Genomic DNA, 144,179 nt, shown 5'->3' on the forward strand with positions numbered 1-144,179 from the left:
TCACTCCCCAAGTGGCTGCAGTGGTTGGAGCCGAGCCAATCTGAAGCCAGGAGCTTCTTCTAGGTCTCCCACGTGGGTGAGATCCTGGCACACGCAAGGCAAGGACTTTACCCATTAGGCTACTGTGCCAGGCCCCAAATCAACTCTTTAATTCACTGATCTAACATGTGTCGTCTTTTTGTTTGAATATGTTTATTCCCAAATTTTAATTATTAACTTTAGGTTTAGTTTGTTTTTCTAGGTCCCTGAGATGCATTCATAGATACGCCATTCGATGCCTTTCTGGTTTCTTTTTTTTTTTTTTTTTAAGATTTATTCATTTTATTACAGCCAGATATACACAGAGGAGGAGAGACAGAGAGGAAGATCTGCCCTCCGATGACTCACTCCCCAAGTGAGCCGCAACGGGCCGATGCGCGCCGATCCAAAGCCGGGAACCAGGAACCTTTTCCGGGTCTCCCACACGGGTGCAGGGTCCCAATGCATTGGGCCGTCCTCGACTGCTTTCCCAGGCCACGAGCAGGGAGCTGGATGGGAAATGGAGCTGCCGGGATTAGAACCGGCGTCCATGTGGGATCCCGGAGCTTTCAAGGCGAGGACTTTAGCCGCTAGGCTATGCCACCAGGCCCCTTTCTGATTTCTTAATATAGGTTATTAACTCTGATGAACTTCTCTGTTAACACTGCTTTTTCTGAATCCCATAAGTTCTTTTTAAAGATTTATTTATATTTATTGGAAAGGCAGATATACAGAGAGGAGAGACAGAGAGGAAGATCTTCTGTCCAATGATTCACTCCCTAAGCAGCTACAACTGCTGGAGCTGAACCAATCTGAAGCCGGGAGTCAGGAACCTCTTCCAGGTCGCGGGTGCAGGGTCCCAATGCACTGAGCCGTCCTCGACTGCCTTCCCAGGCCACAGGCACGGAGCTGGATGGGAAGTGCGGTTGCTGGGATTAGAACCGGTGCCCATATGGGTTCCCAGTGCGTTCAAGGCAAGGACTTTAACCACTACGTTATTGAACCGGGCCCAGAATCCCATGTTTTAATAAACTGTGTGTCATCTTCCTGTATTTCTAGGAATTTTTTGATTATCCTTTTTATATGAGGAAATCTCTTCAGAAGTGTGACTGGTAGTCTGCATGTGTTTGCATGTTTTTTAGAATGTTGGGTTGACTTCTAGCTTCATTTCCTGGTCAGGACATGAGGTCAGTTAGTTAGTTTGTTTGTTTTCAGTTGATGAGGCTGCTTTATGGCCTGGTATGAGGTCTGTGCTAAGAGCACATTCCAAGAATTGATGAAAAGAATATGGATGCTGCTACTGTGGGACAAAGTGTTCTTTTGATATTTGGTCCATTTGGTCCATGGTGTGGATTAGCTCTGTTGTCTCCTTGTTGATTTTCTGTCTAGTTGATGTGTCCATTGATGAAGTCCGGGTGTTGAAGTCCCCCACTGTTAAGATGTTAGAGTCTGTCTCCTTACAGATCCATTAACAGTTGTTTTTAAGTAACCAGGTATCCTGGTCAAGGCTGCTTGTACATATTCCTGTAGTCGTTTCTTGATGAATTGACCCCTTAATTATTATGTAATGTCCTTCTTCAACTCTTTTAATAGTTTCTGTGTTACTCTATTTTGTATGATATTAGAATGGCTACATCTGTTTTTCCTTTCCATTGCCATGGAACATCTTTCCATCCTTTCACTTTCAGTCTGTATGTGTTGTTGGTGGTGAGGTATGTTTCTTATAGGCAATAAATAGGTCTTATTTTTTCCTCATTCAGTCTTTATCTTTTCATTGGAGAGTTTAGGCCATTTGCGTTCAGGGTTGTCATTAAAAGATGACAACTTGGTCGTATCATTGTCCCATAAGTATCCTCATTGTTTTGAATTTCCTCTGTACCTGTACTAAGAGATTTTCTACCTCCGTATCCTTTCATTATGATGATTATCAGTCTGCGTTTCTGTGTGCGGCACATCCCTAAGTACCAGCTGTAGGCCGGGCGGGTCGTTTGTTTCAGAAGGTCTTTATTTCACCTTCATGTACAAATGAGAGCTTTCCTGGGTATAGTGTTCTGGGTTGGCAGTTTGTTCTTTTAGAAACGAGGCTGTGTCTCTCCATCCTTTCCTAGCTTGTGGTGGTGGTGGTTTTGTAAATTTTTTAAAGACTGAGGAAATTAGAGACACACATGGGCCATGTTCAGTGATAAAGTGTGGGCAGGGAGAGGAAAGGTGGGAGGAAGGGATTTTTACCTTCATCCTGTCCTCCTTAAGAGAGAAAGTACCCCTCCTCATTGCCAGGTTTCCTGTAAGCCTGGCTAGGGGAGTGTTTACATGATACCACCTCAGGTCCTGGGACACATATACTCATCCTTAAGATTGGAGATGCTGATGCATTGGCCACCTGCCTTGGAGCCCTGAGCTGGTGGGACTGCATACAGGGCTTCTGATGAGAAATCTGGGGCTGTCTGGCATCTCTCCTGCGCATTTTAGAATCTGTCTCATGTTAGGATCTTTAGGTGTTACTGTTGAGAGTTTGGCTCTAATGTGTCATGGTGAGGATCCTTTCTGATGATGCTTATCCGGAGTTCCCTGAGCTTCCTGTACTTGGAGGTCACTTTGTTTCTTTATCATCACAGGCTGCTCAGTGTCCTGGCAGCCCCCGGCCGGTCTGCCTGGGAGGGCAGGGCGTTCCCAGCTCCCGCAGGGGCCTCTGCCACAGTTGTTTGTGCCATTGCACCTCTTGTCAGGGCTCGGATGCATTTTCCCTGAGTGTTTTGGAGATTTCTGGATTTAAAAAAAATCATGAAGTACATAAAAAGCAAAGCAGATTCAGGCACATCTGCCGGGGGCCAAAGGTCCCTCCCCCGTTGCAGAGCAGTTCCCACGCTCCCGTCTTGCTGGAGAGTCAGGATTCTTGTCTTTCCGCCTGTCCCCTCCCATCCCCCCAGGATGTATACACAGGGTCGTGCCCGCGTCTCGTCCATCTCCCACTTCATCCGTGTTTGAGGAACGTCCTCCCCACAGAGGGACGTTGATCGTCCCCTGCATCTTCTGTGTGATGCTTCTGTGGGTCATCCTCTTATCCTTTATTTTTTGAAATTCTTTTTTTGTGGCCGTCTCCTCTTGATCCTCCCACGGCCTTTTGGAAATGGCATCATTCAGAAGCGAGGTTCTTGCAGGGGCGTCCCATGCTATGTATCATTTCCCATGTTTTCTCAGGATGCATTTCCTGCTTTCTCTCTCATTCTGGGCTTCTCATCTACACTTCAGAAACAGTTGGCTAAATTTAGCCTCCTTGGAGTACCTCAGGCATGTAACACATACTCCACAGAATTTTTTTTTCCCTGAGTATTTTAACTCATCTCTATTACAAAAAATATCCTCATTTGGATGAGTCCGCGCCTATTTTGGGAGGGTCCCCCACTTCCGCGTGCCCAGATGTGGAATCCTTCACTCCCAGAACCTTACTCTCCACCCTCATGTATTATGCCCAGCTCTGGGTTTTGCTCCGCTCCTGCCAGGCTGGGCGTGGCCCCCTGAGCATGCTAGTTTCCTGGGAAGCTGTGCCCCACAGCCGTGTGGCGGTCTCGTGAGCCCACAGTAGCCAGCAGCTTCTGTTGTGGCACTGTGATGTGGGCAGCCCTCTTGTGCCCCTTCGTCACTAGGAATGTGGCTTCCTGTTGCTCAGGGGACTGCACAGTCAGACTTGGCTTCAAGAGCAGTGGCCGTGGAGCTGCCTGCCGGCTTTGATCGCCCACACGAGGTTCCTTCCTGCTGCCCGACGCGGGGCCAGTGTGGGCTCCAGAGTGTAGTTGAGGGCACGGCTGAAAGTGGGAGGGAAAACAGACTTGGAAGCTTAGGTTGATTTTGGTGCAAAAATCCTTTTGGAATCCACACGTGGGGTCTGCGTGAGGTGGCGTGCATCTTTGAGCATAGATTTCGAAAATCCTTGGCACCAAAGTAAATGTTATCTCTTCGTTCCATTTTTCCCCCAATTCTGTGCCACCCCCACCCCCATGTGGCTCTCTTGAAGCAAAATGAACTGATTCCATTGACCTATGATCCAGTAAGCTGAGGCCCCAACAAGTGGTTAGTTAGGCTTCATCTCCCACCTCTTCAAACCATCGCCCAACAGACTGTGAAAGACTGGGGTGGACGCTTGCATGCTCACAGATTCTTGATCTGGTTTCTCAGAATACAAAGCAAGGTCCAGGTTTGCTGTCAGATCTTCCAGGCTTAGAAATCACTTTTTTAAAAAAAGATTTATTTATTTATATTACAAAGTCAGATATACGGAGAGGAGGAGAGACAGAGAGGAAGATCTTCCATCCGGTGATTCACTCCCCAAGTGAGCCACAACGGGCTGGTGCGCGCTGATCCAAAGCCGGGAACCAGGAACCTCTTCTGGGTCTCCCACACAGGTGCAGGGCCGTCCTTGACTGCTTTCCCAGGCCACAAGCAGGGAGCTGGATGGGAAGTGGAGCTGCCGGGATTAGAACCAGCGCCCATATGGGATCCTAGCGTGTTCAAGGCAAGGACTTTAGCCACTAGGCCACACCGCTGGGCCCTAGAAATCACTTTGGCTCGGGGAGCAGCATCGTCTGACCTCAGGGAGCTCTTGGGACTGGAAGAAGCTGTGCTCTTAGCTGTTGTTCACCTAAACAGAGAGCAAGGCGGCAGGGCAGAGGCTCTGCAGTCCCCAGATCTGCCTGACCCAGTGGAGATGAAGGAAGACATCTGCTCAGTTCGCTCTTTGAAGTGCTGAGGAGGAGGAATCCTGGGCATGTGTGAGGGGTCAAGTTCCTCGGGGGCCTGGGCGCCGAGCACAGCAAGGGCTTCCTGGGAGGGGCAGGCAGAAGGCGTTCGCTGCTCATGGCGCGGTTGCTTTCAGCAGGCTTTGTGAGAAAGGAAAAGGAAGTTTCTGGGTGACAGCCATGTGACTAGTGCTGGGGGCACTGACAGGAGAGCAGACCACTGCATCTGAGGGGAGTGTGGGCTCGGAGGACCAGAAAGTCACCCCTTTGGAGAACCAGTTCCAAAGCATCGTCAGCTTTCCTTGAACTCATTTAAGCCCATCTTGCAAATTCAATTCTAGGATGTGAAGATTGGAACTAAAAGTCAAGGGTCGATGCTTGGGGCACGGGCCAGGACATCCATATTCCACATTGATAGCCAGGGTTCGAGTCCCACATCCAGTCCCAATTCCAGCTTCTTGCTTATGTGCCCAGAGAGGCAGGAGACGATGGTCTGTAGACTTGGGTCCCTGTTGCCCATGTGGGAGACATGGATTGAGTTCCAAGCTCCTGGCTTTGGCTTGCCACAACCTTGGCTGTTGTGGGCACTGTGGAGGTAAATCAGAGAATGGAAGAGTCATCTCTTTGTGTCTTTTAAATAAATATGTATTTTTAAAATTTGCAATGTAAAACAGGAAATAAACAGAAGTCAAGCCCAAGTGACCTCCCATCCTGTCCCCTTACACACGCAAGGAGGCTACTCTGCTTTGGCTGTAGTAAGCCCCCTCGCTGGTAAGGCTGTTCTGGAAGAGCCAGCTTGTCACCTTTGGTACAAATGACCCCCTGACAACTGGTGCACCACCCTCTGGTAAAAATGGTGACTTTCCCTTGGGCCCCTGCGCCTGCATGGGAGACCTGGAGGAAGCTCCTGGCTCCTGCTCCAGTGTGCTCTGCTGCAGCCGCCGGGGTCACTTAGGGCGGGAGCCATGTGGATGGAGGGCCCACCGCAGTGTGTTAGTTTCCTTCTCTCTACCTCGGCCCTTCGGATGAAGATGCATCCATCTCACTGAAAACGGTGCTTTTTGACCCAAGGATCTCTTCAGAACCTACAGATGAAACACTGTGAGCACTTTCAAGTGTGTCACACTGTTTACTGTTTTTAAAATCCATCCTGTTGACTTGAGGTCGATACATGGATAAAACACTTCCAAAAGCATTGAAAATGCAGGGTAGTTTTTTTAAAAAAAATATTTATTCATGTCCTTGAAAGGCTGTGTTACAGAGGAGAGGTAAAGGCAGAGGTGGAGACAGACCTTCCATCCACTGGTTTACTCCATAAACTACTGAGATAGGCAGGGCTGCATCAGGCTGAAGGCAGGAACTTCACCCGGGTCTCCCAGAGCAGGTGCAAGGGCCTGCTACTGCTGCTGCTTTCCCAGGTACATTAGTAGGGAGCTGGATTGGAAGTGGAATATCCAGGACTTGAACTGGTGCCCGTCGGAGATGTTGGTGCTGCAGGTGGGGCTTAACGCGCTCTGATGCAGGGCCTGTGGAGCAGAGTGCTTTCCTGAGACTCAGCCTCACTTTGGGAAGCCCTGCCTTGTTAAGTTTGCGTGTACAGAACTGGCTTCCATGTACGGGGGCACCTTTAGTTCTCACGCAGGAGGCAGGCTTGGTCCTTGGTTCCTCAGCTGAGACTTGGTGTCCTGCCACTGGACACGACATGGTCTCATGTGACAGTGCTGTGGTTTGTCTTTGAAGTGCTTTTTTTAAAAAAAGATCTATTTATTTTTATTGGAAAGTCACATTTAAAGAGAGAAGAATACAGAGATAAAGATCGTCCCTCCTTTATTTTACTTCCCAAGTGGCTGCAATGGCCAAAGCTGCGCCAATCTGAAGCCAGGAGCCAGGAGCTTCTTCTGGGTCTCCCACGTGGGTGCAGGGTCCCAAGGCTTTGGGCCGTCCTTGTCCTTCCTAGGGCAAAAGCAGGGAGCCAGATGGGAAGTGGAGCTGCCAGGACACGCACCGGTGCCCGTATGGGATCCTGGCACATGAAGGTGAGGACTAGCCACTAGGCAAGGCAGGGATGGGTGTGTGTGTGTGTGTGCGCTCGCGAGGCACAGAGAAACCTTTTTATCCACGTTGAGTTCCCTTCTGAAATGCCTGCAAAGCCAGGGATGGGCCAGGGCAAAGCCAAGAACCAGGGTCTGGGTCTCGCATGTGGGTGGCGGGGACTCAGGTACTTGCGCTGTCACCTGCCACCTCCCTGGTGCGTGTTAGTGGGGAGCTGCCACCAGGACCAGAGTACACAGGGCTGGCGTGAGGCACTGTGACGTGGGTCATGGGGAGCTGCCACCAGGACCAGAGTACACAGGGCTGGCGTGAGGCACTGTGACGTGGGTCTCACACATCCTGATGGCAGCAAAACCATTTCATTTGTTTAATGTTTGAAGATCAGGCATGCATGTGTTAAAACTCTCCTCATTCTGTGTGTCTGCTGTCTTTTGGTTTGGCATTAGGCTGACGTCTGTGTTGTTGTGCGTACTGGACCTTGGTGACTTTGGCTCCATCTGGACCTGGAGAGTGACTTACCTGTCCTGCCGTCAGTGCCCTTGGGCTGTTTCCTGTCTCTGGCCAAGAGCAGCTGTGCAGGCCTCTGGGCGTGCACCCCACCCACAGGGCCGGCGTGGGATCCTAGTATAGCTTTGAGATTTTTGACAGTGTCCAAATTTTCCTTTTTTTTTAAAAAAGGTTGGTTTGAAAGGCAGAGTGAATGACAGGGAAGGCCAGGCGGATGGCATGAGCTCTCCCATCTGCTGGTTCACTCCCCGCAGGGCCTCCCTGGCCAGGGCTGGGCCACAGCCAGGCCAGGAGCTGGAGCTCCTTCCGGGCGTCAGGGGCTGCCCTGTTTGGTTTCATGAAGCTGGCCTGCCCTTGTCTGCCTGCCTATAGAGCCGCTCTGAAAACTGCGTCCTCCTTGGGCCTGTCCCTGAGCTGGCCTCTGGCCACACGGCACGCCCTACGCTGCGGGGCCCTGTTGGTCTGGCGTTCCCGCCATGCCTGGCCCTTTGCTCACGGATTCTATAATTAGGCAAGAAGGACGAAGTTGTTGAGACATTTGGATTAGCACAAGTATGAGTCAACAAGTTTACGTGCAGTTTGGTCATGAAAGTCACGTTTACAAACTTGAGATGAGGACATTTCTTGCTTTTATTTTCTTGTCCCTAAAAGTGTTCTTTTCTTTATCAAGCAGGATCTACAAACCAAATTAATACAGATCTGAAACCTGTTTGGTTGGTTGTGCTGTTCTTAATCACAGATCTAATTAGCATTGAACTTGGATCACTTCCCCGAGCAGCAGTGCAGATAATGCCTGGCCAGTGAAGCCACAGGAGACTATAATTAGATCTCAGGAAATAATGCTCCCAAATTATTTTAAGTGCTTGTCATTTTTAGTAATACACAGGCCCACAAGCTAATATGAAAAGGGAAGCTCAGATGGGGGCACGCGTGTGTGTGTGAGAGTGTGTGTGTGTGTGTGTGTGTGTGTGTCGCCGCTGGCCACGGCAACAGGGAATTTTCCTGTGCACATCCAGCCTGGGAAACTGCATTGTTTATGAAACACAGCAGAGCAAACAGGAGCGGAATCAGCACAGCGGGAAAGAAGGTCACCAGATAAGGCCTGTTGGCTCCTCGGTTTCCTGTTCTGGGTGACACCCTCCCCTTCCACTCTGAGAATTTCATTTCCCTCCCCCAGATTGCAGATTTCCCATTTCCTGTCACTTGTCTCGGCCCCCTCCCCGTCCCTGTCCCCGTGCTGGAGCTGCCAGGGCCACGCTGCTCCGGGAACCTGCTGAGGGGCGCCCTGCTCTCCAGCCAGCAGCGGTGTCCCGGGGCTTGCTGTGTGGCTGCCTGGGACAGCATCGGTGGGAGCAAGGCTTGCATTGGTTCGCTGCTGTCCTCTGCCTATGGGTTCTGCACCTAACCAGAAATGAACTGTGGGTGGGGTTAGGCTCCCTGGGTGGCACACCCCACTGCCAGGCTGACTGCCAGCTCTGGCTCCTGACTGTGCACCCTGCGGAGCCGCAGTGATGCCCAGTGACCGGGCACCTGCCACCCCACGTGGCAGACCTGGGCCATGTGTCAGTGTCATGCCTCCGCCAAATAAAGAATGTTACAGTGGTCAACAGGGAAGTTTGATTTGGGAGAAAGACGGTGCGTTATCAGCTTTCCACAGTGTGTATTCTTGTGAACTTGAGGGAGATGCCTGGGTCATACCTACACAGGACGTGACAGCAGTAACTGCAGGAACATTTGGGGATCAGCAGTGTGGTTTTGACTCTGCGTGTGATTTGAGGGAGGAGCTCAGTGTGGACGGCCGCTCTCGGAGCTGGGCTCTCAGCAGGGGTGAGGCTCACAGCCCTGCTCTCAACGTGCCTGGCTTCAGGAGTGCAGGAGAGGCCACCGTCTGTCTGTCTTCTGAACTGACACGACACTTGTTTATAGGGTACCAGGTGTTACCTCAACAGACATGCAGCTGTAGTTGGTAATGTCCACTTAGAGTAAGCATCTGTCTTCATTTATCATCCTTTAAATGATTTTACATTTTTTTTTGATTGAAAGACAAATTTACCGGGAGAGAAGAGAGACAGATCTTCCATCTGCTGGCTCACTTCTCAATGGCTACAGATGAGATCGGGCGCGTTCAGGGTGGTATGGCCGTAGAACTCAAATGGCTACAATAGCCGGAGCTGAGCTGATCCGGAGCCAGGAACCAGCACTTCTTCCAGGTCTCCCACGCGGGTGCAGGCTCCCAAGGCTTTGGGCCGTCCTCGACTGCTTTCCCAGGCCACAGGCAGGGAGCTGGATGGGAAGTGGAGCAGCTGGGACACAAACCAGCCCCCATATGGATGCTGGTATTAACAGGTAAAGGATTAGTCAACTGAGCCATTGTGTTGGCCCCCAATTATCGTTTCTTTTTTGTTTTGTTTTTCTTTTTAAAGTTATTTTTGGGCCTGGTGTGGTGGCCTAGCAGCTAAAGTCCTCGCCTTGGCCATGCCGAGATCCCATATGGGTGCTGGTTCTAATCCCGGCAGCTCCACTTCCCGTCCAGCTCCCTGCTTGTGGCCTGGGAAAGCAGTCGAGGACGGCCCAAAGCCTTGGGACCCTGCACCCGCGTGGGAGACCGGAGGGGCTCCCGGCTCCTGGCTTCAGATTGGTGTAGCACCGTCCATTACGGTCACTTGGGGAGTGAATCATCAGACGTAAGATCTTCCTCTCTGTCTCTCCTCCTTTCTTTGTATCTGAGTTTGCAATAAAAATAAATCATAAGAAAAAAAAGTTATTTTTATTTGAAAGGCAGATATGCAGAGAAGGGGAGACAGGGGTCTTCACTGGTTCACTATGCAGATGGTACCAGACAGTTGGCTGAGCTGATCCTGTGTGAGTGCAGGAGCCTACGATCCTAGACCATCCTCGCTGTTTCCCATTCCATAAGCAGACAAGTGCACTGGAAATAGAGCAGCTGATACATGAACCATCGCCCATATGGGATGCTGGTGCCACAGCTTGGATGATTAGCCTGTTAAGTCACAGTGCCACTGCACGCCCCTCCCCCACACCATTTCTCTCTCTTTTTTTTTTTAGGGTGAAAACATTCAAAATAGTTTCTCCCTGTTTGCTTATTTGAACATTTCTTTATTTGGAGGCTGGTGTGGTAGCCTAGTGGCTGAAGTCCTCACCTTGCATACCCTGGATCCCATATGGACACCGGTTATAATCATGGCTACTCCTCTTCCCATCCAGCTCCCTGCTTGTAGCTTACAAAAGCAGGAGAGAACGGGCCAAAGCCTTGGGATCCTACACCTGCATAGAAGACCCAGAGGAGGCTCCAGGCTCCTGGCTTTGGATTGACTGAGCTCTGGCCATTGCGGCTGCTTGGGGAGTGAACCAGCAGATGAAGGTGTTTGTCTGTCCTTCACTCTGTAAAATCTCATTTTCCAATAAAAATAAATCTTTCTAAAAAACTACCATTCTTTAAAATGTTTGTTTTTTTTTAAGATTTTATTATTATTATTGGAAAGCCGGATATACAGAGAGGAGGAGAGACAGAGAGGAAGATCTTCCATCCGATGTTTCACTCCCCAAGTGAGCCGCAACGGGCCGGTGCCCGCCAATCTGATGCCGGGACCAGGAACCTCTTCCAGGTCTCCCACGCGAGTGCAGTGTCCCAAGGCTTTGGGCCGTCCTCAACTGCTTTCCCAGGCCACAAGCAGGGAGCTGGGGGAAGTGGAGCTGCCAGGATTAGAACTGGCACCCATATGGGATCCCGGGACTTTCAAGGTGAGGACTTCAGCCGCTAGGCCACGCCACCGGACCCTAAAATGTTATTTATTTGAAAGAGTTAGGGGAGAATCTCTCATGTTCTGGCTCCCTCCTCAAATGACTGCAAGGCCAGGACGGGGCCAGGCCCACACGGCGCAGGCACTGGGGCCCGTCCTCTGCTGCTGTCCCGGGTGTATCCGCGGGGGGCCAGATCCAAAGCTGAGAATGGACTGTGACCCAGAGCTTATGTGGAGTGCCAGCATTGCAGGTGGCGACCATGAGCAGCGCCACAGCACTGGTTCCAACACTTCACCTTCTTAACTCTCCCGTACGTACCCCACATGGTCTTTGCCCATTCACCCTGTGATGGACACATAGGCTGCCTCCATCCTCTGCTGTGAATGGTGTGGCAACAGACGTGGAAGTCCAGATGTTTCTGACACAGAGCGGTTTCATTTCCCTTGGCTCCTCGCCAGGAGCGGGACTGCCAGGTCACAGGGTAGTGCTATTTTTAGTTTCCTGAGAAATCTCCATACTGTTTCCCAGTCTGGGTGTCCCAGTCGACACTCCTCCCAACCGTGTGCGAGGGCGCCTTCTCCACCTCCTTCCCCGGCATCTGCCGGCTGATTTGGCTAATAGTCTGGAATGAGGGGACGCTCCAGTGCAGTTCTGGCTGCGTCTCGCGGCTTTCTCGTGCGGCCGTTGGCCATTGCATGCTCTGTCTCGGAGCACTGTCTGAACTGATTGCTGTAGAACATGAAACACCGGGAGAAGCAGAGACATAGCAGAGAGCGCCCATCTGCTCGCTGGCTCCCTGCCCAGATGCCCACACGGGCTGGGGCTGGGGCAAGCAACTCCCAAGTGCACGTCTCCCAAGAAGCTGGCTGCTCCCAGGTTCTGCTCAAGCTGGAGTTGGAGCTGGGAGCTGAACCCAGGCTGCGTGGGACATGGGCATCTTCACCCACTTGGCTATACTCATTTTAAAGTCACGGTGTTGGAGTATTTTGGCTGTCGAGTTGCTCATACATTGTGATTGTAACCCTTGTCAGGTGTGTAGCTGCCTGGTTTGCACGTGGCTTCCCCCTCCCGTTCTGTGGGCTGCCTCTTCACTCTGATGTTTCCTTTGCCATGTTAGAATTGTCACCAACTTCTAGTCTCAAAACAGGTGCACTGCTTTTCAAACTTCAGGCAGAAGTTTGGGTAGAGAAATGGGTGACAGCCGTGGGACTGAGATGTACTGCAGGAGACAAGGGCAAACGAAAGAGCCAGCCAGGCCTCCCACTGTGCTGTCGGCGCAACGTAGCTACAACGTGGACTTCAGCATTTCACTGAGTGGTGTGTTTTTTAGATAAATTAGTGACCAGGAACCTGTTTTGACTTAATCCTACATCAGTAATTAATAATTAAAAGTGTCTCCGTAAGGCTGTTTCATATGAAAGAGTAGGAACTGTGCTGCAGAGAATAGAATATGTCTGGCCCATGTTTGGTTGGGGCTGAGAGGGTTACAGATTTGAGAACTGTGACTGGCTTTTCTTCTGCCAAGTTCATGGTTCCAGCTCCTTTACTTTGAAGTTCAAGGTTGTGTAGAAACTATTTGTACCTAGTTAAGATTACTCATTAACTACACCAGAGGCTTCCAGCAGGTCTCAAATCTGCTGACACAGAAGCAGTCGGAAGGGGTTGGGGGCAGTGTCGCCAAGAGCACCCACCGTGGCCCAGAGCTGCCCGGGGTTCTCTCCCCAGGCCTGTGTGTGCTCTGACGTCACCGCAGTAGGGCTCCTGGGCTCCATGCAGGTCTGGCTGTAACATGACTGTGTAGGGAGTTGGAAGCCTGAGTCCCACCTGTAGCTCTGCCTTGGCGTTGACTGCAGCCCGGGCACTGTACACTCGTTACCTGGCCTCTTGGGCCCATCTGTTAAATGGGGAAGCTGGATTTAGGACTCAGAGTACCAAAGCAGAAAGCAAGCCTCGGCACATCCAGCCTGCCTGACCCACATCTCCATTCCTGACCACGGGCTGTGCTGCCTCATTCCAAACGAGCAGGGAGCAAGGAGTATCTAAACCCTAACCACAGAAGATCCTCTGCTGACCCAACAGGGATTTTCCCAAAACGTGCCCAGAATAACCCATTATGACCAATACTGCCATTTTTAGTGTGTTGTGGGCCACAGAGCACAAGTCCAGAGGGTGCGGGCCTGCGTCCCCACCTACTCCTGGGAGCCCTTCGGCGGAACCTGTCCACCTCGTTCCCTCATGCTCAAGCGTGAGCCTCTGGGCACCTTGTGCGGCCAAGGCTCGGGCACCTGGCAGTGTCTGTCACGAGCCAGTCAGACGCCTAGTTGACATCATTCACTCTTGGCTTGCGTCCTGATGTGTGCTGGTATGCAGCTCGCCCACTCGGTGTTAAACTGAGGCTACAGAAATATGACAAAGAATTCTACAACCTCCCAAACAACCGTAGTATTCAAGGCAAGGATTGGCTCCAGAGCTGCTGAGGGCCCCGGGTACCTGGGATGAAAGTGTGCTGTCCTGTCACCTGTACCTGTCCCCTCATACTTTCTCACCTGTTACTTATGATACCTAACTAGTTTGTGGCAAGGATGTGTACATAGTTACTGCTTGGGGAGTAAGAAGTCTGTACCTGTCCAGCTCAGAAGAAACCTGTTTGCAAGTATATAAGGATTTTTTGATCCTCAGATGGTTGACAGGTCTGCTGTGTGTGTCCTCAGTGGGCACTGTGGCCTGCAGGTGGAAGGCTGAGGGCTGTACTGTTGACTGAGGGCAGTAAGGTAGAGTGCCCTAGAGCGCCAGAGGGCCCCAGCTGGATGGCTTCAGACGAGGCGGAATTTTGGGCTGCAAGGAAAAGTAAGTTTAATAGACAATAATGGAGTTCTTCCAAGTCTCCGAAACACGTAGGAGTGACTGAGGGCAGGGAGAGGTGCGCCAGGCATGGGGGCGGCCAGTTGGCGTGGGAGCTGCCCAGGGCTGGACAGCTTCTTGTGCAGGCAATGAAGGGCACCACAGTTGAGATGTACCCAGAGCTCTGTTGGGTGGCGTGCCAGAAGCCGTACACGGGATTCCAGAGCTGTAAGTGTAATGAAGGCTTCCAGCAGGTGACTCTGAAAACAGCTGATGGGGAGACACTCCTTCGTGAGCCAGGTGCTGTATGTGGCTTGAGTATAAAGAAAAGCAAAAGAGACTGTAGTCACAGCCTTGCTTTTAAAGCTGCATGTGGGTGATGGAGACAGCAGTGACAACAGGAAGACTAGGGTCTTGTAAGGCAAAGTCGATGCCAGCCGGCCTGAAGGGTGAGTCTCAAGGGTGAGCGACCTGGGAACCAGGGCCTCCCGATGCTAACGCGCCTGGAGGTGAGGTGGCCCTGCTGCCATGTGGAGCTGTGCTGTTCTCACACTTGGTTCGTAGAAGGAAGTACAAACAGAATTTTAAATAAACAATTTTGCTTTTATTTAAAATAAAATGCATTTATACAGTCTTTCAACCATGGATTATTGGACAATACTGGTACTCCTCCCCTCCCAGCCCCCCCGGGCCGTGTGAGCTCAGTTTCCTGACTAGCACCAATGCAGGTTGTAACAGCGCAGCAGACCAGAGCAGAGCCGGGCCAGGCGTAGAGTTAAGGACACTGTGGCAAATCATGACCATCAGGAAGTCATTCTTAACTTAGCAGATACTAAAACTGCATATTAACCGTATCTTTGAAGGCATTTAATTAATGCAAAGATGCTACGTTTAAGCCACTTGCTAATTTTGAGTAGTTTTTAAAAAACTGTACAATTTTATAAAATTTGTGTTTGTACATTAGTTACACAAAAATGCATACTTCATAGACCTTCATATTATAATGCAAAAGTTGCATATTTTAGGCAGACAGTGATATGCTGGTGAATACTAAAAGTGTTGTAATACAGTATGGTGTAAAAATAAAAAGACAATATACATGCTTATTCAAGGACGAAACAAACCAAGCATAAAAGACAAACAGCATTTTCCTTCAAGGTCAAACAATGATACTATAAAGTATCAGGCATCTTTTGCCGGCTTGATTTCTACTTTAGGGGGTGGGGTGAGGGGTCCATGGCTATCAGGACGTAGGATATATTAAAACATGACATCAAATTAAACATACATTAAAACACATGCATTAAACATGATAAATAGACTTCATATAGGTTATGCCCTGGAGAACTTTAAAGTAATGGCTTTATCTTAGTTCAGCTAGTGTAAATCAGTGACCATTTGTTCCTGACTGGCCCACTCATTCAGTTTGCCATGTATGGCCCCTGGGGACATGTGCCACATCCCTCAGGCCATACGCGGTATCAGCGTAACAGTAATAGTCGTGCTTGTTAGTGCACATATGAACCAGTCTAGTAAGGCAAAAAGTTCATGATAAAATGATAAATTTCAAGCTTACTTTATTAAGCAGCATATAACAGACAACAGCTTTTTAAAGTTAAATATTGTAATGGCTGCAGTGTTTCATCACACTTCTTTCACACCCAACCACTGGTGAGTTTGTAGAACATTTCTTCATCTAAACTCTCATTTTGGTCTTTCGCACGTGTTGACAGGAATATGTAGCCACCGATGAATTCATGAACAACTTTACAGTCGACCTCAGTACAAATGAAGGACAATCGTACTTCATCTGCGAACTCGACGGTGACCTGGAACGAGGACAAAGTGGAGCCCGTGAGGCCCTGGACGCTGCAGGACATCCAGGTGCGCACGGGCACCACACTCGTCACACACTGCAGCGTCCAGGCCCTCAAGCCCTTCTTCGAAGTCCTGGGCTTCCTTTCCAGAACGCATGGAGTTTCCCCAAGTGGGCTCTGGTGAGTAAATGACTGGAATTTCTCCTGGGACGAAGTCTACTGCTGTGTATTGGCTTTAACTGTTAGGTGTCGTGTTGGAATTATTTCAGAAACAAGATTCCAGTAAATGACAGGGCTAAACCACATGACTTACCAGCCTAAAGGCAACATGCTTTATATTGGTAAGATGTGCCAGGCATTACAGGGTTTGGGCTGTGAGTCTGGCAGACTGTACCTCAGCCGTACCCGGTCATGGACCCGACGTTTCGCTGTAATCCATGCACCTTAAGAGGCGCACGGCACATGGAAACATCCCCGAATGGGGCAAGCACGCAGGGGACATCTGGCACTGGTCACCGCTATCCTAAGTGGAAGCTATTCCTCCGTCACAGGGGGCGGCACACCAAGGTCAACATTCCAGATCACGACGTCCTTAGAGGTAGTTAACAGGAAGCTGAGCAGAGGGCTTACCACTTTGATCTCCCAGTTTACGTTCCACTGTTTCATGTTGCTGAAACGCCACGTTTTAATGGCGTCCCCCGTGCCGGCATCCATCCTGATGAGTCTGTTGTACGCAATTCCAATGAGTTCTTCCTTTTTGCCCCCTTGGAACCTGTAGGATTATAACAAACGCTTAAAACAGGGGGTCTGGTTTCTAGATATGCACTTTAAAACATATTTTTTTCCACTTTCACTGTTTTCATATTATTGATATTTTGTATTTGATCATGCTTTCCCTTAATTTTTTTAATTTCATTTTATGACAGTTTCATAGTCTCTGGTTTCCCCCCATATTGAATTTCTCCATATTGTAACAGTGGTACAGTTCATATCCAGTCCTGAGTCCTTCATTGCAGGCATGGACCATGTAGAAAGTCCGGCACCTTATTGTCCAGATAAATTCAACAGTTTCACTGGGAGACCATCCCTGGTCTGAAAGTCGAGCTGGCAGAATATCATCCCCTCCAATGAAAAGCCACTACACAACTTCAAACAAGAATTTATAACATCATGAAGTTAATTGACATGGAACTGAGTGACCAATATGTTAGAAAATGCAAGTTCTTAACCACATCCTGTAACTATTTCATTGACGTCTCAATTGTAGTTCATACACAACCGGCTGCTATACACCTTAAAATAGTTATAGGGCACTATTGTGCTTTCTCTGGTCCTTACTTAGTTCCAACTTTGGATCCCCACCCTCTCTTGCAATGACCATCAGGGTCACTCCAGACCCCACCCCCCAAATTAGATCAGACAGACAGATACCAATAAGGAAAGCTTAGAACAGATAGTAAGATATATGGGAGTCCACGCTGACTGCTTCCTAAGTAGGACACAAAGATTAGTTACTCCTCACTAAAGTATTGAAGACTTCTCTGCACACCCCTCCTAAAACTGTTCTGCTCCTCAACTGTTAATACATGGCATGTTTGAGTTATAAGCCTGTTTAGACTAGCCTAAAATGCATGAACTTGAATACTATAAAACACATACTTTTAAGTGACAGTAAACATGTGCCCACTGACCTTGCAATGAAATGTGTGATGCCAAACTCAGGTAGTGATTGCCAGGCCTGGATGAACCTCATCTTGGCTTCAATGAGACTCATCTGAGCGACGTTCTGGTGGGCCTCCAAGATTCTTGCTGTTATCTGAAGGGTAATTAAATAATGATTTTATAATCAAATTCTTTTGTGGTAAAACCAAGATTAAAAACACTGATAAACTATCTACTATCAACAGAAATCATGATTGGTAAGAAATGGAATTAGGATTGTATCTTGACCACAGTTGAGGGAGGCCTCCAGAAAGTAGATACAACGTGTGTTCTGTGCAAGTTACACACAGATTTCTGTTTTTTCACACTCAGGTACCCTCTTGGTAGTATATGTCAGATTGTTTAAAGCTATGCTTGGACATTTTACTAAAGGAATACAAAATGTCAAAAACTACAGCACTGTTCGTCCCACGGAACTGCCCCACCACAGGATCAGTCAAGCTTCTAGGGCTGTGTTACAGCTTGAATGTATGTAAAAGCACAATACTTTTCTGCAAACTTCAAAAGTGATCAATTTTATTTACTTTATGTAGAGGCTATGATTTTTAATATTTTTTCTTCCTTTCTTTCTCTTTTGGCAAATATAGAAAACTTACCAAGTGTCTTACATAGCCTGGCTGTAGATGGCAATGCGAGGAAAGAAAAAGGAAGCGGAAAGAAAAAAAAAAAAAGAGGCAATCAGAAAAAAATGGCAATGAAGCAAAGAAAAAGTTGCGGTAACCTGCAAATCAAAATTTCAGCCAAACATCATGCAAAATTTACTTTTAGATGGAAACCAAGCAAAGTAAATGCAAGAATGAAAAGGAGGAAGCAGCTATTATTTCCCTATAGAATCCTGAAGGACACTCCATAGTTTTCAGAATGTTAAGTGTTACTAAAATTAAGGGCAGAAATTGATAGGGAGAAAAATACAAAAAGCAAATACCTTCTTCCTCCCCCAGGGTACCAAGTTCTTACTGGTTAGAATAAAGCTAATTATTTTAGTGGCAAATAAAAATTTTCAAAAGCGTTGAAAATCTTTTCAGATTTAGTCAGAAACCATGATCCATGCACTGCCTCCGAGAAACAAGTCACAGGCATACATGAGCGCAGTGCCCTTCTGTTCACACAAGAAACACAAAGCCCTCCGTTACCATCTGCTTTTTGCATCCTTTTTCCTGGAAAGGAAAATACAGAGATGCCGTACACTACACATGAGCAGTGGCTGCAAACGTGGTAGTCTAGTTGTCAGGATTAATGCCGATAAATGACCCTTTTCAAGTCAAATGATCCGACTCCTGTTAATTTAGTAACAACAGGGCAAACACACTGCTGTGCCAGAGCCACCTTGGTGACTTTCCCCAGAGGGAGAGCGGTCCCCGATGCCCGCGGAGGGGCCCTGGCTCGGGCCAGTGCAGTCACACAGTCCAGCCCTCTGGGAACAGTCTGTAAGCCCAAGACTGAAGAATGTGCAGTTGGTAAGACGCCAACCTAAGGAAGGCCCCTTAACCATGGACCACACACGTACCGCCTGCCGCCAGCCAGCCACAGGCCAGTGAAACCACCTCCTGAACTTGAAGGGAGTTTCCAGTGGACAGTGTTCTCCTGAACGCAGGGCTGGGACGACTAACGTGCAAGGCTTCTGAGAAACAACCCAACACAGATCACTGGCAAGAAAACCAGCACCTGGCAGGCCCCCAACTCCACTCTGACCTTCTTTCCTGACATCTCACAGCGAAATGATCGTCATTAGGATATGAAATTATTCACTGCCTTTGAAGGCCAATGAATTCACTTGAAAAACAAGTTTCTTTATAAGTGCTTGTTAAATGAAATAGTGAAAAGGAAACAGTGCTTGCTTCACTTTCCCTTTTTAACTTGGAGTCCACATTCCACACGTCCTCCAATCCTTCCTGCCCCTTCATAGGCCTGGGACCAGGGTCTCCACAGGGACACAGCCTCCGATGACAGACCCGTGGGCAGAGTGTCTCAGGGTGTCTAGCTGCGTAACTTCAACAGGTAAACATTCATTTCAAAATCAGTATTCAGGAGTAATGTTTGAATGACTAATGGATTCCCTAATTAAAAACATAACTAGAGGAAAAACAAGCATTTGAAGGTCATCTTTGCACCTGCCCCACCCCAAGCCGAAGGCTGTTTTTCTGGCATGCAGCTGGGCCTACCACATGCCAGCCTGCCCTGAGAGAGAACCTTCTGCGGAGGAACTGGTCTGCTGTGTTAGCCAACCATTTTCCTGAACAGCAGTCCTTCCACGGCGTTAATTTCCAGGAAAGTAATTCTGAACAGGGTGGTAAAGGAGTTGATTTCCTTATGTTGTACGATAAGCATGCTTATCTGTCCTTTTAAAGTGATAAACATTTAAAAATAGACTCCACTCATTATCTATCCTAATCAGCAGATAGTTCACCATCATGCCATCACGTGACACGTTACCTGCTTGTTCTTGTACTTCTTCAGGTAGCGCGGGGACACCAGGCACTCGGGGTTTATGTCCGTGGTGATCTGCTCTGGGATCAGCTGAGGGTCGGGGTTTAAATGCTGCATCTTGAGGAAGGAGAGGATGTTCTGCACTTCCAGGTTGTAGGAGCTGTCGGCCATGGTCTTGCCCTTGGAGGCCAGCCTGCACGCCGCCATCCAGTGTGCGTACTGCTTTTCCTAGCAAGAGGAGAGCCCGCGCTGCACGCCTGCTGTGTGCACCACACGGGCTCTTTCATCAGAACACCAAGACTGATTTTAGTTGGGAAACTTACATTGTCACAGCGAAGCCAGATTTCATTCATGCCTTCTGCTACGGGAATCAGGAGTTTAATGTTAAACTTTTGGCCTGAAATGTTTACATCTGGGGTTACTTCACATCCTGTAATGAAAATAAACATCAGAACACAAATTCAGGTGCTTAGACTTAAGAAATCCCCAGCTAGCACAGGCCCCTCGCTGTGTGAGGGTCAGCCTGTCCAGTCCTGTCCGGGTCACGCAGGGCACCCCTGCTGCAGGCCCCACACTCAGGCCGGGGAGGGACCACAGAGCTCATCACCTCAGGCCAGCCCCCAGTACCTTACGCACAGGGCCACAGCACTGCCACTGCACCTTCAGGGGACACGCAGGCACTGCCAGAGCTGCCTTGGGTTCTTCAGACAGCTGTGCTGAGCTCTGGCCTCCCCGCCTGCAGGTCTTCAGGGCCACCCAACAGCTCTGTGTGCACACCTCAACCCTCCGGTGGGGCTGCTGCAGCGTCAAGCAAGCGGCCCAGTTCTGAGTGGCCCGCTAAAGCACCCCGGGGTGCAGAAAAACCCCTGTGTGGTTATTTCTCCCACTATGGCAGGCAGCCTGCCCTCAGAAGCTACTCCTGTCTTGACTTTGGAGGGCTGCTGCCCCATCGGCAGTCTTTTTACATATAAATAGTCCCACTGATGTAAGTTTCAGGAATGTTAAGGAAGTTGTGAGGCTATTTAACCTGCCGAAGTTAAAAACAGAGGTGCCAGAACAGGCAAAATCTCAGCAAAAATATCACTAATGCTTCAAGAGGGTGCAGAGTAACTCTGTACCAATGAGGCCTCTGGAAGCTCCTGAGAAATCAGTGAGTGGTAACACAGGAGCCAGTGTGGGCACTGGCCGGCCACCACCCGAGCTAACACTCATCCTGTGTCATGCCCAGCTACCTGCTGCTTTGGCAACCCAGTTACTCAGTCCTGTAATTACCATCTACCGACTGCTAACAGACCCTCCTAACCCTAATTCTAACCCTAGTCCTGACCATCCTAAACCTTTTCAAACTAAAAAAAAAAATCAAACATTGGGCCCAGCATGGTAGCCTAGCACCTAAAGTCCTCCCCCTACACGCACCGGGATCCCATACAGGTGCTGGTTCTAATCCTGGCAGCCCTGCTTCCCATCCAGCTCCCTGCAGGTGGCCTGGGAAAGCAGTCGAGGCCGGTCCAGTGCCTTAGGATGCTGCAACTGCATGGGAGACCCAGAAGAAGGTCCTGGATCCTGGCTTCGGATTGGCTCAGCTTCAGATGTTGTGGCCTTTTGAGGAGTGAATCATTAGATGGAAGATCTTTCTCTCTGTCTCTCCTCCTCTCTGTATATCTGACAATCCAATAAAACAAAATAAATCTTAAAAAACAGTCAAACTTCATACACATGAAAGGCAGAGAACGAGATCCCCCATCTGCTGGCCCACTTCCCAGATGCCTCCCCACAGCGGGGCCGGGCTAACTCCCGACCCATCCAGCCCGCCCAGAACTCGGAGAGCCAACTGCCTCAGTCCTCTTCCCTGCGCTGCCTCTTGGGGCGCACATGAACAGGAAGCTGAAATCAGGACTGGCAGCCAGGACCCCGACATGGGATGTGGGCGTCCTGCTGTCTGATAGGGCTGTCAAAGGCCCATCCTTTGCAGGCTCTTCTCCTGCAGCGCCTCCACCCCAAGCTCCCCAGCATGTCTTCACCTTCCCCCTTTGCAAGGCAGCACACAGCTCCTCCAGCTCCTCCAATGCACCTTCTCTGCATCTCAGACACTCCGCAAGACCTTAACTGGCGCGACCACCCACAGCTTCTACTTCCTAATACTCCACGCTGCTCAGAGGGCTGGTGGGTGGCAAGAAACTAACTTAAAAACAAACAAACGGTGGGTGGCAAGAAACTAACTTAAAAACAAACAAACCAACCCTGAGCGACAGGTGTCAGCAGAAACTCCAACTGACCTCGAGTGGCCCGTCACAAAGGCAATCCAATCCTTCCGCTCACACATTTTCAACCACTGTCTATTTCAATTTTTTCTCAGACTGCCTAGAACACTGTCCACTGGCAAAGGTCAACTTCAGCTCGGGTCAATCAGGCGATGAAAGCCGTCTCCAGTGAAGGCAGGTGCTCCTGCTGCTCCGGGCGCAGGAGCCAGCCCACCCCAGAGGCCATTTCCCAGCAACAGCTACACGACGTTCGCAGCCACGTCTTCAGCAGCACCGCATTTCCAATCTCCATTTTACCCCAGAATCACCACCACCGTCTACTGCAAAACCCTCTTCTCCCTCCCTTGTCAGAAACAGTTCATCTAAAACCCTTTTTCTGTTTGCTTCTAAATATTAAACTTTGGCTTCCATACTCAAAAAGCAACTGCAAGCTACTGGAGCTGGTGTTTTTGTTTTTTGAATGATTCTGAAGGAAAAATTCATCGATGTTGTGAGAAACAATTCCTAAAATATCTTCTCCAGAAAACTGCAGCTACACAACACACTGTGCCCACTGTGTTACAACATGCACCAGACACAAACGCCACAACTGAACCAAGGGCCACTCTCCAGCAGGAGTAAAGACCACCCGCCCAGGGAACAGCAGAGGAGCCGGCGAGCATGGAGTCGGCTCCGAGCACCAACAAACGCTTCAGGAAGGCACGAAGTAAGAAAGTGCAGGTGTCAAAGGGACAGACCCCAGAGCCAGGAGCAGTCACGGGCCAGGCTGTCCATCGCGGAGCCCGCTGGGAGTTAACTGTGAAATGAAAAACAAAACAGAAAAGCCAGAGGCTGCAACCTCTTTCATTTTCTGTTTAAAATCAACCAGAAAACAGACACCGATTCTGTCATACATTAGCATCTTCAAAGTACATCATTTGTACAAGAGAAGCACTAAGAACAAAAATGTGCTTACAGAGACCAACTGGCCCTGTGGGAGCGAGCAGGCAGGCCTGGGCAGCAGGCTTGGCACACAGCTCTCCTGGGGCACTCGGGTGCTACTTCAGCACTGGCACTGAACACACCTGCCAAGTTCTTGAAGAAATCGTGGTACTCCACAGGCCTGGGCCAAGGCGGGGGAGGCTGGCAGCAATGTGGTCCTTGAGTCTATGGAGCAACCGGTGCCCAGCATCACACCTGGGCCTTCTTTAATCTCTGCCACTTCCCGAGCAGTAGACCCCTCACCCTCGATGTCTCCATTCATATGTTTCTTGTCATCTGCATGTGGTAGCGAAGTCCCCAATCAATAAGCCATGGTTTTAGCTCTTCAGGAATATGCAGCCGAACGTGCACTGTTCCCAAGTGTGGCCGGGCCTACTTGGGCCCTTTGCTCTCAACGAGGCTGCAGTGCCTCACTGGCACCACCGTCACCACTCCCAGGGCTGCCTCTGTCCTTTCTCATTGTCCGCTGTGCCTTTTCCTATTGCAGACCAGCTGTCTTCTCTCCTGCAGCAGCCCCTCTCCCCTTACCCTCTGTGTGTTGCTTCGTGAAGCTCCCACTGTTTCTGTAGACTGCTGTCCACGCATCAGTCACCCCAGTGTTTATCCCAACCGCTGTAATCTGGAAAACATTTCACTTGTCCTTCAGAGCAGCCTTTACAGGCTTTGCTTCACTGAAGAGGCCCAGGAAACCGTAATGCTCGCTCACTTCCTGCCTGGGCACTATCTGTACCACTGCCCTCCTCCACCCGCTGAGCCGCACAGTGCTGCTGGGCACTGCCAGCTCTACAGGCTGGGCCTGATCTGCCAGCGCCCACGGACCTCACAGCCTGCGAGCAGCATGGTCACCCCAGCCAGCCCCACTGGACCTGCTCTTAGCAAGATCACAGCCTCCCTTCACGTGGCCACAAACTAGAGGCGTAACTATCCTCTCAGATGGCACGGGCACAGGCCACTCTGTTCTTTTTGAAACAACAGTTTTAAAAAAGATTATTCGAAGGGCAGCCTAAGAGCGCGTGTGTGGGGAGGGGTGGGGTGGGAGGTTCGCCCTCTGCTGGTTTACTGGTCACAGCTGGGTCCAGGCCAGCCCAAAGCCAGGAGCCAGGAGCCAGGCACTCCATGTGTGTCTCCACCGTGAGGCACAGGTCCTAGTTCTTAGGTCAGCTTTTGCTGCCTTACTGACAGATGAGCAGGGAGCAGAGCAGCCAGGACCTGCACTGTCATGCACAATGCCAGCATCCCCAGTGGTGTGTTAGTCTGCTGTGCAGGCCAGCGCCCTGAAACAGCCTCCCCGAGCACCCATGCACACTCACTCCACCACCTTCTACACAGGGCTGTGTGCTCTGGATTCCTCTCCCCAGCCCGTCGGCCCAGAGCGCTGTGCGCCCTGCTCCTGACACTGGGAACAGGCATTCCAGGGGCTGCCTCAGCACTCGTGCTAACTGCCGACTGACCAGCACCTGCAGCATGGGTCTCTCCTGCTCCAACAGCCCAGATCTTCTCCAGATAGTTCTCCCTCAGGCGCCTCAAACCAAACATGGCTCAAACTGCAGCTCACGGTCTGGCTCTTCAGCATACCCATCTCAGTGTGGCATTCTCGAGCCAACTGCACAAGCCAGCAGCATGTCTCCCCTCCCTGGGCTCCTCCCAACTCCAGCACCAAGCCCGTGGACTGAAAGCCCTACTAACTGATTGAATTTCCCCTCTTTCCACTGCTCCATTTCACTGCCATTGTCAGGATCACCGTTATCTTCGGAAGTCACCCCTCTGTGTGTCACAACCAGGACAAGCTTGGATCCCATCACGCTTGTGTTCACAATCTTTCGGTGGTTTTCACTGTTCCCAGCTCACCAACTTACCTTCCCATCATGTTGGTGGCAGTCACATTCACTGGCCCTCCCGGGGTCTCCATGCCCCCTCCCAGGGTCTGTCCACACAGCCCGGGCCCCTTTGGAGGGCAAGCCCTTCCCTCCGGCTGCGTGTGTAGTGGCCTCTGCCAGGCGGGCGCTCTCAGCAGCTGTCTCCTTCCCCCTTCTGCAGATCTTCCCCCGTTCCCCTGGATCTGAACTTGCACATCATGGCGCTCTATGCAGTTTCTCCCCCCTCAGCGCAGGTGAAACAACCCTCCCCCCTCAGAACTTCACCCCTGCATGCTCTCAGTTTCACGGGGGATGGAGAGAACTGTCAACGGGGCCCTGGCATGGTTTGCCACACAGGTTTCATATTAATTTATTATAATTAGCTAAGTGGATTTTGAGAACTTTGCATTTTCAATCTGCATGGGGCCTTAGAGGTTACCATTCACTTCTAGGGGAAGGCCAGCTTTCCAGAATCACAGGGCTTGCTCAGCAGCAGCAGGATCCACACGGGATTCCTAGCACCGCATCACTGGTGCGCGACGATGAGAGGCCTGGGAGATGATGAGAGCAGGACAGCTTACCACATCATGGCTCCCTCCCCAGGACTTGGCCTTTTTGTTACAGTGGAGAAACCCGAAAACCTAAAAGACAGAGCCAGGACAGGCTGGAAGACCTTGGACAGTGTCTCAGTCCAGAGTGGGTCATCTGAGGAGCTCGTGGGCAGCTCAAAAGGGACACAAGAAGGAAGCTCCAGAAGACTCTCAGAGTGACAAATAATGGCCAAGGCCCAGAAGTGAAACTCATGTGGCCAGGCAAAGGAAGGCAGTGAGCCTAATTAAGAGTTTTGGGCAAATTACAGAACTCCGGCGTAAGGAAACGGGAACCCTCTCTACCCAGAATGAGGTTTTGTGGTTTTGAAGAGGTGTCCAACTACAAAGCAGCGGCTCACACGCCCCTGAGGCCGAATTCATGTAGTATGGCACACATTCGGGTACTTGGTTGAAGTGTCTAGTGGACAATGGACTCAGCAAAATTAAAACTTCAGACCAAAGTACCAGTGTTGTCTTTGAGGAGTCATTCTCATGAAATGACTTGCAGAACATTTTCTTCGATGCTTCTGTACTACTGTGAATGTTACTAATTATTGTTTCGCGTATTACACACATGGACTTCACAACCTGTTTTTTCACCAAAGTAAACTTATCTCTTCACTCCGTTTTCCACAGACTTTCCAAGTGCCCTCGTAGCTAGCTACCTACAAAATCCACAGAGGGGACAAGGGAACCAGGACACCAGGAATAATCACAAGGAACGAAACCTCCTCATTCCTCCACATTCTTTCTCCAGCTCCTCAACTCGGCTCATAATTCAGGTTTCACACAAGTGCTTCTCACTGCTAGTTAAATCACATCAGAAAGAAACCTGGAAAATGGACTTCACTGTTAGCCTTTGCTGTAAGGAAGACAGCTGAAGTGAGGTGCGGAATGGACCGGAAGAGCCAATCGGCTACATTCTGCGCAAGCGTGCCAGGCGTCTGGCACACAGGAGAGCTGTGGGTGCCACAGCAGAGTGGTTCTTGGGAGACACCACTTCCTAACTGCAATCCTGGTGACTGCAGCGACAGCAGCCCCGAGGGGAGCGGCTCCAGGGGCAGCTCCAATGGGAAAGGGCAGGGAGCACTCGCCCTTCCACCTGCAGCACCAGACCTGGGAGCAGCTGCCTGCCGTGTGAAGCGGGAGCTGCCAAGTACAGAGGGGAGACGCACCGGGAAGAACCTACAGAAGCCACCCCCACAGGAGGTCACGCTCCAGCCCCACAGGCCTGAATAAAGACAAAGCCGACAGCTGAGCCCTCTTCCAGGGTTAGCCCAGACAGCAGGAAGACACGAGGCAACGAAAACCCGTGCCTCCAACAGCAGCCCTGGCAAGAGGAAACCCACAGGAGTGAGGCTGTCACAAGTCATGCTACAGGCAAAGCAGACACAAACCCACACAGTAACAGACGCTGTGGATGGGAAAGAGTGTGTCTAAACTCCAAGGGCGCGAGCCTCGCCAGTGGATGCCAGTGGAGAGCCAGAGGTTCTAGACCCTGGGAGGGACCAGCCTGCTTCAGTGAAGGTGAGGAAGAGCAGCAGGATACCAGCAAGAGGGGGAAGAACCAACCAAGCCTACAAGATGCTTCTACCAGTCCCTGACAGGGAGACGGAATCAGAGGAGGAGGTGCTCCTAGAGTGACAGCAGCCAGTGTCCCCAGTTTCAAGAGCAGAAAAAGGATCCCATCAGTTTCCTTGACAACCAAGGGAAGCAGATTCTCACACTTCAAGCCAGCCCTACATACAAAGATCGCAACAAAATAACCATGTGGATCTGAATACTTCAAACTATGGAAAGACCACATGCACAAACACCCCAACATTCCAGAAGCACCTCGGGCAGGATGCTTGACAAACTCCCAGCGTCCCGCAGCGAGGGACGTTACTGCTAGGCCAGCAGACGGCCCACATGTCCCTCACAGCTGTCCTTACCTCGGAGATTCAGCTGATGAGCAGGGGTGCCACTGGATTCTTCTCTGCTCTTATAGCAAGAAATAGATGTATCTTTGAAGGTGCACCAATACTGCTTGTAACCTTTCAAAGTCAGCTTTTTTGGCCTATATAGCAAACAGAATTAAGAGAAAAACTACTGTGAAATATTTTTATCAATGCCAAATTTCACAATGTTGCAACTCTGACGGAAGCCTGGCATGTGATTAAGTCAGAGCCTGCCAGTCTGTCTGTGTCAATGTTGCTGGACATACCTGCCCCTTCTGCATTTACTCCGGGAAGCCCCATGTCATGAGCAGTACAGGAGAGCCTCCAATCCAGTCTCTCTAAGTGGCAGCTAGCTCATCTCTCCTTAATCTTATCGCATGGGAGGGATACGCAGACAAAGAAAGGTAAGACATGTCAGTAAATGCAAGATTTCTAAGTCCCGCAATTCCTCAGAGTCCCTTCCAGGTGTGTGTCTGTGGACAACGTCTGGAACGTCCGTGCTGTCGCCCTGACTGAAGTGAGGGGTTTCTGATGAGCACATCCGCCTGCCACTCTGCTGTCACAGCAGCCCCAGAAGTGACAGGAGCAGAGGGCATGTGAAGGCAGAGGGGGACAGGAGGGTAGAGGTGGCATCTGCAGTCTTGTCCTTACTCAGAAACGTAACCTTTGTGCTACTCCAAGGGCGTTAGCTAAATGGTCACTTCGTAATAGCTGGTACCTTACATAGAGGAAAAAAGCCTATTCCACATTATCTTTCCTTGTCTCCCTCTCTACCATAACGCCCAATTTCTTGATTCATTTTGTGGAATACAGGACTAGTAGTTAAAAAAAGATAAAAATGAACCATAAGTAAAATGTTTCATGAAAAAATTAACAGAAGCCAACAGACTCGAGCTGTGAACAAGGACGCACACCGGTGGGACGCTCCTCACACGCCTCATTCCTGGCCCAGCCGGGCCTCCGCGCTGAGGCTGCAGCAGCCACACGACACAATCCACACTTCAACCTTCTCGGCATTTTTGTTTTAAGTAAAAAATGTTTCTAAGATAGAACAGTGAGTACAACGGTTTTTGTAAAATCCATTTTACTTCAAAGACAGAGGTCTTTCATCTGCGGGTTCACTCCCCAGCTTCCTTCAACAGGCAAGGCTGGGCCACAGTGAAGCCAGGAACCAGACACCCACTCTGGGTCCCCGTCATGGGTGCAAGGACTCCAGTCCCCGAGCCAGCACCTGCTGCCTTCTAGGATGTTCATCAGTGAGATGCTGGGACAGCACGGGCCTAGGGATGGGAGTCAGGCTTCTCACACGGGACGGGGGCTGCCCAAGGAGGGACTTGAGCCTACTGGGCCAAACACCTGCCCGAGCCCTGTGACTTCAGTTTGGTAAAGATGGTTATTTTCTGCCATGGTAATTTCATGCTTATGTGGTAAATCCTTTTACAGACTGGCCACTAAAATGGGGACTCCCTCCCAACACGTGCACTTACTTGAAAACCTTAATGTAGTCAGCAAGTTCTGGAATGGAAGTAATGTCACCCTGGGGAAAGAGTGAAATCATATTCTTAGTTTTCTTAACTGAAATTTGAAGTTTTTTTCTAGTACTTGGTGTCTAATATCAAGAACCAGCTTACAAATTAACTTATAAAACTACATAAAACCCAGACTCAAATACTTAAAAGAATCACACAGCCAGATGGATTATACATCCTTCTTGGTACAATGGCATTTTCAAACAGCATAAAACATTATTTTGACCCATGTGGTATTTCTATAATCCACAAGAATAAATTATTACTTTAATACGCTATATGTAGACATTCTATAAATCATAATACTGAAAAAAGTGTTTTAGTAATAAGTAACTTCTAAGCTTTATAGCTATGAAACATAAACCAACTTTCCTGAGATCTAGTTTTTCCTTGTTTTTATTTCAGATGTGATCACATGACTTTTGCCATGACTTGAGATTGTTTTCCCACCATGTGTAAAATAACGCACAGAGTATCAGAAGATTATGTTAATGTGATGTTGGAAGCACCGAGACTAAGCACAACAGTACTTTCAAAACACTTCCTTGAAAGCTGCTTGGAGTCGGGGGAGGAGACTCAACACCTGACGTTTCTCTCTTCCTTGCCAAATATGTTGCGAGAACCTAAACCCGCAAGATCGACATCAATTCAAACAAACTAGGGGCTGAAAAGAGTCACTCTACCAAAATTGTTGATGTTTTGCCCCCTTCCAAAGTAATCTCCAGGTCCGAAAGGGCGGCGTCAACTTCATCAACTTCTTTGTCTCTGTTGTTCAGGTGATTCTCTGATGTCATGATTGACAGCTTATTGATATGATACTGAAATCAGAAATAACATTTCATTGAAATGGCTGTTACAACATTATCCTTTAACACTATACAGAATGCTTCTCATCGCTCCATTTGAGAAGATGGGTATCCAACTGTTAAAGCCAGGAAAAGGCATGGCGCCTGAACTCGGCATCCTAAACCTGTCCGTAAATCCTCATCCAAAAGCATCAGGGACTTTGGACTGAAGGAAGTTAACAGGCACCACACGAAGCTCTGATGAGCAGAGAGTTCCTTTGCTTCTTCCATGCACTCCCCTGTCTCTAAAACAAAACTTGGTACCAAGACTATGGAACAGAATATGCAAGACATCTTTTGTAGCGCTGGATTAACATGGATTACCTTACTTTACTGCTACTAACCAAGAGGAAGCTGTCATGATTATGCTGAAGGTGCCACTTCACCCCCATCCTCACCCAGTTATATGGGTAACACACGAACATCCATCCACACATATATATGTGTGTGGACACAAAAGTATCTGTTAGCAGTGATAACTACCCCTACACGTCAATCTTGATGTTAAATTTTGAAGTTGTGTTGTGTAAAGATCAGCAGACCCTGTAATCTTAAATTAGCTACCGGTCAAAGCAGTAAGGAGCGCAACAAAGCATGCATTCACATAGTGGTCTGCTTACAGGGAACTTAATGAAAATCCCCTAAGGCCAACAAGTGACGTCCCTCTGCTGAATGAGGGGCCAGTGTTGACACGGTGAGTTGAGCTGCCACCTGTGACAGCAGCATCCCCTATCACAGTGTCAGCTGCGGCCTCACTATTCTGCTTCTGATTCACCTCCCCCTGGGAAGGCACCTGATGGACCAAGTATTTGGGCCCCTATCATCCACACAGGAGACCAGGATGGAGTTCCTGACTCCTGACTATGGAAGGACAATTTTTAAATAAGCCTCACTATCATGCTAAAGGTGTCCCACATAAGCCATATATTAAATATTGGTATAGGACCCGATGTAATGGTTTAATTGCCTAATTCTCCCATTGTATGCTCCAGGATCCCATACGGGTTCCAGTTTGTGTCCCAGCTACTCCACTTCTTATCCAGCTCTCTTTATGGCCTGGGAAAGCAGTGGAGGATAGCCCAAAGCCTTGGGACCCTGTGCCCCTCCGGGAGAGCCAAAAGAAACTCCTGGCTTCGGACTGGCTCAGCTCTGGCTGTTGTGGCCACTTGGGGAGTGAACCAGCGGATCTATCTCTCTGGCTCCTCCTATAAGTCTGATCTGCCTTTCCAATAAAATAAATATATTTTTTAAAAACTTGGTTTAATCTAAGGGAAGTGTTAGCTCTATACTTCACAATTATTCTTCTAAAAACATTGCGCACTTAGTTTGATTGACTGCTTCAAACTTTTTATTTATTTATTTATTTTTTAAAGATTTATTTATTTTTATTGGAAAGGCGAATATACAGAGAGGAGGAGAAAGAGAGGAGGAGCTTCCGTCTGATGGTTCACTCCCTAAGTGACCGCTACGGCGGGTGCTGCGCCAATCTGAAGCCAGGAGCCAAGAGCTCTTCTGGGTCTCCCACGCAGGTGCAGGGTCCCAAGGCTTTGGGCCGTCCTCGACTGCTTTCCCAGGCCACAAGCAGGGAGCTGGATGGGAAGCAGGGCCGCTGGGATTAGAACTGGTGCCGATGTGGGATCCCAGTGCATGCAAGGCGAGGACTTTAACCACTACGCTATCATGCTGGGCCCCAAACTTTATATTTAAAAGGTGTTTTTATCATAACACATTTTTTCAGAGTAGTTCTCGCCATACATTTAGGAAATTGTATAAGGAATATTCATTACAGAAGTATGATTTTTAATACATATTTTCAAGGGAGAATTTGAGCTTTAAATACATTTAGGAACAGAGGAAAACTTTTCCTTACAAAATAATGAAAAGCAAAAAGTATTTCACTAAGTACAAGGCAAAAAATAAAACTAAATTCCTTTGTTTTCTTATCTATTTTCTATATAGCAAAAAAAATTAACATCTACAAAAAGTTACTGGAATTAGTTATCACTTAAAAAAATTATTTCTTTGTCAGAGTTACAGAAAGAGAGCGAGAGCGAGAGCGAGAGAGAGAGACAGAGATCTTCCTTCCACTGGCTCACTCCCCATGTGGCTGCAATAGCCTGGGCTGGGTTAGGCCAAAGCCAGAAGCCGCTTTGAAGTTTTCCAAATGGGTAGCAGGGGCCCAAGTACTTGAGCCATCTTCCGCTGCTTTTCCCAGTCATTAGCAGGGGGGTGAAATGGGGATTAGAGAAGGCAGCACACTGTACTGCCAGCTTTACCTGCCATGCTACAACCTGGTCTCCACTATGCCACATTACAGTAACAGCCTTTCTCCCAACAGCCCATTCCCCTTTCAAGTACCTGCAAGGCTGCAAACATCATCATTTCTTCTTCTGTGCATTCAATTTCTTCCAGCAGAATAGCCCATTTGGCCTGTTCATAAAGCTGATTGATTCGAATGGCATCGTACTGTGTCCCAAAACAATGACAAAAAAAAAAATTAATCCTTTTATAATACATCAACTACATGTTAAGTCTCACAAGTATTAGTAATCATTTTAAAATATCAATAGGAAAATTTAAACTTTTTTTTCTGGGATTTTTAATCATTATCAAACATTTAACTATGCGAAGTTTGCCTATCTGGTTGAATATTCCTATACAGGTCCATATCTAATTTTCCATTAAAAATGACATTAAAATGTGCCAAAAGTACTTCTTTTCCCTGCAGATGTATCTATTTGAAAGGTTCCCCCTAAATGGCTGCAGGCTGGCTGGGCCCAAGCACCTGTGCCATCTTGTGCTCTGGGAAGCGAACCACCAGATGAAAACTCTGTCCCTCCCTCCTTGTCACTCAAATGAAGGAAATCTTAAAAATAAAGAGTAACAGAAAGATTCAGCGTATCATTTTCCCAGAAAGGTAACTACTAAACAGTATTGCTTTAATAGAATAAATATAACTTGAAGATACCAAAGTAAGGGCTGCTTTTCTGTATCACCAATGTAACTGACCGCATTAAGAAACAATCAGTGGGTAAATTAATTATTTTTGGAAAACAAATCTTCTTTGCTGTACTTGGCAAATATTTTCAGTATTTAAAACAGAAGGCACATATAAAACTTGTGGAAAGCAGATTTACTTATGTCATTGGATTATCCATATAATTATATTGATAAAAATCAATAGTAACATCTTAATACTATCCTAGAATGCTAAAAAAAACACCCTCCTTCCCTCATAAACAAAACTATTCCCAAAACAGATTTAGTTCTCCTGTAAGTAGCTCTGATGTAACCTGACCATGTATTATTAAGGCTTATTATAAAGGAAGCATACAATAAAAGACAATAAATATATAAAGTCTAGACTACAATCTAGACACAAAAATGGAGAGAAGGTAGGTAAGAGATCCCTCCCCCTCAGGACGACAGAACTGAAAGATCCAAACTGCTGTGCCATCTCCAAGTGAGCAAATACTGTCTTTATAACAGTTAAAATCTTACCAAAAAACCAAAGTACTACAGTGGCGCAGATGATGCTAAATATAAGTAGGTAATTATGTCTGATTATAAAATGGGGAAGAAATAGAAACCAAAATTTTAAAAGCATGTAAGAATTTTTTTTCCTTTGGATACATGATCTTCTGTTAAATCAAGTGAAAAGGTGATTTTCCAGAAAACTTTTTCAAAGTACACCTGACTACATGGCTTATATTAAACAGCTATTACCTATTCTGTGGTAACAAACTAGCACCTTTAAAATATAAATCAAAGAACATAATTATCTTATTTAGTAAAGTAGAAAAACGTTTAGTTATGTTTCCAACCTAATAAAATACTTACTGGAAGTGCAACCTTTGCCTAAAGATTTAGGATTTTAACAGCATTCAAGACTTATACACAAACAAGTCCTTACCCTACTCACACTACCAAAAAGCCAATCTCCAAAATGAACAGAAAGCAAAACCACAAAGAAAAGTGACTCCTTATGAGTCCTTGGTACCTTTGGATTCAAATCAAAAAAGCTGTAATACTTGAATCGGAGCAGCAAAGCCTCATTTTCCTTCACATCCTGCTCCATGAGAGATCTAGAAGAATCAAGCCACCTGGGCAAATCGGTAAGAGCAAGGGAAAAGCAAGACAGTTACTCAAGTATTCTGCCTCCCCGTGGGTAAAGTTCTTCAACTGCATCTCCATCTTACACATACCCCTGGTTGATTTTGGCTTTATCAAGAAGAGCCTGAGGCTTGAACATTTTTGCCAAGATTTCTGGTGAAGTGATTGGCTGGCTGACAGCGAGGATGCCAGGGTTGCCTTCTGACAGGGCACTGTCACCAAACCATGCTGAAGTTGGTGATAAGGGGCTTCCATCGTGGGCATCGTATGTGGGGGTCATTGTTTTACTATACAGTCCTGGGCTCGAATATATACTTCCTAGTGAGTAACAGGAAAAACACGTTAAGTGTGAAGTACAGCATCTTAGTTTTCAGTAACACATACTATGAATATAAAGCAATGCTTCATTTTGAAACATAAGCTTAATACATTATTTTACCTGTCTTCAACATATGTGAGGTTAACTTTACTTTGTATACTATTAGGACATATAAAGGGAATGTAATTAAGTTGGCAGAAATCTTAAGGGGAAAAATCAGTTCAAAGGAATTAGAAAGGATACAGCTTAGGCAGACAAACACTCTAGTTGTTTGAACTGTGGGAAGGCTCACCTTTCAGAGGGCCAATGTAAAGAACATCGGTGCCTACAGGAAAGGAGAGAGAGGAATTCAGAAGGTAAAGGAGAGGCAACAAGAGGACAGAAACAAAAGGATGGAAATGAAAAGAAAAAGGAAACAATGAAAAAGATTTTTCCTAATTGTAAATTAGGAAAATTAGGAGATACAAATGTTAGATATGCTTAAGAGACATTCAGACCTTCAGAGGTATAATCTAAAATAAAACAAGTTTTCTGCCCAATTTAAAAGAATGAAGTTGTGCTCTAATCTAGCACATAGTGACAAATGTCACCCTCTGGAATCCACGTCCTAACCTGCCTCAAAGCCATGAGTAAATCCAACATCAAATGAAAGAACACTTTTTTTATGTTATTGCTTTTCAATGAACACTGAGATTGGTTTCAACATTCTCACGAAGCATCAATATAAAAGGGTAAGTAAAATTTTGCCTTATAAACTGGCTAACAAAATATATGCAACAATTGCTATCCTGAAGCAGACTTTATCTTCTGCCTCCCTCATTATTTTACAGCTAGGCATATAGCAGACAATACATAAAGGTTTGCCCAACCAACCAATACATATACTTCCTTCATTTAAGCTACAGAAACTAAAAAGGATTTTAAGATATGTAAAAAAACCAGAATGTCATTAAGAGCATACCCATAAGTTCTGTTAAATTATAGTTTGTGCCATGGTCTTAAAAAGAATTTGTGTAATGGTATGAAGCTGTTAAATGGTAAGGACAATGAAACAAAATGGCTTTTCTTAGGAATCCCTCTCCTTTCCTAACACTGCCCCCATGCAATGATAGAAACAAGTACCTGGGAACAGAGTGGCAATGCTAGGGATTTCTGTAGGTCTAATGGCCTTGTCCAGGAAAGCAGTGCTTGGGCTTCTGCACCCTCCTAGGAGACCGAAAGAAGCTCCAGGCTCTGGCCCTTGGCCTGGCTCAGCCCTGGCTATTGTGGCCATCCGGGGAGCAAACTAGTGGATGGAATGTCTCTCTTTGCCTCTCCTCCTCTCTAACTCTTTCAAATAAATAAAATTACAATAATTGTTCTTAAAGAAAACTTCTCTCTTGAAATTAATAGTCTGTGCAGCACTTCAAGAGTAGGGGTGAAGGGGAAAGGCAGCGTGGTGCAGTGGTCAGACCTCCAGCTTCTGAGCAGCACTGACGTGGCTCAGAGGTCAGCTCTGCCACTTAGCAGGGCTCTGCTCCCAGCAGAGTGACTTCGCTGCTCTGGGTTCTCTTCTCTTCCTACCTATTTTTCAGAATTGCTGTGAAGATTAGATACAGTATTATACTCGTTTTAGACCAGAAGTGCCTGGATGTATCTGGTTGTTTGTAAAAGCAACCTTTGACTCTGAAAAGGCCCACTCATTTCCCTTAGGGCTTCAAGGATGTCCCACGGTCAAGCCTCAGTGGGACAGCTGAGGAAGTGGACAGTGAGAAGCTACAATGCAGCGGGCCACAGGCCCTGGGGAGGCAAGCCTGAGGACGCCCAGGCCTGGAGGACAGCCAACTGGTGACGCTGCTGCCTGGGAGCACAGCAGCAAAGTAGACCGTGCAAGCTAGGCCCTAAAGTAAGGGCTGGTTAGTTTCTGACAATAATGGATAAAGTCAAACAGGGTACAGGCAAAGCTGTCTTTGAAATCTCAGTCCTAATGTACCACCGTCTGTGAGCACCAAAGGGAGCACAAGGGTTCGTTCAACCATTTGGCAGACGAACCTGTGTTATCCGATCCCTTCAGCAATTCTACTGTAAAATCTGCCATAACACCTTGAAATCTGTTGCTTGCAAGTGACTGGAAACCCAACTATTCATGTCAGTTTGACCTGCAAAGCTGGGAGGTATTAATGAAAATACAAAGATGTAAATTCTATGATAACTAAAGGTAAATGTCCCAGGAACTTGACACATGACTAGCTACAACTTGTTTAATTAGCTGAAGACAAAGTCTCCATTTTAGACTGCTTTCAGATTGTTTCGACTTTAAATTTCCACTCAACTTTGAAAACGCAAGTAGAAATTAAAAAGTAACTAAGAACAGCATCCACCAGACAGTGCCTTGGGGCAGGGCTGTGGGCCCGGGTTAGACCTGTCCTCTGGAAACGACCTGCCATCCCATCTAACTCCCCGGTGGCGGCTCTGGGAAAGCAGTGAAAGATGGCCCAAGTCCTTGGGTCCCTGCAGCCGCGAGGAGACCTGGAGGAAGCTCCTGGTTTCAGATCAGCCCGGCTCTAGCTGCTGCAACCAGCTAGGGAATGAAGCAGCTGAAAATTTCTCTCTCTTGTATCTCTACCTCTCAAATAAGCTTTAAACACATCTGTGGTGCTGTCAACAAAGCAGTTATGCACCGGGTAAAAACATCTCTGAGTGTTCTGGGACGCTGATCTCATGCTCATCGTGATCTGAGTGGTCACCCAGGTGCGTATCTCAATGAATGGTCATATCTGAATGCAAACAACAGCCCTCAAGGGCAGGAGTTGTGCAGAGCAGGTTAAGCTGCTGCTTAGGATACCCCATTGCAATTCAGTCACTGGAATCAAGTCCCACCTCTTCTACTTCCAATCTGCTTCTTACCAGTCTACCCGGCAGGCAGGAGATGAGGATCCCAGTACTGGGGCTCCTGCCACAAACAAGGAATCCCTAGTTGCCAACTTTCACCTGGCCCAGCCCTGGCTGTACTGGGTGTTTGGGAATAAAACAGGAGCTGCAAGTTCTCTCTTTTTGGATTTTAAATAAATGAACAAACACATAAATGAGCAAAACTTTATGTTGTGACTTAGGCTCAAAGTTTTATGACTTCACCTCATCTTATTTCATCATCCTGTATCTCCAAATCTCCTCTCCTAACTGGACAACCTCCTTTGCTATTCCAAGACCAATCCCGACTCATTTCGGCAACACTGAAACCATCCGTCCCATAAGAACGCACGAATTTCCATGCCGACTAGCAGCAGCCGAGGACTCGGCATCCCGCTGATGCACACCACGGGGGCAGCGACGGTTCTCGGGGTTAGGCCCCCGCCACCCGAGTGAGACCTAGACTGGCTTTCCAGCTTCTGGCCTTGCCCAGGAAGCATTTGTGGAATGAACCAGCAAATAGGAGCTCTCAGTGTACCTGTCTTTCTGCCTCTTAAATAGGAAACAAAACACACAAAATCTCATTTTAATGATAATCTGTATGAAAAACTTGTTCCTTCTCCATTACTACATTGGAGTCAGTATTTCATGTTTGACACCAAGTGAGGAGGATTTTCCTGCACCAACCAATTCTCCCACTGCCTACTGAACCCAATCAGAATGTGGTACCCTATGCTCCTCAAATCTGGCCCTACCTACCTGAAGTCAGTGCAAACCCCAGGGACTGAGGTCCTCTCAGAGGTCAGTCGAACTAGCCTCCAGATCAGAAGTGATCACAAACATTCCCTTGAAGAATTGGTTACCATGCCTCACAGAAGCCAGAAGAGTTTACTGATCAGATTCCGGATTTACTGTAAAGGACACAGCTCAAGAACAGGATGGGGGCAGTGCATGGGGCTGGCTGTGTGGGAGGGGGCACGGCCCTTCCAGGCCCCTCCAGGGATGGTCTCCTCAAAGCACCTCTCGTGCTCACCAACTTGAAGGTCTCTGAATCCGGAGCTTCTGGGCTTCTAAGGCGGCTTCATTACCCAGGCCTGACTGAACAACTGTCCATCTTGCAGCCCCTGTCCTCTCCACCGTGGCGCTTGGGAAGTGGGTAGAGGGGGAGATAAAGGCTTCCCCTTCCTGTCCTCTAACCACAGGCTGGCCTCTGGCGGCCAGCTCCCACCTGAGGGGCTTCCCAAGAGTTACCTCATCAATGTCTATTCAGCTGTGGCTGAAAGAGGCTTGTGATGTGTAACAAAAGATGCTCTTCATGGCTCTCCCACTTAGGAAATTACAAGCATTTTAGGAGCTCTGCCAGGAACACTAGAGGAAGACCAAAATATGTTTCTTATGTCACAGTATCACACAGACACCATCCTTCATTCTGTTAGCGCCAATTCCTCCACATTCCTTCCTCCATACTTACTGACTGGAAGTAAATTGGATGTTCTTTCTAAATAGATTCATTCATTTTGTAACACAGTTAGAAACCAATGGCTCTATAATGCACTAGAGAAAACTCCTTAACCCGGGCTCAGGGTTGTGGCACCCTGGGATAAACTGCGCCTGTGATAATGGCAGCCTATATAAGCACCCAGTGCCAGCTGCTCCACATCAATCCAGCTCCCTGTTAATGTGCCTGGGAAAGCAAAAGAAGGCGGCGCCAGTGCTAGGGCTGCTGCTTCCCACACGAGAGACCCAGATGAAGCTCCTGGCTTTGGGCCTGGCCCAGTCCCAGCCGCTGTTGCCATTTGGGGAGTGAGCCAACACATGGAAGATCTCTCCTCCTCCCACTCCCAACCTCTGTAATTCTGCCTTTGAAATAAATGGATCTTTATAAAACAGAAAAGGAATACATTCCTTAACCTGCCAGTAGACACTTTCCACAGTGCTCTCCTGAATTACCTGGGGTCTCTCCCTCAGGAGGTGGCCTAAGCCACCAGTTCACATGTCTGGTACTTCGGCCAGGATGTTTGCCGCATCATTTTTCTGCCTAGACTACCTTTGCATGCCATTAAATTTCAAGTCACTGGAAATTAACAGCTTAATTTCCAAACTCAGTTTTCTAACTCGTAAAACTAAATATACATACTCTATTTAGAATAATTTTGATTTTAATTTCTAAAACACCGTCAACATTTGTTTACATATTATACCTCTTACATGAGTACAGTGAACGTATTTTTCAATTAACCTGTAAAAACTACTGAACAGTAAGGAACACATTATTTCTACATCTGAAAATAAAGTGCATGATAGCTACAGAAAAGTTACAAGGTTTATGCCCCTGGACTCTGAATTTTACTGTGCCATAATTTTTCTCCGAAGTCTGATGACTTATGATAGAACACCTAATTCAACAGAATGAAGTATTCAGGTTGGAAAAATAATAGACAGGAAACATAAAATTTCTCGAGAGCACAGGAAAAAAGTAGAAGGGACAAAGAGACCAGTACTTGTGAAACATTAATTTGAATAAGGGGTTTTACAGTAATATATTAAGTAAGTCATAGTTGGTTTTTACTACTTAAATAGCTGAAGAATTTCTACCTTTATTTTCACAAAGAACTGAGTCCAATACTTCTGACAATCTGAACAAGAAACCATACTAACTCTTATTAATTGAACACCTGATATTTACATACGTCAGAAACTGAATGACCATGACGGTAAGTTCATTAGTAGGGGAAAGACATGGAAGGTGGTGTTTCTTCATGTCTGTTTTATAACCTGACCCACACACTGACCTGCCCATTCCATAGGCCTTCCTCTAGATGCTACGCCCAACCTACATTGCTCACTTTGACCCCCATGCCTCTCACCTGACCCGGGAGTAATAAGTGGCCCCTCTAATTCAAGCGCCTCATCTTCAGACTGTTCATCTAGTTTTTTCTTTTTCTTCTTCATCGGATCTCTGGGTTTTTTTAGCAGAGAAAGTTCTTCAGGGTGTCTAATATCTGTTCAGACAAGAAAATACATTATTTTATTAGAATAAAGGAAAATGTAAACACTTTACACTTCAATTTATTTGCTGGTATACTTCATGATAAGAATTTGTAATTTCTTTCTGTGACTGTGTGTGTGAATTTTTCCATGCCAAGTATTATGGCATGACATTTATTCTTTTAATCCATTTACTGCACAAGCAGAGACGAGAGAGAAAGTACACGCATGAGTGAGACACAGAAGCAAGTGTGAGTTCCCACCTGCTGCTTCATGCTCCAAATGCTTTCAGCTGCCTCCCAATTACTTGAACTATCCACAATAGCCTCTCAAGGTCAGGAGTCAGAGCCAGGTGTTAAATCTAAGTATTCTGATACAGGGTACCAGTCTACTAACAGGTGTATTAACCTGTAGGACAAATGCCTGCCGCATGACACTTAAAACAGAGGCCACCACTGTAGTGTAGTGGATAAAGCTTCAGTCCGCAGCACCGGCATCTCATTTGGGCACTGGCCCAGTCCCGGCACCCACACGGGACACCTGGAAGAAGCTCCTGGCTTTGGATCAGCTGCAGCCTTTGCAGTCATTTGGAGAACGAACCAGCAGGCGGATGATTTCCGTCTCTGCAGCTCTGCCTTGCAAAAAAATCCTAACAGCAAAATCTACTAGACCACTCTTAATTTGCAACTACATAATAAGCAAAATTATTTCAAATGATCCACTAGAGTTCAAAAATACAACACCACAACTTTAATTTTTATTATTGTTTACCTAAAATTGGAAGAAATTAAGCTTTGTATTATACAATAGCTCTCATGTGAGTGTCATAAGGTTTACGATACATATGGTACATTTAATGACACTCTGATTTCCAAATCTCAAATTTTAGTTGGCTTACACTTTTTTCACTTTGTAACAGATGGTTACAAGTTGCTGTTTTTTCAATGAATTTCAGAGGAATCTAGTAGGAGGTAAAATGGCTAAAATAAGGGAAATGAAACGTGACTCAAAGATGCATATATTACACATTAGAATCCACATTCACGAACTGCCAGTCAATTCTTCAGCCTCAATCAGTTCCCAATGTGCCAAAATCCTCCCCTCTGCCTTTTTTTTTTTTTAAGAAGTTGGTAAGATGTTAATATTTATATGGAAATCAGGACAGCCTGAAAATACTTAATATGAAGAAAACTGCAGGAGGTGTGAATGTTTGAGCTACAGCTGCTTAGGACGCCCACATCACATTCTGGGATAACTGGGTTCACTTTTTGGCTCCAACGACCTAACATGGAACCTGGGGACAGCAGTGACGGCTCCGAGTGCTGAATTTGTGTCCCCCACCGTGGCATCTTTGAGACACCACTGCTGTCTGCCAGGGGCCACTCTAGTGAAAATACTTGGTGGCATTACACTGTATGCCAGAACGTGAAGACAGACAACACAACCACTATACAACTGAAAATGCTACAAATGACTACGTTACAGGACCAACACTTCCACGTGGCAGTTTATATCTTCAGGAGCCTATAAAACCTCCACATGCACACAGACACTGTAGTTCAGGAAACTTGCTATTTGTAGGACACTGCCGCAGACAGAACAGCTGAGGTACTATTTAAGGCAGAAAGAAGCTGGGTTCATATCCCACCTCCACTATTTATTAGCTGTGTGCCTAGGAAGTTACTCAGTCTGTCAATGTCCAAGTTTCCTCATCTGTAAATGAGAATAGCAGTACCTGAGACGGCTGTTGCAAACATTAAATGACACATCACAAGCGCTGTGTAAGTATCGGGATGCTAGCAGTCGTTCTGTTTATCCTTGGGAGTTAGATCCCCATGGATGCCTGACAGCACACACACTGCTACGGGGTACTCTATATACTGGGTTTTTTCGTATGCAGATATAGCTAAGACAAAACTTACCAATTAAGCACAGCCAGAGAGCACCAATGTCATGTACTGTACTAACGATTATGTCAATGTGGTTTCTCAATAGTGACTTGACCGTACTATATTTACATTCTTCTTGCAGCTGACACTGAAAGCAAGAACTCTGCTGCTTCTCTCTGGTATATCCAAACTGAACCGCCACATCATTACCCCGTGCTTTGGGGCTGACTAGTACAAAGGGTTACTTGAACACAAGCGCTGTGAGTGACAGTCAGCCAGATAACTAAGACGGCCACTGTGACCAAGGGGCAGGAAGTACAGACGTGCTGGATGAAGGCGTGACTCCCCTCCCTAGCAAACGGCCCACAGCTTTATCTCACTTCTCAAACCACATGTAATTGAAAACTTGTCAATTATTTCCATAATATTCCATGTCATATTTTCAGGTTAAGGTCAATTAACAGGTTTACTAAAATGGAGAGGAAGACTGCAGAAAGCCTGAAACTTCTATAAGGTTTTTTGCTAATTACATAAAACCTATAATTATGATAAAAAGTTAGACATTTTAAAAAGAACTCCTTAAACATCTATTTTAGAATGGAGAGCCTAGTGGACACTGTGGTCCTCTGAGGACACTCACATCCCGTGTCAGATGCGCTGGTTCAAATCCCAGCTACTCTACCCTTCCAATCCACAATTCCACTAAGGAGCCAAGATGGCTCAAGCACAGTAGCCCCAGTCACAGAGGGCAGACCTGGATGGAATGCAGCTTGTCTGCTTGTTATCACCATTTAGGCAGTGAAACAGTGAATGCAAGATCTCTTTTTCTGTCTCTTCCTCTGTCACACCACCTGTTAAATGAGTACTTTAAAGAAAAAAACAAAAAAGGAGCACTGATAGTGGACAGAGGGAGGCAGGGAGCAGGGGAACAAAGGCGCTCAGGTGTCCAACAGCCTGTCCCCAGCCTGTAACCTAACCCCACCCGTCCGCATGTCAGTACAGCACACCCAACGGCCCACTCCCGTCATGAACATGGCTCCCCAAAACACACATACTCTAACCTCCATGTGGAGTTTCCACAGAAACCTTTCAGGTTTCGAACACCGAGGTCTCTGTGATAGTTCTACACACATGTACTGCAACTTTTTCCATACTGTGTTTCTTTCACAATTTACTGCAAATTACTGCACCACATGTTAAAGATTTTTAAGGAAAAAGTGAAAAGGGAAGGGCACGTGTGTCATTTTAAGTTTAGTTTTCATTTATCTTTTCAACATCTGAAAAGTAGAAAAAGACATAGATATATCATACATATGCTAAACATACGCTGGTTCACTCCCCAGATGCCTACGACAGTTGGGGCTGGGCCAGGCTGGAGCCAGGCACTTCGTCTGGCTGTCCCACAGGGCCAGTAAGAACCCAAGCACCAAGGCCATTATCGGGTGCCTCCCAAACTGCCATCAGCAGGAAGCTGGAATAAGAAATTGGAACAAGAGGATCTCACGCAGCATTTTATATACTTACCCAAATACCTGTCCTATGTCATCTTTCTAGAACTTTGCTCTTAAAAAATTCTTTACGGGCCTGGCGCAATAGTGTAGTGGTTAAAGTCCTTGCCTTGAATGTGCCGGGATCCCTTATGGGCACCAGGTTCTATTCCTGGCGGCTCCACTTCCCATCCAGCTCCCTGCTCGTGGCCTGGGAAAGCAGTCGAGGGCGGCCCAATGCTTTGGGTTCCTGCACTCACATTTGAGACCCAGGAGAAGCTCCAGGCTCCTGGCTTCGGTTTGGCTCAGCTCCAGCTGTGGCGATCACATGGGGAGTGAACCATCGGACAGAAGAACTTCCTCTGTTTCTCCTCCTCTCTGTATATTCGCCTTTCCAATAAAAATAAATCTAGGGCCCAGCGGCATGGCCTAGCGGCTAAAGTCCTCGCCTTGAAAGCCCCGGGATCCCATATGGGCGCCGGTTCTGATCCCAGCAGCTCCACTTCCCATCCAGCTCCCTGCTTGTGGCCTGGGAAAGCAGTTGAGGACGGCCCAAAGCTTTGGGACCCTGCACCCGTGTGGGAGACCTGGAAGAAGTTCCTGGTTCCCGGCATCGGATCGGCGCATACCGGCCCGTTGCGGCTCACTTGGGGAGTGAAACATCGGATGGAAGATCTTCCTCTCTGTCTCTCCTCCTCTCTGTCTATCCGGCTTTCCAATAATAATAAAATCTTAAAAAAAAATTAAATAAATAAAATAAAAATAAATCTAAAAAAATTTTGCCTTGTTTAGTTTACAGTTATTAGTAGTGATACACATCTTTTATCGACATATTTCCCTTTGCTCATATTCTATAAGATCTTTTCAAAGCAAAGTAAATTTGCATATGAAATTAACAGGTAACGGTAAACTACACTGGACTTTTCAAAGCTTTACTTATTTGAAAGTCAGAATCACAGAAATAGACGGAGAGACAGATCTTTTACCCACTCATTCACTCCCCTGATGGCTGCGGTAGCCAGGGCAGGACCAGGATGAAACCAGGAGCCAGGAACTCACTCTAGGTCTAAGAGGCTAACAGAGACCCTCACTCAGGCCATCCTCCCTGCTTTCCCAGGTGAACTGACAGAGCTAGACAGGAAGCGGAGAAGCAGGGTATGAACCAGTGCCCAATGTCACAACACCAGACTTGTATCACGGACACGGACCTTTACAGAATTGTGGGGCCGGTGCTGTGGCACAGTGGCTGGACCACTGCCTAAGGCGCTGGCACTGGCCTGTGTCCTGGCTGCTCTACTTGCAACCCAGCTCCCTGCTAACTGCCTGGGAAAGCAGTGGAAGACAGCCCAAATGCTTGCGTCCCTGCACCCCAGGAGAGATCTGAAGCTCCTTGCTTCAGCCTGGCCCAGCCTAACTGCTGCAGCCACTGGGGAGTAAACCAACAGATGAAGCACGCTCTCTGTAACTCTGCCTTTCAAAAAAAAGGATATACAGAGAGGAGGAGGAGAGACAGAGGAAGATCTTCCAGCTGCTGATGCACTCCCTAAGCGGCAGCAATGGATGGAGCTGAATTGATCTGAAGCCAGAAGCCAGGAGCCAGGAGCCTCTTCCAGGTCTCTCACGCGGGTGCAGGGTTCCAAGGCTTTGGGCCATCCTCGACTGCTTTCCCAAGCCACAGGCAGGGAGCTGGAGGGGAAGTGGGGCCAACAGGATTAGAACCAGCGCCCATATGGGATCCCAGCACGTGCAAGGTGAGGACTTTAACTGCTAGGCTTCAGCACCGGACCCAAACCTGTTGTCTTTTAACCTGGCCGGAGATCTGGTCATTATACCCATTTGAGGAGTGAACCAGGAGATGTAAGATCGTTATCTGTTTCCTCCTCTCCTTTAAAAATACATGGTAATGGTCCAGCTCCCTGCTTGTGGCCTGGGAAAGCAGTCGAGGACGGCCCAAAGCCTTGGGACCCTGCACCCGTGTGGGAGACCCAGAAGAGCTCCTGGCTTCAGATCGGCTCAGCTCTGGCCATTGCTGCCGTTTTGGGAGTGAATCAATAGATGGAAGTTCTTCTTCTCTGTATATCTGACTTTTCAGTTAAAAAAATAAGTAAATCTTCAAAAAAATGCACAGTAACTTTTTTTAAGGGGCATTAGAAAACCCAAGCCATCACTGCACCAGGCAGTGCGGCAATCCTCGCTCAGCCTTATCTCATTAACCTCGTGGTGGTAAACACTGGCAATCTAAGGACGCACCGAGTCAGAGAAGGAGCACAACCAACCAGTCACTGGCAAACGGGCAGGAGAAGCAAGCACGTGTGCTGTGAAGGAGCATCTTCCCACACGTTTCTGGCACATCTCCTGGGCCTGAGAGTCTCTGCACTACATGATTCATACTTCGACATTTTTGTTCCTCGGTCATTTCCTGTCCAGCTCAGAAGCCAGTTATTCATATAACTAGAAGAATGAATATCGAAAACCAGCTCCACATTCTAAGTGGATGACACAGCTGGCCCCAGGAGAATTGCTTATGAGGTCAATGGTAAGACGACCATTAAGACTACATGCTCGGGACACACCCTTCGGTGCTCTCAGTGGCTCAGGGCTCTTGTTTCCTAAGCCTTCGATTCCTGCTTCTCAAGGCTGTGCCTCAGGCAAGGGGCAGCGGGAAGAAGGGTCTCTAACTCTGAAATGGTAGACAGCTCCTGAATGCAAGGAGGTACTAGTGACTGCACACGACATCTAAGTGGTTTTTACTTTGCTTAACAAGAAAACTGTAAACCCAACCCTGGACAGAAGTTACTAGTTGTTCACGTACAGAGCAACTGCTACCTACTAATCTACCCAGTGCCCTCCCTGCATCAAGAAGGAATTAAGACAGGGAGTTTAAGAATCTGAATCACATTTCCAAAAAGAACTTTCAATCTAAGACAGCAGTTTTTGTTCAATTGTTACCGCTTTCAAAGTCTATTACAGTGTCAGGGACAAAGGAGTTACGCAATAAATATTTGCTGATATAATGAACAAATAAAAGTGAATGAACAAACATCTTTATCTCTTACTGTAGTTTAAGCAAAATGAAGACAGGTTTCATGGTTTTTTTCATCACTATTATCCCACTGCCGAACACATCTGGCACGTAATAAACCCTCAATAAGTGAGTCTACAATGAATCATGCATTTAATAAACCTGGGGTCTGAAGCAAAGCTCCACACCAGCTCCTCCTGCAAGCAGTGTTAAATCATAAAAACACTGCATTTCCCTAAAAGCGTAACTGGTAACTGGTTTAAAGAACAGTGATTAAATATAAAAAATGAACAATAGTATGTCACAAAGGCTAGGCGTCAAGAGATTCAAGCACTTATTATCATTTACAGTTATAAGAATTTGGCTTTTCATACCACAAAACATACATACATGTATTTTTTTCATATTGGTTGTACCCTCAATACAGAATAAAGTCTTTATACACCATATGCCTTTCCCCCCACAAAAAAGGGGATGGGTGGGGAAACGACCCAAATACACAAAATTTACATTAACACAAAACACCCAGAGGTCAGTGAGACATGAAACCCTTCATGTGGACACATTAATATGGAGTGCTCTTCAGGCTAGAATGTAGAGGCCACTAATAAAGATAAGCTAGAGTTTGAGGCAAGACACAAAGCAATGTTCCAGAGCCTCTTCGTAACAGAAAGATACACTACGGATATAGCAACTGAAGCAGTGTTCATTACACACACCTGACGCCATCAACAGGGCAGAGCGTAAACCCAGGGAGACAAACTACACCAACACCCCACAACTAAAGTCAGGGGACTCAGAAGTGAAAAGCTGAAGTGCTGAAGATTCTCAGAGAAGAGAACCCTGGTTTTTTGTTTTAACATCCCTTGAGTCTCCACTTAAACAAGTGTATCAGGCTTCTTCATTTTCTTTCATTCCCTTTCAAAATCGCACCAGAAAGTATTAAAACATAAATCTATATAAGCATAAAAGAAGGGGGGAGGGACACTGGGTAAAAAATGTCAGAAGAATTATTAGACAAAAATCAGGCGGAAGAAACAGTAATAGCTGCACAGTGCGTGCAGAGACAAAAACCAAGGTGCTTCTTTTCCACATCAAAGGGAACCACCCCAGCGGGGTTCCAAGCACCAGGCATGGTCAGGTACTGAAAGCAGATGGCAGTCCATGAACAGCCATCGTCTGCTCCACACCTGCCTCATCCATCCAGCCTATCCCTTGGACATAAATTCTTCAGAATTCCTTAAAGGAGAACCTGAGGAGCCCCAGGGAAAAGATCGGCTCTGCGTCTGTTTGGGGAATTATCGGATGAGAGATCTTCCTCTCTGTCCTCCTCCCTGTTTACCTAACTTTCCAATAAAAATAAATATTTAAAAAAAAAAATACTGATGTTAGGGCCTGGTGCGATAGTGTAGCGGCTAAAGTCCTTGCCTCGAACATGCCAGGATCCCATATGGGTGCCGGTTCTAATCCCAGCGGCTCCGCTTCCCATCCAGCTCCCTGTCTGTGGCCAGGGAAAGCAGTCAAGGATGGCACAAAGCCTTGGGACTGCACTGAAGTGAGAGATCTGGAAGAGGCTCCTGGCTTCAGATTGGCTCAGCTCCAGCTGTTGCTGCCGCTTGGAGAGTGAATCATCGGACAGAAGATCTTCCTCTCTGTCTCTCTGTGTATCTGCCTTTTCAGTAAAAATAAATAAATCTTTAAAAAAAAATACTGACGTTCAAAAAGGCTGTCCAATGTCTAAATGCTTTACAGAGGTGATTAGCTACCACCGACTAACACAGGGTATACTATCAGGTGGGCATCCAACGACTACTAGACTGTTGAGAAAGGCCTCGGGGTAGGTGAAATTCTAGTAATAGCCCCAGATTTCAACTGCTAGTTATGCAATCAGACACTAACGTTGCCAATCTTGTCTGTCAAGAGATTATCATCTGAATTAAGATTACTAACTACCTGATGGTAGGAAGAGTCGCCTGGATTATTTGGGTGGACACAGTTTAATGCCATCACGCCTCACCAGCAGGAGAGAGAGAAGACGGAACCAGAGAACTGAGACAGGAGAGGTCAGACTTCAGCAGTGAGGAAACTGCCTGACGGGTGCTCCCTTTGCAGACGGAGGCCAGAGGCCACGGGGAGGGCAGGAGCTCTGAGAAGCCAAGGGGAGACTTCACCCTACACCCCCCTGGAACCCAAACCTATAGCGCAGAGGGAACTCTCAGAGCTCCCAGGAAGGAACACAGTCCTGCTAACTCAGCCATCCAAGACCCCCAGCACCCAGATGGGCCAGCCCGCACCCAGATGGGCCAGCCCACTGTGCATGATGCGCAGGCGAGCAGCAGTGCTGTGAACGGCGGCCTGCATGCTGCTGCCGTGTATGCCTGGATGATGGGGTTACGGCCCTGGAGACAACAGGTGCCGGAAGGGAACTACTCCTGGGTCAGGCTTGAACACGCTCAATTTGAACGAAATGGTTTTGTAATTATACATAATGTTTCAATGTACATAATGGAAGAAAATCTAGGAAACAGTAAGAACGAAGATTGTAACCAAGATGGAGTGACAGTGTTGTAGGGTTTCTGAACCCCGAATACTGCAGCAACCTCAAATTCTTGTCTCGCAGGAAAGAAGAATTTTCATGCGGACGCAGTTTAGTTTTAAAGTAAGATTTATTAGAAAAGCTGAGAAAGGAGACTCCCGTCCTAGTGATGAGAGGGGGTTCTGAGATAGAAAAGACCCTTACCCCCTGCCATAGTGGCAGCAGGAAAAGCAAAAAGACCCTAGTCCCCTGCCATAGTGGCAGGCGGAAAAGCTAAGAGAGAAAAAAACCCGTATTAATGGTGGAGAAAGCATCTTTTAAAGGTTCCCCTCAAAGATGTTTCTCCATAAACAAAGGAGATTCCTGGTTTCCATGGTACCTGGCCTTGGGACAAAAGGCCAGAAAGGTGTCACTGGCCAACTTCCTTGGTCCTTTTCTAATGATAAAGGGGCCAGTCTGAAGCCCTCCCCCTTGGCAATGGCTGGAGACAGAATTGGGTGGAGGCTTCAGGTGGGGAATAGATATGTTAATGTCACCCTTGTCTCCTGGGGGAAGCACTCCTGATAAAATATGCATTTGTCTTGGGAGAGACGTGTTCTGGTGAATCCAAGACATGGTGGGGAAAATACCCCCTTATATTTGAGAAGAAAAATGACTTGGGGACTCAGAATACCCTAACTGCCTACCACCCAGTCTAACTCCTCTCACAACAGGGACTCGATTTACTCTCCTGCGTTATTTAACCAGTTATAAAGAATGAAAATGGCTTGCAGACATGAGGAGGAGAAACCCCCAGGCAACGGATCCACACCCTGCTGGGCTGCGAGGAGAGTGTACGCAGCACATTACGGAGGGCTACACAGGAGCTGTCCCTGGAGTCTGGCTGAATGCACTGGGGACAGCCAACTGCCTCCACAAAGGGTCTGGAGAAGAATAATCCAGCAGTGAGGCTGAATTAGCAAAAGCTTTAACAGCAAAAGGATCAAACTTTTTTTTTTTTTAAAGATGTCTTTTTATTGGAAAGGCAGATTTACAGAGAGGAGAGACAGAGGATGATCTTCCATCCAATGTTTCACTCCCCCAAATGGCCATAACAGCCAGAGCAAATCAATTCAAAGCCTGGAGTCAGAAGCTGCTTCCAGGTGTTGCATGTGTGAGAAAGATCCCAAGGCTTTGAGTCATCTTCCACTGCTTTCCCAACCGCAAGAAGAGAGCCAGATGGGAAGCAGAGCAGCTGGGACAAGAACCAGAGCCCATAAGGTGCTTGCATGCAGAGGATGAACCAACTGAGCCATGGCACTAGCCCCCAAGGATATTAATTATTTCTAAGTAATTTGACTAGTTACTAGCAAAACAAGCCAATGCCTTTTTTTTATTATTATTATTAATTACATTGCATTATGTGACACAGTTTTATAGGCACTGGGATTCCCCTCACCCCTCCCCAAACCCTCCCCCCATGGTGGATTCCTCCACCTTGTTGCATTACCCAAGTTCAAGTTCACATGAGATTCTTTCATTGCAAGCATATACCAAGCAGAGTCCAGCATTTTATTGTCCAAATTCAACAGCTTGTTGGGGAGACCATCTCCGGTCTGAAGGCAGAGCCGGCAGAGTATCATCCTGATCAATTAAAAGCCCCGACATTACATCAGCAACAATCTATATAACGTTATGGATTAACTGACACAATACTGAGTAACCAACATGTTAAAAAAAATGCTAATGCTTATTTTTTAAATCCAATCACAAACCATGTAAAATTAAGAAAGCTTCACATTCAAGTATTACCAGGCATAAAATAAGTCAAGAAAACAAAACAGGAGTAAAATCAGGAATGAAACAGAAATATTCCAGGTAATGGAATTAGTAATTAAAGATATTAAAACAGGTATTAAAAATATGTTCCATGTTCAGAAAGAAGGACCTATAAATAAAATGAAGAGAAACATTAACAATGAATGTATTTGGGCCCGGCGGCATGGCCTAGCGGCTAAAGTCCTCCCCTTGAAAGCCCCGGGATCCCATATGGGCGCCGGTTCTAATCCCGGCAGCTCCACTTCCCATCCAGCTCCCTGCTTGTGGCCTGGGAAAGCAGTTGAGGACGGCCCAATGCATTGGGACACTGCACCCGCGTGGGAGACCCGGAAGAGGTTCCTGGTTCCCAGCTTCGGATTGGCGCGCACCGGCCCGTTGCGGCTCACTTGGGGAGTGAATCATTGAACGGAAGATCTTCCTCTCTGTCTCTCCTCCTCTGTGTATATCTGGCTTTATAATAAAAATAAATCTTAAAAAAAAAAACAACGAATGTATTTTAAAATGCAAAATAAAGTTTCTAGTGACAAAAAAATACATTTGAAATGAAAAATTCACATGATAGGTTAACAGCACACAATCAGAAGAAAGATGAATTTGAAGAGATAAGAGATATTATCCAAAACGGCCTCAGTGGGTGGCCTGAGATAACATCTCACTCACTCACTCTTTTTTACACACACACCCCTCACTGGGGGGTGGGACACACAAGGAAGGGACTAGCAAAAACCTGCTGAAGAGCTAATGGTTGAAATGCCTGCCAATTTAACCAACTCAGTGAATTTAAACAGAATAAACCTTGAGAAAACAATTCCACAACACATAATAATTAAATGGCTGAAAGCCAGGGCAAACAAACATCCAGAGAAACAAAGAAAACGTAGGTTAACAGAGACTTTTATACATGAACAAGGTAAAGAACTTAATCACCAACAGACTTACATAATAAAAAGAAAGAGCCATGAATTTCTTTTTTTTTTCCATTTTTTAATTATAGTTTTGATAATTGTTAGCATAGTTAAAAAGGTTCAAGGGCTACAGGAAAGTGGGTAAGAAGAAAGAACAAATCAATCAACCACCTCAGCCATATGTTAGCAGTGAAAAATTGGGCAGAGATTCTAAGATGGACTATGTCAGTCAGTGGATTCTTCAATGACCTCACCATACTTGGGGTGGCGAGATTGGCAGCAATTCATAACTGTTGAACTATCAAAACTACTTGAGCAGAACCCTCGGAGCATGCCCCATGTTAGGGACCTAGAGTGGGTGGGAGACTGGGGCTTCTCCCTTAATATATCCCTTTACCCCAGATTCATGAAGGAAACAATGTAGAAACAATAGTCTTACCCACTTGGCCCTCACATAAACCAGTGGGAGCTGCAGCCTAGTCGGAACGACCCATAATAACCCCACCAGGCCTGCTCCCTACCCTGGTTTGCCAGTATGTGCAGCAGACTAGTCCAGTCTGTCCCAGGTAGCTGGGCGCCTGCCACTCTGGAGGGCCGAGTTCCCTTCCCCCGGCTTTGGCCTGGCCTGGCCTGGCCCAGCCCAGGATGTTGTGGGTATTTGGGAAGTAAACCAACAGATAGGTTAGTCCGTCTCTGCCTTCCAAACCAAATTTAAAAATTACAGGCAGACGGCATGTGGCAGATGAGCTGTTGGGCTCTGCCTCCAATATAATGAAATTGAAAAATTTAAATATTCATGTTTCCTTAGTCTCCCTCCCTTGCAGCAAGATGGATCAATACAACATGAAGGAAACTTCTGGGCAGTTTTAAAAAGATTTATTTGTCTTACAAAGGCAAAATGACAGGGAGACACACACACACTGGGTGGGGACGGGGTGAGACAGACAGATGGATCAAGGCGTTCCATCTTCTAGTTCATCCCCCAATTGTCTGCCAGAGCCAGGTCCTGGCCACGCTGAAGCCAAGAGCATGGAATTAGGTCCATGTCTCCCACATGGGAATATTCTGGTTAACCTCCACCCCTTTCCCAACAAATCAGCAGTGAACTGGATAGGAAGTGGAGCAGCTAGGGTTCTATCTGGCACTCTGATATGGAATGTTGGTCTTGCAAGCAGCACTTTGACTGCAGTGCCACAACATCCACCCCAGAAGTCTTTGTTTTGCTGACAGAAGTGAGAACACAGCTCAGATCCTCCATCTGCCAAAGGTGCTAAAAGCCTGGAGCTCTAACAGCATCTAGAAACAGCATGAGTGTGTGAGAGAGAATGAGCGAGCACACACAGGGAAGTAAACAGCCTACAGACACACCGCTGAGTCACGGACCCAGTCCTAGCCACCACATGGAATTTCTCACGTAGATTCTTGTGGCAGAGAACAGGACCTTATTTGTTCAAGGCCGTGTAAATTCTAGATTTCTGTTACTTGTGGCCAAAACAGAGAACTGATAAAGCACAAGAGAGATCTTGAGCCAAAACAGTTGAGAATAAATAACAGAAGCTCTAACCAATTTGTGGCATTTGAAGTACACTTTTTCCGAGGGCAGAGGCGACAGCTCCTAAGTACACAGCTGCAGGTGACACCATTCTTCCGCCCTTCTTTATGGAAAAATTGCTCTTTACTTTTTACCACCAAAAGAAGCATTTTGCATGAGAGTCCTTTTGCATATTGTTAATTTTAAACTACTTTTATAATTTAAAAAATTTTCCCAACTGAGCTTCAATTAATTTAATTTCATTCCACTAGTACTGTGTGTACGTCTATCCCTGCCAATAACACATTCTTCAAAAAGATTAAAAGAGAAAAAATGTGAATGTATTAGTGTACGCTTCGTTCTATTAGTAGAAAGGCCCAAATTACACGTCCTATTAGTAATTCAGAATGTAACAAGCCTTAAACAGAGAATACATTCTTGAACTTAGCTCCATTCTAGCTGTCAAACTTTGGGAGGCAAAATTTCCATTTCCTTTCCATAAGGCTCCCTTTTAAATGTGAGTGCCAGAAAACACATTACATAAAAGAACTCAGCATGCTTTGCCAAGCATTTCCTTCGAAAGGAAAGGAAAAATGCAACTAAAACCTCATTTAGTCATCACACAGAGCATTTTCTAAGAATTAAACTACAGGGACCAGTGCCCGTGACGTAGTAAGCTAAGAGTCTCAGTGCAGCATGGGCGTTCCCCAGGCAACTGCTTCACATCCTGGCTTCCCATCCAGCTCCCCGCCTGTGGCCTGGGAAAGCAGGAGGGGATGGCTCAAATCACTGGGCCCCTGCACCCACAGGGAGGCACGGAAGAAGCTCCTGGCCTCAGACTGACCCAATTACAGCCATACATGGAGTGAACCAGTGAACAGAAGATCTCTGTGTCTTTCCTTCTCTCTGTAACTCTGCCTTTCAAATAAAAACAGATCCTGAAAACTACTTAAAAAAATAATCTATTAACCACAAGTCAATATATTTGCATAGAGTGCTCTCACAGGAACTGCGGCTGCCCGGTCCTTCCAAGATGGATGTGGCTGCCATTTATGGCACTAGGTGGGCTGTTTGCTGTTTCAAAAATCTAAGAGAATTTTCTTATGTTCCTGGCCTCCACCCCAACATGGGACAACCTCTGTTTGGACTTGTTTTTTATAGAGCTCCATGGGCTTTTTCTCACAGCACAATTTGTGAGGTATGAAATTTTCAAACATATGGCCAGAATTTCAGGTGCTAAGCCGCCAAAAATATTAACAATACCCAATAGGGACTGCTTGCCTTACAGTGCTGGGCACTAAGTCACCCTATGAAACTAACATCCCATATCAGAGTGGAGGCTCAAGTTGCAGCTACTTCTTGATCTTCTTGATGACATGCCTGGGAAACTACAGCAGACGGCCCAAATACTTGAACCCCTGCCATCCATGAAGGAGACCACCATGGAGTTCTTGACCCTGTTGAGAGTGAACTACAACAAATGGAAGCTTCACCCCTCTTTGTCGTTGTCCTCTGTTGCTCTGCCTTTTAAATAAAAAGTAAAAACCTCACTACAGGATACAATAGGAACCTAGGATATGTAATATGAGAATAACAACTTGAAAATCTTTCAAACATTTAACCTCAGTAAATATAGCAGAGTGTGGAATGTAGTTGAACCCTCCCAAGGTTAAATGTTGCCAGCCTGGTGCCTAGTCACTGAGACCCTGTCCTGTGCTTCTCTGGCTCTCTGTTCCTCTCACACTTGCTCCTGCTACTGTGCTGCCTCCTGACATATGGTTCTCACCAGAGCCAAGGAAAGGCCCTTGCACTCCGTAACTGTGAACCAAACACTCCTGTTAAAGACCCAGCTTCAAATATTTGTTATAGAAATGGAAAATGAACTGAAGCAGACTGTAAAAGAAAATACAGGCAATGGCTATAACTCATGGTAGGAAAAACTTTCTTAAACAATACTAAAAGAATACAGGGGCGTGGCCTAGAGGCTAAAGTCCTCACCTCACAAGTGCCAAGATCCCATATGGGTGCCGGTTCTAATCCCAGATGCTCCACTTTCCATCCAGCTCCCTGCTCGTGGCCTGGGAAAGCAGTGGAGGACGGCCCAAAGCCTTGGGACCCTGCACCCGTGTGGGAGACTTGGAAGTTGGAAGGGCTCCTGGCTTCAGATCAGCTCAGCTCCAGCCATTGCATCCACTTGAGGAGTGAATCACAGATGGAAGATCTTCCTCTCTGTCTTTCCTCCTCTCTATATATCTGACTTTCCAATTAAAAAAACAAAAAAACCTAAAATACGAAACAACTTTTACTTCTGCTTGTCCAAAAAAACCAAACCAGAACAAACACAAAGACTTATCATGAGTAAATGTTAAAAACAATAACCGCACTGGGAGAAACTGTTAGCAACACAAATAACTTCCAAATTATCAAAGACTCAGAAGTAACCAAGATGTCCTTGGCACCTGCGTACATATCCAGGTATGGGAAGCATGTGGTAGTGTAACAGATCAGCTTCCATCTACCCCACCAGCAGCCCATGTCATATCTCCAGATCTAGTCTAGCTGCCTGGGAATGGGCCTGGGAATACTCCATCCCTGGAATGGTCCTGCCACTCCCGTGGGGCAACAGAATGGAAACCCTATATTCCAATCGCAGTCTCGTCCAAATCTGGCTACTGCAGCCACTTGGGAAGCAAACCAGCAGATAGAAGATACTTCTTTCTCTCTTACTGTTGCTCTGCCTTTCAAATAAATAAATCTTTAGAATAAACTGTGGCATAGCCAGACAAAAGATTATGCAGCACTAAGAAGAGGTATGTTCTCAAGCTGTGAAGACATGGACAAAATTTAAATGCATATTACTATGTCAAGCTAATACATCTGAAAGGGCAACACAATGTATAACTGCAACTCTGAAATTCTGGAAAGGGCACAACTTTGGAAATAAAAAAAATGATTAGCTGTTGCCAACAATTATGAAAAAGGAGGGATAATTAGGCAAAGTAGAGATTTTTTTAGAACAAATTATTCCTGTCTCAAAAATTTATTGATTTTTATTGGAAAGGCAGATTTACACAGAGAAGAAAAAACAGAAAAAGATCTCCGATCAGCTGAGTCACTCCTCAAGTGAGTGAGCTGAGCCGGAACGGAGCTGATCCGAAGCCAGGAGCCAGGAGCTTCTTCTGAATCTCCCATGCAGGTGCAGCATTCCAAGGCCTTCGGCTGTCCTCTGCTGTTTTCCCAGGCCATAAGCAGTTAGCTGAATGGGAAGTGGAGGTAGCTGGGAAGTGGAGAAGCTGGGACATGAACCAGCGTCCATATGGGATCCTGGTTTGTGCAAGGCAAGAATTTAGCTACTGAGCCATCGTGCCAGGCCCAGGATAAATTATCCTGGACAATGAAACTACAGGGAATACGTGTAACTTTATGTTCTTCTAATCCCATAAACAGTATTTTCAAAACGTTCATGAAAAATACACGCCATGAGAAACTACACACAGAAAGGATAAACCACAGAGATCTTGAACCAAAAAAGTTGAGAACCTTTTTGCATCAAAATACTCTTAACTTTTAGCTTCATCTTTCTACAAATGTTTTGAAAATCCACCAAAAGTGAGCTCTAATGCAAACACGTGCTGCTTAGTGATAATGTTTCACAGCAAATCAATCCATTTTAACACATGTACTATTACGATTTTGATTGTGAGGACGTCTGTTCATTTGTTGGAACAACAGATGTGTGTGCATATGTATGAACTCTGATTCTGCTTAACTTTGCCAGGAATCTAAGTCCATTTTAAAAACTAAAGTTCATGGAGCCCAGCAGCATGGCCCAGTGGCTAATGTCCTCGCCTTGAAAGAGCCTGGGATCCCATATGGGCGCCAGGTTCTAATCCCAGCAGCTCCACTTCCCATCCAGCTCCCTGCTTGTGGCCTGGGAAAGCAGTTGAGGACGGCCCAATGCATTGGGACACTGCACCCGCATGGGAGACCTGGAAGAGTTTCCAGGTTCCCGGCATCGGATCGGTGCACGGCTCACTTGGGGAGTGAATCATTGGACGGAAGATCTTCCTCTCTGTCTCTCCTCCTCTCTGTATATCTGACTTTGTAATAAAATAAATGTTAAAAAAAAAAAAAAAACTAAAGTTCATTAAGTAAAAATGATACAAGTGGGCCCAGCACGTTGGCCTAGTGGCTAAATCCTTGCCTTGCATGTACCAGAATCCCGCGTGGGCGCTGGTTTGTGTCCCAGCTGCTCCTCTTCCAATCCACCTCCCTACTTGTGGCCTGGGAAAGCTGTGGGGGATGGCCCAAAGACTTGGGACATTGCACTGATGTGGGAGACCCGACCCGGAGGAGGCTCTTGGCTTTGGATCAGCTCAGCTCTAGCCGTTGCAGCCGGTTGGGGAGTGGACAATCAGACAGAGGATCTTTCTCTGTCTCTCCTTCTCTCTGTGGATTTGTCTTTTCAATAAAAAGCAGTAAATCTTAGCGAAAAAAGAGACAACTGGCATACAAAATTCAAAAAAGCTTAAATGTCCAATAAAAATAAAAGCATATTTAACTTTGTGAACAAGATACTTTTTATTTTTTCATTCAGGGAGGCAAGCTATTCAAAGTGTTAACGAGGGTTTGAAGTGCTGAGTCTTAATATACTGCCAGTTGGAATGTAAACTGATAAAACTACTTGGGGGAACAATTTGACAATAATCTGAAATGAATTATGTGTATACTTAAAGCATAGTAATTCTTTCAACTTCCAGGTAAATACTGAAGAGAAATTCTTGTGCACCATGCCCTGAACTGTTTAACAACCACAAAGCAATGGCAATAACATACTATTTATGTATATTTACAGAGTTAAATGTGTCTATGTTTTTTAAACTACTGGAGGAATATACACTAAACCTATGGCAGTAGGTGTTCTGTGAAGGAAGGCTGCGCAGTAAGACTCACGAAGTCACTCCAGCTTCAAAAAGTGTAGCAAAATGGTGGTATGGCAGATAGGGAGGCCGCCTGCAATACTGGCGTCCCAAATGGGCTCCTTTCCCGATTCACTGCTCCACTTCCAACCAGCTCCTTGCTAATGGTCTAGCAAAAGCAGCGGAGGATGGCTGCTGTCAGCCCTGTAGAAGTCCTAGACGCAGCTTCCACCACTGGCCTGGCTCTGCTGGTAGATGGATGATCCCTCTACCTGTCTTGTCCTCTCTCTGTAACTCTCTAAAACAAACAAAGCTTAAAAAAAAAGTTTGGCAGAATTACAAAATACCCACAGCTATTCTAGACAAGAGGAATTGAGTAGCATGTAATTTTGCAGTTTTATACTTCTCTATTTTCATATTTTCTTAAAGACCTCATCAAGAGCAGCAGATCAAAATGGTAGCCTGAATCTACATGTATCTTCTCTCTAATGCCCCAAATCTCCTGAAATGATAGCAAATGATACTTAAATGCAAGACAAGCATTGATAACAAGACACAAGAATGACATGAGTGACTCTCAAAGGCAAAGAAGCCATAGTGGACTGATCAGAGTAAACCACAGCTACAACCATACACAAGCAGAGGAAAAGAATCCAGACAGCTGCAGCTCTATGGCTAAAGACATGAGCAACAGGAGGGCTCCTGAATTAGGAGGCAGCCTCCCCTGCCTTCCCCAGTTAGTACCCAGAGCACAGACCAGGAAGAGCATTTGCCAGTGGGCTCCAACCAGGAGCCTAGGTGCTAATGGCAGCAAGAAGATCCGAGGCTCATCAGCTACCCCAACTAAAAAAACTTGGATACTTTCAACATTGTGTGGGATGAGGATGCTTGTTGGAACATCTACTCTAACAGTGAAACAATCCAAATATACACTGACCGCGCTGGTGTAGTGCTTAAGTGTGCAATACCAGTATCCCGTGTGATCACTGGTTTGTGGATCGTGTCCCAGCTACCTGACTTCGATTCCAGCTCTCTGCTAATGCATCTAGCAAAGCAATGAGAGATGGGCCAAGTTCTAAGTCTTTGGGGCCCTGCCACCCAGGTGGGAGGTCAGATGGAGTGCCAGCCTCCAGGTTTCAGCCTGGCACACTGCAGCCACTGGGAACGAACCCAGGGCTGGAGGCTCTCTCTCCTCTCCCCTCCTCCCTCCTCCTTCCACTGTCTCTCTTTCAAATACATACATAAATCACTTTTTAAAGAAGGCGTCCATTAACAGGGAAATACAGTATTAATTAATGCACATCTATACTCTAAAACACTGCTGTTACAAGTTTACAAGGGGAGGAAGCATTGTGACACGGTAAGTCAGGCCAACGGACTCCCATATGGGTGCTGATTCAAGTCTGGGCTGCTACACTTCAGATCTAGCTCCATTTCAGCACACTTAAGAAAGCAGTGGAGGATGGCGCAAATCCTCAGGCCTTTGCCATGAACATGGAAGATCCAGGAGAAACTCCTGGCGCCAGGCTTTGGTCCAGCCCAGTTCCTGGGGAGTGAATCAAAGACGGAAGATTTCTACCTATCCTGCTCCACCATCTCAAATTCTGCCTTTTAAATTAAAACCAGAAAAGTTCCCAAGAATACACGTGGGTAGCACTGTGGGGCAGGGGATTAAGCTGCCCTTTGTATCGACAGCATCTCATATTGCTCCAGTTCCAGCTGAACCACTTCCAACCCAGCAGCCTGCTAATGTGCCTGGCGAGGAATAGAAGTTGGTACCTCCGATCCATGTGGGAGACACGGATGGAGTTCTGGGTTCATAACTTCAGTTTGGCCCAGTCCTGGCCTTTGTAGTTAGTTTGGGGAAAGAACCAGCAAACTGAACAGCTCTTCCCCTCTTATTAAATGCATAAATAAAACATTTTTAAAAGAAAGTGCATATGTGTGTAGAGTACATGGAAAAATTCCTAAGTCCTCATTGTGTAATGAAACGTATGAAATGATCCTATTTATTTAAAAACCTCATATATGTGTGTGTGTGTGTGTATAGATATATATGAATATTTTAATGGTTTAACTTAATGCATAGAAAAACATCAAACTGTCAACAATGCCAACCTATGGAGGGAGAATTTACAACATACATTGCCTGATGCTCTCACAACACAACACAGTCATGAATGTGTAATATAAAAACCATACTATGGGGCGGTATAGTAGAGGCAGTAGCCTGGTGGCTGAATCCTCGCCTTGCATGCACCAGGATCCCATATAGCCACCAGTTCATGTCCCTGCTTGTGGCCAACAAAAGAAATCAGCAGAGGATGGCCCAAAGCCTTAGAACCCTACACCTGTATGGGAGACCCGCAAGAAACTCCTGGCTTCTGACTTTGGATCAGAACACTCCAGCTGTTGCAGCCACTTGGGGAGTGGATAAGCAGATGCAAGGTCTTTGTCTATGTCTCTCTCTCCTTCTCTCTGCATATCTGACTTTCCAATAAAAATAAACAAAATCTTTAAAAAGTCCCAAAATAAAACCACAGCAGAAGAAACTAATTTCCTCTGCTTAGGAAAGTCATTAAGAGTATCTTCAAGCAAGAATTTTTTTTAAATGAGGAATATGAAAGCCCACTACTGTTTGTAATGACAACGGTTCAGGTTTTCTCTGATGGCTGACTACTTCCTGTCATATGACAGAACTGGGTCAGCCAAAAGCAATCCACATCTCATTTCAGAAAGCATAAACAGAATTACTATCAGAGTGCTCCGACTGGAGGCTGGGTAGGGAACACAACACTCCTAGTCATTTCCTTAGGAACTCCGTCAGGGCTTCAATGAAGGGAAGTGACACAATCTGCCCAAGTCACTATAATCAAATAGCAACTTACATGGAGAAAGTCCTGCAAATGCCATGCCCCTCTGAAAATGCTCACAATGCTCACTTTTCCACCCCCACAAAAACGAAGTCATCAGAATGATTATAAAATACAAGTAAAATAAACAAATCATAACTAAAAAAAAAATCACCACTAGGTTACTGTTCTATCTTGACCAAATAACCTTTTTATAAAAATTTAAGATAAAAAGTGTAATAAAGTAGAAAATTCATGACATATTAATCTCCAAACCTTGGGAAAAGCTAAATGCCAGGCACCAGTCATATCTGCATGAATGATTCATACTTTAATCAAGAAATTATTGAATACTTACTAAAAGTCTTACAGATGTCAGAAACAGCTTTGAAGACCCTATCAGAGAAATTCACCTTCACCTTCACATACTTCATGTTGGGCAGTTGCAGGCGGAGCAGCTTGTGCTGAGGGGTGAACTGAAGCTTGGCATCGGCCTGAATTCCATACTTATCCAAGGTCCAATGTGTCTTAAGCAGCCAAGTTCTCTTCTTTTCCCACCAGAGAGCATGGTCAGACCAATCCTTTTTTACATCTAAAATCCAATAAACAAGAAGAATCATTAGAAATTACCAAAACCGGGCCCGGCGGCGTGGCCTAGCGGCTAAAGTCCTCACCTTGAAAGCCCCGGGATCCCATATGGGCGCTGGTTCTAACCCCGGCAGCTCCACTTCCCATCCAGCTCCCTGCTTGTGGCCTGGGAAAGCAGTCGAGGACGGCCCAGTGCATTGGGACCCTGCACCCACGTGGGAGACCCGGAAGAGGTTCCTGGTTCCTGGCATCGGATTGGCGCGCACCGGCTGTTGTGGCTCACTTGGGGAGTGAAACATCGGAAGGAAGATCTTCCTCTCTGTCTCTCCTCCTCTCTGCATATCTGACTTTGTAATAAAAAGTAAATAAATCTTTAAAAAAAAAGAAAGAAATTACCAAAACCACCTTGGCAGAATGTAAAAGTAGAATTAGCATTTAATGATTGTTGATTATAGTTAACTAAACATCGTGTGTCTATTTGTGACAGGGACAAAAGAAACACTAAAAGCTGAGAAAGCACCTAATACTTAAGTACAAACTGGGACAGACAGATAACGGAGTACTCTGTTACCAGCAAACAAAGGAATGCTGGCAGCTAGAGTCAGCAGGATCAAGAGAAACTGCAGGCGGTAGGAGCTGGGCTCAGCCTTGAAGGAACCGCGCTCTAGTAAAGCAGCTGGAAAGGCAGTCATCTGTGAGGCTACGTGTGACGGTCTGGAAGGGGGAGGGGCATACACAGGAAACCAAACGAACAAAAAAGAATATCTTAGTTGACGAGGAGGAGCCTTCTCTAACCTAAAGAAAGCTCTAAAACCAAACAAAAGCCCCTACATGCCAAGCATACGTGCTTTCCAAAATATATTCTAAGACTAACGAAAAAAGACACTGATAGAGCGGCACTGCAGCACAGCCAGTAAAGCCATCCCACTTGTTGCCAACATTCCCTATGGGTGCCGGACTGTGTCCTGGCTGCTCTGGGTCTAATCTGGCTCCCTGTTGGTAGTTTCAGCCTGGCCCAGCCACGACAACTGTGATCAACTGAGGAGCGAACTGGTGGATGGAATCTCCCTTTGTGTGTCTCTGTATTAGTAACTTCCAAATAAATAAATAGATATTTTTTAAGAACTCACACATTCCGGGCCCAGCCCCGTGGCCTAGTGGCTAAAATCCTCGCTTTGAACGCCCTGGGATCCCATATGGACGCCAGTTCTATTCCCAGATGCTCCACTTCCCATCCAGCTCCCTGCCTGTGGCCTGGGAAAGCAGTCGAGGTCGGCCCAAAGCCTTGGGACCCTGCACCCGCATGGGAGACCCGGAAGAGTTTCCTGGTTCCCAGCTTCGCATCAACGCAGCATCAGCCACTGCGCTCACTTAGGGAGTGAGTCATCGGATGGAAGATCTTCCTCTCTGTCTCTCCTCCTCTCTGAATATCTGACTTTGTAATAAAAATAAATAAATCTTTTAAAAAATAAACAAATAAATAAATAAATATAAAAAAATAAATCTTTTTTTTAAAAATGTGAGGGAGACGGGGTGGGGCTGCTTCCTTTATCTCCCCCTTTACCCCAGATACAGGGGAAAATGTGGAAATAGTCTGACCCACTTTCCTGTAGCCCTTGAAGCTTTGTGCCCTAATTAGCTACGTAAAGATTGTCAAAAACAAAGGGAAATAATGCAAGTAGATTAAATCAAATTAAAAAAATAATGTGAATTGCTTAAGATCTGATTACTCCTAAATAAGGCAGGTCCTAATAATAAACAAGCAACAACAAAGCCCAACTTCAGAGGCCGGTGCCACGGCACAGCAAGCTAAGCCTCTCACTGTAGCCTGGGGATCCCAGCATAGGGATCAGTCCTGGTTGCTCCACTTCCGGCTGAGAAAGCTCTGGAGAATGGTTCAAGTTCTTGGATCCACTTGGGAGATCCAGAAGAAGCTCCTGGCTTTGGACAGGTTCAGCTCCAGCTGTTGCATCCATTTGGAGAGTAAACCAGTGAAAAAGATCTTTCTCTCTCCTTCCTGTAAACTTGCCTTTCCAATAAACACAAATAAAACCTTAAAAATTATATAAAAGGTGTCATTCTGATGTAACACAATTACAAAACCCACAGTTTTTTCACAGCACTGAACTTCCTCACGACCTTCCACACATCTCTCTTCCTTCCCTCATATCCATCCTGTCCCTTCTGCTACACTTCTGTCCTTGTCACACACACACTCCTGATGAGGGAAGGGGGAAATCTACAACCCTCAGTCCACAGCACTGACTTGGATCACCTGGACTCCCCTCCTCTATTCCCCACTCACAGCCCTAAGAACTTGGGTGCAGTAGCTTGTGGCAGGAATCGAATCCCAAGAGTCTCACTTGAGAATAGTACTACATGAGACCAGGAGGGTGAGGCCAATGTGAGGTCCTTAACTGCTGCTGTGAGCACCTGGAGCTCAGCCCTTCAGAGGCATCTGGTGAGGAGTGCCTTAGGAAGAGAAAGCTGAGGCAGGCAACTGAGCAGCTGCTGGAGAGGCATCCAGCTCAGTTCTGCTCCGAGCCCAGCTAACTGCACTGGATCCAGCTTCCTGCTGATGCCTTGGAAGGCAGTAGCGATAGCTCGAGAACTTGACTTTGTGGCATCCATGTAGGAGACCACTATCAAGTTCCAGGATCTGTGCTCCAGACCGGTTCAGCACTAATGACGTGGTCATTTGGGCACTGCACCTGCGATGGAAGATGTCTCTATCGGTCTTCTACTTCTCTCTGCCCTTCAAAGACAATGAAAATTAACGTGTAAACTTAAAGAGATTTTTAAAGAGAAAGCCAGGTTATATTTCCACTTCTTTGATTAAGGGCTGCACCAGAGCCATTAAGTTTCTAGCATTTTCTGAGGTGTCAGAGATGGGTCTGGGATGCTACTAAGGCAGAATGAGCTTAGAGATGCCCCTGCTTGAGAAGTTGTCACCGAATGTGGAAGCCTGTGCCCCACAGCTGCAGGTGAACAGAACCTGTTACAAGCCTGAAAGCCTTTACAGTTGCAGCAGAGCAGAACCACTGCTGTAGAGATTCCATAAACGACGCATCAACCTGGTCCAGAAGCAGGTCTAAGACACCAAGGACAAAGACTAACCCATCACAGCTCTTTGGAGTGCAAGTGACAGGTAAGCTTTAAGTAACAGCCAATTTCCCACAAGCACATCTGCAATTTCTACAATAGCAGTGTAAAAGGACTACTGGCCAAAACTGAACTTTGCGTCAAAATCATAAATGGATCCTTGTTACTGTAAGAAAGGAGTTAGCAGACAAAGAAAGGCTCAAGAACCAAATGCTGTCTTTTGTTTCTTGCATGACCTACTAGGTAGGAACTGGGTTTTGGTGGCTGTTGTTTCGTTTTTGGTTTTTAATGGTTAGGAATAATGGGAATAAAAACAGTAGGAGTCTAATAACTTCTATATAAAATTCAAATTGGCATACATAAATGTTATGAGCTGTTATGTACACGCACCTGGGTACACCTGTACCGGTCACTGCTTCTCTACCACCAGAGCAGCGTATCCTTGTCACAAGCCTCGGATCCACAAAGCCCCAAATGCCTCTTCTCTAGATTTCCATGAAAACAGCACAACTTTAAGGGCCCCTGCTGTAAGCAACGTTACCTTGGACTTACTCAGGTAATCATGCAATAAAATCTCAACTTTCCAGCCACTACATTTCAAACGCTGACTTTAAGAATACATGCCTGTTGATGCCCATCTTCCCCTTTAAAGCCTGACACTCCCCATCAGTTCCACACTGCTTTTTCCCTGAAGGATCAGCCTACATCTAAGCGTGAACAAACAGGCAGCAAGGACATATGGTTCAAAGACTCCATGCTAGACATCCTACAAGTGGTTTGTGTATCCAAGGAAGAAAAGCAGCTCTCCTGCTGACTAGCAATGCAAGGAAGACTGGTCTTTTTATTCATAGAAAATAGCAGCTAAGTAACAACACGGAGGGGAAAAACAACAGAGATAAAAGCAGGAATAGACACCAGGAAAAAAATTTCAGGAATCAAATAACACTCATGCCAAGAGCCAGCAACAGAGAGCAAACATGGTGATGACAAAGTAAAAGCTCACACTGGGAGCCAGCCTGTGGTGTAGTGGGCATACCATATGGGCAGCTCCCTGCCAACGGCCTGGGAAAAGCAGGACAAGATGGCCCAAGTGTTTGGGTCCCTGTACATAGGTGGGGGACGTAGATGAAGCTCCTGAGTTGGGCTATCTGGACAGTGAATCAGCGTATGGGGATGGGTGGGTGTGACTCTTGCTGTAATTCTTCAGAGTAAATAATCCTTTTAAAAAATATTTCAATAGAAAATGGATAGATTGGACTGCCAGGACTTGTTACATGAAGGCACTTCAAAAAATGTGAAGAAACTGAAAACAAAAATGAAGTTCATTTTATGCAAAAAAATATGTGAAATCTATGCATCGAAAGAATCTTCAAGAAGTTCAGGGTAACATGTAATATGGTAAACCATGGAGAGATCAGAGTATGTGTCACACCAAGCTAAACTTTCTAATTCTATTTTCCGTGGAGTTTTGAAAACAATCTTTGTACAAATCAATTATGTGTAGTACATGTACAGACCACTAACCTAATCAGCTGTAATTACAAAGCAAGCACTGCTACATGGTATAAGAACCCTGAACAGCGTTTATAGAAATACTCAACAAACACCTGCTGAATACCTACTATGCTAGGGCTACCTTGGCTTGTGGAGAGGTGTCTAGATGTGTTTCTTGTGGAGGGATGAGAGGTCGTTTCCCCTACTCAACCATCTTGGTGATTTCTCTCAAACCAAACTACATCAATTTTAAGCAGTAGTAACCTATATTCCAAAATCATTACTGAAAATTGTTTTTTTTAAAAGATCTATTTTTATTGGAAAGGCAGATTTACAGAAAGGAAGAGAGAGAGGGAAGATCTTCCATCTGCTGGTTCACTTTCCAAGTGACTGCAGCGTCCGGTGTTGAGCCGATTCAAAACCAGGAGACAGAAGCTTCTGGGTCTCCCACACGGGTGCAGGCAGTCCTCAACTATCTTCGCAGGCCACAAGCAGGGAGCTGGATGGGAAGCGGGGCCACTGCGATTAGAACCAGCCCCTATATGGGATCCTGGGCACGAGCAAGCTGAAGACTTTAGCCACTAGGCTGCCATACCCAGCCCTGAAACCTGTTTCTTAATTACCGTGACAAGATATGCAATAATGAAACAGAGAACATACAAGAAGTTAATGAGAACAGAAATGATGAAATGTTTGCTCAGACAACTTTTCCAGGAATATTTTGCTTTAATGGGGAGAATAATGGACAGTAGAATGGACAGAAAGGAGATGCCAGGTCTAAACACTCTGACTTATTTCTAGGTATTTATGTCTTTCATACTTTGAAAAGTACTATTAACTTGAGAGCCAGAGAATGCAGTCCACTCAGGGCAGGCTGAAGCTGACAGAAAAACTCCAGCCAGGTTATCGTGTCATTATTTAGACAGTGATCCAAATGGCCCCATGAAGTTGAAAATACGTTTTTTTCTTTTTTAATATTAACTTTATTTTTCTTGGAAAGTCAGATTTACAGAGGAGGAAACTGATACAAAGATCTTCCATCTCGGGCCTGGCGGCGTGGCCTAGCAGCCTAAGTCCTCACTTTGAACGCCCTGGGATCCCATATGGGCGCCGGTTCTAATCCCGGCAGCTCCACTTCCCATCCAGCTCCTTGCTTGTGGCCTGGGAAGGCAGTTGAGGACGGCCCAATGCATTGGGACCCTGCACCCGTGTGGGAGACCCGGAAGAGGTTCCTGGTTCCCAGCTTCGGATCTGCGTGCACCGGCCATTGCGGCTCACTTGGGGAGTGAATCATTGGACGGAAGATCTTCCTCTCTGTCTCTCCTCCTCTCTGTATATCTGATTTTGTAATAAAAATAAATCTTAAAAAAAAAAAAAAAAAAAATCTTCCATCTCCTGGTTCACTCCCCAAGTAGCCCAAATGGCCAGAGCTGACCTGATCGGGAGCCAGGAACTTATTCTAGGTCTCCCATGCGGGTGCAGGGTCCCAAGGCTTTGGGCCATCTACCACTGTTTTCCCAGGCCACAGGCAGGGAACTGAATGAAAGTGGAGCAGCCAGAACACAAACCAGCACCCTACTGGATCCTGGCAGTTGCAAAGGCAAGCATTTAGTCACTAGGATATTGCACTGGGCCTGAAAATGCATTTCTAATTATCTGTCTCTGATTGTTTCTCCATAGTGTCACCTCAAAACTTTTCAACGATCTGACTGCACTTCACCATATGGACAATGTTTTCCAGACTTCCAGGAACAGAGATCATCCCTTGGCTTTGGCTTTATAAATTCACCGTCTCTTTTGAACTACATGTCTTTACCTCAAGTCTCACGATAAACTCTACTCAAAACACAATGAACATATCCATTAGTGCAAAATTTTTGAAAGCTGATCAAAATCCCGAGAAAAACGATGAAACACCAGTCAAGTATTTGCCTAGCATATGCACTTGAGTGAGCTGCATGTTCAAAAGCACGAAAACTGTGTGTAGAGTGGAAATATGGTTATAAACCAGCGTACAATGCACTAGCTCTTGAAAGCAATTATCTGGTGTATCACAGCGTAACTTGTCTCTACAGTATCCAGATTACAGAACTGTAATTTGTATATAATTAAGTATAGAAAATATTTCAGATTATCAACATTTAAGTATTCTTTTAAAGATTGAGTAAAGCATAAAAACATGATTTTAAAGGAAATTATATAATAAGAAGTATGAATAACTTAACCTCGCTAAGTGATCAGTAAAATAATGTTTTTTACTGTGTGGTGTTAGAAAACACAAAGGGGCCAACACAGTGGCTCAAAAGGTTCATCCTCTGCACGGCAGCACCACCATCCCCTATGCGCACTGGTCCATGTTCTGGCTGGTTCACTTCTGGTTCCAGCTCCCTGCTTATGGACTGGGAAAGCAGTGGAAGACAAGACAGTCCAAGTGCCTGGGTCCCTGCTACCCATGTCGGAAGATCTGGATGAAGTTTCTGCCTTCTGGTTTCAACCTAGCTCAGCACTAGCCCTCGCTGCCACTTGGGGAGTTAACCAGCAGCTTGGAAATCTTTCTTTCCTTTTCTCCCCTGCCTACTCTGTAACTCTTCCAAATAAATAAATCTTAAGAAAAAATCGTTAGGAAAGTACACATGCACACACACCACCTGACGCTTGTCAGAGGAGTTAGTGAGAGGCACCAGCTAAGTATGTCAAAATCTTACTCTGACCATCCATCTTCCCAAGGTCACGGCTGCCAGTTGTCCTACAGGTACACCACTCCTTGACTTGGTATAATGGGCTTTAATTTGTTTAACATTAGAGTTTTAGGAGCAACCTACCACAAATACAAGCTTTCTTGAAAGACTAAGAAATCTGTTATTGTTTATTTTCCTTCTTAGAAGGTAAACAGGGATTTCATAATTTATGTAAAATGGTGACATCTTTCCTAATTCTTCAGCAATCAAGAACCACTTAAACTATACTAAGTTATTTTTATAATAAATGTTAATAAAGTATGTTAATTCTCCAGAACATTTTACCAGGATCCTGCTAGGAATTATTTGTGTCTCCTATTTAACAGCTCTAAATCACACCTCATGGTGTAGTTTATTTAACATGCACTCAAACTCAAATCATGCAAAGTACTAATTGCTAAAGCATCACCTGGATTAAGATCCCCTTCCTTGATAGCAACAGAATGCTCCTCACACTCAGGAGACGCCTGTGTGTGTATTTTACAAAGACAGTATCTTATATATGAAGGTACAGAAAGTTTGAAGTTTCCTAACTGGAGGCTGAATATACCAACATGGCTTACTCTATCAAATGCTTTAGTATCACAGGGTTCACACACTCCATGAATTACAAAAGGAATGCAAAGAAATAAAGTATTTGATGCAAAAATTACTGTTTCTCTGTGAAGTTACAGCTAACTCATACCCTAGAAATATCAGCTCAGGGAAAGGAATCTACTAGTGAAAAACCCCATTTATTGCTCTCTTACTGCCTATTTGACTATTTGCAAACAGGTTTTTACAATACAGCTACTTGCTTTATTGTCAAATTTCAGTGTATCAGGAAAACACAATACAGAAAGTTGACATCATTTTTTCTCTCTGCTAAGGGCCTGGGAAAGCAGTGCAGAATGGCCTAAGTGCTTCAGTCCCATGACCCACAAGACGGAGTCCAGCTTCTGGCTTTGGCCTGGCCCGGTCCCCACCACACAGTCACAGGAGAATGAACCAGAGGATGGGACATTACGCTGCCTCTATTTGCCTCCATAACTTTACCTTTCAAATAAATAAATTTTTAACAGAAATCAAAACCAGGTATTTCTGAGGTGGTCGTGCTGACAAAGCGCACAGGGATGCTCGCACACCCTAACAGCTGGGCACCCAGTCCTGCATGCACCTCTGTCATAACTCTTTGTTAACACTCCTGGAAGGCAGCAGCGGATGACCCCAGGGATTAGTGGCCATCCTCCACCAGCCAACATGGGAGACCAGACGCAGCTCCTCGCTCTTGGCTCTGACCAAGACCAGTCCTTGCTAGTGTGAGCATTTAACAAGTGAACCAGCTGATGGAAAAAAAGTCTCTCCTTCTGTCTTTCAAGTAAATCAAACTTTAGAAGTTTCTCTTAAAAAAAAAAAAAAATCTTTCAGGGCTCGGCAGCGTGGCCTAGTGGCAAGGTCCTCGCCTTGATCTCATATGGCCACTGGTTCTAATCCCGGCAGCTCCACTTCCTCTCTCTCCTCCTCTCAGTATATCTGACTTTGTAATAAAAATAAAATCTTTAAAAAAAAAAAATCTTTTGGGCCCAGCACTATAGCTTAGCAGCTAAAGTCCTCACCTTGCTGCGCAATGGGATCCCACATGAGCGCTGGTTCTAATCCCACCAGCCCTGGTTCCAGATTCCAGCGCTGCTTCCAACTCCCTGCTTGTGGCCTGGGAAAGCAGTTTAGGACGGCCCAAAGCCTTGGGACCCTGCACCCGCGTGGGAAACCGTGAAGCGGCTCCAGGCTCCTGGCTTTGGATTGGCTCAGCTCCAGCTGTTGCAGCCGCTTGGGGAGTGAATCAGGGGATGGAAGATCTTCCTTTCTGTCTCTCTTCTCTGTATATCTCTGACTTTGCAATAAAATTAAAAAAAAAAAAATCTTTAAAAAAATCTTTTATTAGTACGATGGAAGGGAGATGTGATTAGATGTTACTTTTTTAGGTGACATGACTTACTATTTCCCAATGTCTCAGGTAATCATTTTTAAAGTATCCATTCATCATAGGAGAAACACAAAGTTTGCTCAGCATCCTCAAACTTCCATAAACTGGAAACAAAGTGTACATTATATCATCTTTGAAAACACACTTCATTTTGACATGTAGATACACGGAAACTTTGGGTGCTTGTCATTTTTTTGCAGCCAGGTCTGGACCAGGCCTAAGCCAGGAGCCCAGAATTCAGTCTAGGTTTCCCATGTGGATAGCAGGACTCAGCTACTGGAAACACCTGCTGCCTCTTGGGCTATATGGCAGCAGGAAGCTGGATCGGGAGCAGAGGAGTTCGCACTTGAACCAATACCTGACAGGCAAGGCAGGTGTCCCAAGCAGCACTAACCCACTGTGCCAAATGCCTATCCCCACGAGATGTGGGGTGGGGTGGAGGCATGCACGCATATTTGCATCTGTTATGCTAATAGGAACACTGTTACTTTTTGCTGCTTCCTTTTGTTTTAGGATCCTTTTGTATTCAAGCAAGTTAATATAACTACTGCCATATTCAGAAGTTACACTGTCTTTACCAATCCCAGCCCTGTTGTACTGGGAACAAGGCTGCAAAGCAGGAAGCAGCCCGAGGAGGACCCACCACAGGCCATGGCTTCCACTGACCTGGTCACTCATCTTTCAAACTTAAAGAGTACTTTCCCTATTTCATTTCACAGCCAGACAGTAAGATAATTACCCTAAATTTACCATGAACAGGTTCCAGACACTACTGACCAATTACTGTGTCTTCTATCCATCACTATAATGTTAATCTGATAAACTCTTCATTTTCTGAGAATCCTCTGGCCTCAACAGACAACAATGTACTTCACTGCAGAAAACAACAAAAACCACAGCAGCCATCACACACACAATTTCCACTTTCACTCCAACCTAATAGACAATTTTCTTGAATTTAGACTTAGATAGGCTTCTTTGTACTACGAAGAAAGGAACGTTTCTTCCTATCTAAAACCATCCCACCACTTACATTCTCTTGGTTCTTCCCATCTTTTGGTAATCCTGTGCTTACTCCCCTGACGTTAACTCTGCAAGCAACTCATCCCCTGCTACAGCTTTAACATGTATATACTTACTTCTCTAACTTCTAGCTTAACTTCCGGCTTACGATGACAGGTGGATAACTACTGTTTCTCTTATCTCCACCCATATACCCTAGGTAGTATCTCAAAATTAACATTCTGGGCGGCGTGGCCTAGCGGCTAAAGTCCTCACCTTGAAAGCCCCGGGATCCCATATGGGCGCCGGTTCTAATCCCAGCAGCTCCACTTCCCATCCAGCTCCCTGCTTGTGGCCTGGGAAAGCAGTTGAGGACGGCCCAATGCATTGGGACCCTGCACCCGCGTGGGAGACCTGGAAGAGGTTCCTGGTTCCCGGCATCGGATCGGCGCGTATCGGCCCGTTGCGGCTCACTTGGGCAGTGAATCATCGGACAGAAGATCTTCCTCTCTGTCTCTCCTCCTCTCTGTATATCTGACTTTGTAATAAAAATAAATCTTTTTTAAAAAATTAACATTCTTAAAATAATTCATTTTTGTCAATGCATATTGGAACAAACAATAAATCAAGTTGCTAAAGTCAGGAATCAAAAGTTAAAGATTTTCACGTTCCCTTACTCCTGATATGTAGAAGCAAGCCCTGTCAATTCCACTTCCACAAACCTCCCCTCCATTTCCCCGCATCACCGCCATGTTTCAGCCCACCATCGTTTCCTGCACTGACAGTCACGGCAGCCCCCAAACGGTCCTCCTCAACTCCATGCAGCACTTTCCGCGAGCAGCCAGAGCGGTCTACTCAGCAGTTCTTGTCACTCCTCTGCTGAAAATTCTTTTCAACAGCTTCCAGCTGGATCCAAATAAAATCCAAATGCTTTATTACTGTCTATAAAGCCTGATACAACACAGCCTGTCTACCCTCTAAATTCTCCCCGTGCTACTCACTCTTCCTCAGTGGCTTTTGCCTTAGTTCTAAGAATTGCCTAGTCCATGAGCTCTTACAGTGTCACTGCCTCTGCTCATACTGTTCCCCTCCTGAAATGTCTAATTCCCTCTCATCCTTCAAATTTCAGCTTAAATTCCATATTCCAAGAGAAGCTTTTCTTAACTCCCTATCTAAAATGACCCCTCCAATGATCGCCCCTGGATCTCTGCTTAGCCCATGTGGGAGGCCGAGGCACATGGTACATTGTGTCCCCAGGTAGCCCCTGATAACAGTCTTGGCTAACTGAGATTCTAACCAGGCCGTTCACTGGGCATGCAATGAAAGCAGTGGGCCACACCCCAGTCTGTCCTCTTTGTCCTTGGACTAGCTCAGCTAGGACTTCCCTGACATGTAACCCACATCCTGCTTGGTGAATATGACCCAAGGCATATCTGTTAGCCTAGGTGCTACCTGCCTGTGGCCAGAGGCTCAGCTTCCAGCCCTGCGTAAGCCAAGAGACCTGTGACAGCCACTTACAATGTCAATGGTGGGTGGGAGTACCCTCCTTCTACCTTCCCCCTTTTCTAATACTACTTAAGCCTGTAAGTTCCCCTAATAAGCAGACACCCCTCACCAGTTTGTCTCTGGTGTGTCGTAGCACCCACTAGTCTCTTTCAGTAAACTGAGATAGCACTCATCTAAAGGTGTAGTCAGGGACAAGGCTAAGATGGCTCCAGTGCTTGGGCCCCTGAAGCCCGCACGGGGGACTGGGATGAAGCTGCTGGCTCCTGGCCCAGCGCTGGACACTGCATTCATCTGGAGACTGAGCCAGCCAATGCGCAATCTCTGTTTCTCTCTTTCCCCTTAACAACTTCAAAAATCACAGTAAAACAATGAATTCTTTAGCTCAATACCAAGTGTACAAAATAGTTACATTTCAAAAGTTGATTTTTAACTTTAGAATTCAGGTTCACCACAAAGAAACACTGTAAATAATAATTAGGTCCAAAATCAGACTATAAGGCAACCAATCAAATATAATCAAAGTATATTACTGGTCATAATACACTATTCTTATCATCAGAAGGCTTTTTATTCAATTTATGTCAAATGCTTCAACCTGATACAGAATGACTGCTGGCAAAGTCCCAGCAGTCTTCAATGCAAAGTAAGGAAGAGAATGCCGGAGCTGAGCCGCTGAGAAAGACAAAGGCCGCCCACTAAATAATGGAACCTTTGCATAAAATCTAGGAATTAACTACTTCCTCTTTCCCAGCTTCAACTTGTTGCCTTAGTAAGCATTTCTTTTCCTTTTAAGCTAACGACAAATAACCACTTAATAGACAAATCTTCTAATGTTTATAGTGAGACGGTATATAATGTATCAAGACAAAATAAAATTAGTGTTTAGCAGCTGGTGTAATGGCTCAGTAACTAATCCTGCCCCTGCAAGCACCAGGATCATGTCCCAGCTGCTTTATTTATCACCCACTTCCTGCTTGTGGCCTGCAATGCAGTGGAGAATGGCCCAAAAACCCTGGGACCATGCACCCATTTGGGAGACAGTGAAGAAGCTCCCGGTTCCGGACTGGTTCCACTCTTACCGTTCATGGCCATTTGGAGAGTGAACTAGTAATGGAAGATCTTTCTGCCTCTCCTTCTCTCTGTAAATCTTGCCTTTCCAATAAAAAATTAAAAAAAAAAAAAGGTTAATGTTAAAATCAATTTTTAATGACCCCTTAATACTATCTCCAATGATTACTGAATTTTTCAACTGACTTAACAGATTCCATGTGACTTGTAAATACAAATCTAAGAACATGCTGTCCTTTTTCCTTGTGCCCCCACCATGTTTTTTTTTAAATTTTGAGATAACATAATTTTACATTAAAAAGGCAATACTTCACCAAAAAAAAAAAGTTCAACAAGTGAAAAGAAATAATCTCAGTGTAGCGGGAATACAAACAATGACTATAAACAGGTGAATGGGAAAATGCCAATTTCATCCATACACAGTGATATTTAAAGTAATTACAGATCATAATGTAACTTCTAAGAAGATTTATTCATTTCTACTTGAAAGAACTGTGGAGCAGCACAGAGACAGCAAAACAACATCTGCTGGTTTACTTCCCAAATAGGCACAGTGGCCAGAGCTTAGCTGATCCAAAGTTGGAGCTTTTTCCTGATCTCTCATGTGGACACAGGAACCCAAGGACTTGGGACACCCTCTGCTGCTTTCCCAGGCTATAAGCAGAAAGCTGGTTAGTGGGTGGAGCAGTCAGTCCAGGAACCAGTGCCCATGTGGGATGCTGGTGTCACAGGGCAGAGGATCAGCTTCCTGTATCAACGCACTGGCCCTTTACTAATGAAACATTATTTTTTTTAAGATATATTTATTTTTATTGAAAGGCAGATATATAGAGAGAAGGAGAGACAAAAATCTTCCAGTCGCTGGGTCACTCCCCAAATGGCACAACAACCAGAGCCAAGCCAATCTGAAGCCAGGTGCTTCTTATGGGTCTCCTACTTGGGTACAGAGTACCAAGGTTTTGGGCTGTTCTCCACTGCTTTCCCAGGCCACAGCAGGGAGCTAGATGTGAAGTGCAGCAGCCAGGACACGAACCGGCATCCATATGGGATTCCGGTGCACGCAAGGTGAGGATTTAGTGGCTAGGCCATTGCACTGGCCCTAATATAACATTAACTGCTGGTTTGACAAAAATATAAAACCAAGTTTTACAAAACTGTATTTCCAGCAATACTTACACAGACATTTCTACTTCCTTTTTAAAAAAATAGCTTCCATATACAAAGGTGAACAGGCTATATTTGTCATTTTGGGTCTAACTTGTATCACTCAACATGATTTCTTCCAGTTGCATTCATTTTACCTCCAACATAATTTCATTCTTTATAGCTAATATTCCATTACATACATACCACATTTTGCTTATCTATTCATCTGATGATGTATACTTTGGCTGACTTCACATTTTGGGCAACTATAAACAGTGCTGCATAAACTGACTCATCTTATTCAAGATTTTCCAGGTAAATACTCAGTAGCCGGACTGCTACACCACTATGGCAAGTCTTGGAACGTAAAGGACAATAATCTCAGCTCAACCACATCATCTTTTGTTCTCATGAATGACTTACTTTCAACTTCTCTTCCAAGTTGAGCTAAAGATTACAGGGCTGCCCAGGACCCTCACCTTTTCAGGATGTGCCCTCTATTCGTTTCTCTCGAGTTAGCCTTTCAAAAAGTGGAGGCAAATGAATAAGGAATACTACTCTTCAGGGATATAGTCAATATAATAAACTTTCAGGCACAAAGTGACAAAATGAAATAAAACAGTAAGACTTTCCACCTGGGAGACATTTATACTTCAAATGAGACAGACAATGAAAAAGAGCTGAGAAAACGAAAGATCAACAAAGAAGCACCAATCAATTGAAGACATGAAGGACCAGGTTCTGAAGCAGCAGCGTTTCTAGGTCTTCAAAGCTGAAAGTTGAAAGCGGTCAAGACAAACTCTCCTATGCACACGGAGGGCATCGGAAGACAGCCCCAGTACTGGGGCCCTGGCTTGGCCCGGCTCAGCCCGACTCACTGTGGCTATTTGGAGAATCAACCAGTATACTGAAGGTGGGTGGGTGGGTCAGTCGGTCTCTATCTCTCTCTCTCTCTCTCTCTCTCTCTCTCTCTTTCTCTCACTCACTCACTCACTCTCACTCTGTGTTTGTGTGTCCCTGTAACTCTCAAACGAATTTAACACCGGTTGCGGGGTGGAGTCTGGTAGCAGGAAATTTACTGTAGTATTCTGAAGAGTGTGCTCTGACAAGACAGAAAATGAAGAGAAAAACTGAAGGACATGTCAAGGCTGGAATCATGGGTCTTGATGACATTTACTGCAGAAAAGCGAAGACAGCTTGGAGGCGACACAGCAAAGCTGTGAGTTGCTAGCTTGATAATGGAATGAACACAACTGCATTCTAAAATTTGTTAATGGACACTTAGTATGTCCCAGACATTTCATTTAGTCTCATAAAAACTTTTTAAAGGTAAATGTTTTGTATTCTGTATTTATACCGGAAAAAAACAAAGAACAGAGAAGTTATACAACTTGGACAAGGATCACAAAGCTAATATAATAGAGTCAGGATTTAAATCCAGATTAGCATGACTTCAGAGGTGGCATTCTTCAATAACATTCCATAACCAAGATAAAGTTATTCAGAAGAAAGTTCAGATTTTATAGATTTCACAATAAAACTCTACTGATTATCCTTCACAGCTCTAATAGGGAACAACAGAGGTATTTATGAGTAATACCACAGGTTCATGGAAAATGAATATTAAAACAGGGCTGATGCAATGGCTCAATTGACTAATCCTTCACCTTCATGTGCTGGCACCCCATATGGGTACCAGTTCGTGCCCCAGCTGCTCCACTTCCCATCTGGCTCCTTGCTTATGGCCTGGGAAAGCAACAAAAAATGGCCCAAAGCCTTGGAAACTTGAACCCATATGGGAGACCCAGAACATGTTCTTGGCTTCTGATCTGCTCAGTTCTGGCCATTGTAGCCACGTGGGGCGTGAACCAGCAGACTGAAGATCTTTCTCTCTCCCCTTTTCTCTGTAAGTCTACGTTTTCACTAACAACAAATAAATCTTTAACAAAAAGAAAAAGCATTATGAAACAAACCATACAAGTATTCCTAAAACCTTACGTATTGAAAAAAATTTACCTTTTAATTCCATTTTGCATGAATTTGCTAAAGATCAGCTGGGTATACAAAAAGGGATAAAACACTAGAAATATCAAGTCTTGCCAGGGGCCACCCAGCCACAAGAAAGAGCTGAGAGATGCCACAATATTCAGGACTACAGTGCTCCTTCCCTTTGTTTGATTAGTGCCTGCTAGGCTGTGCCAACAGCACCAGCATCCCATATGGTACTGGTTTCATTTCCAGCTGCACAGACTCCTGTCAAGGGCAGCACGGGGTTCTCACCAGAGCCCTGTGAGGCTGGTGCTCAGTCCTGCAACCTTCATTACTGTGGGCTAAATAATCCTGGGGGTCTGGGGGAGAGAGCACACTGTAAAGCAACTGCACCTGCATCCTTACAGTAGCTGGTCTAAGTCTCGGCTGCCCCACTTCCCACCCAGCTCTCTGCTAATGCATCCAGGAAAGCAGCAGAGCATGGTCCAAGCACTCGGGCCTCTGCACCCACGTGGGAGACCCAGAAGAAGCTCCTGGCTCCTGATTAGCCTAGCTCCAGCTCTAATGGTCGTTTAATGAGTAAGTCAGTGGGTAGAAGGTCTCTGTCCCCACCCCGTCCACTACACTATCTTTCAAATAAATAAGTATATCTTAAGAAAAAGGGCCAGGCGTGGTAGCCTAGCGCCAAAGTCCTCACCTTGCTGTGCCTGGATCCCATACAGACTCCGGTTCTAATCCTGGTGGCCCCACTTCCCCCCCCCCCCCCCCCAGCTCCCTGCTTGTGGCCTGGGGAAGCAATGGAAGGCAGCCCAAAGCCGTGCGACCCTGCACCTGCGTGGGAGACCCAGAAGAGACTCCTGGCTTCTGGCTTTGGATCAGCTCAGCTCTGGCTATTGTGGCCACCTGGAGAGCAAATCATCGGACAGAAGATCTTCCTCGCTGTCTCTCCTTCCCACTGTTTATCTGACTTGGCAATAAAAATAAATAAGACAAATTTAAAAAAAACAAAAAAAGCCCTGAGCCAAATGACCTGACACAGAAGACTGCAGTGACACAGATCACAGGCATTCCTCAAGGAAAAGAAATACAGCCAACGGAAAAATTCCAGAAAGAAATCGTATAATTCCAAAATCACCCATTTTACTATACTTAGTTTGTCTTTCTCCTGTCATCAATACAGGGATACTTAAGAGTTGTGAAAATTAGTCACAAAGTATCTTTAGAAATCAACACAAGACCCTGCACAGAAGCCTATGGCTGAAGTCCTCTCCTTGCATGTCCAGGATCCCATATGGGAACTGGTTCCTTCCCGGCGGACCACTCCCATCCAGCTCCCTGCTTGTGGCCTGGGAAAGCAGTCGAGGATGGCCCAAAGCCTTGGGACCCTGCACCCATGTGGGAGACCCAGAAGAAGCACCTGGCCCCTGGCTTTGGACTGGCTCAGTTCCGGCCACTGCAGCCACTTGGGGAGTGCACCAGCACATGAAAGATCTTTCTATATTTCATTCTCTCTGTAAATCTAACTTTCCAATTAAAAGTAAATAAATCTTTTTAAAAGGTGAACATTCGTATTAAAAACCAATCAAGTTGGAATTGTTCCTAAGGATAAAGGAACCAGGATGTTCAGCGACTTGGCAGAGGCAGAGGTGACACCACAAAACCCAGTTCTCACACACATCTAACTGGTCCGTCCGCTAAGCGGACAGGCGGCATGACAAGCCTGGTTTATAAACCGGTTCTGGGTGTTGAGGTTTTGCCCTCAGGCACACAGAGTGCTACTGTGAGACAGAGCCATTTCCTTTGGGTGTCCAGGGCTAGACTGAAATCATCCGTCCAGCTATCGTTTCTCAGGCTGGCACCTTGGTGTCCCAGGTTCAGCCTCCGCCTGCAGCACTGGCATCCCATATGGGATGCTGCTCCACTTCCCATCCAGCTCCCCGCTAGTGGCTGGGAAGAGAGCAGAGGATGGCTCAGGTCCTCATGCCCCCTGCTCCCACACAGCAGATCCAGAGAAGGCTCCAGTGCCTGATCTCAGATTATTCCAATTACAGCCACAGTGGCCATGTGGGGAGCAAAGCAGAAGGGGGGAAATCTCTGTAACTCTGCCTTTCAAGTGAAAAGAACACTATCAGTTCTATTCTGATGGAATAGAACACTATCATTTCTATCCTCTGTATGAGAATATCAATTTATTAACATATAACAGAATTTATCCTCCATGTATTCTATTGGGCAACTGTTTGTTACCATAAGGATATATCCAAGGTAGGTGACCCGAGTTACCCTGGCTCGGTTCTGGAAGCACAAGGTGCTGGTGAGGGGTTCTCGGGGCCACAGCACCTCCTGACGCAGTGTGTGTCTCCGGACTGCGTGCCTCTTCTCGCCGAGCCTCCGAGAGCCATGGCGGCTCCATTCTTAAAGCCTGATCCTTGCCCATCTCTAAATACTAGCATCAGACAAAAGCCCTCCCACACACCAAGACACAGGTGCTAAGCCCTGGCCACTGTTCTAGAGGATCCATTCTGTCCACATCACAGAATGCCCTGGCACCCATCAGCAAGAAGCCCACCCATTCAACACCCAGAACATGAGCTGTCTGTCACAACTGGACCTGACGCTGGGAAGTGCTGCTTCCAGGAGGAAGGGCCCTAGAGGTGGCCCTGCCTAGGAGCTGGCCAACACCACACAAACACCACTTAACATTCATTCAGAGGGGAGAAAAAAAGAATATTTTTATTAAGTATGTCTGATTTGTAATGGCAATTACAGACCATAAAATCTGAAAAGATATGGTTTAACTGTCTACACAGCTGAAGAGCACGTATACTAATGTGTAAAGTTAAAAGATTTTTAAACATTGACTTATTTTTATATATTTAAAAAAGACACAGATAGAACCCTTCTACCCACTGATTCAAGGCCCAGAATGCAAACTGCTGGTAATGCAAAAGAAAAAAGGGTGGGGGGGCACAGTAGCCTAGTGGCTAATGACCTCGCCTTGCACGAATGGGCGCCGGTTCTAATCCCAGTGGCCCCACTTCCCATCCAGCTCCCTGCTTGTGGCCTGGGAAGGCTGTTAAGGATGGCCCAGGGCCTTGGGACCCTGCACCCAAGTGGGAGACCCAGAAGAAGCTCCTGCCTTTTGACTTTGGACTGGCTTAGCTCTGGCCACTGCAGCCATTTGGGGAGTGAAGCCGTGGATGGAAGCTCTTTCTGTCTCTCCTTCTCTATAAATTTGCCTTTCCAATTAAAAAAAAATCTTTAAAACAAAACAAAAAAAACCTTTGCCTGCAAAAGCCAGAGCACAGCCAGGCTGCAGACAGGAGCCAGCTTTGCACCCACCAGGCAGGCAGCCAGGCAGCTAAGCCACCAGCTGCCCCCTCCAGGGCGCACAGAAGCAGGAAGAGGCTTTGGAAGCAGAGGCTGAGCGGGATTCCAGACACCCTGACTTGGGATGCTGGTTTTCGGAGCTTGGCTTCACCTGCTGTGCCAAACTCACTCCTCAGCTATCATTTAAAACGCACTTTGATCATTTAACTTCGGTACTGAAAAACTTCCCAAGACTGGGGCAGGAATTTGGAGTAAGGGTTATGCTATCCACTTCCTGTATGAAAATCCATGGGTTTGAGTCTTTATTTCTCCTCTTTGCAAAAAAATAAAACAACTTAAAAAGAGAGAGAGACTATTCAGGTCTTTTGTTGCTGCTGTGTCTTCACAAATTCAAACCCCCAGTACCTCCCGGGTGCCTCGGTCTGGGGGTGTCCTCCATCCCAGATATGGCACATGCCCTGGCTTAGTTTATAAACAAACTGGCGTCTCTGGTCTCTGGGTACCTTTCCTTTCTCCCTTTATCACACTGACAAAACCCAACAGAAGACCCAGCTCAAGCATGATCATCTATGAATCAACTGACCCTCTTACTGAAGCAGCTAAGCACACTCCTAGCACGCCAAAAGGAAAAGCCACACATTATTCAGTTCTATGCAACCACCTTTCCTACTAGATGAAGGGTCTTGAACTACTGTATTCCTTCTTTATCTCAAAGGCAAAGCCAAAGTCTGGCACATGGAATCAAGAAAACAAAGCTATAGTACACAGGCAACAAGTACAGGCTCCTCACAATCCACTGAAAACTAACTGTTCCACAGGTATTTACAAAACCTCAGCACTCACTACAGATTACAAACGCACAGACAGAAATGGGAAAACAAACTGTCAGTAAACTGACTATAATTTAAACATTAAAAACAGTGAGAAGTGTCTGTAAAAACTTATTGAGAGTATCTTAAATAATGTATGCCTCCGTTCTATATAACATAATCCATGTGAAGCAAGGTCTTCTTACGCCCTGGCGAAGTCATTCTTTTTTTTTTTTTAAAGATTTATTCATTTTATTACAGTCAGATATACAGAGAGGAGGAGAGACAGAGAGGAAGATCTTCCGTCCGATGATTCACTCCCCAAGTGAGCCGCAATAGGCCGGTGCGCGCCGATCCGAAGCCGGGAACCTGGAACCTCTTCCGGGTCTCCGATGCGGGTGCAGGGTCCCAATGCATTGGGCTGTCCTCAACTGCTTTCCCAGGCCACAAGCAAGGAGCTGGATGGGAAGTGGAGCTGCCGGGATTAGAACCAGCGCCCATATGGGATCCCGGGGCTTTCAAGGTGAGGACTTTAGCCGCTAGGCCACGTCGCCGGGCCCAAGTCATTCTTACTAAGTGTGGATCAATTTTCAAGATGTTATCCAGTGCACTTTGAATGTTATAATATGCCTCTGAAAGCTACTTTAATATCCAATTTAGAAACACCACTTCCTCTGGAACATCTTCATCCTTTCTGCCACACAAATTTCCTCATTTAGGTCAAGTTCACCTTCACTAAATTCCTTGGCTGCATTCACAGTGTCCCTCTAAAGGCAAGGAAAGCCATATTCCCATGATGGGCTTTTGCTTTGAAAATTCCACTTACGATTAATTCCAATTTAATTTACAGTATTTCATAATTTTTTTGCTACAATTTCACTTGTCCTTGGTTTTAATTCTTCATTTTTGTAAAACATCACAAGTAACTGCTACTTTAAAAGATAACCCTTTGCTAAGACTGCAAGTTGAACGTGAGTGAACGCTATGGTTAGACTATCTCTCTGTTCCAAGTCCTGATGGAGTTTAGTCCCAAAGTCTTTCGTTTATGGCCCTAAACAGAGAAGGCACGTAGCCATTTGGTGTTTAGAAGTGGGGCTTTGGGTAATTAGATCAGATATGCAGAATGATGCCCCATGGCTGGATCCTGACGGCTCTACGGGGCAAGGGAGAAGGACCACAAACACACATGCAAGCTCTTGCGTCGACATGTTTATGGCAGCCAAGGAGGGCTACTGTCAAAGCCTGCGCCATAGCATTTGTGTAAGGAAAATGTCCCTTCCCTTCACTGGTAGCCTGTTTTAGGCATTTTGTTATAGTCATGAAGAGCTGGTAAATTCAGTCAAGAATGAGTCCATTTTGTTCACCTCGGGGATATGTTACGTCCAGTCCCTGGCATTCAGCACATTCTCACTGAAAACACCAAGAAGCAGCAGCCTTAGTGGCAAGAGACACCTACATTCCCTGGCAGTGTGACAGTTCAAGTCCCACTTTGAGGCCATCCAGGCCTGCTGAGGTCTTGGCCACGCCTTCAGCTGGGTGGCACCAACATTGCCCACCCATTTTCTAATTAATTAAGAGATCACCAATGGGGAACATCCTACCTGTAGGTTCCCCGCCCAACAAGGAGGGGTCAGGGAATGCTTAAAACCCCAAGACCCTTCCTCAGAGCTTTGGTGTCTCTCTCCATCCTCTTCCGAGAGGCTCCCCACCTCCCGGCTCTCTCCGGAGGTGCTTTCCCCTTCCTCTCCCTTCCCTGCTCACCTGGTCCCTTCGCAAATAAACCTTTCCATCTGCAACAGATTCCCGGCTTTTTATTTCTATACTAAGCTGAGGAAAGAACCCACCGGGCATTTCTGGTAACACACTTGAATTCTGGCACCTCCACTTCCAATTCAGCTCCCTGCTAAGGCATCCTGAAGGAAGCAGATGATGGCTCAAGTCCTTGGGCCCCTGCCTCCTACAAGGGAGACAGAGTGTCAGTTTCTTACCTTCAGCCTGCCCTATCCCTGGCTTTATGGACATTTGGGGCCTGAACCAATTTATGGAAATGACTTCTCTTTGTCTCTCTCCCCCCCACCGGACACTCTGCCTTTTATACAGATGACTGAATGAAAGAATAAGGAATCATTAAGAGGGCTCAGCACCATAGCTTAGAGGCTAAAGTCCTTGCCTTAAACATGCCAGGATCCCATGTGGGTGCTGGTTCTAATCCCAGCAGCCCCACTTCCCATCCACCTCTCTGCTTGTGGCCTAGGAAAGCAGAGGAGGATGACACAAAGCCTTGGACCCTGCACCCACGTGGGAGACCTGGAGGAAGCTCCTGGCTCCAGAGAGGCTCAGCTCTGGCCATTTTGGCTACTAGGGGAGTTAACCAGACAACTGATCTTCCTCTCTGTGTATATGACTTTCCAACGAAAGTAAATAACTCGGGCCTGGCATGATAACACAGCGGTTAAAGTCCTCTCTTTGCATGTGCTGGCATCCCATTATGGGCACCGGTTCTAATCCTGGCAGCCCCACTTCCCATCAAGCTCCCTGCTTAGGGCCAGAAAAACAGTCAAGGACAGCTCAAAGCCTTGGGACCCCTGCAGCTCCAGCCATTGTGGCCACTTGGGGTGTGAATCTTCGGATGGAAGATCTTCCTCTCTGTCTCTCCTCTCTGAATATCTGTCTTTCCAATAAAAATAAATTAATTAAAAATAAATAAATCTTTTTTTAAGAAAGTATATTTAAGAATTTTTTTTTTGTAAGTTTATCCCCTACGGCTCCAAACTTATCTATAATACACCATGAACACTGCAATCTCCAACCTAGAAATCTTTCTTCCCAACTTTTCAACTTGGTCTTCTTCAAACACAGCCATCTATTGCTCATGCTTCTAAATTTTCATCATCTTCCTGTACTCAAGTGCCAATTACATCACATTTCTCAAGCCAACTATCAACCCAGCAATCCTCTGTTCTCATTTTGTTGCTACCAAACAGTGACAGACTCACTAATACTCGGCTCTCAAGTGTTCACTGCTGCCACTACTCCTGAGGTCAAGTTCATGTGCCTCTCATTTGCACACGCCTCACTGCTTCTTTAATCTATCAAAAAGAGAGCCTGAAGAGGGCACAGAATTATCTGTATGCAGGCATGCGCACATATGAATGCTGTTTCACTCTAAGCTTCCTCTTTGCATTCCCCAAACTCCTAAGGTGAGATATTTAAGAGTGAGATGTCTCAAATCCAACAGGATCCGCGATGAACAACTGTTGGAACTGCTCCACGCGGACAAGCATTCTCAGCGCATTCTTCACAGACACACACTCAATTCTCAAACCACCACCAACCTCTATACACATAATTATCCCCATACGAGGAAACTAAGTCACAGAGATGTTAGAAAACTTATCAAATTTCTATACAGCTAATCTACTATTCAAACCCATTCAGTCTGGTTTTAGATATAATTCAGAGACTTCAAAACCATTAAACAGAATTCAATGGCAGGAAAAGTCTCCAAAAGACTTTCAACGAGAGATTAAGAAATACAGGGTTGCCAGTTAAACATTGCAATTAGAATACTTAAAGTTACAAGCCAAATTTATGTCTTAGACTTACAAAGTGTCTGAAGGATAAGTGTGGATACCATTTAATTAACCTGTTGATGTACTCACTCTACTAATTAACAGAGATTCTGTTGAGCTTTTTAATATTATACTTAGTCAATATCCTAACTGCAAAAAAGGTTAAGATTAAACCATCAGGGGAGGTGAAAACTTCTCCAAGGTCATGTATAAGGGGCTACATCTTAGACTAACTTAACTACTAACGGCATTATCTAACTGGAAAATAATATTGAAACAGTTTTATCAGTTAATAACTTAATATGGAAGCACATTAAAAATTTGTGGAGAGGCCAGCATTGCAGCTTAGTGAGTTAAGCCACTACCTGTGAGGCTGGCATCCTACATGGGCACTGGCTCAAGTCCTGACTGCTCCACTTCAGATCTAGCTCCCAGGTAATGAGCCTGGGAAAGCAGTGGAAAATGGCCCTAATGTTACTTCCCTATAACCATTTGGGAGACCCAGTGAAGTTCCTGGCTTCAATCTGACCCAGCTGTGGCTGGTGTGGCCATTTGGGAAATCACCCAGCAGATAAGCATTCTCTCTCCCTGTTTCTCTAAAATGCAGTCTTTCAAATAAATAAAATAAATCCTTTTTTAAAAAGTTAACAAAAAACAAAATTTTTAAATAATTTTGGTGGACCAGCGCAAAGGCTCAATTAGCTAATCCTCTGCCTACAAGTGCCACCATCCCATATGGGTGCTAGTTTGTGTCTTGGCTGCCCCACTTCCCGTCCAGCTCATGTCCTGTGAAAGCAACAGAGGATGATCCAAAGCCTTGGGACCCTGCTCCCAAGTGGGAGACCCAGAAGAAGCTCCTGGCTCCTGGCTTCGGATCAGCTGAGCCTCAGCCGTTGTGGTCATTTGGGGAGTGAACTGGCAGATGGAAGATCCTTCTCTCTGTCTCTCCTTCTCTCTGTAAATCTGCCTTTCCAATACAAATATGTAAATTCTAAAATAAAAAACAAAAACAAAAAATGGTGCCAGAAAAACTATCTATGAATGTCGTGTCATCTTACAAAATAATTTACCTGAATTTTTTTGAACACCCCATCATATATACTTAAGCATAAAATCCACTGCTTCTAAAGCATCTTCACACTCACACAAAAATATACTTACTTAATAGGCAGAGTAAAAAAGACTGATGGAAGCCAGAGAGATCTTCCATCTGCTGGTTCACTCCCTGCATGCTCCCAACAGCCAGCCCTGAGCCAGGCCAAAGGCCACAGCCAGGAACTGCAGCCTGTCTTCCACATGGCTGACAGAGGCCCAAGCGGTCAGCCAGCAGTGCTACCGTCCATTGCTTTTCCAGGCAAATAAGAAGCTGGACTGGAAGTGGACCAAGCAGGACTCAAGCCGGCACACTGATATAGGATGCCTATGTAATAAGCGATTTGACACTGAACCCACTGAACAGGTGAACCCATTGAACAAAAATGTATTACTAACAATAGTGTACAAGGTAAGCACAGTGAGTTAAAACACATTCCTAATTTGGTAACAGAATAAAACAGCACTATTGGGCTTCACTTTATAAAGGACATTCCGTCTCTCATGAATACTATCACTCTGTAGCTCAGTACTAGTGGAAAATTTACAAACCTTTAAACCCGCCTAGCCTGCACTCCTGCTCCTGCTCCTCCCTCACGCCATTTAGAAGGGCTATTCTGAGCACTGTGTGTGTCTCAACTAGATCTGAAGCATAATCCCACAGCCAAGGACCACGGAGATCCCTGCACACAGCACAGTGACGCAGCCAGCCCAGGGGAAGCCACGGCTGCCGCGGGTGGCCTGCCCTTAGTCTGTGCTTCCTCACAGCAGCATTCTCGGACAGTGACAGAACCTGTCATTACTCTGCATGAAATTTAACGCTGGGAACAGCATTAATTTCCTTTTGTCAAGTAACTTTTAATACCAAAAGCTGTGAAATCCTTAAATTTGAACCCAAGAACTGCATTAAGAAACAAGCTGAGAAACACTTATCCAATAGACAACTTCATCTACAATCAATAGCATGGGAACTTTACAGGAGTTGTATTCATTACCCAGAATGTTCTATTAAGAAAAGCATATTGAAAACATCATTACTCAGATATTACAAAATTACAATCTTTTCAAACACTTTACATATTTTTAGGTTAAAGTATGACTCCGTAAGATAGCAGATAAACACATGAAAAGCTCCCCAATATCATTTGTCGTTAGAGAAGTTCAAATCAAAGTCACAGGATTCCAATACTTCATAGAACAGCCAATGTTAAACAGCCAACAATAAAGCAATGCAGACAGCCTTACCTCTCCCTAAGCAAGTACCCAAGAGAAAGCAGAATGTGCACTTAAATATTCCTGGTGGTCTTAAGCTTATCTCCAAAACCTGGAAATGCTCCTTACGGAATGGATCAAACCATGCTAAACACCACGCCTGCTTCTCAGCCATGAAGGAAAGCTGTGAAGGCATGGTACTTAACACAGCTGCTTGTGGTGCCCACATCCCAAATCAGAGTGACAGTTTGATTCCTCCCCTTTGGAGCCATCTTCCTGCTAATGGAAGGGAAGGGAAGGAAAGAAGGGAGGAAGCCAATGATGACTCAACTGCTAGGGCTGCTGCCAACCATGTGGGACACCCAGAGGGAGTCCGAGGCTCCTGGCTTCAGCCCAGCCTGCCCCTGGCTGCTGCGGGCATCCGAGGACCAGGGGGTCTCAGATCTGTCACTTTGCCTTTTCGGTAGAAGAAAGCAGACATTTTTATAAAAGACTATTGGAACTGGTATTGCACAGCCACTGGTTAAACTGCCATATGAGAAGTAAGCATCCCGATTTGAGTCTCGGCTATTCTGGCTATTCTCCCACTTCCTACTGATGAGCAAGAGCAAGCGGCAAATGGTGTCCCAGGTAACCGAGCCTCTCAGCCACGTGGCCGATTCAGACGGAGCTCCCGGCTCCAGCCTGACGCGGCCCCAGCTGCTGCAGCCACTGCAGGAGGTACCAGCCACCAGCTTTCTGTCTCCCTTGTCTTCCAAATAAACATACTCTCTAACAGACTATTTACCTCAAGGAGGCCATTTAGAAGCATACCATGGCATTAGTGTTTTCATTTTAGTAAGATGACTTAAATAAAAATGCTGCAAACATCAATAGTTTTTTCTAAAGCCACATTCATGTACCAAGAAACTATTAGCTATCATTCCTGTGTCGTTTATAAATGAGTTAAAAACATGCTCTTATAAAATGCATGAAGCAGAGGTCTCAATGCTGAGATCCTCATAGTTAAAACATGTTCAAATCCCTGGAATATTATCATCCACTCACTGGCACACTGCGTTTCAGAAATCTCATGGAAACAATAGTTCAACAGCTCTCTGTTGCAGTACAGCAGTGTGTGTGTGCGCAGGGAAGGGCGGGAGGACTGCTCTTTTCCTTCTTGCATGGGGGATGGGAACACAAGGTAGTTCTAAGCTCCTCCTTTCTCAAAAAAAATTTTTTTGAAAGGTAGACCAAAGCAGAGAGCGAATGCCTGCGACTGCCAGGGCTGGCTTGGTCATCCTGGCCTTTACCATGGGTGGCAGGAATTGAACCACTGACACATAGGGACACAATGGATAGCAACACAGGACAGAACAGCAGAGCAACCAGCGGTTGTGAGCAGGCTAATACTCTTCACCATAGTCTGCTGCCACCTCCTCACAATCCTTCTCCAGGGCAGCCATGTCCTCGCGAGCCTCAGTAAACTCTCCCTCCTCCATTGCCCTCACCCACGTACCAGTGAACAAATGCACGCTTGGCATACATGAGGTCAAACTCGTGGTTCAGATGAGCCCAGGCCTGGGCAATGGCTGTGGTGTTGCTGAGCGTGCACGCAGCTCGTGGGACCCTGGTCAGGTCTCCACCAGGCACCACAGTGGGAGGCTGGTAATTAATGCCAACCTTAAACAGGGGTACCAGTCCACAAACTGGATGCTCCACTTGGTATTGATGGTAGCAATGGCCGCGTTAACGTCTTTGGGAACTACATCCCCACGGTATAACAGGCACCAAGCCATGTATTTCCCGTGGCGAGGGTCACATTTTACCATCTGGTGAGCGAGCTCAAAGCAAGCATTGGTGAGCTCTGCTACAGAAAGCTGTTCATGGTAAGCTTTCTCAACGGAGATGACTGGGGCATAACTGGCCAGAGGGAAGTGGATGTGGGGGTAGGGGATCAGGCATCACCAGCTCTCAGGCTGGATGGGACGTAGGGATCCAAAGCAGCAGCCTAACCTAATGAACCACACCCACATGCCTAAGGAGTACAATTCCCCATCACAAAACAGGACCCTGGGGCCGGCACTGCTACCTACTACAACGCCCATGGTTCAAGTCACACCTGTTCCAGCTCCAAACCAGCTCCCAGCTTTTGTACCTGGGAAAAACAGCAGAATGGGCCCCGTATCCACAGGACATTCACGGAGGGCCTCCACAGGGAGTTCCAGACTCTGGTTTCAGTCTGGCCTAGCCCCCGCCACTGTGGCCACTTGAGGACTGAACTAAGGGTTGAGCTATAAACACTGAATGGGTCAATGGTGAGATTGCTACCAGCCTACTCTAAGTTACAGATGCAGAGAAGTCAGGCACATCACGCCATAATTCCCACAAGCTCACTTCATGGCTTATTCTCCTTTCTTTAAAGAAGATTAATTAACGTATCATGACCAGCATTGTGGCATAGTACATTAAGCACTGCCTGTAACATGGGCATCCCATATGGGGCCAGTTCAAGTCCTAGCTGTTCCACTTCCAGCTCCCTTCTGACACACCTGGGAAAGCAGCAGAGGATGGCTTAAACGCTTGGGCACTTGTTACCATATGGGAGACCTGGAAGAAGCTTCTGGTTTCAGCCTGGGCCCTTGTGGCCATTTGTGGAGTGAACCAGCAAACGGAAGATCATTCATTTCTCCCCTTCTCTCCATAACTGTGCCTTTAAAAATCATTCTTACTCTTTCTCTTCAAAAAGATGTATATATATAATAAAATGTTTTTTATGCAGTGATTTAAATTAGTCTGATTTCTGAATTAAAATCATAAATTTCAGGCATGCGTTCAGGACCTTAATAAAATACATTCTTTGTAAACTCCAATTAAGACACTGCTGACAAACCAAGGGAGCACTGACATTTTTACCTTGCTTAATTAAAATGTCCCCGTTAAGGGTGAACACTACAGCCTGACAACACGGCTGACACTTGGCAGCCACACTGCACCACTGTGACATACACCTGATTCCAGGCTTTTCCCAGTACTAACGGAGGCTCAGAAGCACCTTTCCAGAAACTTGCACACCTGCACACAAAGCTGAACCAGTGTGGAGGGAAGGGCTCATGCTGGGACCCAGCAACTCCAGGAAAGTGACTACTGCCACTTTCCCGCAATGGGCAGACAGCCTCAAAACTCCACACCTTCAGCATTCCGCCAGCCTCCGGGAAGGCTGAGGACACTCGGGCCAGGCAGGCGGCAGCACACAGGGCAGGGTGCCTGCAGCCCTGCCGCCCAGCGGGACAGCCAAGTGGGCATGACTGCAACCCTGAGACGCCACGCCTGCACCCTCCCAGTCCTGAGGAATCTCCACTTCTTATCTGAACCCTGCAAGCTGTCAGCCACCACAGATATACATCCATCCAGTCACCACCTTCACAGACACAGCTCGAGTCTCCGATTTCTAGGCAACTTTTTAAAAAATTAGGAGTTCTTTTCTAGTCTGAATTTTCTGATTCGTGGAGTTTTAAATGCCGTCTTCTTGAATTTCTCCTCTATTTACCTGCCAGTAGGTTAACAAAACAGCTTACCATTCAAAATACCTCACTGAAAATCAGGAACAAGAAATGACTTAGCTCTAGGTTAACCAAATAGGAGAGTCAGGAGGCCCCACTGGAAGTGGAGACTGAGGAGGGACGAGGCCCACGCGAGGCGATGCGAGGCTTCCTCCAGCAACGCACTCCCACTCTATCACTGCTCTCTGCAAAACTGAAAGGGGCACCAGCACTGAAATAGCGAGAGAAGCAGCATTCCAAATGGACGTCAATTCAGACGGCAAATAGTTTATTCTCCATAGTTCTATTTATGACTGCAATTCTGTAATAAATGGTTCTAATCGATGCAACATAAATATAGTCGAGACCATTATTTATTCATTAGCCCAATCCTGGCCTTCGAGAACTATAAGCTGTCTCAGTCACCTTCAGCAGCTTCTTTTTTGTTTTTTGATTTATTTTCATTGGAAAGTCAGATTTCCAGAGAAGAGACAGAAAGATCTTTCATCTACTGGTTCACTCTCCAACTGGCCAAAATGGTTACAGCTAAGCCAATTCAAAGCCAGGAGTTTCTTCCGGGTCTCCCACGCAGTTGCAGGTCCCAAGGCTTTGCACCATCCTTGACTGCTTTCCCAGGTCACAAGCAGGGAGCTGGATGGGAAGTGGGGTCGCTGGGATGAGAACCAGCACCCATATGGGATCCTCGCACATGGAAGGCGAGGATTTAGTCACTAGGCTATCACACTGGGCCCAATAGCATTTGTACAACATAAAAAATATCTCCTCACTCAACCCCATTATTAGTAAGGGCCACTCACCACCCGGAAGGCAATCTCTGACAAACACTCCTCTTCTTCACAAAGAATGTAGCAACAATTAATTGTATTTGATATTTTTGTTCTTATATAATCCCATACCAGGGCCAAGCAAAAACAGTTAAATATTTTGCAAAGAGTAATTGATTTACTGAGATCTTATAAAAAAAAATGGTTAACTCACAGATAACAAACTGGTTAAACAAACAACACAGCAAAAGTCTATGTAGTGAGAGGGCTACCTGGGAAGGGGGCGGGGCTGGCGAGCTCCCCAGGCCAACAGCCCGAACAGAGGCTACTTTGTAAGGCAGAAAGGAGGACATTTCTGTAAAGGTACAGGGCAGGTCCTCCCAGCGAAGCCTGCCTGATTTTGCTAACTGCACCACGGTGCTAATTCTGTCAGTTTATATGGTAAGGATCCAAGACTCCCCAACTAAGAAACACATTCCCTCATCAATAAATGTTTCTCTGTACTTTCGCAGCGTGATTTTTTAAAAAGGCCAGAAAACATACTAACAAGAACAAAACTCAAACCGAAAAACCAACTCAAGACCAGGCAACACGCCACCTTAGCACAAGTGCATTATACGCCAAAGGCACGGATTTAAAGCACAGGAAGACAGCTTTCCCCAATTTCTGATGACAACCCCGTCAAGAGCGTTGGGGCTTCCAGCTAAAAACAATTTCATTCATGACAAAACGTGTAGCTAAAGTTGTCTCCAGCTGCCTGCTGTCACAGGCCCCATTACTTAAAACCGGGGTCCAACATGCAACCCAGGAGGGACTCGGATGGAAGACCGTCAATTTCGCATCAGTTTCCTAGTGGCTTTTAAACAGTTCTTTCACTGGCTTGTTAATGTAAAACCAAATGCTCGGAATATTTCGGTCTGGAGCACCGGGCAGGGATTCCAAGTTTGCCGGCCGCCGCCCCACCCCTGGCGGAGGGGCCACCTCCCAGCGACGCTGGCCCGGGGGGCAGCTTTCTCAAGTGGATTTTGCTTGGCCGCCTATTCAACGCGCACAGCCGCGGGAGGTGAGGCCCCACGCGCGGGACCACCGCCCTGCAGACCCGGCCCACTTCTCTTTGCACGTGAAGTCGGTGAAAGCAAATTAAGGAGCTCCCCGCCCCCACTCCTAACTACGCAATGAAGTCTCCAACTAGCGGGGCTGAAGCGCCACATTCCGAAAATTCAGAGTCAGCCGAACAAAACGCCCAGGGAACCGCGTCGCTTCGCTTCAATACTGACCGACGCCACGCTGTGTGTGCGTCTGTGCGCGTGTTTTTAAGCATCCACGGGGCGCCAACATTTCCACACCCGCCCCTCCCCTCCCCCTCCCTCCTTCGCCGCACCCCTCCCCCACCCCGCCAGTCGCTCCCCCGACGCCCCCGCGGGAGGCTACTCACCCAGCTTTTCCACCAACTTGAGCATCACCCCTCCGATATGCACCTCTCCGGTCACCCTGAGGGTGACATCCCGGTTCAGGTCCGTCACATGGACGCTCAGCTCCCACGTCCCGTCCGCGTAGCAGCCATCTGGCATCCTTATCCCGTCCAGAGCCATAGCTCCTTCCTGCGCGCGCGGAGGAAATGGCTCTCGTTAGGCGTCACTCGCCCCCCGCCCCCTACTCCCCAAAGGCAGGCAGAGCCCACCGTGCTGGTCCCGTGGAGAGGGAAGGCGGGGGGAGCCGGGAGCCTCTCCGCGGCAACTCGGGAGGGCTGCGAAGCACGCTCAGCGGCCCCGGCCCCCAGCGCCCTCGCCTAGCGGACCGCGGCGGGCGTCACCTGCCTGCCGCCCGGCCGCCGCCGGCCCGGGGAAGACGGCGCCCGCGGGCTCCGCACCTTCCTCACCCCCTACCCGCGCTCCCCTTCGGAAGGCAGCCCCGGCCCCCCTCACCGCGCGCTCCTCGCGCTCCCCGGCCCCGGAGTTCGCCGGCCACAGGCGCGGGGGGCGGCGTCTGGCGGGGCGTCGGCGGCCGCGTCCCGCTCCGCAGCCGACTCAAGCTCAGCCTCCCGGCCAGAGCCGCTAATGGAATCCCGGCGCCGCTGCCCCCCGCCTCGCCCTGCGCGCTCCACCCCTCTCTCTCCGCCCCCTCAGCGCGAGGGCCGGGCCCGCCGCCTCCGGCTCCTCCGCCCCGCACAGCGGCCCGGGGAGAGCCCGCCGGCCGGCCTCGGCCTCTCCTCCGCCCTCCCCGAGGCGGGGGCCGCCGAGTCCGGGCTGGAGGCGGGGCGGCGAGGGGCGCCGGCGGCCGCGGCGGCAATCTCAGCCCCGCCGAGCGCTGCCCTTTTATGGGAAAAGAAGGACCCGGCGCAGGGATGGAATCCAACATCCGGGCTCTCGGCGGCGGGTGCTGAGGAGGGGGAGTGTGGGGCGCGCCTCCGGCCGCCGGCGGCCCGCGGGAGGAAGGGGGCTCGGCGCTGAGCAGCGGCCGCAAGGACTGCCCAGGGCGGCCGATTTCGGGGAACAAAGCCTTCCCGCTACCTCCTCAGAGCCCACCCCCCAAAGTCCTGAGGTGGTGAGAGGGTGCGTTTCCTGAGAGCTGGCTGAGAGGAGTTGGGAGACTTTTAAAACTTTTAAGTGAGCACCCAAGCCAGCTCCGTGAACGTCCCGGCAATATGCGAAGCCGCCCGGGCGGCGGGGGTGCGGGGCGAGGCGCAGACGTCGCGGTCCCAGCGGGGTCCACGGGACCGCCGGGAGCTTTTCCGAGGCCTTCACCCATTCCGAAGCCGGAGCCCGGGAACGAGCAGCCGGCGAGGCAGGACGCTCCACGAAACCCTCCCTGCGAAACCGCATCCCGGGCCTGTCCAGCTCCCTGGACAAATCTGGGTAACTTTCCAGACTGCGGACAGCCGCCTGTTAACACTGTGCGATGGGCACTCGTCCCTCGCTGCACCTCCAAGGAGCCAGGGTGGCCAGGCAGAACCGGGGAAGGCTGTTCAGGGGTGGGTGAGCGCCTTCCATGGACTCCCACCGTCCCACTCACCCCTCCCAAGAGCACTCCTCACCAACACACCCGGCCAAACTGCCTCCCGGGCCAGTGCCCTGCTCAAAATATACAGGTCAGAAAGCTCAGAAGAGACGCCACGCCAGATCCCAGTTTACCAAGTCCCAAGGGGAACCCACCAGGCAGAACAAAAGCCAAGACAAAAAGAAAAAAAAAACCCTTTTGCTCATCAACACATCTGGGCAAGGAGGCTCAACGCTCCACAGAGGCCTGGAACCCACAAAGGAGCCAACACAGCGATGTTTAGTCAGATACCAGAGGTTTGGCACCAGAGAAACAGGAAAACCACTCTTGAGTTACAGCTCATTCCTCATGGAGAAATGGATGCCTTCAGATACCCAGAGAAAAGCTGTTTCTGTACATCGTGTTGAAAAATAGAAACAGGAAAATATTTTTAGTAAAATAGAAAATGCCTTGTTGGGGTTAAAAAAAGAAAAAGCACTATGTGCAACTGTAAAAATCTAGAGTAAATTATACGCGGGTGGCGGGGGAGGCAGTAGGGAAATGCAGCTCAATGTCCGGAAGCTGCGACCTCGGGGTTCTTGGAGTCACTGTTTTCTGTGAACTGCACCATCGCATCTGCCACCTGCAGTCTGGTCCCCACCCAGAACTGCCCTCGGCATCGCCTCATCGCTGTGTGCATGTACAGGGGTCCGTGGCGAAAGCCGCACCTGTGCCCTTGGCCAGGATGTTGGGGGATTTCTTTTTGTGTTTTAGGAATGTAGAAATTCACAAGCACCCTGGAACTGAGGAAATGGAAATTGTACTGCTATCTGTCAGCGCAACAGTACTGTCGGCACTCTGTGCATTCCACAAGAACATCTTCTTCATAAGGAAAGCCCCACTTTTAAAAGTCACATTTTCATTTCTCCCACCTTCTGCCCAAAAGGCTTAAGGACATGGGTAAGGAAGCATACACTGTGAGACAGCAAAAATTAGAAGTGGCACAACACTCACAAAAGGACATTCCGGGGCATTTAGAGGGTTGGGGCAGAGATATTAGAGGTATTATGAATGACATATGAATACCTCAGCTCCTATAAGGACTCGAAATACGCAGGTGCTTTTTGAATATCCCCTTTCTTCCAGACACAGTGGTTGAAGCTGTCTGGGCTCAGACACCCTTTGGAACATTCAGTGTCTACTTTCTAGTTCTTTCCTCACCAGCGAGAATCACTTTCTGAACAATCTGCGGCCATGGCGCCTGCCGCTCTGACCCCCGTGATGGAGAGGGGGCAGAACTCTAATACTGTCAATAGCTGCCCCATTTCTTGACATGGGAAATGCTTGAAGTACGGCTCTAGAACTTCCTGGCTTTCAAATGGCAGCAGTTTCTGTTGGAGCAATGTCCAAAGCCAGGGAAGGCAGCCCCTCGTTTGTATATTACTGGGGGGATATTGAGATTAGGAGGTACTGTTTCAAGCTTTTGCTGGCTTTGAAGATGAAAGGGGAGTTGGACTCAAATCTATGAAACTGGCTGGGATTTTTTTCCCCCTAGTTCATCAAGTGAGACCTTCAAGTGCATTTCTTAAATGTTTCCTTCCACCCAAGAGTTCTAGTATATTCTAACGTTTACTTTTATCTACAAGGCCCCCTCCCCCCAAAACCTCTAAGACAATGTAAGTACTTGTGGTACTTACATCATGTTGAAAAGTAGCCGAGAACTCCAGTGTTTGGAAGAACGGCTGGCTCTTTGAAAGCAGCAATAGCCAAATAAGGTTCCAAGCGCTGGACTTTGATTCAAACCCAGTGATGCCTCACAGATCCTCCGTCAGATGCAGTGCTTAGACTCACTAATCCCAGGTCGACTTCAGCAGTTTCTCTTTGTGCTTTAAAAGGGGATTTCTGAGGGCTTCATAGAAAGCAGAAGCACAAAGCTTGAGGGGAGAAAAGTTCTAAGTAGGAGAAAAGAGGAGAAGGTTTGTTGGAGTATGAATGTGGGGTAGAGATGCTTTAACTGCAACATAAGGCCAGCCGAGTGAAATGTAACGAATTCTTGCTTTCACCTGCCTGCTGAGCTGGTGGAAGGGCTGGGGTGAAGTGAGGAAAGGAAGGTTGCACAGCCAGTTTTTTTTCCTTTTTAAACCCTATAAGTAGTTGTCTCTGTAAGTAGCAAGGCAATGACTGGCAATGACTAACAACCTGAGAAATGAAAGAATTGCTGGAAATGGGGCTGTTTTCACCCAGCCTGAAGGAAGGACTCTGAGATGACAGTGCAATCTACTGCAAAGGGAAAGGCAGGCACCCCTGGCATGTACGCTTTAGTTCCAGAACCGTGGTGTAGCAAGCCACATTGGATTCTCCTCATTTTCGCTTCTGATTTAAGTACACACGTCAGAATACCTTGAGAAGTGTCCTGAACTTTCACAAAAATGTGGAATGTTCACACACACACACACAAATACGGTAGCAATCAGGGCAAACAGAGGCTCGCAGTTGTATAAACCATGTCACAACCTCTGTAGAAACGTCTAAGGCAGGTGGCTTGTACTGAAAACATCAGAGGCAGCATTTGGTGCAGTGGCTGAGACACATCTTGGATGCTTATATCTCATACTGGAGTGCCTGGGTTCGAGGCGTGGGCTCTGCTGAGCCAATCCCTTGTTCCAGTGCACACCTTGGGCAGCAGCACATGATGGCTCAAGTGCTGGAATCCTGTTACCTGCCTGGAAGACCTGGGTTGAATTTCAGGATCCTGGTCCACCCTGTCTGTTTTGCTCATTTGGGGAGTGAAATGAGTAAATGGAACATCTCTTCCAAATGAATAAAATAAATCTATTTTGAATGTGTAAAGGGAAAAAAATCAGAAAGAATATCCACATATCAAAGAATGAATTAGACGTCCTCTCCCGCAGCCCTCGGGCTGGGCCCGGACATGCCTGGGTGCGAGGCCTGCTTCCTTCTGGGGTGAGTACGCTGAGGGGGGAGGCCTCCGTGACTGGGCATGTCCGGGACCCACCCACCACCCTCATTGGGTGGTGGGTGAATGGGATTGGGGAGGGGCGCAACCTTGGGCCTGCGGGATTTAACCTCCGGCTGCCAGAGGCGAGCCGAGGGCTGCGGGAGAGGACGTCTAGCTCGGATCCCGAACCCAGTCCGCCATGTGCCCATGGCTCATGGCGGGCTGGGCCCGGACATGCCTGGGTGCGAGGCCTGCTTCCTTCTGGGGTGAGTACGCCGAGGGGGGAGGCCTCCGTGACTGGGCATGTCCGGGACCCACCCACCACCCTCATTGGGTGGTGGGTGAACGGGATTGGGGAGGGGCGCAACCTTGGGCCTGCGGGATTTAACCTCCGGCTGCCAGAGGCGAGCCGAGGGCTGCGGGAGAGGACGTCTAGCTCGGATCCCGAACCCAGTCCGCCATGTGCCCATGGCTCATGGCGGGCTGGGCCCGGACATGCCTGGGTGCGAGGCCTGCTTCCTTCTGGGGTGAGTACGCCGAGGGGGGAGGCCTCCGTGACTGGGCATGTCCGGGACCCACCCACCACCCTCATTGGGTGGTGGGTGAACGGGATTGGGGAGGGGCGCAACCTTGGGCCTGCGGGATTTAACCTCCGGCTGCCAGAGGCGAGCCGAGGGCTGCGGGAGAGGACGTCTAGCTCGGATCCCGAACCCAGTCCGCCATGTGCCCATGGCTCATGGCGGGCTGGGCCCGGGCAGCCAGCGTGCCATTTGGCGCCAGGCTGTGCCTGCTGGCCGCCCGGCCGGGGAGCTCTGGGGTATTGGACATCTGAATCGCTGCTGAGATAGCTCTAGAGTGACCCCACTGTTTCTGGGATCTGAGTCAATCCTAAAGATTCCCAATGCCAGTAACTCTTCCTTTGAAGAACTTCCAATCCCTTAATAATGCTGAGCTTTGAACACCTATCAAGTAAAAGATAAGCTCCGGCTTGTGTATCAGGCTGGCACCTAATGGTCCTCTGAGCAACCACGTGCAGGTGCGTGATTTACGGCTAGGAACGGTCCCAATTTGGGATGCCACAGCTGGGATGAGGTTCCCACCAAGGGGTGTATGTGCTGGAATGGGGGCTGCGTTCTATCTAGGAAACAGTTGCAGTCACCCGAGGCACTAGTGTGGGCTGGGATTGGATGCACCAGGCCGGTTCAGATCCCAGCACCATCTGGTGTTATGGAGAAACAGGGTAGATGTGGGACTGACTAGGCTGGGTCTCAATCCCCTTCTGAGCCATGTGTGAGCTGTATGTGGGTATGGACGAGCCATGGCTGGGCTGAAACATCCAACAACAAGAGTCAGAATGGGGTGAAAGCCAGCCAGGAAAAGCCACTGTTCCTGCTAGGACAGGAGGTGAACTGAGTAGGGTTGGCTCAAGAACCCCCTGGCAAGCGCAAAATCTGGCATTGGGAGGGGTTCTGATGGAGGAGCCTGGGCAACTCCTCTGGCAGGACACAGTCCCTGCAGGTAAGCGCGAGAAGCATGATTGGAAACAGCCCAGAATAGGCCATGGAAAGTTTCCCACTGTCATGCATTCGGCATGGGTCAGGAGCAGACCAGGCTGAATCAGTTCATGTCATCCTCTGGCAAATCCGATCACCAGAACAGAGTGTGGAATGGGCCGGGTTTGGTTGCGACAAAACCAGTACACATTATGGAACGCCAGGGCGTGGTTGCCTGTACTGGATATGAATGCAGCACCCATCCAGCACACGTGAGATCCAGGAAGGGAGGGGCAGAGCTGGCGGGGGGGTTAAGGGGCTGGTCCCCTCGCTGGACAACCACTCCCACTGGAGAGTGTTGGCTGGGATAGAGACAGACACGACTAAGCAAGGCTACAACACCTGTGCGCTGCATGTGGACTAGTTCAGGGCCACAGCATCAGCTGGCAGAAGCTGGCACTGGGGACTAATTCTGTCGAGTCAAATCACAGGACCACCTAAAGAGTGCATAAACCGGGACAGAGAGACCTGGGAGGGAAAAAGTGGGTTCCCCCTTCTTGGGTCACTATTCCCGTGGGAGGGCATGAAAACTAGGACGGGGGCTGGGATGGCTAGATAGAGAGGTACTCAACAATATCTGTGAGGGCTGGATGGTTGAGTTGGTTAGATAAAACTAAGCTTCAATACCCATTGACAAGTACCAGAGCCAAATGGGATGGGGGACAGATTGGTCTTCTGCTACACATACTGGCAAACCAGGGTAGGGGGCGGTCTGGTGGGGGTTATTGTGGGTCGCCCCAACTAGGCTGCAGCTCCCACTGGTTGATGTAAGGGCCGAACCAGACTGGACTGCAACACCCATTGGTTCCAGTGCAACTCGGGACTGAAAACAGAACCAACACAGCAATTGCAACCACCAGCTGATTAGGGTGATGGACTGTGCCGGGCCCTGTGCTTGCTAGAACATACAAGCAACTAATCTGGGAATACCTCAAAGTATCTTTGGAGATCTCCCCACTTGAACTGCTGGACTCAGAATTCTAACCAAGAAAAGACAGAAGACAGAATAGGACAATCATTCATCTCAGCTACATGTTGGCAGCAAAATATGGGACAAATGGAGACTTCATGATGGACCATATCAATCAGTGGACCACCTCATCGAGCGAAACTGGCAGTGACTCATAACTGGAGAACTATTAACTCCACTTGAGCACATATCTCAGAGCATGCCCCACATCCGGGACTTGGGGTGGGCGGGAAACCGGGTGGGGCTTCTCCCTCAATATCCCCTTTTACCTCAGATACATGATGGAAACAATATGGACATAATAGCATTGCCCACCTCCCTATCCCCCTGAACCTTTTTTTTTTTTTTCTCTCTTTGTTTTTCCTTCAACTATAGTTAACTATGTAAAGATTGTCAACAACAATACAATAAAATGGATTAAAAAAAAAAACAAAAACAAAGAATGAATTTAGATACTACACAGTATATACACAAATTAATTGAAAATAGATCATTAAGTGTTAGATCTAGAACTCATGTAACCTCAGATTAGGCAATGGCTTCTGAGATAAGACATCAAAGCACAGGCAACAAAAGAAACAAAAAGAGTTCAGCTGAATTTTAGCAAAATTTGAAGCTATTAAATTTTGAAGAAAAGCATCCAAAATACACCCATAAAATGAGAAAAGATACTTGAAAGACCCTTGTATTGTAAGGGACTTGGATCTAGGAAATAAAAAGAGCTCTATGATTCAGTAGTAATCCAAAACCACCCAGCTAGAAGTGGGCAAAGGCCACGAAGAGATGATGCTAACAGAACAGAGCGTCTATTCACTTTGGTGTCACTACATGGTCAGCCTCAGGTGGGAATTCCTCATAGGAAACCTTTATTTATCCAGGATGAAGGAGACAGTGGCCAAAGGTAAATTCCTAAAGAAATGTTGGTCTCTGAAAAATAATTTGCTAGAACTTTTGTAGCAAGAATTAAGGGAGTGTCTAATGTTGAATGTGGGAGAGCGCAGGACTTCTCCTGCTTATAATAGATGTCCTTGTATGTGCGAAAGTCTAAACCCAATGAGTCTCTTTAAGCTTTTCTTGTCTATGGCAGTCTAGCCTCTTCAGAGTTCAGTGTGGAACTCCTTTGCGGAACATCCTTAAAAAAAAAAAAAAGATTAAAAATTTTTTATTAAAAAGGCAAACCAGATTTACAAAGAGACAGGGAGAAAGATCTTCCATCTGCTGGTTCACTCCCCAAATGGCCACAATGGCCAAAGCTGAGCTGATGCAAATCTAGGAGCTTTTTCTGGGTCTCCCACGCAGGTGCAGACTCTGAAGGCTTTGGGCCATTCTCCACCGCCTTCCTAGGCGACAAGCAGGGAGCTGGATGGCCAGGGAAGCAGCCAGGACACAAACTGGTGCCCACATGGGCTCCAGGTGCTTGCAAGGTGAGGATTTAGCCACTGAGCCATGATATTGGGCCCCCTGGAACATCCTTTGAAAATCAAGTTCATGGAGTAAACTGAGATTCTGCCAATGATTCCGGCCTCACTTTCACCTAAAACCTACATTCTTGGTTTTACTGGTTCTCCAAAGAAGATATGCAAATGAAAGATTTGCACTCCTCGGGCAGGCATTGATTCTGGTGGTTAAAAGTCCTTGCTTTGGGATGCTCGCATCCTACATGGAAATGCCCAGTTTGAGTCTTGCTGCTCAACTTGTAACCCAGCATTCTTGCTAATGCACACACTGGGAGGCAGCAGACGATGGCTCAAGATTTGGATCCCTGCCACCCCACCCACCTGGGAGACTAGATGAAATTGTTTTGGGGAAAAAATGTTAATTTGTCAACAGGGTAGTGAAAAAGCCACAATGAAGCAGTACTTCATACCCACTAAAATGGCTACAGGGTTACTATATATTACTATATTACTATATATTCTGGTGTAAATATTTGTCCCCCTTCCTCAATCTGCATGTTGAAATTCTGAGGCAAATGTTAAGTGTAGCAATTAAGACACTGTTTGGAATGCTCCCATTCCATACTAGTGTACGTAGACTTGCGTCCCAGGTTCAAGCCAAATAAACTTGAAGGACTAGACAGAATTAGGTCCATCAAGTGGAGTAGTATGGGAAATCCTGAGGCAGAAATGAACATGGCCTGCTCGCCAAACAAAGAGTGGGGGATGCTAAGAAAATGCTGAGGTGATGGGAGGAGTGCAGAGTGAGACCTCACCATGGGGGACACACGTTCAGACTTTGAAGTGGGAAATGGGAAGCCGTAGGAAAGCAGGTCTGCGGCAGAAATAACCTAAGAGCCATGTTCAGGCCAGGTTAATCTGTGAAAATGTGCTTGATGACTTGAGAGATGGTAAGAATTGGAATCCGGAACGTCTGTTGGGAATCTCATAACTCAGAGGTGAGGAAAACCAGCTTTAGCAGGGTCGGTAATGAGGGGGTGCAAAGAATTTCAAAATGCCGATTGTCCAAGGGCATTTCTGATGTCTCAGGGAGCATGCGAGGTACTTCGAGTGGTCCATGCAGTACTCACGAGCACCTCTGGCCTTGTGTCACATGAGCTGATGGCTGGATGGGTTATCTGGTTAGGGGACTCGCCCTAAGGCAGGCAGAAGCACTGGGATTAGAACCTAGCTCTGAGAAAAGGCGCTCATAAATATTCAACATATTTTACCTTTTAGGGATTACGGAACAGCAGAGCCACTGACTCAGGAACAGAGGTTGAGAGCAGCTGGCTGCAGGGAGCAAGAGAAAGACAAGTTTCAAAAGCAGTTCTGGGGCCCGGTGGCATGGCCTAGCGGCTAAAGTCCTCACCTTGAAAGCCCCGGGATCCCATATGAGCGCCGGTTCTAATCCCGGCAGCTCCACTTCCCATCCAGTTACCTGCTTGTGGCCTGGGAAAACAGTTGAGGACAGCCAAAGGCTTTGGGACCCTGCACCCGCGTGGGAGACCTGGAAAGAGGTTCCTGGTTCCTGGCTTCAGATCGGCGCGCACCAGCCCATTGCGGCTCACTTGGGGAGTGAATCATCGGACGGAAGATCTTCCTCTCTGTCTCTCCTCCTCTCTGTATATCTGACTTTGTAATAAAAATAAATAAATCTTTAAAAAAAAAAAAGCAGTTCTGAAGTTGGGGGCTAAAGGATTGTATCCAGTAAAAATGGCTGCGTCGACAGTGAGCCTGACCCTTGTCTAAAGGATCGGCTCACATAGAGAAGCCATGAACATGAGGGCCAGTCTCAAAAGGAGAAACTGTCAACTCTTCAAGTCAGATGGACCCTTGGGGGCAGAAGAGTCGTTTCAGGTAGCAGAGAAGGAAGGATCAGAGTAGAGAAAGATACTAGGTTAGGCAGCCAATCCTTAAAGAGAGTAATAAAGACGAGGAAGGCAAGATGCGGGGAGACTAGAGAACCCACTTCAGCAAAGGCTGGTTTGCAGAGAAGTTACTGAGATTAGTGACTGCTGGAAAAGTCACAGGTAACCTTGCAGAGAGTTTAAACAGAGAAAAAGAGGAAAGTAAGAAGATGGGCATTTGGAAGGAGGGTGTGTGCAAAGCTCTTTTTTTCTTTTTTTCTCCAGCAAAGACTGGAGCCAGAGCCACCGCTGTGGGCCACATGCAGGGGCAGGAGTTGCTTCAATCAAAAGCTACATCCTTCCCCAGTTTAATTCGGAAGAGTCAGGAGGAAACAGGAGTGCCTCTGGCCAAGTCAGGGGGAAACGCAGGCCAAGTTTCGAGGACAGGACGAAAGTGGAAAGGCCCCGCAGGATGGAGTAAGTCAGGGCATGAGCACATTCCAACCAATGCTGTCAGCATTTGGCCAAGAGAGGGTGCGGCCGCCTGGGTTATTGTGCTGCTCGGACGGTCCGCTCCAGGTCAAAGCGCGGCCGGGAACTAGGAAAGGAAGGATGTGACCCAGAGATTACTTCAGAGCAGTAGGACACAGAGTCCCAGGCCTGTGGGGAAAAGTCAGCAGTAACAGCCGCACAGATGCGGACTCACCCAGACTAGAGGTGCTGCTGGGAGGTCGCTGGCCTGGAGAGGGACAATACATTCACCACTGTGAGTGCTGGAGGGAAGGTCGGGGGGCCAAACAGCTGGACCCAAAGCTCCCTCGTCCCACAGCACTCGAGAGCCACATTTCATCATTGATAAATACACCGGGCTCCTCCCTGACTCAGTGTTAGTTACTACACAGCTGGTTCCGGCAGCAGGTGGCTGCTGTTCTGAGGAAAGATTGCAACCCTTAGTCCTTGGTATCACAGTGTCCTCTTCCAGTGCACAAGCCCTCAGTTCTTCCAAACCAGTTATTGCAGTTCCATTAACCCTGCCAAACCAGAAAGTCACCTGCAGTGCCAGTTGCCCTGGGGCCAACTCAGTCCAACTTGGAAGGACAAAAGTGTCTCTTAAACCTTTTGGCTTGTAAGAGGATGTTCTTAGTGGACCGAGAACTAGCCAGCAGCTGAACATCGCCATCTGGTGCCTGGGAGGTGTCACAGGAAACCTCCTTTCTCCCTGGAACTAAATGCACAAATAATTTATTAAGAAACTTAGCAAGCAATGGAAAAAAGTGCCTGTCAAGAGGTGAACTTTTGGTAGAAACTCAGCACTACACTACTACATGATCGAACCTTGATGACATTTTCTAAGTAAGACAGTCATAGCGACCAGCGTGATGGCTCAGTTGGCTAATCCTCTAATTGCAAACACCCACATCTCATTCGAGTGCTGGCTCGTGTCATGGCTGCTCCATTTCCCATTCAGCTCCCTGCCTTTGGCCTGGGAAATCACATGGCTCAGGTCCTTGGGACCCTGCGCCCACACAGGAGACCCAGAAGATGTTCCTGGCTCCTGGCCTCAGATGGGCTCTCCCTGGCTGCTGTGGACATTTGGGGGAGTGAACCAGCAGATGGGAGATCTTTTTCTGTCTCTCCTTCTCTCTGTAAATCTGCCTTTCCAAGAAAAATAAATAAATCTTAAAAAGAAAAAAAAGAAGCAGACACACACAGACACACACACCCACATACTGCAGCAGACCACTTACAGAAACTACTTAGTTGAAAATACAGAGATGGCAAACAGAACGGTGATTTCCAAAAATTGCAGGGAGGGAGTCAGGGAGAGTTGTTTAGTGGATTCAGCTTCAATGTTGAGTTTTAAAAGATGATGAATTATGGAAATAGTGGTGACAATTGCACAATATTATGAATGTATTTTAATACCACTAGATTGAGTGCTTAAAACAGGATGGAAAACTTTATATTATGTATATGTTACCATCATATATCTTAAAAAAAAAAAAAGAAAGCCTCTCTTGATTACATATGTCCTTCTTCCCCGTTTGCTGCTAAGGACTCCTTAAATGCAGATCATTTCAATGAGATGTTTATATGGAATATTTCTGCTTCCTCAATTCCAAATTGCTTCTTAACTCAGCTCCAAATTGGCCTTTAAAAAAAACCCAATATATGTCATTCCCCATATATGCCTTTTGGCATAAAAAATATTCTTGAGTTGAAGGCAGTTAAGCATACAGGAAAAGCTGTCTATTCACTGCCTTTTCTGTCTCAAGATAGGATATAAATCCTCATTGACTGGAGATGATTCTAGACTATTATCAGCCCAGAGTTGGCACTAGAAGGATCTACAGCAAATTCTCCTCCTGGAATTTTTTTTTTTTATGTATTCCCATACTCTCTTTTCCCTGACCATCAACATCTGGAACTATTTCATTAGTTCTATTGTTTCTGTAAAAATTTACTTCACAGTTTTACCTTTTTCTTCATTAATGATACTATATGAGCCATATACTCACTCATGTCTTTAGTTAGTTTTCATTGAAGTTCTTCCCATGTGACATGTATTCCACATATTGTTAAATTCTTTGTTTTCCTCCCGTTAATCTCTCTTGTTACAAGTGTCCCAGCTAAACAAATATGAGTTGAGGGGAAAAAAACCTATCTCATCTCTCTATCAGTCCACTGAAATTATGTTTCTTGATTACTTGAAAGGTAGAGAAAGAAAGGAACACCCATGCTCACTCAAAGGCACATACAAGGGAGAGGGAGGAGAGACAGGGAAGAAAGATCTTTCATCCGCTACTTCCCTCTCCAAATGGCCGTAAGAGCCAGGGTTGGGCCAGGATCTCCATCCGAGTCTCCGGGTGGCAGGAGTCCAAGCACGTAGGCCATCGTGTGCTACCTGCCCAGATCCATTAGCAGGGAGGACTCGAACCAGTGCTCCAGGAACCAAAAGTGCTGGCTTAATCAAATGTTCCACAATGGCAGTCCCTGAAATTTTTTTATTTTACAATAACCTCCACATGGCAAACAAATGGTTCCTTTTGGGCATGGTGCAGCAGCCTAGTGGCTAAAGTCCTTTCCTTGCATGTGCTGGAATCCTATATGGGTGGCAGTTCATATCCTGGCTGCTCCACTTCCCATCCAGCTCCCTGCCTGTGGCCTGGGAAACCAGTAGGGGATGGCCCAAAGCCTTGGGACGCCGCACCTGCGTGGGAGACCAGGAAGAGGCGCCTGGCTTCAGATTGGCTCAGCTCTGGCTGCTGCAGTCACTTAGGGAGTGAACCAGAAATGCAGGATCTTTGTCTCTCTTTCTCTATATAAATTTGACTTTCCAAGAATAAATATTTTTTAAAAAGATGCCTTTTGCATTTTCTCTTAAGAGTTTGCTCTCTCTACATAATTCTCTGAGTCTTGAAAGTGATATCTCCTATTTTTCTTCTTTCTTTGTTCATCTTCGCTAGTTCCTCCCACTCCAGCCAGTCTCTGTTCCGCATACAGTAGAACTCTGTTCCTTCTATTCTCTGACTAGCATGATCTCTTGTAGCTTGAGGCTTAAAGTATTGTCTCTATGCAGAGATTCCCACATTTCTAGCTCAGACCTCTCCTTGCGACTCCACCCTCATACATTCATGTGGAATAGGACTTCAGACCAACACATGCAATGTAGATTCTCAGAGTTTCATCCGATGTCTGTTCTTGCTCTGATGGTTTTCCTTATAGCAGATGATTCTCACCCATTTGCTCAACCTGAAAACTCAGAAGCAGTTTGGCATTTCCACTTTTCATTACGTTTCTTCTCCAATGACTAATTTAACACCAAGTCCTGTTGGCTCTCACCATTTCCTCTTCATGCCCAAGTCTTAGCTGCCATCTTCCCACTTGGATTATTTATTCAACAGCTCCTTAAGTGCACTGATATTCTCCACCTCCAGTCCATTCTCTACAAAATAGCTACAGTGACTCTTTAAATCTGTGAATCTCAACACTTTCTTAGAACCATCAGAAGCTTCCCATCACAACTTTTTAAAGATTTATAAATTTTTATTGGGAAGGTAGATTTACTGAGAGAAGGCATGACAGAGAGAAAGAGCTTCCATCTGCTGGTTCATTCCCTGAGTGACCACAGTGCTGGGGCTGAGCCAGTTCAAAACCAGGAGCCAGGAGCCAGGAGCCAGGAGCTTCTTCCAGGTCTCCCATGCAGGTGCAGCAACTGGAGGTTTGGGCCGTCTACTGTTGCTTTCCCAGGCCACAAGCAGGGAGCTGGATGGGAAGTGGAGCAGCCGGGACACAAACCAGAGCCCATATAGGATCCTGTGCTTGGATGTGGAGGATTAGCCAATGAAGCCATCGCGCCAGGCTCTTCCCATCACACTCAGAACAACACTCCAGCTCCTTCCCAGGATTTGACAGGTCTCACACCACTGACCCTAACCTAGCTGCTGCCCTCCTGATCTCTACTGTCCTAGCACCGCCACTCCTTCTGCCAATTGGCATTCCCTGGCACTTCCCGCAGAGCCCTTTCTCAGCTCCCATGTTATCTCCCTCTCAGCAAGGCTTTCCTGGCTGCAAGGTCTCCTGCAGCCTCCGCTCCTGTCCACCACCTGAGTTCAGTTCTACTTCTTCATTGGCTTTTTTGTCTCCTACAAAGGTTACTTTAAAAAAAAAATGGGAAATGACCACAGATTTATTTATGTGCTTGTCTATCCAACCTGGCACTGGAAAGTGAGCTCCTCAGAAGGAGTGGTCTTCCACTTCCACCCCAGGGTCCTTCTAAGGTTCCATTCCTGTCACGGTCTGTGTGGTTGAAGACACAGGTGACTCAGGGCTTCCATCTGCTTTGTTCAGAGCTGATCTCCTGCCAGGACTGAGGACAAAGACTGGCACAAGTCAGGATTTAGTATTTAAGAGTGAAAGAATGAAAGGTGGTATTCCAGATGACTCCAAATAGATGCCTTAGTTTTATGCTTTCCAGAAATGCAAACAAGAAGACCCGTGTCACCAAGAACACAATCCACATATAAACACTGACGTGTTTCTCAGGCTGCGTGCAGATCTAGCATTGCTATACCTGTGATCTCTGAGCTGTAAACAAGTTTGTCCATGAACACAGATCCTGTCCTCATCTTCCTGTGGTCCAGTCTTCTCCACTGTCCTTGAATGCTTGATCTTGAGCACTGCCAATCTCCAGTGCATGCCTCAGTCTGCCAGGACTGTATTTCCTATTTCCCATGGAAATGGACTGGGGTTAACATGCCTTGACTCACTTTCCTGAACATCTCATTCTGCCTGCACCTGCCCAAGACGCCTGGGCCTCCTCTTCTCACAGGTGCACCTTCCCACGACTGCATCCTATTCCTTCCTATTCCGCATTCCTATATTCCCAATTCTCCCAGCTCTTTAGGGTCTCTCTTCAACCCAAAGTCTACCTACCAGCCTCTCCACCAGCCAGGGCTCTCCCATCACTACAAGGCTGAGTGAGGCAAAGGTGGGAAAGCCCCCACTGAACTTCAATGCCTCCTCTCTTGCTGCCTTCCAGTTTGGAGCTCAACTTCTCAAAATGCAGTTCAGGCTTAATATTTGCATCACCTTCAATCCCTCTCATTGCTGTCTTTTAAAAAAGGATTTATTGGGCCCGGTGGCGTGGCCTAGCAGCTAAAGTCCTCACCTTGAACGCGCCAGGATTCCATATGGGTGCCGGTTCTAATCCCGGCAGCTCCACTTCCCATCCAGCTCCCTGCTTGTGGCCTGGGAAAGCAGTCGAGGACGGCCCAAAGCCTTGGGACCCTGCACCCACGTGGGAGACCTGGAAGAGGTTCCTGGCTCCTGGCTTTGGATGGGCGCAGCACCAGCCGTTGCAGCTCACTTGGGGAGTGAATCATCAGACAGAAGATCTTCCTGTGTGTCTCTCCTCCTCTATGTATATCGGACTTTGTTATAAAAATAAAAATAAATCTTTTAAAAAAAGGATTTACCTTATTTACATGAAAGGCGGGGGTCGGTGGGGGGGGGGCAGAGAACAAGAAAGAGTCTACGGGTTCACTCCCCAAATGGCCACAAAAATCAGGCCTGGGCCAGACTAAAGCCAGGAGTCAGGAATTCTATCCTGGTGTTCCAAGCAGGTGGCGGAAGTCCAAGCACTGGAGCCCCCATCTGCTGCCTCCCAGGGTAGACATTAGCAGGAAGCTGGTTTCAAACTGGAGTAAGGACTTGAGTGTCTGCGCTCTGATATGGGATACAAACATGTCAATAAATGTTTTGACTATGGCACCAAATACCCAAAAAATTCCCTTTAAATGTGGTGACTTGGAGGTTCTTCATGGCCTGAACATGAAACATTTCATTGGAGAAACAAGGGTGAGATGGTTCAGCAGTAACTTAATTTTCTCTCTCTCTTTCTCCCCCCCGCCTCTCTCTCTCTTTTGGCAGAAAGGTCTGGTGCCAACGCATAATATGGTAAGCCTCACGCTTGTGGTACAAGCATTCCATATGGATGCTGGTTTGAGTCCCGGATGCTCCACTTTCAACAGTTCCCTGCCAATATAATTAGGAAAGCAGCTAAAGATGGTCTCCTATACCCACATGGAAGACCTGGAAGAAGTTGCTGGTTCCTGGCTTCAGACTGGCCAAGCTCCAGGAGTGAACAGTGGGTAGAAGATTTCTCTCTTTGTCTCTTCTTTTCTCTCTGTAAATTTACTTTATATATAATTTTTTTCCCTTAAGATTTACTTATCTTTATTGCAAACTCACATATACAGAGAGGAGGAGAGACAGAGAGGAAGACCTTCCATCCAATGATTCACTATCCAAGTGACCACAACAGCTGGAGCTGAGTCAATCCAAAACGAGGAGCCAGGTGAATTGTTGCTCCTGACACAGGCGCATCCCACAGGGCAGTGCTGGTTTGAGACCTGGATGCTCCACTTCTGTTCCCTGCTAATAGCCTGGAAAAGCAGCAAGGGATGCTCCGCATTGGCGACTCCCTGGCTGCTGTGGTCATGCTGGGAGTGACTCTGCGGATGCAATCTCTATTGTTGTGCCACTCTTTCAAAAAAAATCCTAAATCTTTATATATACATACACAGACATATACATGCATATGAAAAGACTTCCAAAAATTTGTGGAAAATAAAATTAAAGAATAAGTTCATTTTTGTACAAAAAATTTGAAATCTTACATAGATTTTCTTAGTATACATTTTCTCTAACTTTCTGAACATTCCTTACATGTGTGGATTTTGTTTATTTTTGCACTAAAATTAATTTTTAATTCCATTTTCTGTGAACTCATGAGGCACCTTCACAATAAAAACAGGACCAAAAGCCTACCTCTGACCCCTAAGAGTACATTATTTCTGTTAGAACTCTAAAGATGACCATGTCCCTTATGCTGTCTAACTTCTGCTTTTTGGCAGAATCTTTAAAATAAATAATAGAGAAGTCCCCACAAGCCTCCCAGCCTGGCTCCCCCAAACCAGAACAGAATCAATTCCCACATTAGGCCTAGCTAATGTTTTATCTGACTTAATTTTTAATATTTTGGATGATGACTTTCACAATTTCCCTGAGGAGACCATTTCATAATTTAATAGTTACCTCCCAGACATGGAGTGCTTCCAGTAATCAACTCAAAATTTTTAATTCCATCTTATTCTCTGGGAGATTAAGCACTTCCTTCTGTGAAAGGTTAAAAGTTTTCAGCATGGTATTAGTAAACCAGTAGTTTTCCCAGGAGGAAATCTGCTTCCCTAGTTTCCTTAAAGAAATTAATACCCCTTTCCACTTGTTTTTATTGCCTAAATTCTTTTATCCTCTTATTATTTATACAGAGGTATCTTCCATTTGTGGTCACATTCTATTTTATTTCTTGACGATTTTTATAGTGGGGTTTTTTTTTGTGGTGGTAAAATATACAGATCACAAAACTTACCATTGAAACCATTCCTATTGTTAAGCGTTCTATATTTAAAATGCATAAAATTTGAAGAAAGACTATACTGTATCCAACAGTGAACTTTAACAATGATCAATGTATAGCCAGTCTTCATTTTTCCTCCTTTATACGGGTCTGTTTTAGTGGCATTAAGCACATTCCATGGTGTTGTGCAGCCATCTACCATCTCTAGGCTATTAGCATTCTCCCTGAGTGAAACTCTGAACCCACTAAGCAGAACAGGCCTGTTCCTGCCCATGCCAAGGCCTTAGAGCTACTGCTCTACTTCCTGTCCCTGTGAATGTTACAGGTACTCTACATAAGCAAAGGTTTGTATTTCTTTCTTTTTAGTTTGAGAGACAGTTTCCATTCACTGATCACTTTCCAAATCTCAACAAGGGATAGGATCTGGGCTAAATTGAAGCCAATTATCAAAACCCTGACCCAGGTGTCTCCTGTGGTCAGTAGGAACTGAAGTGCTTGATTCATAAAGATGGCCCCTCAGAGTTTGTAGTAGCAGGAAGATGGAGTCAGGAGCCACAGTTGGTGTTTCAGTATAGATCATGGGCATCTTAACACTAGGTCAAATAACTGCATTTATAAACAAAACAAAACAAAAGGAACTAACATCTCTCAACTATAACATATAGTGATCTTAAATGACAAAAATAAGAATAACCTTGTAACTACTAATTCAAAGATGATGTTCTAATTATTTGGCAACTGGCCCAGCAGGGGTACTAGGCAATTAGAATTAATCCCGGATCAGTCAGAGTGGCTGATTGATGTAAAAATCAATCAATCAATCAATCGGTGTGCACCAGACAAGGGCCCACAGCTGCATGGCCACCCTTTATTATGTAACTCACTCTGACACTGCTCTTTGACTTGTAGCATGTTTAGAGATTTTTTTCTCATGTAATAACTGTGTAGCTGACTTTATGGACTCACTGGATGGTTTCGTAGACCAAACAGAAGCACAGATCTCCTAAAAGATTCAAGGGAGAGGTACACAGAAGGTCTCTATGTACACATACATCTCAAGGCAGTGTTGTCAGTGGCAAGTGCTTACTGACATCGTCCAATTACATGACACTCCAGAGAAGGCCCAGATTTGGAGGTTGTAAAAAGATCACAGGTTGTCAAGAATGAGCAGGAGAAGAGGAGCCAGAGTGCAGAGGATGTTGAGGGGAGTTGGAGACCAAAATGAATGTAGGGAGATGGGCAGGAATCCAGTTCAGAGGACTAATGATCTCTGTGCGGACTGAAGTCATGGCAGTAGGTGGGAAAAGAGGAGGGCAGATTTGAGAGCTATCAAGGAGACAAACTAGTCAGAACTTGATAATGGCTTGAATGAAAGATGGAAGTATTACAACAGCTCTGAGAGAGACAGCACATGAAAGCATTTCTCCTGTGTTGAGTCTGTGGTGGTGCTATTCAGACAAGGGGAGTTATAAAGGAGGTTTTGAATATGTGGATCTGGGCTTCCAAGGAGAACACAGCCATGTGTTTGTGAGTCACTATCTAACCTCTCTCTCTCTCTAGTACTATTGTTATCACATAGGAGTGATATAGGGACTTGGGGATATTACCTAGCGAATTAGAATAGATACATGGAGAAGAGAAACTGACCCAAGACTGAACTGGGGGCAGAAATTACAGACAGCAGTAACAACCTATACACTCAACATGGATGGAGGAGAGGCAGCCAGAGAGATGAGAAGCAAACAGAAAGCACGGGAAGCCCAGAAGGGATGACGCGGGAAAGCGCCTGCTATGCTGAACTGAAGGTCCAAACAACACCTCTGTACCACTCGCCATTGAAGTCAGCTTCTAGGACTTGTGTTTCTTTCTCTTCCAACATGTTTGTTTTATACCATTCAGGCTTCTATAACAAAATGTTTTAGACTTGGTTGTTTATAACCTACACGAATTTGTTGCTCACAGTTTTGGAGCCTGTAAAGTTCAAGATCAAGATGCCAGTAGGTTGGGTTTCTGGTGAGAGCCTGTTTCTCAAACACAGAGCCTTCTATCTGCATCTTCAGCATGGTGGAAGGGGCAAACCAGCTCCCTAAGTGTTCATTTTAAAAAGAATTTTTATTTGGGAGGGAGAGAAAGAGAGAACAGAAACAGTTTCCAACAGCTATTTTATTTCCCAAATGCCTACAGTGGGCCAGGGCTGGAACTGGGAGCTGGGAACTCAATCCAAGTCTCTCACGTGACTGCAGCAGCCCAATTATTCAAAGCATCATCACTGCCTCCAAGGATTTGCAGGAGCAGGAAGCTGGAATCAGTCGATGGCAGTGGGCATTGAACCCGGGAACTTGGATACAGGCTGTAAGGTTTGACCCAGCATCTTCACTACTAGGTGAAACTCCAACTCTATGTATGAAGTTAGGACTTTTATGAGTTAATCCCCATCCCAAAGTCCTACCTCTTTACGCATCACACTGGGGACTAAGCGTCCCTGGAGGACTACTGGAAGGACATGAACATTCACACCTCACAGCATTATCTGTGCTAATATCTTCCTTGCATTCTGTGTGCTCAAGGCTCACTAATGCAAATCTGTTGTCAATGATAGCAAAAATCCTAGGGTTCATTTAGCATTACTTCCCCTGCCTTAGGAAAGGCTTGAAGATAGTGCTTGTCAGGGGCAAATAATGGGTGCAAAACCAAAGAGGCTCCTAAATCTCTGGAAATTTGATGGACAGAACCAATGGAACCAATGAAACCAAAGGTGGGAAGGGTGATAGAAATGGAAATAACAGCCCTTGAATGTCTACTGCAGATATTCTGGTGCTAACTGTTGGTAACTCAGAATAGCAGGGTGCCATCATTTGAGGGAAAGCATGGAATGGCCTAGGGGGCCGTTTCATGGCACAGGTACGATGACACCTAGTCTCATCTGCTCAGTGTGTCTCGATGACACATGTTGGGAATATGAGCAAGGTTTAGCATGGCTCTCTTTCCTTTCTTCCCTTTTGCTTGTTTGTGACCTAGTGCTTTTTCGAGATCAGTAGAATCACCACCATTGAGGTGGCCAATGGCACAATTCAGATGTCACTTGGGACACTTAAGCTCGGTAATTGTGTGCCTAGGTTCAAGGCCCAGCCCTGCTTCTAATCCTATCTTCTTGTTAATGCAGACCCTGGCAGACAGTAGATGGTGGTTCCAGCACTTGGGTCCATATCACCCATAAGAGAGACCTGAATTGAGTTTCAGACTCCAGGTATTGAACTGGACCAGCCCTGACTATTGTGATCATTTAGAGAATGAACTAGTTGATAAATGCTCTCTTAGAAATAAAATGAAAAATAAAAAAAAAAATCTTGTGTTTATAGTTATTCAAGGAAGCATTGTAAAAACTATGTGGCAAAATGAGTTGCAGATTTCCAGGGACTGAGATTTTGTTTTGTTCATGGCTATAACCAGATCTCTGGGTATGGAATAAGGCCTTAGCAAGTACGTGTTCTGTAAATGAATTAAGACATCCTCTCCATCAACCGTTACAAAAACAGAGAGATATGCGCTCAAACCTGCCAGGGTTGCACATATGAAATAAAGAGCTTGCTGCACCTGTTCCATCTTCTCCCTCTTGTTTGCTCAAGCTGTGCCAATGGCAGGACCCAATGGGCCCCAGGGTTGATGTCACTCATGCTAACAAGAAGGGAAGATGCCCAGCCAGAGAGGAGACAGCCATCTAGTCCAAGCTCTGTACTCCACAGATACCCGGCAGAAGTCTTGCACTCCTGGAGAACTCTGCCCTGCCAGCAGACTGCCCAGTAGGTTGCTTGGTTGCTTGCCTCTGGGATCCATCACGCAAGAGTTAAGGTCGTGGTGGTGCAGCCTCACTCGTGGCAGTTTCTGAGGACTAATAAATCCCCCACGTCTGGAGGAAGGCCAACTGAATGTCTTTGTGAACGGAAGATGAAAGGGATGACCTTGAAAGTTATTAAGTCTAAAGCAGGACCTTGAGGAGCAGTGTCATAAATCAGCAAAATATCCACTTGGAAATGCTGAGAAGAGGACAAAATCCAAGGCATGGTTTCAGAATAAATGATCCATGCCTGACTTATCTAATTGCCTTCGAGGCAGATGGCTAAGCCTGCTGAAGGAAAGAGAATGATAAATGAAACGCCTTTTCTTCCCAGCCTATCAAAAACTTTTTGCTTTGTATTGTATAGCAATTTGAAATGAGAAAAGCATCTTACAGGCAGCTGTATCAGTAGGAAACTCACCGCCCACTGTATGTCCCATGTGCCTCAAGGGAACAATGTGCTTTGGATTCTGTCTTCAGTTACTCAAAACACACTGATTGACAACCTACTGTTTGATAGATGCTGGGGACACAACACTGAGCCACACAAACAAAAGTCTTGCTCCCAATGTGGTCTATTAGAGAATGTTCAATTCTAAAGTGGAGCGAGGAGCGTGGACAGGGTGAGGAGTCAGGGACTACAGGCTTAGATGAAATGGCTGTAGAAAATCATGAGAAGGTGGTATTTGTGTAGAGTTTTGAATAAAGTCAGAAGGGAATCCTGCAAGTGTATGGGGAAGAGCATTTCAGCATGGAAACCGCTTGGGCTGAGACATGAACATGGTTGGTGTTTGCCACTGAGGCTGGAGCTGGGTGAGCAGGAGTTGAAATCAGACAGGCCACGAACTATCTTTGGAAAATACTGCTGATTCTCCAGTAGTGGGTAACTCTTTAAATTTGGGGTAGTACTCCCACAGTGTAGCTCTGCATAGGAGGTAGATTATTCCAAGCCCTGATCTTTCAAGCGGAAGGAATCCCCTCACCCCACCCCCTCCCCGGCCTAGTTCATAAAGGTGCAACTGGCTGTTCCTACCCAGGACTTGAAACAATAAAGAGGGAAAAATGAAAAAGTCAGCTGTACTCACTGAGCCATCCCACTGGGCCTGTCACATAGGCAGGAAAATAAACAAACCTAAATGAAAATTGCAATGTAATTTAAAAAGTTTACCTAATAAACAGAAATGTAGAGTTTACCCCACTCAGCATTTCTAAACTGATGACTAATGAGAGGAGTAGTGTGAGTTGATTGGAGAGAGACCCAGAAATCTATAAAATAAATGTATCACCAATAGCTGAAACTGAAAAAGAATTAGGAAGGCTCAAAATGCCTCAAAATAAAGACATGCTATTTGGAAACAATTTATAAAGCACAGTATTTTTTCAGCCATATTGCCCTCTTTCTAGACCTCTAATTTTACCTGTATCTTCCTTCTGTTTTATTTTACTAAATTACAGAAATGTCACCTAATTGAAAAGCATGAAATATACATGTAGGGGTATGCACTTGCCCTAGCTGTCAAGAGCCCCACATCCCTCATCAGAGTGCCTGGGCTCAGTATCTGACTCAAGAGCCTGAATTCTGTTTCCTGACAATGCAGATTCCAGGATGTAGTGGTGGCAGTTCAAGTCGTTGGGTCCTTGTAATCCATGTGGAAGATCTACACTGAGTTCCCAACTCCCAGCTTTGGCCATGGTCCATTCTTGGCCTTGGTGGACATTTGGGGAGCAAACCAACAGAGGGCAAGACATTCCGTCTTTTTTTGCAGTTTTATTTATTTGAAAGGCAGAGTGACAGAGGGTGATAAGGAATGAAGGCAGGGGAATAGAAGGAGAAAGGGAGGGAAAAAGAGGGAGAGAGAGTGCTTTAATTTCCAGGTTCACTCTTCAAATGGTTGCAATAACCAGGTCTAGACCCCACTAGACCCAGGAGCTCCACCTAGGTGCCCCATGTGGGTGCAAGGGTCCAACGATTCGAGCCAACTTTTGCAGGATCAGACAGAAGCAAAGGAGCTGGAATCAAACTGGCACTCCAGTATGGGGTGCTAGTGTTGTTAGTGGTGCCTTCGCCCCCAGCACCACAGTGCCAGATCCTCTGTCTTTCTGTCTCTCTGCTTCTAAAAGTAAAAAACAAAACATAAAAAGAGATTCTGGCACTAGAGCATCTCACATCTCATTGCTGTTGGTGAGTCTGGCTCTCCTGGCTCCCGGTAAGGCTTTGGCTGACAGTGGTGTTGATTTGCTGAGCGCTTAGCTGGGCCTGCCTCCCGGGGCCTGACAGTCCTGGCTTCCAGATTCCAAGTCTGTGTCTTACAAGTTTGATCTTGTGCCAGATGTTACTTAGGCTGAGCAGCTGCCCAGCCATTCCTTCGGAGCAACAATGCTCTTACGAGGCTTTGGTGAGTCCCTAGGCTATCAACGGGCCTTTTCCAATCCATCTCTCTGCCCTCAAGCAGATACCCCAGTGTGAAGGCTCCCCTTTATAGGCAACCCTTCCTGCCCCCCATCCATGCCACAGAGGAGAAGTGAGTTGGATGGAATTTCCCCTTTGGCCCAGTGGAACACCAGGCATCACAGCAGTAGCTATGAGGAAACTTGCAAAGGTTCCTAGAAAATGGAAATTGACAGAAACTTCATCTGGGTGTAGCCATTTTTGAAATCTATGCATCTTTTGATATTCAAAATGTTCATAGAAACTAGGTGCCAGTGCTGTGGCATAGTAAACTCCAACTTTATCTGCAGTACCAGCATTCCATAGGAGCACTGGCTCTAGTTCCAGCTGCTACTTCTGGTCTAGCTCCCTGCTAATGGCCTGGGAATGTCATACAGGAGGTTCAAGTCCTAGGACCCTGCACCCACATGAGAAACCTTGAGAAAGCTCCCAGCTTAGGACCAGTCCAGCTCCAGTCACTACAGCCATTTGGGGAGTGAACCAGCGAATAGAAGATCTTTCTGTCTCTCCTCTCTGTAAGTCTGCCTTTCCAATACAAATAAATATATCCTTCTTTAAAAAAAAAAGTATTATAAAAAAATTGTACATGGATTTGCAAGAGGAGGATACAGAATTCCATCTACTCCTGCTCTGTACTGGGGAGCTGTCAGGTGATCAGCAAAGTGACCCCCCCACCCCTACTCTGGAGTGAGAGGCATCTCAAAACCACAGCCTCCCCCTCAAGGCTCATGGTTCCACAGCCACAGCCACAGCCAGACATGCTGAGCCCTTCTTCTTTGGATAAACCTCCCCCGATCCATCATCAAAAGTACCAACATGACAGTTCCCTCCAGGGGAAAATTCTGGAATGCTGCTCTGCCCAAACGACCTTGGCAGAAACTGCAAAGTTTACACACACGTTACTGTTCCACTGAAATGAACTCGTCTACTCCAGCATCCAATGTTCTTATGGGTAAATGCCCAGAAATGAACTCAGAAAAGCGAATTGCTTTTCCAGGACCTTCATTTATCCTTTAGTAAATGTCACATATTGCTTGGCCCACAGATGAAAGGAAGCATTTTTGAAATAAAACATGAAGTAGAAAAAAATCCTAAAAAGTCACACATGGAATCATATAGCATTGTGTCAAGATTCAAGTTGTATTATCTCAGCACTTTTTTCTAAAAAGCTTAGAATCAAAGGTTTGATTCAGTAAATGCTATTGTGTATGATACACACACACACACACGAATACTATACAGCTGTTCTAAAGAATGAGGAAGCGGAAGGCCTCAAAGTGAATGGATAAGGGAATATTTCCAGAACATGCTAAGTAAACAATGCAAAGCCCAGAAACTTGCGTTATATTTTAGTGAGGAAGGGAGAAATGTAATAATGTATATTTACAATTTGCTTGTATGTACACACGTAACTGTCAATATAAGTAAGAAATTAGCCAGAGTGGGTCCTATGGAGAAGAACTAAATAAAGGAGAACACGAATTGGTGTGGATTTCACCAAATCTTTTTTTATGCATTTAGAATCTGACCTATGAAAATGTATTACCTACTAAAACAACTAAATTAGGGGTGGCTGTTTAGCCTGGTGGCTAAGGTGCCCATACCTGACATCAAAGTGGGGTTCATAACCCGGTCTGGCTCTGGACATCCAGCTTCCTCCTACCACAGCCCTGGGAAGCAGGAGGCAGGGCTCAGGTCATTGAGTTGCTGCTTCCCACAGAGAAACCTGGAGTGTGATGCCAGCTCCTGGCCTGGTCAGCCCCAGCCATTACAGGCATTTATGAAATAAAGGACTGGATGGACAATTCTTTCTCTTTCTTAAGTATTAGATAACAATGTTTTAAATGCTCATTTATTCAAGACTACAGTTGTATGATTCAGGACCTACTCATTGCGAACTTCTGGTGGGTAGAGCAGGTGGAGAGCAGGGTGATGAGTCCTCTTTCTTACCCTATGAGGAGGAGGAGGAAGATGAAGAGACTGGATGAGATGGAAGACTGAAGCCTTGGAGGCATCCACATTCAAGCAGCCTGTCATGTAGTACGGGGACAGAGACGGTAACAACAGTTAATCTCAAAGCTTGGGAGAATCACAGCCCAGCAGTCGGGGTGCATAGCAGACTTAGGCACATACAGTGTCGCATGAGAGAGTGGAGGAGCACCGATGCCACTGTGGGAAAGCACATGGCTCTGGGAGGAGGGATTGAGGGTGCAGATGTTAGGGGCGGAGTCCCCCATCAGGACAGGAGGAGCTGAGGTGTGGAAGACCAATAGGACTTAAGAGAAGAGAAAGGCAGGGTGGAGCGGCAGGTAGGCACATGGCATAGAGGTCGACACTACTTGGACTGACCACACTCCGAACCTCAGTGCCCGAATTCAAGCCCAGCCTCTTCCCTTAGTCCAGGGCACCCTGGGAAGCAGCAGGGGATGGATCAAGTTGTTTTAGCATTTGTGAGTGAACAGGTAGATGGAAGCTCTCCATTGATCTGTTCATCTTTCTCACTCGGTCTTTTAAATAAAATAAATGTTTCCTCTCTGATGGAGGAGCCCCAGAGCCAGGGCTAAATGGCTCAGTTTCTGACATAATGGTTAAGGGGTTTATGTATGGGGTTTGGGTTGAAGAGCTCAAAGTATCGCCAGAGAGAGAGAGAGAGAGAGAGAGAGAGAGAGAGAGAGAGAGATGGCATAAACTGCCTATGAATCACAGCCTGTGAAGGCTATTGATCTTCCACTGCCTTTACAGGTGCTAGGAATAGGTACAGTGCTTGCTCCTGTTATTTCAGGGAGTGAGGACAAAATGATCATGTTCCCCCATCACTGCCAGGAAAGACCCCGGCCCGTGAAGTAGGACCATGCTGGGAGGGCTGATCCACAGAGGGATGGCACAAAGACAAGTGTGGATTCTCTTCAAGAGTTACTACAGTCACCCAGGTTTGTAGCAGCTTGGTGGGCAACACACACTGGTCCAGGAAGCCTCGGGCAGGGCACAGAAACCCAAACCCACAAACAGGCTTGGGTTTCTGTGCAACTCTCAATAGCTGCAGGGGAGGGCTGAGCAGCTAGGAGCTAGCTCCACGGAGCTGCAGGGAGCCAACCAGAGCAGGCTCACCCCTCAGGCTGCCGGAGAGGCCCAGAGATGCAAACTGGTCCTCTGTGCGTGTGGAGTGGCATGTGAGAAGGAAGGTTGTCTAGCACAAACAGGAAGGAGATTTCTCTCAACGTGTGTGTTTGTGTGTGTGTGTACTCTCCCCTGCGGTGAGGGGGAGTTGGGGGTGGAGAAAAATAGGGACATTTTGCTAGGTAAGCACAGGAGTAACAAAGCCACCTTAGGGGGCCAGGGCTGCACCGTCATCCCCTGCAGGTGCTGGTTTGAGACTGGGTGCTCCGCCTCCAATCCAGCTTCTTGCTAATGCACTTGAGAAAGCCGCAAAAGTTGACCCAAGCTCTTAAACACCTGCAGCCATGTGGGAGACCCCCAGCTGTTGTTTTGGGCCAGCCTAGTCTTGGTTGTTGCAGCTTTCTGGAGAATGAACTAGAGGATGGAAAATCTTTGTTTCTCCCTCTTGACTGTAACTCTGCCTTTAAAATAAAGAAATATATTAAAAAGATCAAATACACCTTAAATGTGCATTGGTTCAAATGTCTGGACGAGGAGCGATGGCTCAGTGGTTAAATCCTTACCTTGTAAGAGTCAGGATCCCAAATGGGCACCAGTTCTTGTCCCTGCTGTTCTACTTCCCATCCAGCTCCCTGCTTGTGGCCTGGAAAAGCAGTAGAGGATGGCCCAAAACTGTGGGTCCCCACAGCAGGAAGAAGCTCCTGGCTCTTGGCTCCTGGGTCCTGCTTGGCTCAGCTCTAGCTGTTGAGGCCACTTGGGAAGTGAACCAGGGGATAGTAGATCTTCCTCTGTCTCTCCTTTCTGTAAATCTGCCTTTCCAATAAAAACAAAATTTTTTTTTTAAACAAAGCATAGCCTAGCTGCTAAAGACCTCATCTTGCATGCACTGGGATCCCATTTGGACGCTGGTTCATATTCCAGCTGCTCCACTTCCTGCCTGTGGCATGGGAAACCAGTTGAGGATGGCCCAAAGCCTTGGGACCCTGCACCCACAGGGAGACCTGGAAGAAGCTCCTGGCTTCTGGTTTCAGATTGGCTCAACTCTGTTGCGGCTGCTTGGGTAATGAACTAGCAGATGGAAGATCTTTCTCTGTGCCTATATATCTGCCTTTCAAACAAAATGAATAAATCTTTTTTTTTTAAAGTTCATATTTTGGGCTTGGCACTGTGGCCTGCTGCTAAAGTCCTCACCTTGAGCACTCTGGGATCCCATATGGGCACCTGTTCTAGTCCCGGCAGCTCTACTTCCCATCCAGCTAGCTCCCTGCTTGTTGCCTAGGAAAGCAGTCAAGGATGGCCCAGAGCCTTAGGACCCTGCACCCTTGTGTGAGACCTGGAGAAAGTTCCTGGCTCCTGGCTTTGGATCAGCACAGCACTGGCACAGCACTGGCTGTTGTGGTCACTTGGGCAGTGAATCACCAGATGGAAGATCTTCCTGTCTGTCTCTCCTCCTCTCTGTATACCTGACTTTGCAATAAAAATAAAATAAATCTTTAAAGAAAATTCATCTTAAAGAAAGTTTTAAATACTTATTTGAAGGGCTGGCATGGCACAGTGATTAAGCTGTGCGTTGAAAGGCCAGCAGTTGTGAGTGCCTGTTTGAGCAGCCAAGGTTAGCCTAAGTGTTTAGACCCCTGCCACCCACGTGGAAAGCAGAGACAGTACTTCTGATTTCATCATGGCCCAGCCCCAACCGCTGTGGCATTTTGGGGGAGTGAATTAGCGGATGTGAGACTTTTTTTCCCCTTTCTCTGCCACTCTGCTTATTAACTGAATGGTAAATCTTTTTCTTAAAGATGGTGGTGGGGGGTAGGGTGGGATTTAAGAATCAAAGACACAGACAGCGAGCTGTCCACTGGTTCACTCACCAATGCCTGTTGACAGTTGCACAGCTAGCTGTGGATGGGCCAGACGGAGGTCAGGTGCCCAGCGCCTGAGTCTGGGCATGTAATCCAGGTCTCGTGGGTGGGTGGCAGCGACCCAAATGCTTCAGACTCCCAGGGTCCACATTAGCGCAGAACGGAAGCAAGCAGCAAAGCCAGAAGCCCAGCACCCCACACACTCACACTAGATGCCGGAGCCCCAAGCTGAGCTGCAGCCACCAGATGACATGCTGCCCCTGGGGAGTTGATTGCTTGGTCCCTTCCAGCCCCGGGAGATTCCTGTGGCCCTGGGGGTTGCCTCCCTATTGATGCCTGGCAAGCTGCAGGAGGCTCTCTTTTAACTGGTCTCCATTGCAGCCAGCCACAAGCCACCCAGGGGAGGTGCACAGGGGCCAAAGCTGGGAGTCCCATCCAGCTCATGGACTGGAATCAATCACGTGGCCGCTCCTGCCTGCTAGGGAAACTGGCCTGGTAGCCACAAGCCGAGGAGGAAAAGAAACCAGCACAGAAATTGCTACCTGAATCTCTGCTGGGGTATGAAAGAACATCCTTTAGCAAAGCTGTTTTATAATCAGCCATTATTTAAATCCTGGCTGAATCCCTGGTACTCTGAAGGGCCTTGGGAACTTGGAGTACAGTTTCTAAGTGAAAATGACCAAGTGCCTTGCACAGACCAAATCACAGAAGATATGAATCAGCTGAGGATGCAAAATCTTACCTCTAAAATAGTTTCTTTCATTTTATTTTCCTTCCAGTGAATCCTCTCTCTGCTTGTAGTTTGTTTTTACCTTTTTAAAAAATTATTATTTATTTAGGGCTCAGTGCCGTGGCCTAGCGGCTAAAGTCCTCACCTTGAACGTGCCCCAGGATCCATATGGGTGCTGGTTCTAATCCTGGTGACTCCACTTCCCATCCAGCTCCCTGCTAGTGGCCTGGGAAAACAGTCGAGGACGGCCCAAAGGCTTGGTACCCTGCACCCCTGTGGGAAACCTGGAGGAAGTTCCTGGCTCCTGGCTTTGGATCAATATAGCACCAACCGTTGTGGTCACTTGGGGAGTGAATCATCGGATGGAAGATCTTCCTCTCTGTCTCTCCTCCTCTATGTATATCTGACTTTGTAATAAAAAATAAAATAAATCTTTTAAAAAATTATTATTTATTTATAGAAAGATCTTCCATCCACTGGCTCACTCCTCAACCACTGGAGCTGAGCCAATTAAAAGCCAGGGGCCAGGAGCCTCTTCTGAGTTTCCCATGCAGGTGCAGGGTCCCAAGACTTTGAGCCATCCTCTACTGTTTTCCCAGGCCACAAGCAGGGAGCTGGATGGGAAGAGGGGCAGTCAGGCCAAGAACTGGCACCCACTTAGCATCTCAATGCTAAGTGGGAGTATTAGTCAACTGAGCCTTCACACAGGTTTTGTTTTGTCTTTTGATGGCTGTTACCCTCCCATTAAATATGTAAGTGAGCCCAGCAAGGTCTTTGCAAGGTGCCTGAAGCAACAATCCTACAAATAACCAAGCAGCTGGTCACAGAAGGGGAACAACACTAGTATGCTCACATAGGCTGGGTTTGTGACGTGGTTCATCGTGGACCCATTCACAAGTTCTGTCACCTCCTGTGTACTGTCCTCCTGGAACTCCCAGGCCCAACCCTCCCCCTAGTGACTGGTGGCTAAGTGTTGAGCTGTCAGCAAGACCAAGTCACTGAATCAACTCTCCTCTGTCCCTTGCAGCTTTTATCCTTAGCGTCTTAACACCTTACAGGACACCTGGCAGGTGTACAAAGTATCTTTAAGAGGTCCGCGGAAAAGGCAGATGCTGAAGAAGCTATGCATACACTTCCAAACACCTGTGCTAAAATAATCTCAGCTTGGACAGCTTTTAAAAACTTATCTCACTTATTCAGATGATGCAGAGAAAGACACATATGCCGAGATGAGGGTAAGAGCTTCCATCCACTAATTCACTCCTCCAAAAATCAGTCAGCGCTGAGCCAGGCCAAAGCTAGCAGTCAGAACCTCAACCCTGGTCTGCCACACAGGCAGCAGGGACCCAACTGCTTTAACCCTCATCTGCTACCTCCAGGGTGCACCTTAGCAGGAAGCTGCAACTGAGAGCCAATCTGGTACTTGAACCCAAGCTCTCTGAGATGAAACGTAGACTATACAAGAGCTGCCATAGCTGCTACACCAAATGCCCACCCTCTAAACTTCTGGCTCCAATTTCCATGACCTTCTTAAAGTACCCTAATACATTTGAATGAAAGGCAGACTAAATAAGGGATCATGAATATAGTTCTACTTACGGTGTCCAAAAATACAGAACGAATAGCTGTTCTCTTGAAACGAAGCATGCGTGCACACACACATACACCAAGCCTGTGTTAGCTTTCTATTTGGAAAAGATATACATATATATAAACAACAACAAAAAAAAAACCCCACAAAAAACCAGTGTGCTGCTTGGGGCACAAGAATGTGACAATTATTTCAGCAAGCATTTACTTGGATTCAATTTGTGTTCAGGAAGGTGCAAACATACCCCACCACTCCAAACTAAGTTATAACAGAGAAACAAGTGCAGAAACAGCAAACTGGCTTTGCAAACAGATTCCAGGCAGTAGCAATTTGCCAGGAGGCACCAAACCCTCAGCTGTTTGCCAAACCATTATTAGCAGCACCTCTATTCTTCACATTAAAAAAAAAAAAACCTGATAGTTTGATTTTGATTAAGCAATTGTTGGCCAAAAGATACTTCTATGTAACTCTGGAAACCACAGAGCAATTTTTTAGAAGCAATGGGAAGACCATGTTGCTGTGTGTGTGTGTGTGTGTGGCAAGGGTGGGTGGGGGCTGTGAGGGTGCCTGTTTAAGAAATACAAAAGATAAAAAACCAAGTAACACGAAAGGGCATGTACTTAAAATGCTTTGTCCCTCCCACTTTCCTTCCTCTATTGTGTCCTACTCTCCTTCAACATAGGCAGCTAATGACGCTGGTTTTTCTATTTCCTGCTGGAGCTCAGACGGCATTCTAAGTCTACCACAAGACAACTGGTTTTTGGGCCTGGTGGCGTTGCCTAGCGGCGAAAGTCCTTGCCTTGAAAGCCCCGGGATCCCATATGGGCGCCGGTTCTAATCCCGGCAGCTCCACTTCCCATCCAGCTCCCTGCTTGTGGCCTGGGAAAGTAGTCGAGGACGGCCCAAAGCTTTGGGACCCTGCACCCGTGTGGGAAACCCGGAAGAGGTTCCAGGTTCCCGGCATCGGATTGGCGTGCATCGGCCCGTTGCGGCTCACTTGGGCAGTGAATCATCGGACGGAAGATCTTCCTCTCTATCTCTCCTCCTCTCTGTATATCTGGCTGTAATAAAATGAATAAATCTTTAAAAAAAAAGACAACTGGTTTTAGAAAGCTACATGTGCAGTGAGCAGGATTTGAATACAATTTTCCCTGGCATGTAGGATCACAAAAAGTGATGCATTAATTTTTATGAAGTCATAGAAATTACCCTTCTTGATCACTTTGGAAAACGAAGCCTGAGGGAATGCGGTCTTGACTCGTGTAAGCGTTTGTAGCAACAAATGACCACACGCCGGGTGGCGGCCAGCAACAGGAGTTTACTTTCTCCAGCTTCTGCAGCCCAAAAGTCAGGAATCCAGGCATTGGCAGGGCCGCACACTAGCTCCCAGGGGCCTTAGGACCTCGGCTTGTGTAGTCTCCTTGGTGTCTCTTCCTGTCTCCATACAGCCCCAGCCTGGTTCCACCCACTGCAGGGCTATCAAAGTTAAACCCTTTTATTTTTAATTATTATTGTTATCATGTTATGATACAGGTCCATATGCCCTGGGATTTCCATTAACCCTTCCTCAAATCCCCTCCCTATATTATTACTATAGTATAGTTCTTCATAAATACTCAAATGTCCATCATTGCAGGCATGGACAATGGAAGAGTCTCCAGCAGCCTATGGTGAAGTTATAGTAAACAGTTTCATTGAGAGTACATCTTTGGAAGTAGAGATGCATACTGCATTGTATCCTCACATCTGGATATGATAGTCTCCATTACACAGTTACTATCCATCCCCTTAAATGAAAAGCCACAATACAAAATCAACAGGAAGAAAAATAGAAATTTACAATACCCCCATAAAGTTAAATAACATGCTACCAAATATATATATTGAATAATGTATGGCTGAAGGAATGAAAAAGAAAATCAAGAACCTTCTTGAAGAAAATGATGCTCAGTATGATCTATGAGTCGGTGAAAAATGTAACGAGAAAAAGTTTTGAAGAGATGAAACTAGAAAAAAAATCAAAATCCATGAAATATGGTTTCAACTGATCTCGGTTGGTAAGATATGTCTCCTGTAGGCAACAAATAAGTGGGTTTTGTTTTTTTAAATTCAGTCTACTAATCTATGACATTTGATTAAAGAGTTTAAGCCATTTACAGTCAGGGTTAATATGAATGGGAGATAATTTGGTCCTGTCATTTATCAATGGGCTGTTCACTGATTTAGTCTTCTATTGTTATTTTACTGGGATATTTTTCATATTTGCCTTTGGTCTTGGTGGGTACTATTCCTTTTCTCTGTCAAGAGAAAATCTTTAAGTATCATTTGTAAGGCAGGATTGGAAGAGGCATATTCTTTTAACTTTTGTTGACAGTGGAAAATTATTATTTCATTTACAAAGACAAAAGAAAGCTTTACTGAGTACATTATCCTGGGCCAACAATCTTTTGCTTTTAGAATCTGGAATATGCAGCTCCATTCTCTTCTGGCCTGAACAGTTTCCTGTGAGAGGTCTCCTGTAAGTTTAATTGGCATTCCTTTATAGGTCAATTGATTTTATTCACATGAACATTTAAGGATCTTTTCCTTATGTTCTATTGAAGAGAGCTTGATTATCATGTGTTGTGGTGAAGATTACTTTTGGTCAAGTCTGTTGGAAGTTCTGTGCTCCTCTTGGATGTTGTTTCCCAATTCTTTCTACATATTAGGGAAATTTTCCTTTATTACTTCATTACATATATTTTTAAATCCAGCTTCTCTTTCTGTACCTTCTGCGACTCCCATAACTCTTATAGTTGGCCTTTCAATAGTGTGCGTCAATTCTTGAATACTTTTTTTTGGCCTGATCTAACTCTGCTTTCAGCTTTTGTTTGTTCGTTCTGGTGACAGGAAATATATTCCATTTCTGAGATTCTTTCTTCTGCCTCCTTCATTCTATTTTGGAGACTCTCCAGTGTACTTTTAATTTGCTCCACTGTAGTCTTCATTTTTGATAGATCAGCTTTTAAAAAATTCATTTCCTGTGTGACATTCCTTAAATTCCTTGAACACCTGCTTTATGTGCTTCTCATTGTTGATAAAAAGCTTTATAATGGGTGTTTTGAATTCTGTATCCCCCATTTTCTTGATATATTCCTCAGTTGACTCTAAGGTTGGCAAAGGCTCTTGCTCCTTTGCAGAGGAGTCTTCAGTAATATTCACTGTGCCTTTGTCTCTACTTTTGCTCTTGGTCATGGTTCTGGTTATCAGATTCTTTGGGGCAGGTTTCTAAGCTCTGTCACCCACAGGTATACAATTCGATTTTTATTTATTGTGGTTGGTACACGGCTCTTTGTTTGCAGTCACTTGTGCCACTCCCTCCAGTGAGTTCCAGGTCTGGGTTCTTTTGTTAAGATTTCCACCATGGTCTCTATAGCCCCAGCTCCTGGCTCACTAGTCTCCACCTCCTGTGATACCATGCTGAGGCTGCACGGTTGTCTGTGTAACCTTTCTCCACTTCCGGTTCTAGCAGTTCCCAAGATTAGGGAGACACCAGGTATCCCATATAGCTAGGTGGTGGTGGTGCTGATCTTGCTGGAATCTATTGGCTGTTAGGCCTAAGGGCAACATGGACTTATTTTGACCCGTACAATGCCAAAGTTGGCATTTTTTTCTTGTGGAACTAGCACAATGCACTGAGTTCAGTGAGTTTGCTCCCAGCTCAGAGCATGTACAGCTCATCTCATTTTTATCCATGCAGTCTAAAAGTCTCCACATACCACACTGTACAAGATGGCACCTGATGTGCCACTACTAGAGTTCTTGATCTACTATTCGTCAGGTCTGAGGACTACTGGGACCTATCTTGGGTGGAACCTGTAGGATGCCATGTTGTTACAGTTTATTGAGCCAGAAAAGTGTTCACTTCCAGCTCAGTGCATGCACAGTCCTGTCCCATAGTCATTGCCTCCCTATACAAAATGGCACCCGATCCAGCTCTAGGGGACAGATTGGGCTGTGAGATCCACCTTGTTCACACACTGCCTGTTTGGGACCTGCTGCTCTCTGTTCCTGGTCAAATCAAACAGACCAGCAGAATGGGCAGTTCTTTGACTGGGTTTACCTCCTGAGTTCCTGGTAAATGTCCCTTCCTTTCTTGTTACTGGTAGAATTCTGGCTGCTGGTGCAGTTCAGATCACCACTTGCTAAATGCTGTTGGGGTATCAGTCACTGCCACACCACACCGTTGTGTCCACTGCTTTCCTGTGTCTGTCAGTCTCCAGGCTCTCCTCTTTTCCTGGAATGTGCCCTCTCTGCTTCACACTGCCTAATGTTTCTTCGCCTGTTTTAAATATGTCCTTACCATATTCTGCCATCTTGACTCTCTGCCAAAAGTCCTTTCTTGTGGGCACTGTGGCACAGTGGTTAAAGCTTCTCCTACCCCCACCACCAACTTGTGTCTCTGGGTGCCAGTTCTAGTCCTGGCTATTCCATTTCTGATCCAGCTCCCTACTAATGGCTTAGGAGGGCAATGGAAGATAGGCTAAGTCCTTGGGTCCGTGTACCCATGTGTTAGACCTAGAAGAAATTTCTGGCTCCTGGCTTCAGCCTGGCAAAGTCCTGGACATTATGGCTATTTGGGGAGTGGAGCAGCATATGGAAGAAGGCTCTTTCATTTCTCCCTCTATTCCTGTAACTCTGACTTTCAAATAAATACCTCTTTTTAAAGGTCTTTCCTTTTTATAGAGAGAGAAGTCCTGGGACTTTCAGAAATAGCCACCAAACGACAAATGTAGTATGCACCACACAATGAGTAAGGAAGGGGGAACCCAGAAGTGACAGTAAGATTGAATATTCAGAGAAGTCTTACTTCACCCAGAACCCTAATTACTCACTCAAGCTACCACTCAGATTTCAGTTTTTACACCTAGAGCCTTCAGAATCACTGTCAGATCTGGGAGTGTCATTGAGTGTTCCATGCTTGGTGTGACTTCATTTTTTTTTTTGTAAGATTTATGTATGTTGGGCCTGGCGGCGTGGCCTAGCAGCTAAAGTCCTCGCCTTGAACGCGCCAGGATTCCATATGGGCGCCAGTTCTAATCCCGGCAGCTCCACTTCCCATCCAGCTCCCTGCTTGTGGCCTGGGAAAGCAGTCGAGGACGGCCCAAAGCTTTGGGACCCTGCACCCACGTGGGAGACCTGGAAGAGGTTCCTGGTTCCCGGCTTCGGATTGGCACAGCACCGGCTGTTGCAGCTCACTTGGGGAGTGAAACATCAGACGGAAGATCTTGCTCTCTGTCTCTCCTCTCTGTATATCTGACTTTGCAATAAAAATAAAATAAATCTTTAAAAAAAAGATTTATGTATGTTTTTGGCCCAGCATGGTAGCCTAGTGGCTAAAATTCTCACCTTGCATGTGTTGGGATCCCATATGGGTGCTGGTTCTAATCACAGCGGCACCACTTCCCATCCAGCTCCCTGCTTGTGGCCTGGGTAAGTAACTGAGGACGGCTCGAAGCCTTGGGACTTTGCACCTGCATGGGAGACCTGGAGGAAGTTTCTGGATCCTGGCTTCAGATTGGCTCAGCTCCAGCCATTGCAGCCACTTGGGAAGTGAATCAGTGGACAGAAGATCCTTCTGCTTCTGTTTCAGTGAGCTGGATGGGTACTGGAGCAGTTGGGATATGAATCGGTGCCCCTATGGGACTCAGATGATGCAAGGTGAGGATTTAAGTACTAGATTATCACACCGGGCCTGGGAAGAAGGTTCTTGTCTGTTTATGTTTCAAATAAAAATAAACACAATATGAAAATATCTAAGAAGACGAAAGATATGGCAGCCACAAAAGTGTTACTAATCATAGTTTTTTTCTGCCTCCTGTCCCTGCTGTCTATAACTCTCATCTGAAGGCGGAGCCCTCTGGCCTTCTTATTAGTATTGTCCACAGCAATTTTGGCCACATGATTGTGTCTGCAAGCTGAGGCAGCAAGAAGCTCTGACCAGCTAATTTAATTCACTTGCTTTCCTCTGGGCTAGTAGTTCTTGCAAAGATAATGCTGTTTGGCTCAAAACCACAATATGGCATTGGTTCACTTTTTTTGGTTACTTACTACGATGAAATATGTAAGGCAGGATACTTTTTAAAGAAAACAGGCTTGGGGTTGATTTGATCAGCTTAAGACACTATATGCAATAGCAGCATCCTAAAATTGGAGTATTACTTTGAGACCCAACAGATCATCTTCCAGTCCCCTTCCTGTGAATGCGTATGTAAGGCAGTGGAGGATACCTCAATGGCTTGAGTCCCAGCCAACTCAGACCCCGCCGGGTTCCCGGCTCCAGGCTTCAGCTGACCCAGCCTTGGCCACGGTGGTTATTTGGGGAATGAGCCAATGGATGGAACATCTCTGTCTCTTCCTGTATCTCTGCGTCTGTCATATGCTTTTCAAATATACAAAATCTGTGGTTCTTTTTTTTTTTTTTTAACATGTATTCATTTTTATTTGAAAGGCAAAGCTAGAAAGAGAATATCTTCCAACCACTAATTCATTTCCCAAATGGCTGCAGCAGCCAGACTTGGGCCAGGCTGAAACCAGGAGCCAGGAGCTTCTTCCAGGTGGTCTCCCTGGGTGCAAGGGGCCCAGACACTTGGGCCGTCCTCTGCTGCCTTCCCAGGTACATAAGCTGGGAGCTGGATGCGAAGTTAAGCAGCCTAGACAAATTGGCCCTCACATGGGATGCCAGCACTACAGGCAGTCGCTTTAAAGACTATGACTTTCTTGTTTATTATTTGAGAGCTCACAGTTCTGAAGGTGCCAGGGCTGACCATCAGCATCACGGGCTCTGGTGAGAGCCCCGGCCTCACATGGCAGGAGCCTGTGCCAAGAGGGTGAGAGGACGTGGCTGGAAAGGCAGCTGGGGGATGGGGCTGCAGGGCAAGATGTGCCCCTTTGTGACAAATCTGAGATCCCAGGAAAACCACCTCCTCACTCCTCACACACTCCAGGGCTTCCAGCTAGTTCTCGCCTCCAACACTGCCACACTGAGGGCCAAGTTCCCAACACAGGAACCCTGGGGGGACAGACTCAAACCATAGCCCAATCACAGCAGTTACCAAACTGCAGTGCAAGAGAGGGGATTGCTGCAAGTGACCTAGACCAATCCCAGCCCTTGCCCTGAGTGGGAAGAACCTGAGAGCAGAGCCTTTCACCTCTGAATCCCTTGGGCTAGCAAGGGAGTGTCTGATTCCAGAACAGAGGTTAGTAGGAGAATAGAGACCTAGCAGGCAGCCAGAGGGATTGAACCCTGCAGACCCTCTCGCCCACAGTCTGGAGGGTGGGTGGACAGAGAGGCAGTGTGGGGAGTGCAGACCAGGAAGTGGCACTCTGCATGGCCCAGGGGCAGGTGCTGCTGTAGGACCTGCAGGTAGCCAGGGAGAGTGGGTCCTGCTGTGTTGGTAGGAAGCTGCCCGCAGGCATGCAGGATCGCAAGGACACTTCTATGACAGGATCATCACTGCTGACTGCTGTTGATTAAGGGACAGAAAAGGTGCACATGCCACCTGCAAACATAGACCCATGCACCCTTAGCTTCCCAGAACTGGGAAGAGTTTGTGCCAGGACAACAGTCCAGTTTCTCCTTCATTTAAACTGCCTACAAGTGGCTCTTGGAAGAATACACCTGTCTGTCCCTGCCACTTACCAGCTATGTGTTCTTGGAAAGGTGTTTAACTCCTCTGCACTCCATGCTACTTTATGTTAGATTTATATTTTATTTTTTTTGGAAGGCAGAGTTAGAGAGAAAAGGAGGAGGAGGAGGAGAGCGAAGAAGAGGGAGGAAGAGAAGGAGATAGAATCTTCCATCTGCTGGTTTACTCCCCAAACATCTGCAATGCCCAGAGCTGGTCTGGCTCAAGCACAGGAGCCTAGATCCTTTTCTGGGTTTCCAACATGAGTGCAGGGGTCCAAGTACTTGGGTCTTCCACTTCTGCCTTGTCAGACCTTTAACAAGGAGGAGGATCAGAAATGGAAATGCTGGGACTCGAACCAGCACCCCTATGGAATGTGGGTGCCAAAATTTTTCCATGAACTTTGGGATGATCCTTTCCATGTGCAGATTCCATTTTTTTTGCACCAAATCAATTTTTCCTTCTGTTTTCTACAAATGTTCTGAAGCACCCTTGTATAGTTACACCCTGCAGATCCAAAAATACTTGAAAAAAATTGCATCCGTCATGAACATGACATTTTCTTGCCATTATTCCCCAAACGACATAAGAGTGCTGTTTACATTGTATTGGCCATGGTCAGTGTTCTGGGGTGATGTAAAGGATATGGGAAGGATGTGCTTAAGTTACATGCCAATACCGTGGCATTTCATACAAAGAGTATGAGAATCCATGACTCTGGGTGTCTGCAGAGGACCTTGAACCATTCCCATGTGGATACTGAGCAGAAAAAAATCCAACAGATAAAACAGAGTAATATTATGAGTGAGCTATGGAAATTTTGAACACAATTGAATGTATCATTCTGTTCCTTTTTGAATGGAAATGTCTCTGTCTGTGGTCCTCTCCCTCATTATGTGACAGGTGCATGGGGCAAAAATGGGCTTGTTTCATTCTGTTCCGAACTTCGGAAGAACGCTGTCATGGGTTGAGAGGCTGGAGAATTTGAGATGAGGCAGGTGCACTTTGCATGGGGGAAGGACAGGAGTCACTATAGGCCAGACGGCAGGTCCACTGTGGCTGGAAGGCTCCCAGTGAGCTCTGCCTCCCAGTGAGCTCCGCCTCCCGTGGATGTGCCTGGGCCCTGTGACTTGCCCCTGATCCACAGGATACAGTTGGTACTGGTGAGGGAGAGCTGCTCCTGGATTACATTGGATAACATCCTGTAATGTCTCTGCTGATTTGCTCCCTTGCTGGCTGTGCTGGAGGAAGCTGCCACAGCAGAGGCATATGTGTAAGAGTTTAGAGGGGCCTCTGGGAGACGGTCAGCAAAAAAGAAAAAAAAAAAAACAACAGATGCAAACTGGGTTTGCCAACAGTCACGTGAACTTCAAAGCTGAGCCTTCTATGAGACCCTAGCTTGGGCTGGCATTTTGGTTGCAATTCTAGGATGGAAGATTCTCCATGACTTTGACTTTGAAGTAAACCAATCAATCTTTAAAAATTTTTTTAGAACCAGAGGATCCTGCCAACCTGTGTCCCAGCTGCTTGGCTTCCAATGCAGCTCCCCACTAACGCACCTGGAAAGGCAGTAGAAGATGGCCCACGTGCTTAGGTTCCTGCCACTCGTGTGAGGCCTGGAATTCTTGGCTCCTAGTTTCAACCTGGCACAGTCCCCCTACTGATGGAGCCATTTGGGAGAGTTCCTTCCATCTCTGCCACTCTGCCCTTCAAACAAATAAAAGGATGTGTTTGCAGAAATCTTAATATTTCTAGGGAAATACTGGATAGAAGCTAAATTTTCTAGATGTCAAGAATGAAGGGGGCCCGGAGGCGTGGCCTAGCAGCTAAAGTCCTCACCTTGAATGCCCCGGGATCCCATATGGGCGCCGGTTCTAATCCCGGCAGCTCCACTTCCCATCCATCTCCCTGCTTGTGGCCTGGGAAAGCAGTGGAGGACGGCCCAATGCATTGGGACCCTGCACCCGTGTGGGAGACCTGGAAGAGGTTCTTGGTTTCCGGCATCGGATTGGCGCATACCGGCCGTTGCGGCTCACTTGGGGAGTGAAACATCGGATGGAAGATCTTCCTCTCTGTCTCTCCTCCTCTCTGTATATCTGGCTTTCCAATAATAATCATAAATCTTTAAAAAAAAAAGAATGAAGGGATAAATTCAGCAATATAAAACTAACATGAATTCTTTACAAAATAAAAATAAGCATGGAGAGGAAAAAGAATAAGCTGAAAAAAAAGTTCCTGCCATGTATTGATGTGGGGCTATTTGTCTCGACACAAGGTTCAACAGATTAAAATGATGATGCAATCCATGATGCGCAGAGAACACAGTTCACGGAATAGGAAATGTAAGTGGCTCTTGTGTAGGTCAAAGGCTCAGCCTCATGAGAAGCTAAAATTACAAGGAGATGGCATTAAAAAAATACATCTGTTGGGGGCTGGCAGAGTGGCATAGCACATCAATCTTCACCTGCAATCACCAACATCCAAATGGGCATCAGTTCCTACCCTAGCTGCTCCACTTATGATCTAACTCACTGCTTATGGCCTGGGAAAGCAGAGGATACCCCAATTCCTTGGGCCCCTGCACCCAAATGGGAGACCTGGAAGAAACTCCTGGTTTCTGGCTTCAGATCAACTCAACTTTGACTATTGCGGCTGCTTGGGGAGTGAACCAGCAGATGGAAGATTCATTCAAATTCTCTCTCTCTCTTCCCCCTCCCTCCTTCTCTCTTTCTCTCAAATCTTTCAAATATAAACAAATCTTTTTTAAAAATAAAATACATCAGTTGGCAAACATAAATTCTGTGGTTGAATATGTCTCCCCTAAATTTGTGTTTTGGAAACTTAATGCTTAACTGGGAGCTAATTAGGGTTAGAGGAGGTTGTGAAGGTGGGGGCCCCAGTATGGTATCAGCGGCTCTCTCAGAAGAGGAAGAGATCTGAGCTTTGACACCTGCTGCATCTGGGCCTGTGATGCCCCTGACCACCAGATGCTGAGCAGACAGGGGCACCACATCCTCAGACCTCCCAGTCTCTGGAGAATTTCATTCCTTTCTAAGTTACCCAGCCTGCAGTGTCCAACTTCAGCAACCTAACACAGGCTAAGATGGTAAAAAACAAAGCACAACAAACAACATTGGGTGCTGGGAGGAGTAGGAACAGATGAACTCATGCCAGATGTAAATTAGAATAACCTTTAGGGAGGAGAATATGGTGAGACAGCCACCAGATGTGACATAGCAATCCCATTTGGAGATATTTACCTACGTATAGACAGCAGCACGATGGGGCTTCCCAGACACATACTGGGCAGGAATGGGGTTCTGTTGAAATGTCTAGTCAAAATGAGAAAGTCCACATGGCAGTTCTATTTGTACTCACTTCAAACAGTTCCCAAGGTTGCTTTAAGAAAAACAAAAAACACAAAGTTGGAAATGTTGTGTAATGTATGCTATTTGTACAACCCCTTTACACAATATCAGACATGCTTGCGCATGCAAAGAAAATTTCTGGAAAAACTGACATGGAGTAAGCTCCAGGGTGTGGTTCCTGGACGGCGCACCATGTGGGCAGCCAGGAGATATTTTGTTCTTACAGTGTTTTCTGTGGATTTTTGAACAGTTGGGCTGGGTCTTTTACTTGTTTGACATCTGATGCTCTCTGTAGGACTTGAAAGGGAATACACTTTCAGGCAGAGAGCATGAGAGAGAGCCACTGATTGAATGGCCCTTGGATTGGAATAAAAGCAGAGAATGCCTACTGTGTTTTAAAGGCACATCTTAAAATGGTGTTGCAAAGCTTAGCCCTTGGGGTGACTGTTAGAGGACTGCCTGTGGTCACATTCCCAGAGGCGACTTGGGGCGATCTACAACTGAAATAAATGGCCCGTCCCAAGAGCATTTTTTAGGGGTTAGCAGGTGTGGCTGGCTGGCAGAGTCGCCAAGCAGGTGGTGGGCTTGTCCCAGACAGCTCTTCTCTCACCATGCTCCCTGCTCTCTCCTTCCAGTGCATTCTCCGGGACCCACCCACTGTGCAGGTGCAGCGCAGCAGCCCTGGCTAGCGGCTGCACAGCTGTGTGACTCAAGGACAAATGCTTTGCATTCCAGGACCGTGGGATGCAAGAGTTAGGTGGTCTCCCCTGTGGGGGTGGGAAAGGGAGGGGGCAGAGCTTCACAGGGATGGTGGGGGCTGCGAATTGTCAGGAAAGGGAAAAAGATTGGGTGGGTGGGTAGAGTTTTCCCCTCTTCCTTTCCCCCACCCCCCATCAAGCCATTCTTAACCAAACTTTCTTCTCACCTGGGAAAACACTGAGCTGTATGCTAAAGGTGTTTCTGTGTGCGACAGCCATGTCTAGCTCCCGGGTGACCTCAAAGCCGACGCCAGGGAACAAGACCTTGCCATTGACCTTGATTTTGTGCCTGCTCTTCCACGGAGACTCCATGGGGAATCATTTACAAATGCTTAAAAAATTTTTTTTATTGTATTATTCTTTGTTAAAAAATGTATTGATTTGAAATGCAGAATCACAGAGAAAGAGACAGAAATCCACTAATTTGCTCCCCAAAGGATTGCAAATAGCCAGGACTCTGGGGCTTCTAGGTCTCCCACATGGGTGGCAGGGCATCAGTAGGGAGTTGGGTTGGAAGTGGAGCAGCTGGGACATGAGCCCACGCCCACATGGGATGCTGGGCATTGCAGGTGGCAGTTCTACGCACTACACCACAACACCAGCCTCTACAAATGCTTTTAAAGAAACTTCATCAAGGTTAATTTCACAGAAGTACAGCCATTTTAAGGGTCTGATTCGATGAGTTTTGGCAAGTATCTATACTGATACACAGTGTAATCAGAAACCACTGGCTTAGTAGATATGAACACAATGAGGTAAATACATTTTTGTGGGGCAGTCAACAGTATTTCAACTTCACCTGTGTTTCCCTAATTCTCTGGGTGTAACACTGTCTCCATGTTAAGGCTCCTGTTAACAAGTAACATTCAATATAGTTTTCTTGGATTTCATGAAATAAATATCTTAGATTTAATGACAACAAAATCAATATGAAACTGAAAACTGCTAAAAATTACATAAGGATTTCTTCTGTATAAGAAATATTGGCACTGGACCTGGCGTGGTGGCCTAGCGACTAAAGTCTTCACCTTGAATGCCCCGGGATCCCATATGGGTGCTGGTTCTAATCCCGGCAGCTCCACTTCCCATCCAGCTCCCTGCTTGTGGCCTGGGAAAGCAGTGGAGGTCGGCCCAAAGCCTTGGGCTCCTGCACCCGTGTAGGAGACCTGGAGGAGGTTCTTGGCTCCTGGTTTCAGATTGGCACAGTATCAACCATTGAGGTCACTTGGGGAGTGAATCATAGGACAGAAGATCTTCCTCTCTGTCTCTCCTCCTCTCTGTATATCTGGCTTTCCAATAAAAATAAACAAATCTTTTTTTAGAAAAAGAAATATTGGCACCTTAAAAATCTCTAAGATTCTGCAGAGTGGAGCCAACACACTGATCCTCTGCCTGGCAGTGCCAGCATCCTATATGGGTGCTGGTTCATGTCCTGACTGCTCCACTTCCTAACCAGCTGCTTATGGTCTGGGAAAGCAGTGGAGGATGGCCCAAAGCCTTGGGTATCAGAAGCCTCAGCTCCAGCCACTGCAGCCTTTTGGGATGGAAGATCCTCTCTCTCCTTTATCTAACTACGCCTTCCAAAAACAAAATTTTACAAAAAAAAAGATTCTATGGAGTTTTAAAACTCAGGATGCATTGTTTACCACGTTTCAATTTTATAAATGGTTGTCCTTGTCTTTGAAAAAAATGAGAATTCTTGCAATCCACTGTCCTCATATCTCCCCAACATTTTTATCTCTACTGATGAGTTTGGTACAAGCATTCTCTTCAACGTCGATGCAATTGTTTTGTATGGATCACTGTTTCGATGGATTTGATGTTCACCAAAAGCCTTCTCTATGGTGTCTATTTATTACTTTACTTGTTCTCTTAATTGCCAGGATATCAGCATTAAGCTGTTAGCTGTTTTTCTTTGAGAGCTCATGGCTGCTGTGTGTCCTGATTCTTCTGTTTTCGCCTTTGGGTAAGACTGCTTTGTGGCTTTGTCAGAACTGATTTGGAGATGTTCTGGATACTCCATTAGTCATTTCATTATTCCGTGGTCTCCCACCATTGAAACCTGCTATCTGGGGTTAGTGTTGTGGCATAGTGAGTAAAGCCACCACCTATGTCAGCAGCCATCACACATGGTTGCTGGTTCAGATCCAGCTCCCTGCTTTTGCACCTGGGAAAGGTAGTATAAAATGACTCAAGTGCTTGGATTCCTGCCTCCCACATGGGAGACCCAGATGAGGCTGCTGGCTTTGGTCTGGCCCAAGCCTTGGTCATTGCAACCACCTGGGGAGTGACAGATCCCTGATACTCTCTCTCTCATTTTCAAACTAAGAAATAATTGAATCTCTTTAAAAAAAAAAGCTGAGGTGTCTTTCCTGTGCACAATCTGATATTGTTTGAACACCAGAAATTTTTTTTTACTTTATTTTTAAACATCAATAGGCAGGCCAGGATGTGTCTCAATGTACAATGTTCAACATAAGGGTTGGTGTGGTGGTTGAACTGGCTGATCTCTGCCTAAAAATGGAAGATCCTATACAGGCACCTGTCCTGGATGCTGTACTTCCCATCCAGCTCTGTTAATGGCCTAGGAAAGCAGCAGAGGATGACTCAGATCCTTGGGCTCTGTACCCACATTGAAGACCCGAAACTCTTGGCTCCTGGCTTTAGATAGGCTCAGCTCCAGCCATTGTGGCCACTTGGGGAGTGAACCAGTGGATGAAGATCTTTCTCTGTCTCTCCTTGTCTAACTCTGCCTTTCAAATATAATAAATCTTTCAAAGAATGTAAAAGAATGTCCCATGTTGAAGTCCTACACTTTTCTTTTTTCAGGGATTTTTGCAGTAAAACCATGTGCTGGATAACCTCCATGTCGAGGCTGCAGTTTTGGGGTCCGGGGGCATGACACTGACATTGGCAAGGCTGTCGAGGACCTCGTGGCAGAGTACACCATAGCAGGAGGCTGTATGTGAGAGGAAGATCTCATGATGAGACGGGGAGTCAGAGCAAGGGCCTGGGCCAGCCTCCATCTCTTTACTGAACCCTTACTCACTGGGGCACCCAAGAACCATGTTAATCCCTCCAGGGGGCAGTGGGTCCCAGTGGGCTCGCCCTTCATGGCCCAAGGACCTCTTTCTGTCACATGCATCCTTGGAGACAAGGATTTTGAATATTCTTCTGGTCAATCTGTCAGGTCTATTATTTTGGGGTTTCATTTTTAACCGTATTACAACCCCCTTACTGGTCTCTATCACCTACTTCCTTCTTATCTTGGGGTAAGAGTGGAGTGAGTGTTTCCCTATGCTTCAGAGTTCTGTGTCGGGACAGACTCCTATAAGAGAAGATGGATAAACAAAAGAAAACCAGACAAGCTGGTGAGCATGTGTGAGAAGAACCCAGAGAACAAGTCAGTCTCACAGGAGGCTTTGAGTTCCGGTGTAAATACCATCACCTACTGAAACAGGGAAGACTGGGGGGGTTACTGGCTATAGGGAACATCAAGAATGGTGTGGTGAGCAAGGGTGGGGCTGCTTGCCCAGAGTTAAGTTGGCACCAAGTTAAGTTGGTAGCCAAACGTAGCCAGGTGCCAGCAGCTTCTCCCTCCCCTGATCTCTATGTGGCTAAACTGACAGACCCCACCCCCTGCTCCGTAAAGGATCCACTGAATTGGGGGGTTCTCTCTGGCCCCCTCACGTGACTCTCCTAACAGGCTTCTCTTCTCACGGGGCTGCCTGCACTCACATCTGAACGTGTACGTGTTCGCTCTTCAGATTAAAAAAGGAAAAAATGGGTGAGAGCTGGATTTAAGATTTATTGGGGCAGGTGTGATGCCTCAACTGGCTAGTCTTCCAGGCCCCAGCATGAATTGGCTGCTTCTGGCCTGGGAAAGCAGTGAAGGGCAGCCCAGGTCCTTGGGATCCTGCACCCACAACGGAGACCTGGAAGAAGCTCCTGGCTCCGGATTGAGTCAGCTCCAGCCATAGCGGACATTTGGGGGAGGGAACCAGTGGGTGGAAAAATCTTTCTGTCCTTCTGTCTGTAAAATCTGCCTTTCTAATAAAACTAAATCTTTTAAAAAGAGATTTATTGATTTATTTATTTGAAAGGCAGGGTTATGGGAGAAGAGACCTAAAGATCTTTTCTCCACTGGCTCATTCCCAGTTCATCTGCATCTCCCACATGGGTGCAGAGGCCCAAGTACCTGGGCCATCCTCTGCTGTTTTGCAGGCCATTAGCAGGGAGCTGGATCAGAAGTGGAGCTGCCAGGACAAGAATCAGCACCTTTACAGGATGCTGGCTTGACAAGTGGTGGCTTTCCCCACTACACCTCAATGTGGGTCCCCTGCTCTCATTCTTAAACTTCACTTGTGTTCTTACTTTTTCTTTTTTAAGATTTTGTTATTGGAAAGCCGGATATACAGAGAGGAGGAGAGACAGAGCAGAAGATCTTCCATCCAATGTTTCACTCCCCAAGTGAGCCGCAACGGGCCGGTACACGCCGATCCGATGCCGGGACCAGGAACCTCTTCCAGGTCTCCCACACGGGTGCAGGGTCCCAAAGCTTTGGGCCGTCCTCGACTGCTTCCCCAGGCCACAAGCAGGGAGCTGGATGGGAAGTGGAGCTGCTGGGATTAGAACCGGCGCCCATATGGGATCCCGGGGCTTTCAAGGCGAGGACTTTAGCCGCTAGGCCACGCCACCGGGCCCGTGTTCTTACTTTTAAATCTTAGTTCACATGTGGGTAAAAACCTGGACTACAATAGCCAGAAGCTGTATTTCCCACAACAGCAGCAGAATCAAATGGAATGATCAGATGCCAAGCTGATGTCAGAGAATCAGAGAACTGGTTGTTGATGGAAAAAACACCACAAGCACATCTAGTTTGACTTTCAAAGTTTCCTGCAAAGAAAACACACGCTCCTTTCGGGAGTGCTAATGAAGCCCATCTGGGTGCAATCTCCACAAATTGGGCTTTCTATGATTTATATTATTAAACATTTTTTATCATTTGAGAGGCAGACAGGCATACATACACACACATACATACACACACACAGAGAGAGAGAGAGAGAGAGAGAGAGAGAGAGAGAGAGAGAGAGAGAGAGAGAGAGAATGTTCCCATTGGCTGGCTGACTCCCCTAATACCCACTGTTCCTCAGCTAATGAGCTTGGAGTTAGAAACTCAACCCAAGACTCCCACATGGGGGGCAGGGGCAGAACTACTTGAGCTACCACCTGCTGCTTCCCAGGGTGCATTAACAGGAAGCTGGGTTGGCAGTGGAACCGGGACTCAAACTCAAGCACTCTGCTTTACCCCGTGGGCATTGCAAAGGATGTATTAATCTCCAGGCCCCTTGAACTGAAGGCACTTGGAGAACAGACATAATACTCTCTGACCTCCCTCATCTATCTACAAAGAGGTAATCCAATTTCCCCTGAGAATGGAGTCCATTTTGTACCAGGAAGGGAAGGCTCTATTTATTGCCAAAGATCAAGAGTCAACACTGAAATGTATCTGTACATACACCCCCTTAAAGTAATCCTTTTCCTGCCCCATACATCTTCCAGTTGCCTCCCCTCAATTTCTTGCACCTACCCAAAGCCTTTTGGGTTCTTTGCACATTGGTCATTTCTTCGTCTAAAATGTACAAAGCATTTTCTGTTCCCATCACTCCCCAGGCCTTGGTTCTCTGTTCCTGGCTTCCAGGACTGTGTAAAGCACTGATAGACTTGGATGCCAATGTAATCCCTACGCTACGTTACACACCCTAAGAAGGCGGAGGAGAGCCGTTTCGTCCCTAGTGGATTTCACCGGCTTGTGCAGCGGTTACTGTTCCAGGCCCAATAGGGTCAGCTCCAATGCGGGGTGGTCCAAATCTCTTCTTGTCTTCCTCCCTTCTTAAATGTAGATGTGTGGGAGGAAGCATTTATGTGAGCTTGATCTTTGCATATAGAAACTCTGGCGTTTTTCACTTTCAACTACTCTGGTCAACTTTGATCTTTTCCTCGCAGAGCTGTCCCTACTTTCCTGGGTCAGATAGAGATAGAGGAGATGTATTGTGTCCTTAGGAGGAGAATCACAGAGTGGGACAAGCACAGGCCCTACAGTTTGTGTGAGTTTCTTAGACTGAGTTCAAGGTTGGCACCAGACCGATGTCTCTTTAGACAAACCTGATTGTGAGTCCTGGTAAAATTAAACCAGATGGGATGCCCCTTTCTTTACATCCTGAAAGCTTGGCTTTATGACCAGACTCCACCCCAAGGGCACCCAAGACAGGAGGTAATTCGCTGCATGTTACATTTGACTGGGATAACTTGCAGGGGGATTTATCTTGATGTCTCAGTTCTCATGGCGCACTTGTATCTCAGCCTTCAGAATCTTGTTGCTACTGGCACCCCCCTTAGATCAACTAGAGGCCTCTAAAACTTTGTGAACAACTGAAGACATCATTTCCACAGCCGCCAGTCCCACAGCTAGTAACGGCCAGGACCTTGGCTGGGGGACTATTTCTCTTTGAATCTTGGAGGTTACATCTTTTGTACCTGTTTTAGGAGTGTCTCTTGCATGTGTAATGAAGATTGATTTCAGACTGGAAACCTGCCTAAAGGTTGTTGCGTGCAAGATGTACTGGTTTGTGTTGCTCTTAGAATTAAACACAGCCTCAGAGATGCTAATCATCAATGACAGATGACGGATCCTTGGAAGGGGGAAAAGTACAATATGTGAGAAAGTTCACGCGACAGAGTGCTCAGCCAAACATCTTTGCGGTTAGTAACAATGGGAAGACCAACTTGAAAAGATGGCCTTGAGTGTTTTAACAGTGAGCAAGATTAAAGAACAGATCAAACTTAGAACGAAAATCAAAATCCACGCCATATACACATTCTCCTTCTCCACCCCTCTCTCCTGGTCCCTGACCTTCCAGAAGATTCTCTAAGCCATTGACTTGGACTCCCTTCCTCAAAATTAGCCACTTCTCTGCAGTAAAATCCCTGTATCTCCCAAAACTCTTCTTCAGGAAATCTCTTAAGCTCCCAGCTTTGTGCTTTAATGTCTGTTTTCTTGCAAGATGGACA

The 144,179-nt window shown here is 46.6% G+C and overlaps 1 protein-coding gene across 9 annotated transcripts; it reads right to left on the minus strand.

Annotated features, from left to right (window-relative positions):
- Positions 1-14,495: 14,495 nt before the first annotated feature.
- On the minus strand, positions 14,496-94,172 carry FERMT2 (FERM domain containing kindlin 2). Of its 9 annotated transcripts, XM_058666447.1 has the most exons (18): positions 93,992-94,119; positions 93,502-93,667; positions 61,508-61,741; positions 40,070-40,204; positions 34,606-34,638; positions 34,087-34,312; positions 33,882-33,984; positions 32,240-32,347; positions 29,720-29,854; positions 28,995-29,044; positions 27,502-27,626; positions 20,203-20,309; positions 19,886-20,107; positions 18,586-18,609; positions 18,049-18,069; positions 17,422-17,546; positions 16,361-16,502; positions 14,496-15,742 (listed from the first exon to the last, which is right to left on the minus strand). In XM_058666447.1, the coding sequence occupies exons 2-18, from the start codon at positions 93,656-93,658 to the stop codon at positions 15,569-15,571; spliced, it is 2,121 nt and encodes a 706-aa protein (XP_058522430.1). In that variant the 5' UTR covers positions 93,659-93,667; positions 93,992-94,119; the 3' UTR covers positions 14,496-15,568. The 9 variants fall into 9 exon arrangements, with proteins under 9 accessions (XP_058522430.1, XP_058522432.1, XP_058522431.1 ...); XM_058666449.1 differs by lacking the exon at positions 34,606-34,638; XM_058666448.1 differs by lacking the exon at positions 18,586-18,609.
- Positions 94,173-144,179: the final 50,007 nt, after the last annotated feature.

Source organism: Ochotona princeps, chromosome 6 (assembly GCF_030435755.1).
Source record: "Ochotona princeps isolate mOchPri1 chromosome 6, mOchPri1.hap1, whole genome shotgun sequence".
Taxonomy (NCBI): Eukaryota; Metazoa; Chordata; class Mammalia; order Lagomorpha; family Ochotonidae; genus Ochotona; species Ochotona princeps.

Excerpts from the sequence above, each read along its gene's own strand:
- FERMT2 (XM_058666447.1), bottom strand. The coding sequence starts at position 93,658 with ATGGCTCTGGACGGGATAAGGATGCCAGATGGCTGCTACGCGGACGGG. Across the intron at positions 40,205-61,507 it reads TGACATCTGTAAGACTTTTA|ATATTAGACACCCTGAAGAA; the intron begins GTAAGTATTCAA and ends TTGTCTGAACAG. Across the intron at positions 29,855-32,239 it reads TGATGTTTGCAGCCTTGCAG|TATCATATCAATAAGCTGTC; the intron begins GTACTTGAAAGG and ends TTCTGATTTCAG.